This window comes from Prinia subflava, chromosome 12 (assembly GCF_021018805.1).
Source record: "Prinia subflava isolate CZ2003 ecotype Zambia chromosome 12, Cam_Psub_1.2, whole genome shotgun sequence".
NCBI lineage: Eukaryota > Metazoa > Chordata > Aves > Passeriformes > Cisticolidae > Prinia > Prinia subflava.
In genome coordinates this window covers 6,351,862-6,469,498 of record NC_086258.1, presented here as the reverse complement: position 1 = coordinate 6,469,498, position 117,637 = coordinate 6,351,862, and the positions used below count along the sequence as shown (strand labels likewise).

Below are 117,637 nucleotides of genomic sequence, written 5' to 3'. Positions count from 1 at the left end.
CCCTGGATGAACAGACACCAGCAAAGCAGCAGGGCTGGAGGAACCCAGAGGCCACCAGCTCCTCACGAAGTGCTGAGGCATCTCTGCCTCAAACCCTGCCCCTCTCCAGCCCATCATGGACTCACAGCAGTTCAGCGTCTGTGGCCGCCCTGCCCAGAGCAGGCAGCAATAATGGAAAACAAATTGGTGAACTTGGGAACGTTTCAAGCACTCCATCCTTCCAGGACACCAGACTGCTGATGAAACCCCAGCTTTGCAGGCACCATCTTAATGACAGGCCAAATTTCAAAGGCTTGCAAACTATTTCTTGTGCTGCTGCCCCACCCCCTCAATAAAAGGTTGCATCAGAAAGAGATATTTCCATAATTTATAGTACGGGCATTTCACTGGGGAGACTCACTCATCTGTACTTACAGATACATTTAAGAAAATGCATCCTCCCACAATCCTGCGCCATTTACGACTATTGGCACAATCTGTAATCCTCAGTCTTCAATTAAGGGACACCTTAGGGTTCATTATCACACAATTGCTCCCTGTGAACCATGCCAAATGCTGTTTTGGCACAGAGCTTGGAAGATGAATTAGAAGGAAGTCTTCTCGGTAATGCCCGCTCCCAATTCCCATCAGCAGCCTTTATGCCCTCCTCTAGCCATTTTTTCCCCCCTCTCCCCTCTTTCCAAGTGGCTTTTACTATCCCATCTTTCACTGTCTCTCTTGATTCTCTGGAGGTATATTTAGAGATGCTACATCTCCTTTTCTTCCGGCTCTCAACGTGCCTCCCGCTCCCGGCTCTGCAGATGGGATCTTCTTTCCTCCCTTCCCCCGTCGTAAACCCCCACGGCTGCCTGGGAGCAGGGGATGGAGCTGCCCTGGCTTGGAGGAGCTCAAAACTCACATTTTACAAGAGAGGGATCTCTGAAGGGGCCACAGCTATTGCCAAACTTGGCCTGGGCACAACTAAAGGTTGATGCCTTTAACACATCTGAGAATGGCTGGAGCCACATCCCTCCCATCCCGTGCTGCTCCAGCAATCCCCCTGCAGGGATGGATCGTGCACGGATTCAGCCACGGAGCTGGGGAAGAGCAACAAGTTCAGAGCATCAAACCCAGGGGCTGCCAACTCCTCAGCAGGGAAACCTTCCCAGGGCTGCAGGGGAAACCTCCCGGTGCTCCCACAGCCCCTCCTGGGATCCCTCTGGCCCAAACAGCGACAACCACAGAGACTTCCCGGGGCATCCTCGGTGTCACAGCACCAGGAGGATGCGACAGGGACAGAGAATTTCTCCCCAATTAACGCTGGGGCTGCCCTCAGTGACCACCCCAAACTCCCCGGGATGAGAACAACGGAGTCCAAGAGACGGGAAATACTTTGCCCACAAGACACCTTGTGGAAATTTTATTATATAGAGTGTAAAATGCAACTGTCAGTCAAATAAAAAGAACACTTTTTGTTTTTAACACCATGCTCGACATTATCCAATTGCGGTTCTTTATAGTTAGACATTTCAAGCATAAGGAAAAATAAGGAAAGAACCCAAGAACAGTAAATTCAGTACATTTAAAAACGGAATGTCCCGCAGGGCAATTAAAAATGCAAGAAAAAATAGCTTCAATTCCGTTTTTCCTTTAAAAATACACTGTTATCTGTACAAGAAACACTACAGTAAACATCAGAAATCATATTATCCCTTTTATTAAATCAAAATTATTTAGCGCATACTGTGGTTAATACTAAATTCATTTATTTCTCTAGGTAATTTGACAAATATTAGATAAGAAAATATTTAAAAGAAACGAAAAAGCAGAAAACACCTTGGAATTAAAAAATAGTTACTACCTTTTATACGGTTTTATGTTCCACAGTGTTTGTTAAAGGTACTAATAGCAGATTCATTTTAATATTAAAAATAACAGTATTTATATTTCTGAGAGCATAGAAGAAGTTTTTTTTCTTTTCTTTTTTTTTGTCTTTTCTTTTTTTTAACAAGCTTGGAGGTCTTAGATACATAAATGCAACTAGCAATGGAGACATGAAAACATGTATTGCTAAAAAAATTAACACATTTTTATATTACCCCTTTAGACTCTAGAAATTATACAAACACTACAAAATGCCCCCCCGAACTTGCAAACAGTAACTGTTTCAAATACAGAAATCATATCATTAATTACAATACATATCATAGTTCAGTTTTTAAAAAATGCAATAAAATCAAAGACAGCCAAGGTACAAGAAATTAGAAGTAAAACATTTAATGAATTTACATATTTAAGAATATTTAAATACTGTTTAAATTTTTTTTTTCTTTTTAAGATTTGTTACATACCACCTAAGACTTCCAAGCCACTCTTTCTGTTCCAACAGAAAAGATCGAAAATTAAAAGGAAAAAAAAAACCACACAAAAAAACCCACATGTTGAAATGTCACAGCTCTGGGGTGCGTTTTGGTGCCTGCAAATTCTCTGGCTTCTCTCCAAAAAGAATCCCGGAGATTTTTTTTTTAATATAAATTTGGAAACAAAATTACCAGCATGTCCATACGTTTAGTACATTACTAATTGTTCCTGATTCTTAGAAAAGTTCAGTATAGATTATCCTACAGCTAGTGTTTCACAAACAGAAAAGTCTTCATCAAAATGTTGCAAATCTAGAAACCTCTGTTACAAAAAGGTTTTCTTCCACAATGATTCCAAGGAAAAAAAATTGCCACGAGGACCTTGTTCTACTGCTCCTGGAAAGAAAAGAGAGAGGGGAGAAAAGGAAAAGTTACAGAGCAGCAGCGAATTATCAAAGCAGCCGAGCCCTCCTCCCCCGACACTGTCCCTGCTGCAGCTGAGCGGGAAACAGCTCAAAGGATGCTCGGAGCTGCCAGCGGAGCCCTCTGCCCGGCTGCTGTCCCAGAGCTCTCCTGCCCCTCACCGAACAAGATCTCTCTTTCTAGCAGGGCAGACTCGGGGAGGAATGAAGAGAAGCCCTTTGATCACCGCGTCCAGGTCACACTTGGCCAGCGCCCGCGGCGAGCGCCGGCACCGGCTCCGGCACCGGCTCCACCTCGCCAGGGAGAGCAGGGGAGAGCAGCTGCTGGGGGCTGGCATCCACTCTGCTCCCGGGAGCCACAGCTAAATGTGGAGCCCTGGGGACAAGTGGCACACCCAAGCAAGGTGCCCCTGTGCTTTGCACAAACTTTTTGCTGCTTTGTTTGCTCCGTGAAGCCGGTGCTTGGGAAAGCACAGTGTGATCAGGATAAATCTCACACAACTCTCTGGTACGCTGAGTGACAGCTGAGGGGAGATTTTACTCAAAAGCAGGTTAATACAAATTATTTTTCAATGCTTTTGGTCTCTTTCAGGACAGGGAGATGGTGATCACACAGTTCCTGTACCAGCATAAGAGAAGGCAGTACCTGCACTCAGTCCTGGGATGTGTCAGTGCTGTGCTGCCTCATCAGCCTGGATTCATCATCCTTTTACTTTAATTCCCCAAAGTCAAACAACTTTGACTATAAGGAAAGGCTCCCAGGAGAAACAAATAACCTCCCAGTCCTCTCCCAAAAAACCCCTCATGCACCCTGTACAGGAAAATAAGACTCTGATGTTGAGATAACGCATTTGTGGCTTCCTCAGCCACAAAACATCTCTGTACCACCATGTGAACCTGAGGGACAGTCCCTACACTAGGGCAAGGCCAATATACCCAATTGCCCAAGAGAAGGAGCAGAGGGGTTTGGGGAAGGTGAATACAGACCTGGCTGTGGGCCTGAGCCTGCCCTAGTGTCTGCCCGTAGTAGGCAGCCTGCTGTCGGTAATACTCTGCCCAAGCCATCGTGTAGTCCGGCTGGGAACTTGCCTGAGAAGCAGCACTGGCAGCATGACCTGGAGGGAAAGAAGAAAAAAGGGAGAGATAAGCAATTCCAGAAGTCCAAGCCCAGGTTTAGGATCTCCTTTTGTCAAGCTTAAAGAAGAGCCAGCCCCCTTCCAGCTGCTGCAGACACCTGACAGAGCGACGCCGGCTCCGCTGCGGGGACGGCAGGACGGGCTCCAAGCTGGGCTGTGAGGGACAAGGCAAGAGCAGGCAGAAAGCAGCCAGAGCGTTCCTGCAGCTGCAGGACAGCCTGACAGCCTGCACACCCCTCATCCTCAGAGGCGCAAAGCCTGCAGCAGCTCCATGTCAAAGCAATCCAGAGGTCGGGATCATGCACTCCGTAACGCGGTGGAGAGAGCCAGGCCTGTGACTTTCCACGAGCTCTCCTACCCTCTCACAACCCAGCCCAGCTCTCTGGAATTTGCCAGCATCAGCTCCTGCGTGCTCTGTTTCTCCAGGCAGGCTGGCTGCAAGCGTGGGCACGAGGGGACCGGGGCTTGGTGGGAGCAGCTCTCCCAGGACAGCACAACCGAGAGCTTTCCGTGGCAGCACTACATGCACCATCACCAACAGGACAGCACCAAAGGGCAGCTGGAAAGGACGGGAAGCTAAAAATGGCAGGGATGAAGACACAAGTCATTGGATTAGAGTTAACTCCTTGTAACAAGAGCTGATTCATCTCCATGAGCCTGCTTCACTCACTCTGTTTTTTGAAATACTCCTCCCATGCCTTGCTGTAATCGGGATGGCTGTTCTGCTGCTGGCTCTGTTGGCCTGTGCAAAGATGACAACAAGGGGCAGGTCAGTATGGAACAGGTGATGGTTTCCAGCCAGTGACATCCACCTCTCCACTAGACAGGCCCTGGGTCTACCCCAGTTGCCCAGGCTTGACACTTCAGCTTCTATTGGGCACCTTCAGCTCAGGGGAAGCTGAGGAAAGGCTTGAGTTCCTGATCTCACCTCATCTGCTGAAGGGCATGAAGCCAATGTCACCCTGCTGGGACCTGCTCAAGCCAAAGCACATGGAGCTGCCCAGTCTGCTTGCACTCAGTGCAGGTGAGCTGAGACACCTGACACGGCTGAGACCTGTCACTTCCACAGGGCTGCAAAGGGAATGGCTGTGTTTTGAGTCACCTCACTTTTCTCAGGGGCTGCATCCTTCACTCCTGCTCTTCTCAGTGGAGCAGAGCTGAGGGATCCCTGTGGCAATGCCTCTCCATACACCCTGCACACACACGAGCCTCCAGCACAGGACCTGCACAGCTCTGGGGCAGCCACTCAGCTCCTCAAGGGGCCACGAGCCCTGCCCAGGGCACAGCCAGCTCCACTGCCCACAGGGCACAGCCCAGGCCTCACTGAAGAGGCAGCCACGACATCCCTAACAGCCTCAGCTGGCTCCTGGTGTCAGCTCCAGGCTCCTACACTGCTCCTACACTGCTTCAAGGGAAGCGATTCCAGCGTCTCCTCACAGATCCCAAACCTTGGGCTCCACCCAGCACAGACTCCCCATCTTTGAAGCACTAAGACACCTCCAACCCAGCACATCTGAGTGTTACAGCAGGGGGAGCCCGGCCGGGCGGCACAGAGGAAGGATACCTGCCCTTCCCACGCTTCCCTGGATCCCAGGGTGAGCACAGAGCCCTCGGTGATACACGGGACAAACAAGCAGCAAACAGCACCTGGGAGCTGCAGGGAGGCACAGCAGGGGTGGGGACAAGGAGAGCAGGGACAGAGGACACGCATGGAGCACTTCCCATCCCATCCCAGCTCCGGGCACAGCCCAGCCCCGACGCCGGCCCAAGGGGGGCTTTGAAGTGGGGGGAAGGGGGAAAATAATACACTGCAAGTGTGAAGTGGGTGGAGGGAACAGGGCAGCAGTGTCCTGTCCAGGGGCATAAAAGCGGGTTAAAAGACTTGACCAACGCTACAAGTCAGGACCTTTTCTGGCAGAGGTCAAGGCTGCCTCAACTGTCCACCTGCTAATGCCAACAAAGGACCTCCTTCAATGCCTTTTCTTCTCGGAGAATTACAGTCCACAGCAGGCTGAAAGGACACGCAGCTAAATGCATTTCACAGCAAAATGTTTCCCCAGCCAGTTAATTTATTTAAGATGGGGGAAGTAATTAAAATCTAAATACATGTGTAGGGGGTGGGGGTCTGCCCCTCCTCCCACAAGGAGGGCACTCGAGGCTGTCCCCAGGACGCTGGCGCTGTGACAGGGCTGACAGAGCTGTGACACACAGGCTGCAGCACTCGGGAAAGGGACCCTGCACGAGGCTGTTTTCAAATTTAAAAGTGCAAAAGCAGGTATTTACCTATTTTTTACACCTCTCCTTCTATGCCTTGGTGAGCTCCAGCTGGGCATCAATGCAGCAGAGGAGAGTAGAGGAGGTTCTTAAAGCATTATGTGTGTCTCCTCTTCCCTCTCCCACTGCCTTCAGTGTGCCTGGCTACAAACAGGAACAGGGAACATCCTAAGCACACACGGAACTAGGGAGCCAACACTTCCCATCAGACTCAACAGCAGAAATAAAACATCTGCCTCCAAAAGACAGCAGTGTGGGACTAAACCCACATGGGGAAGGACAATGGCAAGGCAGGAAGCTCCAGGGGTTTTGGGAGCCACCTGAAATCTGACAGTGTAAAACTGTCATCACTGGAGCATGAGCTGCATTATTGGTCATCAGGGGGCTCAAGGGGGCTGTGCTTCCTACACCAGGCTCCAAAGCCAGGAGGGGTGAGCCTGAGACACGGTTATCTGCTGCAGGAAGGGAAATTCTATCCCCAGGGACTGGTGGGCAGCATGAGGGGATGTTTCAGGAAGCTGAGGAAGAAGTTAAGTTACCAAGTTGAGTTTCTAAAGGCATCTTACAAGGCAAAGAGCAATGCAGTTTTGTAAGCATTTATTCCAAGGCTCTATGGAAAGATAAAAGTTAATTTTTTTTTTTTTTGTGGAGCTTTCCCTGCTGCACTGATTGCTCTGCTTCCCAAAGCTCAGGGAAGTTCAGAGCCCTTGGGGGTGCAAAGCAAAGGAAGAACAATTCTTCCCTTAAAACAAGTTAATGAGAAAATACTCCTCTTCAGTACCACACTATTTCACTTCTGTACAGAAGAAAAGTCCATTGAAGCCCACTACTGCATTTTAATGTGCTGAAACCAGAACAACTGCTGACCTTCTCCAAGGTCCTAGAACTCAAAGGTAAAATCATAATTTCTAGACTGTATAAGGCAGGACTCATACAGAGTTTAACACACACTTCCCATGCAGGGTTGCCATGTGCCACCACAGCACACATTTTAGAAGTGCACCAAGTTAACAAAGCAGCACTGAGATTTCCAAATTTCACATATTCATAATTTCATAAACACTCAGAGGTGATCAGTATTACAGGGAATCACAAGTGCAATTGCAGCATTATCCCTCCAATGATTCCTCTACCTCAAGCACCTCAAAGGTGGGAATTTATATCAAAGTTCATAATCTACTTCATTGCTAAAGCAGCCTTAGCACTGAAAAGCATCTGCCATTAAAACCCTTTAAAATTACCTCACACACACACACATTTTGGTGCTTAGCTTTAGTTTAATAAGTCCAGACCATTTAAAAGCTTGTATTTCTTTAAAAATTGTGACTGCAAGGGTCCTTTGGACATTACCACCACCACATGAGCTTTGAAATTACCAAGCAGACATGAATCTGTTCTGTTCAGGGCAAATCATTCCTCTGGATGTTGGGAGACACAGGATGATGCAGCTTCAGCATCACCACCACCATTTACTACTTGAATTATTCTGAAAAGGTGACTCCCCATCCCAAACTGCTCAGTGTTGACTCAACAGGCTTTCAGGAAAAAATGACCAGTACAGGAACTCTGCCTAACCTTCCTTCCATTTCCTGCATCCCTCTCCCTGGTCATTCCATCAGTCTGGAATTTGAACAGTGAGAGAAGCTCATAAGGAACAATTAAATAAGAAAATAAACAAGAAATTATAAGGTCAAGAACAAAGAGATAGGAGGGCTCAGCACCAACAGTGTGCTGTTAGGAGGAATTGTGGTTGGCAAGTGCTTGCCTGGAGAATCCTGGGAGAGGCAGAGGCAGGAATGTTTTATTACAGAGGAACAGACAGCAAGGACCAAGTTTCTACCCAAAGAGCAGAAAGAGGCAATAAGCAGTGAATTACACAAAAAGCAGAGGCTTTCCACAGCCTTCAGCTTGTTCTGAGCTCAACCACCACCATGTGCCTCCACACACCTCCTCTGCTCAGGAAATCACTCTGCTCTTTTCACACACGGGGTCTCATGGGTGAACCTGCCTTTTGCAGGCACAAAGCAGAGACTGCAGAGGGAACAAACACCAACCCTTCTCCAGCCCAGCTCTTGGCACTTACTTGGGACTTGCTGTCCAGGCTGCTGCCACGTCTGGTAGGTACTGCCCCAGCCCTGTGTCATGAACGCCTGAGGACCACTGCAGAGGACAAAAAGCCATGCTCAAGTAGACAATAAAATACTTACCAGGCCACAGACATGAAACTGCCCAGAGAAGAGAAGCTGTCACATTGTCAGCAGCTGCTGGACAAACAGGTCAACATGGGAGCAAAAGGAAAGCTGTGCAGGTGTGAACTGCTGTGCCCTGCCTTGGTGTCAGTGTGTTCATGAAGCCATGGTGAAGATACATCACACTGAACAGCACTCCTTGTGCTCTATGCAGTTCAGGCTCCTTCCCATGCTCTCACTGCACTAGAAACAGGAATTTTGGAGATGCCAATACCTACCTGCTGTGTCATTTAATAGATGAAATCTTTCCTGTAGTCAAGCTTAAAGGATTGAGCTCACTTGCTGTTGCTTCTGAATGCTCAGCCTTTAAAAGGCTCCACTCATATCCCATCCCTTCAGGGCCCTCCACCCTTCTCCCAGCCCTTGCTAGCTCCCAGCCATTCCCCCCAGCCCATGGGTGAGGAGATGCAGCTTACTTTTGATGAGGTGTAGCAGGTGCTTGGCTGAACGGACTTTGACCAAATCCTCCAGGTCCACCCATGCTGGTACCCTGTCACAGAATCCACAAACATTTAATGCCAGCTCCAACAACAGGGTGGAGGCAGCTACTATGAGTAGTAAGAAAGGAGAGAAGACAGCCTGGGACACGTGGATCCTAAGGTTGGTGTCAAACCTTCTCCTCTGAGCAATTCAGCATGAAGGCAGCTTTTCAGCTGTGCCATGCTCCAGTTCAGCATTTTCCATACTTTTTTATCAAAGTCTCCCCATTCAGTAGTACTGCAGCCTGACTTTATTAAGCTTCAATACCACAGCACTGCATTAAGTGTAATATAAGTCATCCTGAACTTACTGAGCAAAGAGTTGAGTTTCACTTTCAGGACGATGCTGCCAGGACTGTGTCATTCTCACACAGTGACACTATTGTCTTCCTTTCAAAAATCTCCTTTGACAGCCTTTTCATACCTTATTATTGCTGTTCTTCCCTCTCATATAGCTGTGTACACTACCCAGGATTATGTCAACAGTCAAATCCTTCTGGGACCACAGCAAAAACCAAATGGATGCTGGAGGGCCATGAAGTTCAAGCCAGCTGCTAAGAGGCAAATGGTTCTGAAGCTGAATAAGGCAAGCACGTGCATTCCCTGCCATCCTGTGAGTCCAGGCCCACCCAAGAGTGACAACAGCACGTCTGAAAGGGACAGAGCAAGAGAGCAGAGATGGAACTTACACCAACTTTCTCATCTATGAGATGTCTAGCGATCTCGATTTGCTGGGGGACCCCTCTGATTGTGAATATTCTTACGCCGGGGTCTGTGTTTGGGGGAGGGTTTCTCTGCAGCTCCACGTGTGCTCCTGACTGCTGGTTTATGCTCTTGATGTTCTCACCACCTGAGGAGAAGAAAGGCAATAAGGAGAGATATTCAGCATCTCTCTCCATAAAATCAAATCAAAGTCAGGTGCTGGGAATGGATTACAGGTTCAGGCACCTTCTGTGTGCCTTGGGAGAGGTGAGCTGGGGATGGCAACAGCAAAGGGAACTGCAGTGCCTGAGCTCATGCTGCTCCTTTGATCTACCCCACAAACATAACCTGAAACCTTGAGCTACTGTAACAGTTTTTGGGGTAATGGATGATGCTGCTTAAAGAACACACAAGCCCTGCTAAGTACTCATTGCCAGGCTCCCAACAAGATGCAGCATGACTGGGATACACTTTGACAAAACAGATGCAAAAACTGTACTAAATTCCATTGTTTTTGCACAGCTGTTCAAATCCTCTTGGAAATGAAGGTCACCTGCAATCCAAACATGCTGGTTTTCCTTCTTTTTTTCCATCACTAAGGCAAAAAGCCACCAGCCACATAACAAAGCTTAAGCCTTCTCCCAAACACGAGCTGTTTGATAGGTTATTGCCTTAAAGCAGGCTCTGCTTATTCACCCTGCAGCCACACATCCCTCCACAGCCACGGCAGCACACGATTCCAGGCTGTCTCCTGCTATTTCAGAGTTAGCTGTGCATGCAGTGAACATGTCTGGCTCGTTTGCCATCTGGATGCACAAGAGCACAGGAGTGCTTCCAGCAGGATGCAGCAGGGCCAGTCAAAGTGGATCTGATTTCCTCAAGACCTGCTAGGTCCTGGTCTCTTCATGAAATTTGCTTAACAAAAGCCTCAGCCAATGTTACAATGGTTCAATTCTTCTTTTGGAAGCTAACACAACTTACAGACCAGCTCCACTCAACTGGAGAAATTAAAGGGTGTGGGGAAGGAAGGAATTTTACAACTTTTAAATCACAAACCAAAAAATCACCAGCTCAAAGGACAGATAGCAAGCAGGACAGAGAGCAAAGGAAACTAACCAGAGATTTTTGTTTGGTTTTCATTAAAAAGAATTTCCAAAAATAAACGCCTCAATTTTGCTCACATTTCCATCTCTATACATCCAGCACAACTTCAAAACAAACTGTGGATGTTGCAGACACTTGTTCATTTCATTGTAATGGACTCGTGACCTTTTTAACATTTTAAAGCCTTCTTGGGGAAGGGAGGAGGAAAAGTTGCCAAAGGGCAATTAACTCTTTCTAAATGAATTTTTGAAGATGCATTTAACAAAAGATAATCATGTCACATCCCTGGGCAGACAACAGGGATTGTACTGTGCAGCCAAAAGCCAACCCACTTATTTTCAGTCAAGCATGGGAAAGGAGTAAGATGAAGTTTCAAAACCAAGAAGGTTTTTTTTTTCTTGTGTCATGCTTTTGTCTGATGCAGATTTGTTTGAAGCTCTGGTTTTTACATATCGAGGTGAGATCTGAATCAAGAGCCATTTCATCTGCTTAGTGAAAACAGAGGAGCCTTTCAGGCAACACAATTTGAAGGAGTGGCACAACTTCTTTACTGGGTGACAGAGGCACAACCAGAGGTTGCTGCTTGCACTGCAGACTAGTTTCTCCTTCCAAAAGGGGATTAAAAATCGAAGCATTCTCAAACTGGAAGCAAGGAGAATACAGATTTCAAATCATTGCCCCATTTAGCATTCAGCACCAAGCCTGTGGGTTGTTGGGCCTGTTTCTACAGCAGCTCCCTCCTACACCGCGCAGCAGAATTAAGTTAGCTGCCTCTCCAGGTTTGGTGGGAGACTGCAAGCTCCTACCCCCACACCAGGAGGACTCTGTGCCCTTGTCCTCTTCACCCTGCAGCCTGGTAGATGTCAAAGTGCTCCCTCCCACCCAAGCTACCCCAGGCAGGCTCGGGAGCAGCCGTGACGCAGCGGAAGGAGCCGTGCTCCCCACGGCGCGCCGCCCCGCTCGGCACATGGTGCCTGTCTATAGAGCATTCATCCCTCTCCATTCTTCCACCTGATGGGGGGCAGGAGCGATCCAGGAGCGGCCTCCCGGCTGGACGTGAAATCCTAAAGCAATTAATCAAACCTGCTCAAAGGCCGAGCTGACAAGAGCCGGGCCGGCCACGGTATCTGTCAGGATTGCTGTATTTATCATGGAAATCCAGCGGGGCCCAGGGAGGCGGCGGCTGTTTCCAAGCGCCACCAAACACAGACAGACTGTGACAAGTGTATGGTGCTCGCCTCCACCCTTCCTCAGGGCCTTTGGGAAAGAAAAGCTGCACCTACCCAGCCTCTGGAGGAAAAAGCCACGTGCAGGATCTGCAGGGAGCCCTGCCAGCTCCTAAAGGCTCACGCTCCCAAGCTGAGATGTGCACAAGAAAAGGGCATCAAATTTTCTGTCATGCCTGGTGCAGAAATTGAGCTGAGAAATTTCCCAGCCTCCCTCTTTTTCCTGCTTCTCCAGAGGTCACATGGAGCTGGGAGCACAGGAGCAGGCAGCAGGTCAGATCACACATACCACCCCTGGGTGCCCAGGGCACTTGCCCTTTGCTTGGGTGCTGATCTTGAGACCAAGCTGATGGCCCAGAGAAGGCCAACAGCCCCATCATGTATCACAGCGAGGAGAAACACCCAACAGCTGGAAACTGCTCAGAAACTGTCAGGGAGCACACAGGTTTTGTAATTGGTCACTGTTAAGAAAAGCCCACTACGATCCCCTCTGCCCTGCACTGCTGTCTTGCATCGTGTGCAGAGTGCAGCACATCCATGCTGGTCCTGACCCCAAAAGGCAACGCTACAGCCATCACTCACTTGACAAAAGTGAAGGCTTCAACAGCCTAAGAGCACAGGCACCCCGAGAACACCGATTACAAGGTGGTATTACAATGCTACCAGCACTCAAATCACCATACAACTAGTAATTAGTCACTCCAGAAAGCTTCTGATCTGGCCAAGTAAGAATCCCTATTTTGCTGTTGTGGAAACAAAGGTAAAAAGCCACCCTTCACCCCCCAGTGAGGCTGTGCCAGGCCCTGCACTTGAATGCTGGGACATTCACTCCACTACCTGCATTTATCTTTTCAGCACACAGTGGTCTCTGTAGTCACAAATGCTCCACTTCAGTGCACTGCTGAACAACAAGTGACCTTTTCTGATCCTTTATTAAAGATGACTAATGGATACAGCAATAAAGTTTCATTATAATTTGATTTTTCCATACATACAAGTCTCACTCGTGGGCTTAAAATTTACTTTGCTTGATCTTTTGGGCAACTGGACTGTTCAGTGAGGACAAGCATAATCACTGCAATTTCTGTGTAATGGGGAAAGCAGGTGGTTTTTCATACTAAAAAAAAAGTTTTCAGGTTTGTGAACAGGCTTGTGGCAGAAAACAACATCTGAGAATAATTGGAGGTACAGGGCTGACCTGCCCATGTCCCTGGTCATCCAACAGGGCAGGAGCTCAGGGTGCTGTGGGGACAGGCCCATGGCAGGGAACAGCAGGGATGTGCAGGAGGGAGAGAGGCCACAAGTCTCACCACAAGCTCCCTCCTGCCAGGAACATTCAAACCCACTGAAACTTGGCCCAATGCCCTCAAGCCTCTGCCTCCTTTTCTGCTGTAGCTTATCTATTCCTCTTCTATTCTCTGCTGAGGCTAAAAGCCAGCTGTGATTACTTAAATACTAGTTCAGGCATATGCCATTCTTTCTGAAATAAGCAGATAGCAAAATGAAACACTGCTTGGATAGGTCAGTGCATTAGCTCAGACACATCGCAGCAGCTCAGAGATAGAGAGTTTGTCTGCTCCTGGCTCTGCCCTAAGTCCTGCCCCTGCCCCACGTGCAGCTCCTGCTCTGTGACAAACTGAGCCTGCTGCTGATGCTCAGTTTCATAACCACCACAGGGTTGTTCTGGTAGAGAGGATGACTCCTCATCCATCTCCTTAGCATGGAGAGATCCAAGCAGCCTCCATGGCAGTGAACACGCTCAGCCACGTGGCACAAGGTGCACCAGGCTTGTGTGCCAGGTCAGGTGCCAGCACAGAGCAGAGAAATCCTCCTACTTCACTTCATTCATCACACACTTCAGGTACGGGGCTGGAAGCAGTTATTGTTATTAGCACACTTAGAGACCTTCCATTTCCTCACACAGCACTCACAGAAATCCAGCACGATGAAATGACTGTTCTGCTTGTCCCTGATAAACTGTCCTTCAAATGAATTCTCTGTAAAAAGAATCCACAAATGAACCTGCCTTTTCTCAGCCAGCTGCTTGTTATAACAAGCTTATTTGACAGCTCTGCATTAAGAGCCTCTCTTACAGCTTGTGAACAAGGGCTTGGAGAATACAGTTATGAGTGGGAGCACCACAAAGAAAACAACCACAAGCACTTACAGCTTATTCCTGTGCTGCATTCACCAAGCACTGAACACCTACAATCACAGAAAACCCCAAAGCTTCCCTGTCAGGCAGCAAGAACACGACCATCCTGAGAGAGAAGGATTGCAAGCTGTGATATTTGGAGTCACCAAACCCACCTTTGCCTATAACAAGGCCACACTTGTCAGCTGGAACAGTGTAGGTGATTTCCTGCATGCCCCCAGGTGTTCCAACACTCCAGTCCCCACGGCCACGGCCTCTTCCTCGAGCAACAGCCATGCTTCCAAAGCCATCTCGTTCCTTTGAAGGTAAAACGTGTATCAGTGTTGTTATGCTGGCCCCAATGCACATTAAAAACAAAATAAAGCCAGGTCAGTTAAACTGCCTCATAATAAATGGCATTGAATTGAGATATTCCTGGACCTCAGTTTCACATTCAATATTTTGAAGCACTTTAGAAAAATGCCAAGTAATGTAGGTTACAGTTGCCTTCCTGATTCAGGAAGGTATTTTTATTTTAAATGCATGCCTTTACACCTGCTGAAGTAAACCTATAAATAAGCATCAACTACTTAAGGACCTTCAGTTTGTGATGGGGGGGGTCTCTAGAGCAAACAATGGATCTTGGCACTGACACACACAAAAGCTGCTTTCAAACCCTTTCAAGCATCATCCTGCTGCAATTACTCAGCAAAAATGCACGTTTTCCACACTTCCAAAGGAAGCTTTTAAGTTCAAAGACACTTAAAGGACAAACCTGTTTTGGGTAAGTGATTTTCCAAAAGCAAATGCCATGGGCAGTCAGAGGCTATCATAACAGACCTCAACATTTAAGTGAATAACTACAGCAAATTATGAAATCAAGTATTTAATCCAGGTATTTGGGCTAGAAAAGATATCAAGATGGACAAATTATGGACCTTGTTGGACAAATTATGTTCAGATTTCTGAAATGGCCTAAAGTTTTAATTCCTCATAATACAAAGGGAATATACAACGTCCTTGAGGAGACTGCTGTGGTACTTCACCCATTTTGTACTTCTTGCTCTTGTGTAATGCAGTGTGTTGGTGTGTCTCAGAGCACAGTGACACAACAGCTGAGCACTCAGCACCTTCCTGTGCCTCCACCAGACCAAAGGGCTGCAGTCTGGGGATGAGGCACCACTGGCAAGGCTCTGCTGTCTGAGCAGATCCTCCAGTCACAGCCTGGTGCTGATGGACTCCATTCCATCAGGTCACTGTTTCCAAACTTTACATAACTAAACAGGAGATAGATGTGGAACTATAATGAGGCCTTACAAGCCTGGGAATAGAAGACCTTGCCACTGCTCAGTCAGCCCACATTACAGTAAAAGAACTTCCATCATAAACAAACAAACCTCAAGTCCAGCAGCTCTGGGCAGCAGCATGTGTGGCCTACCAGGGGAAAATGGAACACTGCTGCTTCTCAGAAGATGGCCTCCATCCCTCCATCCAGCTGCCTGCATGCAGCCTACATTCCCAAAAAGCTCTTCAGAACCCACCTGTGCTGTGAGGATGAGCTCACTGATGATGTGTGCTGCATGCTGACACCGATCGGGGAGCCCCATGACCTGTGCGACTCTTTCACTGCTAATCCCATCATCTGTGGAGAGAGTGCCAAAGACTAAATTAAAAGCAGAAAACATCCACTTGCAAAAAAAGCTTCCTTCCAGCTCCACCACTGCTGGCAGCATTTTCACACCACAGAACTATCCCAGGAGCTACTGCTTCCCTCCACCTTCAGCCCCTCTTCCCTGGACTGAAAGAAGACAAAACCCAGCCCACACTGCAGAGGGAACAACACTCAAAAGAAAACACTTTCAAATGTCAAAAAGCCATGAAAGAGACTGATATAATTTTAAGAGGAAAAAGGCAGCTTTGATAGGTGATCAGACAGCCAAGGACCCAGAGAAAGTTACTCAGAATTAATCAACTCCTGATCCCCAAAGGCTTTAATGTCCTGAAGGAGAATTCTTTAACAGGAAATAAAAGGTTTTTGTTATTTTATTTATCTGTATAATTACCACTCAAGACATGACTGTTGTAACATCTAATGTTTGCAAATGAGCTGTGTATAATCTTACTCTCTGAAAACCAGGAAGTGCATGAGGAGGCAGCACATCATATTTAAATGGGTTTCAGAAAGAGAAACAATGCACCTGTAAATGAGGAAAGCCTGGCTGCTGGAACCCAAAAGTGGAACACTGGTCAGAAAGCAACGGCTCTCCATCCTCACACAAACCTGGTTTAAATTGAATCCTAACTCCAGCATCATTCTGAATCTTTTTGATCATTTCTCCATTTCTTCCTATCACAATTCCAACAGCAAACCTGGGCACAGAGACCTGATGGGAAAGGCAAAGGAGTATGAAAGTGCAGAGAACTAGACTGAATGACTCTGATTTTACAAGGAGATGCTCTTAACTTTGAGGACGGGCCATGTTAGGCAGCTCCAGGCTACAGAAAAACAAACACGTGGCCACAAATTCCTTCCCCACTAAATGAACTCTGCACTACAAGAATGCAGCTTAAAAAAAAGACAATTATAAACTGCCATCTGGGAGTCCACGAGAACTCCTCCTCTTTGCAGAGCCAGACTCAATTCTTCCGGCAAAAGAACAGAACACATTTTAAAATGAGCTTACAGGTTACAAGTGCAGTTAGATGAGTCCCCCCACTACCCATCCCACAGGGAGGTTAGCAGAGCACTGTGAAGGAAACGTACCTCTATGCTGCCTCCTCCCATTCTAGCACTGAAATCACTGCGTACGCCTCGGAAGTCTGCCTGATCTTTCTCTCGGATGATCTCCAGTACCATTTCCCTCGCTTGCTACATGGGGAAAGAAGTTACAGTTAGCTTCAAATTAATCTGCTGGCCCTCCTGGTGTTAGGGCCTCAACAGTGGGTAATGGTCAGGCTTCGGGCAGAGGGATCTCCATCTGCTGAATTAGAATTTCTTTTACCACGCTCTGTTCTTGATGGCATCTTCCATGCCTGACAAAACCTGCCAGGTGCACAAGGTGGCAGTTTCTTGGGTGCAATTGCTTCCTTCAGTCTTTCAAAAAAGCCCTTTAACTTTTAAAATAACTTTGATTTTTTTGTTTCGTTTTTAAATTAAAGGAAGTGAAGGCCCTTTCCTACTGGTAGAACTAAAACCAACACAGTAAGGTAGAAGCTGTTGGTAGCACGGCAGAGATGCTGGGCTTACTGAGCTTACTGACTCTGAGAAGTTAAGCCCAAGTCTGCAGCATCCAGCAGGACATTTTCTGACACAAATGAATATTCCTCCTACCTACTGGCAGCACTCAAGGCCATTCACAAGCCTGCATGTAGCCAGCAAGTGAAAGTGTACCCTGGACATCAACCAACAGTAGTCACCAACAAAATAAAAAAGGCTACATGTCAAACACAAGCATTTATTTCTCTCTACTACCAGTCAAGATTTTGACATCTTGGTTCCATTTCCAAGCTTGAGGACAGTGGTGAAATCTCTCTCCTTTCATTTTTTTTATATTTTTCCATGTCCTCAAGGTATTTTTAACAGAAAGAAACAACTCAAAGACATTTCGAAGATGCCAAGACAGAAATATGGGTGATGGAGGGATTTCACAGGGATTTGAGGGAGTTAAGAAACACTGCTGCAGCATCCACAGAATCCTACCAAACCCAAGGATTTATCACACTTCTTAAACATTTCCTAAGTGTGCTCAGCTTTAAGTGTCTCAAACATCTTCCAGCCTGTGCAGTGTCCATGTTCCCTTGAATGGAAGATGTGACAACAGCAGATCTTGCAAAACAGAATCTACCTGGGAAGTGGCAGCACTGAGAGTATGATTTGGTTAAAAGTAGCCAGAGTGTCTTTAACTCCTTTTGCACAGCTTTACCTCCACAGTAAGAATTTTGGAGGGAAAAACAATTAACTCTAAAACCTGCAATAAGAGCTTTGAAAAATACTACCCAAACACTGTGCCTGAGCAACACCAACCGCTGCAGCAATTTATGATTAGGGAGAGCCTATGAAACAGAACTACTTTTATTAGGGACAGGAATGCTAAGCCAGATTTAAGTACTTAGCAAGGTATGAAAGGCACTTGCTGAGAAGTGGAACATGCCCTGGCTCAGCTTTAATGCTCTAATTCAGGCGCTCCCATCACGCTGCAATCCCCCAGTCTCCAGCTGATGGGGGTTTTTCTCTGAACTGCAGGTACATCCACACCTGCAGAACCCTGACACAAGGAGACTGAGGCATCAATATTAAGCAAACCCCTTGGTTTCAGGAGTTGTTGTGGGATTGGTTTTTAATTACCTGCGTCGATTGGCTGTCTGAGGCAGTTTTGTGAAAGGTTCGCTGTCTCAAGTGTGTGATTCAGTCCCTAAGAACCCATTTGCTCAAGTGACTCAGAGCTCTCATTTTTTGTCACACAGACTGAAAAGCATTTCAAAACTACTTTCTCCAAACCCTTCTCCTCATCTCTATTCCTACCCACGTGCAGTTCATGTGGAGTGACAGCTCCTAAGTTACGCTGTAAAACAAACTACTCTGGTGTTTTAACTTGCTCTACTCAATCTTACAGAACAAACAAAACCAGGGAAGATTATTCCATTTACAGTTAGATTTGCCTCCATGAGATGCTCACAAATACACCCAAGTTTAGGTTTCTCCTCAGTTCTCTTGGGCAACCAGTTTGCTTTTGTTACATACCTGTACTTTAAATGCATCTCCAGTAATACGGAGAGGTTTATCTGCTCCAGTGGGCAAAGGACCATCTTGGATCATAATCATTTTCACACCTGTTCGCTCCTGAAGAAAAAGCACAGAGCAATTGTCTAAGCAGAGTCCCTAAAAACAAGGGACTAGATTTTGGTTACTAAACATTATGAAGGTCAAACCAGCACCGTTACAGAACGCACAAATTCAGGAACAGTCCTAGAGTGTAAAGGACTGCCAGAAATTGTGCTGCTCCTGAGGTTCCCAAATAGCTGAAATCCTTGCCAGAAGAACTCCCTCTCCCTCAAGTACTGACTTTCCAGCCATTTCCAAAATCTGTAGCTGTCTGCATGTAACAGTTATTAAGTGACCAGCCTCCAAACTGTATGGCAGAGGTCTAATTAGGGCACTCAAAACCCCTCCATTTTTGACCCTAGATATTTTGCTATAACCTTCTATTCTTTAAAAACTTGTACCAGATGGAGGAATAAAGAACGTCCAGGAACACAGTTTATACATAACACAACACTTAATTAGAAAGGGGTGGGATGAGAAAAAAGAATGACACATGGCAGCTTTACCACAGATCAGCAACAAAAGAGAAGCAGAGCACTCTACGAGAGCATGGCTGGCGTTAAAAATACTGCAGAGCAGAACAGACACGGCCCTTCCTTGGCTAAAGGGATCCCCTCCTAAACTGCACACACCAAGTGTTATCTACAGCACACACGTTTCTGTCACAGCTCTGGAAAACTCCACTAGTTGTGTAGCTGGGGCCACACTGATTTTGTAACACAAGATTGGATTTGAGCCCAATCTCCGAAGGCAGAAGAGTAGTCCCTGCTGGAGAAGGTTAGAGCATTCAAGGCTCTCCATTTCAGCCTGTTCCAGTGGCTCTAGAGAAGCTGCAGTAGGGAAGAGAGCCCTGAAGGAAATGCATCTTGCGCACCTGCAACTGTTTTATTGTTTCACCTCCTTTGCCGATGACTAGACCCACTTTGGATGCCGGGATCAAAATCTCCTGAACGGTACTGTTGCCATCAACATCGTTGTGAAAACCAGGTCCGTTCCGACAGCGATCTACAATCTGCCCCAGTAGCCGTTTTGCTTGTCTTTGGAAAAGAATCGAGGGAAACAACCATTAGACAACATTGCTCCACGTGACCGAGAGACCAGGAACCATCGGAATGGAGAGCGGTCGGGGAGAGGAGAAGTGGAAAGATGGAGGAAACCATAGTCAGCACAATGTTTGCCTTTTTTTTTTTAACTCTGATGTCTATTTTCCCCTATTACAAGCAGTTTGATTTTTGAAGGGGAAGAGAAAATGAAGAGCAGCAGCATGCTCTGACCTCTTAGGAAGTTAAGGACAATAGTTGAACTACAGCATTTGGGGTGCTTACTTCGAATGAAGATGCTCTAGGTTTTAACTTTTCTAACACATATACAAAAATGAAACTCAAGCTCTGTTCTCCTTCTCAGTCAAGACAAAAAGACACAAACTGCTCTGATACTGCCACAGCCCATGGATTAACCATTCTCTGATCAGTCACAGGCAACTGCTTTGCTCTTCTCTACCTGCTCTTACCAGCAGCACCAGAACACTGTCCTAACACAGCCTCTGCTCCAAGCAGTAGGTGCTGAAGCTACACCACGAAGCGAGGCAGGGATACTGCAGCAGCCACCAGTGAAAGACTGGGTTCTTCTACTCCTGGTGAGAAGAGACACACAAAGAAGCATTTGGGAGATTAAAGATCCCTTCTCTAAAATCTTCAGCATGTCAGAGGTAACTGACAGGGTTTCCCTTCATCTTGAAGACTCCTGTACCAGCACATCCCATTCCTGCCCTTGTCCCACAACCCTGCTGAGAGCAGAAGAAATTCACTGGTTCCCTCTACAGCCTAATGCAGCCTCTTCCCCTCTCTACACTTCACACCAAGCCGTATCAGGCACCCTAAGGATGACTGACTTCTCTCTGGAGATTTGAAGAACCATCACAAAGTCATCCCTGCAAGCAGACATTTCCCCAAGGCAGCTCAGGGCGTGGTGCTCTGAGGCTGCACTCACAGCAGAGCACTGCCTGCCCTTGACTTTCTCACAACAAAAAGGAAAAGATGGAATTTCTGGAAGCCCACTTCAAATATTCTGGAAAAGACTTAGGAGGTTTTATTCATCTGCCTTCATATTTTGTGCCAAGTTCTTTTAGTGACAATATAGAGACCACAACAGTTAATACACATGTTTCAGATGAGAAGAGGGCAGTTGGAAACTAACCCTGTTAGTTTGTCACTAGATATAACTAATGAAAACATTCCTCACAAAACCCTTCTCAAAGAAGTCTGACACCTATAATGGTTTCCTTACTTCATTTTCTTTTTCTACAAGTAGCCTGAAAAAACCAGTTCAAACCACCAATTTGTCAAGAATTTTACCACAAAAGTAAATTAAATTTCACTCAATTCCATGTCCATGTTCTGTTTCACAAATTTAATAGTCACACTTCTAAATTTTACTCGTATTTTATTTAAAGACAGCCTTGGACACGAGTATATTTAACTGCTTATTTCAGAACCATGAAATCTTAACCTCTTCCCCATTTTCCCACAACTGCATCTCCTGAGGCATCCCAGCTTTTTACTATTTTGCTCTTGTTCTTAAATATCCTTTGCTAAGGGGGAAAACCACTTCAATATCAGCAAGAATACTGCCTGCCCTATAATGTGAGTTTGCCAATTAGATTTATTCTGGCTCACTGCTTGCAGTATTATGGTAGAATAAGGAGATGTAAGTACCCTTAGATCTCTTTAGGAATGGAAGAATGATGAGTGTCTTCTCTTTAGAGAGACAGTCTTTGCACCAATGTATTTTCAAACGCAACTCAAAGATTTCCAGATGGATTTTAAAAAACCCACCTACCCAAAGGCTGGGGAGAGAAAGAGCAGCTCCATATGTTAAGTGTGTTCCTGTAAGCCTGAGGATCCTGGATCCAGTTCCAGCAGGAGGTCCTCAACTGGTTTGTGAGAGTCTCAAACTCAGCTCCTGGGAAGGGGGAGGGAGGAAACACTGTCCCTAAAGTTTCTATAGGTCTAAAGATAGAAATCCCTGCTGGCTGGCCACGTGTCTCTACCATGCAAGGAGCAGAATCAAGACTTGGGTTCAGTCCTTTGCTTCTGGTTGGCAGCGATGCAGAGACAAGCACCCAGTGGGCCTCATGCTGCTCTGCAACAACACCAACAGCTCCAGGCTATCCTGGAGTGGCACCCACAGGCTTTAGAGGCCTCATGCAGCCCTTCTTCAGCTGGAGGGATGCTCATCTCAATAGGAGCAGGGAAGCGAAGGGAGGAAGAGAAGTGCCCTTCAACAGCTTAGCTCAGTATCCTGGAAAGCTGCAGTCACAAAACTGCATCCTAGGTGCCCTAAGAGCAACCTCACCCTGCGGAGGGGAATTCCAAGGAAATTTCTGCAGAGGATTCAAACTGCAAGTGGAAAAAAAAAAAAAAAAAAAGCCTTTGAGGTGCACAGTTTAAAGCATCAGACCAAGAGGTTCTATGCTCCAGAGACCCTCAAGTTTCTCTAGGCCAACATTTGCTGGTGTGGCTAATAACCAAGTAGCATCACTGACAGAGCACAGCATTAGGGAGAAGAGAAAGAAGGAAAAAGGAGAGAAATGAAATCACAACTCACTCAATGCTCTCTGGTGTCCCAGTGAGTACACAGGGCCTCTCGGGCATCCCACCACTGTCTGCAAAGGAAACAAGGAGAAAACTTGAGATGGAATTAAAAATGTGGCAGCTATTTCAGTGACCACGAAGCACCAATGGAAGCACCACCCACCTGCTCACGTAGCATGCTACAAAATTCAAAGACATCCAGGATCAACATATTTTAAATGATTTACTGGATGTCTGCATTCTTTTAAAGCCTTCCCTTACCAATTAAAGGGAGGGATAAAAACTCAGATAACATTGATCAACAATTCCCTGAACAGCACTGCAGTACAGTCCTCCCCAAAGCAAACTGGCAACAAATGATCCCATTTGGACAAATGGTCTCATTTTTATGATGCAAAGCAAGCTGTGTGGAGAGCTGCTGCCAACCCTCCTGAAATGTCTTCTGCCAGGAGCTGGAGCTGACCAGACCAGTCAGAGGCAAACCACAGAGCTGAGCAAAGTGAGAAAACTCAACAGCTTTGAGCTGAAGCACATCATGGATTGTTCATTTGCTCTGCAACCATCTGCTGGTTAAAGCCAGCTCCCGCACTGCTCCACTCCCCAAACCACCTGACAAACCTGTTTTGTACCCTGGCAGGGAGGTGGGTCCCACAACAGCTCTCCCATGGCTGTCTGTGCCCATGTTCATGGTGGTAACACACCGTGAGCACGGGGAGTAATGGACACAACACCCTTTGACATTTAAACCTGTTCACCCACCACACAAAGAGGGGCTTACCTGGAGCAATCTGAATTTTGCAGCCAGACTCTAACTGAATCCGTGAGATCTGTTCTCCTCCCCTGCCGATTACTGAAATGAGTTCAACAAGCATCAGAACAAACTGTTTTTCCTGGAAACTGCAGAGCACCTTCCCCTTTTTACTCTGCTGCAGCTATAAAGGAACAGTTTGACTCCAGGATTGCAGAAGAGGCATCCACAGCATGACCAAATTTATCAAAGCAGAAAAACATTAAAATACTGCTGAACATTATTCTATTTGCTTGGAAAAACAAAACAAAAAAGCCTGTCTTGCACAGAAATGGAAAGAGGTAAGTATGAAAGAAATAAGGCACTAGTCTGGGTGATGCTAGGAGAGTAATTTAAGTACACCTTGTTCAGCCTGAACCAATAAGCCAGTTATTTGGGGTACTAAAAAAAAGGCAAAGATTTGTTTCTTTATAATTTCCTATTTTACTGCCATTTCTGAAGGGACATGCTGTTTGGCTGTCTGCACTCAGACAGAACCACATCCTGAAATGCCCTATCAACCTCCAGGGAACACAAATACCCCTCTCCCTTAACTCCCAGAGCTGACACATCACTGTTTCCCAAGACACCCAGAGCACAGACTGTGCCAATCACCATTCCTACCCTTCCCAGACTGCAAAAACAGCAAAGCTGTCAAGTCCACCAGGTATTCCTGGCTCAGGATGCTCCCAAAGAAGCATCTCAGCTGTGGGATTGCCTCCCCCTATATCTGTCTGCCCCTGAACCAGGTGAGACACAGCCTGCAAGCTCCCCTCTCCCTGGCCAACACGTGTAGCACCAGGACTGGCAAATGAAGAAGTCTGGCAGGAGAGGAGGGAGCCTTTCCTCTGCAGGAATTTGAGTTCCAGTCTTACAGTGTCTTTAGAGTCGGGACAAAACTTGGCGCACCATGGGGTAATTAGCACGGGCTGTTATTTTCCTCTTTACTCTCCATATATCAAATTGGAAGGGATACACAGAGACCCAGCAGTGGGAGAGTCTATGCAATCACTGCAGTAACACATCAGCAGGAGGTGCCATTGAAAGCCAGACTAATGATCATTAAGAGGAAGAGAGAAATTAGGATCAAGCTTGAAAGAGAACAGTATCAGGAATGCAAATCTAGGAAAAACTCTGGTCTGGTTGCGTTTCCCTGCAGCAAATGTGTGAGAAATTTAAAATTCTGTTTAATGTGCCTTTAGTCAACTCATATTTTAACATTTAAATGTTGTTTTCCTTACTCAAATCTCACAGTTTTGCATACTCAAAGTAAAATGTTGCAATGAAGGGAAATAAATTCACTTTTGACTTGTTTATGTACCGTGCTAATGGGAATTTAAAAGAGAAAACCACTAAAATGCCCAGTAACTTGTACCAAACATTCTTGTTCTTATTACTGGGACACCAAGCTTTTCCATGAAGTTTGCATCTGGATTTTAAGCACAGATCCTCTGTTCCCCATGGGGACAGCATTAAACAAGGCTTATCCAAAGCTAATAAGCACAAAAACTCGTGTCAGAACCAACAGCATTCCTGCCCAGAAAACACATCAAGAAGCATCAAAAGCATCCAAGGTACTTACTAAATCCAACCATTTTATCAGGCACTTTGAACTCTTCTGTTATTACAGCCCTAAAAAAAATCCAAAACAGGAAGAAAACCCCATCAAAGTCATTACAAAGAACAATTTAGAAGAAATTACACCCCTGCCATGGAGCCTGGGCTCAGCACAGGGATTCTGCACACACAAGTAAAAGCACATCACTGTCAAAAATCTTTTTTTTTGGACCTCTCATGGTCACACAATTCCTCCTATGCTGGATCCATTTCCAGTCTATCTCTGGTATCTTGAATGGAGCTGATGGAAGAAACTCTCTGCTATTCTTGCTCCAGACAGATTTAACAAAAAAAGGGCAAAGTTTTCTTATCATTGAGCCTGGACCTTCCAAGCAGCAACGTCTGCCCAGTGCTTCTGGATATTGTCTTCCCAGGAGACACCAGCCAAAGCCAGTCCTGACATGAAATCACCTTCTGACATTCACAGGTTTGGTGTTTTGGGACTCTTTTTTCACCTGTTTGTCCTTATCATTCTGTTCCTTGGAATTAATAGTCTTCAATTATCATCTGAACTGTTATTATCTCAAGAATTCCATAAATATTGCTCTTTGGACATTTTCAATGTGTCTGCTTCAAAACAAATCACTCAATGCAGTTTCCTAAAACCTGACCATAGTCAAGTAGAAAGGAATTAATCTGCATTTTTTGGTTTTGGTTTAGCTGTTTCTGTCTTGTAGAAAACACAACAGCATGAATATGGAATTTGCAAATATGCATTATATACAATTTGTTCAGCAATCTCAAGAGCAATAAAACACCTGCACAGTAAGTTCAATGCAGGTTTTGTGTGGAGGTATATTAAAATCTTCCCTTTTTTGCTTTAGATCAGTTAGGAAGGTATAAAATACACAGTAGACTTGATTAGCTAAGTTGCAGATAAAGTACTAACACTGCCTACCCCTTTCTAGGATGCTCTAGTAGGACATTAGCTTTAACTTAACCATTAAAAATTTAAGCTTGTACAGCCCTCATGCACATTGTTTGTCCCTTCTGCTGAGGCCCCAAACAGCTGGTTAGGATGGAAATGCACCACTATTCACCTTCAGGCTAATCCAGCTTTAGAAATGTTCTTCCCTTGAAAACAACACAGAAAACTCCTAGAGAAGGACTGGAGAAAACCTGAGAATTTTACATTTTTATTGGATGCTGGATGACAACTCATGCTTGCTTCAGTCTTCCCAAACCATCTTTGACAAAGGAGTCATCCCAGGTCATATTACACCAACAAAACTAAATAATAACAACAGTAACATGTGTCTGATACTTCTACCTTTTCCCAAAATGACACTTTTCTTCACTTTTTCTTTCCCACCACTGCCAGGGCAGGGGAAGGGAAAGGAGAGAGAATTTATTTTTTTGGTCCTGCAGGTTTGCAGAGACCAAATCCAAGTTTCACATCAACTCCTCTTTTTTCATCAGAACAAACAACCCAGCCTGGAGAAAACCCAAGCTGACAGTTTTTCCACATTCTCAACCTCTGACTTCCTAACACTACTACAGATGGTGGATCAATAAACAATTAGAATTGATCAATAAATAATAAAACATAACCCACTGCTTACCTTTGATGTACCAGGGCCCCTAACTGGTTACCTACTGTGGCAGAGAGAGAAAAAAGGGAAAAAAATCAAAGCATTAGCACGGATAAACTAACTTCATCCCTATAGAAAGAGAGTTCTTACCGTTTCATCAAAAAAGAAAGAAAAGCAAAACAGTAATTTAGGTTCAGTGGCTGAAATGAATGCGTGATGTGGTACAAAACAGGAGGGGATTTCTTGATCAACACACACCATAGCCCAGTGTCCAGCTGAACACAGGATAGGGAATTGATCCATGTCTCCCCATGCTGAGAGTCATGGGAGAAAATCCTGCCTGCCCAAATCCAAATCCCTGCAACTAACCTCCCCCCTTCCCAAATTAAGCCCAAAGTAGTAAAAAAAGGGAAAAGGGGGGAGGGAGGAGGAGGCAGAGAAATTTCAAGGAGACCAGTGCGTAACAAAAACCAAGAATAAAAGCTGAGCAGCCTCAGAGATTCCCTCAGTCCAAGCATTAGACACCGCTGGCACATACTTCTCTCTGTGTCTCTGATCTGTGCTCCATGGAGCCCACTTACACGGAGACCTGTTAAAGGAATAGGGCTGTTAAGTAACCTCGTGGCACCCAAACAGTGTTTCAACCCAACAAAACACATGTTCTTGAACACATTCCAGGCATTTCTGCCACTTTAGCTGGTGGTCCTCCGTCTACAATTAGCAATTATCTCCCTACTGACAACCCTGAGACAGACTTCTCCCCCCAGCCCCGACAGATTAGATCTTTCTTCCAAATGTTAATAGGGAAAATATCATTAGACCAACTCATGCAAAGTGGGAACATGAGCCCTGCTGGGCTCCCTACTGGACTTTGCCTGCAGCAAACCAGCTAAAAACCAGAACATTTGGTGCTAACAACCAGTTGAAAGATTATATTGCATGCCTGGAGGGCACGGAACAAAACAAATGAAACTGGCCAACATGTGAGCTGTGATAATAAAGATGCTGTTTCAAACTACCTTGCAGCAAGCTGCACATTCTTTGACCTGAAATAAATTGGCAATCAGCTGGCAGGGATAGAAAGTGGATGCGTCCAACACACTCTAAATCTGGTAGAAAAATGCATCAAGTTTGTGGCCAAACACTTTACTCCGAGAAAATAGACAAAGAGAGTCAATAGTGTATTTCTGCTGTGTGTCAATACCTCCATGATAGTTCAGGACCAAAATATTGATGGTGTATCTGTTTTATTACTCTCCACAGCTCAGTGATAAGACAACTGCTGTGTTAATTGACTCCCTGAGATTTGTCTTTGCATATTCTCACTCTGAATATGAAAAGCTCTAATTTGATAACTATGAATATTGCAGTTGAAAAAGGTGGGTGATGTAATGGGGAATATTTTTCTCCGGATGAAAAGCTTCTACCACAGAGCTGAGCAAACACAACCAAACTCAGAATCGTGCTCTGAACTGCATTCTGAATATTTCAACTCCACGCAGCAAGCCTGGTGGTGCTGGTGTAGTGTGGGGTTGCCAACAGCCAAGGCCACTCATTATCAAGATGCCAGAGAGAGTGGTTTTAACTCTGCAAAGGCTGTATTTAAATCTCCACTTCGCATTTCCATTCACCAGAGCAGCTCTCTCAGCAATCTGTTCCGCTGCAGCCGCTGCCCACAAATTATGAGCCAGATACACATCCTATAATCAACTCCCCAAGTTCACGCACCGAGGGGAAGAGCCTTCATTTTGTAACACAATCCTACACTTGAAAAAGACAACTTCTGAGGGGAAACCTGTGTGAGCACAGGAAGTTAAAGGGAATTAATATTTTAGATATAGGTAAAAGTGTCTCTCCAACCCTTTCTGAGTACTGTCCAAACAGAGTAAGCCATTCACCACCACAGGGAGACATCAGCCTTAAAGCATGTTTATTGTACAAATTAGTAGGGAAATTTATGTCACAACAACTTATGTGAGAGACCATTCCTTCCACAGTTCACAGATAACTTCTCAAAAAACTGAGATGAAGGCAAATAGAGAGAAATGGAAATGGTTTACTTCCAGTCAGTTATGATTTCTCTCTGTTTTTTGTGGGGGAAAGTGATGTTGCTCCCAGTTTCAACAACCTAAAGGTCCATTCCTTCTCCAACATGCCCATTTTTCTCTGAAAAACAGGGCCAAATAGAGAGGCAGGGCTGGGGCAGCCACAACACCGAAAGCTGATGCACCATTCCACTGTCTCCCTCCCCACCAAGGAGGGGGCTGAACTCTGACAAGCCACATACATACTTCCCCCTTTTACATCTATTCAGTACAATTTAACTGTAACTGCAGTCATTTTACTAAGGAAAAATACATTTAAGGAAACCTACTGAATAAAATCAGCACAATTTCCTATTAATGGCACCTGCTGGTTGATAACTCTTCATTCTGCTTTACGCTTCACCTTAACTGAATTCTACCTAACAGACACTCAAAACAAATGCGGATTTTTCTTCCACCTCATAAAACAGAGCAGTGCCTCCCACTAAATTAATGTGCATGATGGGAATATACAATCTCTTCAGGAATATCTTCATGGCTAGAATAAAATCAGAGTGACACATCTCCCTGAGAGCAGTGGAACGGGGCTGCTTTCCATACTTTAAGAGGCAAAATGGGATCATCACAATTTTTAGAAAGCTACAAAGATAGTTACCCTAATTCTCCATCATTAAATATTGATAGGTTTTTCTTTAATTACATAGTCAGACCCTAATAATTTTTGTGTCTGACTTCACTGCAAATCTTCGGAGGATTTTTCCCCTCCCTTAAACTGTCTTATTTTAAAAAGTGGCCATCTGTAAAGTTACAGTTTTGAAGAACAGTGGCATTTTGTGCATTAAATGAAATCTTTTGCCAAGAGATCTGGACTTCTGCCCTGGTCCTACTGCTGCTGCAGATGTGTCAAAGAGCATCAGTACTGACTTTCATCAGCACTAAGACAGGGATTAAATCCCCTTCTGCCCACCACTATTTCATTGAAAACACATTGGAGGAAAAGAATAAAATACTCTGTACAGCAGGTTCATGCAGTCTTTGAGCCCTTGGTTCTACCACAATCAAGTTTTATTGCCCCAGAACAGGTCATCTTCAGATCTGGGTGTACCAAAGGAGCTTCAGGAGGAGAGAGGAGTGGAGAGAGGGGGGTGTGAGGCTTCTCCAAGGTCTCTCACCTTTGTTTTCCCAGACTCAAAGGATGCCCCAGCCTTCAGCTGTAATGCTGCTGCTTAATCCTATGGATCTCATAGGACACTACTTTAAAGCAGCCCAAAGCAGAGCAAACAAAGGGGAATGTTCTGTCCATCAGTCTCTGCAGCAGACTAGATCCCTGCTTCTTTTGAACAAAAGGAGGCTGCTTCTCCAAAGGTTATTTAGCATTAAACAAGCTAATTGATCTGTGCTGATAATTAGAGGGGTATTTTAATTAGAATGGAGGACAGGGGCAGCAGTTGGCCCTTAACAGGAGGGCTGGGGTCTGTCCTCAGCAGCACAGGCAAGATGCCACCAGGTCTCTCTGCACCTCAGACTCACCTGTCCCTAGTGCTTCACTGAGAAACATTAACCCCTGCAAGTGGCCACAGAAATGCCAGCTGTGACTACCCAGGAGCAGTACAAATAAACGTGATCACTTCCCTGCACTACAGCTGTTGGCAGGATTCCTTTCAAGTTGTTTCCAGAAAAGGGAAAAAAAGAAGCCAGGGAAGAGAGAAATAATCAGGCTCAAGCTCCATCTAACACCAATGAACCAGTTTACCAGGGTTGACCCTGCTGGTGCTCAGTTCAGATGAGGGTTATGTTAAGGGTCACACATCCTGGTTTCTGACACCATGATAAATCTGTTTTTCCTGGAAATGCTTTAAAAGCAGCTGAATTTGTTTTGATCAACACAGTGACACCTGTCTTAAGACCACTTCCTCAGCTGGCATCAGGCAGCCACAGCAGCAGCTGTTTACAAAAACAGATGGGAAGAATTAGACTGTCCTGAAAGACAGACAGTTCTCCTGTCACCTTCAATACTTCCTCTAGAGGCAATTTTTTCAGCGGTATTAGTAACAGCATTAATTTCCCAAGAGCTGCATGGGGATAAGGAAGCAGTGAGACCTGCACCCAGCTGTGAGCATGCAGTATACAGGGGGAAATTTCCCACCAGATTTGTTTCCAACCCATCCAGAGCAGTAGAATGTACCCAAACCCATTCGCTGTAACATTTCTAGAGCATGTGTAACAACACAATCACTTCTTGACAACAACACCTCCAAAATGTGGTTCACAGACAAGCAGATAATGGAGAAAAGTGTGGGCTCGTAATTCCAACAGCCCTTGTTTGCAACTAACAGAGAATAAAAAATCATCCAAATAGGAAATGCCTTCCTAATTCAAGTGTCCTACTAAAAGCAACTTCCACCTTCCAGATGTTTAAGGTTAAAGCTGCATTATAGACATTTAATTAATCAATTTAATCCAAGACTAGGATATGGATCACACCACAACAGAGGGCAAGAAGCACCCACAGCTTCAGGAGTTGCTTTGCCAGGCTGCAGGTAGAGAACAGCACAGGAGGATCCCACATGTAGGGGGGAACTCATCACATGGCTCCATCTCAGTACAGATGTACTAATACCTACTAATATTTCTAATAATATTTTATTAGAAATAAAACCCAACATGACCCAAGCTGACAGAAGTGCTACAACCCTTGTCCCTACCCTGACAATTCCTGATTCTTTGTCACATTCCAGCCTTTTAAAACATTACTTCTGCCATTTCTCTTCTCCTTGAAGATCTCACGGATAAGATTTTTGGGAGGAGACTTGGACAGTTATATACAGACGTATAGGAACAACCCAAGGGCAAACACAGCATTGGAGCTACTTTAAAAACAGTTACAGACAAGGTCCAGTGCTGAGGACAGGGTGAGCAGAACAACTGCTGATCCAGGAGTCAGGAACAACCACCGTGGGAGGCTCTCCCAGGAGCAACACCCACTCATTTTATCCACACAGCACAGGAAACCAGCAGAAATGCACTTTTATGGCCCAGGCTGCTACTGTATTGACACGGTCTGTGTCAACACAAACAAAGATCACCACGTTCTGGGGATCATCAGTACAAGTTTAAGCACAAAGTCCAACCTGTCACTGAAGCACTACGACCATTTCATAAAACCCGTTCTGTCAAGAGGTCAGATCTTGAGTTCAGCCTGATGAATCAATGAAAAACACACGCAGGGCAGATGTTGTGAATGACTGCTTCCCAGAAGGCTATTTTTATTCCTTTTCACACATAGCCACATCCCTAAGCTACTCAGACCAAGCTCAGAGCTGTTCAGCATTCCCCAACACTGCCCAGCCTGTGACAGCCCAGCACCTTCCCCTGCAGAACCAGCAATGCCAGAACCTCCAGCTTCTCTACAAAAGGATGCTCCAGTCCAAGATACAAAGTGTAGGGCTCACCCAGATAAATCCATTCTCTCCTGAAACCCAAACCAAAGAAGCAGCAGCAACCTGTTGCTCAAATAGAGCCAAGAACAGAAGTGGGTGGTGGCATCTGTTCAGAAAACAGTAATGTTAGCAAGCCAGAAGCTCCACATGAAAGAAACTTCTCCCCATGCTCCAGCATGCTTTTTCAGACTGAGGAGCAGACGTGCAGTTATTTTCAGCCTCTGTATCAGACAGAAAGCAATTCTTTTCAAAATGAAGTGCTAGGCAGCAGCTTGGCTTATCTCCTCAGTACTCCTGAACATATCCATGGGGGAGAGAATCACCCTGCAGGGCTATGAGTGTCAGGAAAAATAACAGAGGAAATAGCAGAAAGGAAGACATAGCCATGCTTTTTATTTCTTCACAAGAAAAGGTGAGCTCTTTGCATCTACACAGCAGCAGATAATACAGTTTAAACACTTCTTGTAACAATGCATATCATTAGACTTCTAAAACCTAAAAAACTCTTGTTCTAACATTTTTGTTGGTCCCACCAAAGATAAGAAACTAGCTGCTTATTTTAAAATTGTAACAATTCATATGGTATTTTATGACAGTTACCAGCTATGGTCCATGCAATAAACTGTCCTTTGGCTATGGCCAATTTTAAACTCTTCAGAGATTTTAGAATTCTCAAACAATAATGGAGAAAGCTCAAGCTAACACAGTAAGTTTCCTTCCAATTTGCAGCATCTTCCATAAATACCTTTCCTTCTTGGAATTCATGTACAAAGCAACCAGAACTTGACAGCAACTCAGCTCCTGGGCTGTGACTATTGTCACAGATGGAAAAACATGTATAATACTGGCCCTGCTCTCAGAAAATAAGGGAAGAACACATACTGGGTACACCTGGTGCTCTACACAAGGGCTCCAGCACAGGCCCAATAAGCAAATCCTCCCCCTTCCCTCAACTACCACAGACCAAAATTTAAATGACAGAGTTTGTTTGCTAATTCCCAAAGGTCATGACCTAACAAAGAATTGCTTCACATTAATACCAATGCCTAAGAACACTGTGCAATCTAGGTAAGAGTAAACAGCACAGGGCATCTTGTATAAAATGTCTATACACAGAAAGCTGCATTTTCCATCCTTACACAGACAGCTGCCTCCAGAGATGAATTTCAGGAGCTGCATCCACAGGACTGACTAATCACAGCAGCTTACCTCCATCGTCCAGGGGCCGTTTCTGCACTCCATAACCGTAGACTGACGGGTCCACAAGTGTTGTGGAATTATTCAAGTGAGGAATATCGCCAATTTTAGCAGCAATCTATAAAAATGAGATAAAAGCATTATCAGCACAGCTGAAGTTTCAGCCACCACAACTAAACACTCTTTCTCTCAATAAAGCATTGACCACAGGCCAATCTTCTCTCAGGTATTTACTATATAGGTGGATTTGTAACAAGGTGCTTCATTTGTAAAGCAAACACTCTTCTGTTTGCTTTTAATATTTGCTTAATTAATATCACATTCGCCCAGTTCCTCTTCCTGATCATAAGTAGACATTTACTCCCTGGAACATTATATTCAGGATTATTTACTCAATGGATAGCTGGCAAGCTAAATCTTGCTAAGAAGAGGGTTCAAATTAACCCAGTAACTGTCCTGGAGAAGCTGCCACCACCAGAGGACATGTGCTCAGGATCCAGACACACCGGAATGCACACTCACACATCTGTGGGGGAGCAGAGGGAGAGGTGGAAGCACACAGCACAAGGACAGGTTTGGGAATTCCCTGTCAAATAGTCTGGATCAATTTTGTTTACTGTGGGAGGAATAAGCCAGTGGACAAACTGTCAGTCCAGAACTGGTCTCCATTTCCTGCAGTGGTCAGTACAGCACAAACACAACTACTGCTGCCTGTGCCTCTGCTTCCAACCCTTCCAGAGGGGAAAGTGCCATTCCCTGCTGAGCCAGGATAAAAGGAGTTTATTCACAGGAAAGAGGAGACAGTCAGGTATCACAGCAAGGGAACTAAGGTAAGCAAATAAACTGAGACACACACCTAAAGATCCCTTAATACAAGTGTAAAGTTAAGCTCATCTCTAGTGACATTTGGGGGACAGCTGTACAGGTGGGTGCTGACAACATGAGCTCTTCCAGGTGCTCTCTGAGCTAACTGGTGGAAACCCACCCTAGAAACACCCAGGTGCATTCCCTGGGTGCTGCACCCCAGTTAACAGCCTCCCAGGAACAGCAAAACTGCAGTCTCACAGCTCCCCTTGCCTACATAAAGTATTTTGCTTTAATAAGCAAGCCCAGAACAAAGTAGTTACAGAACAAATATCAAGTACACAGTATACACAGCATTTGCTGCCTTTTCCAGCAAAAAGAAAATCATTGAACTGAATCTTTACCAAGAGACTGATCTCACTCCATTATAACTGGATTTCACCAGAGAATAAGCAACACCAGCAGATGAAAGAGCATTTTACACAGATATGTTTTAAATGACCAATAGAGCTAAAGATTTCTAAAATTTGTGTTTCACTGCAACAGAAGGACATCTACAGTAACTCTGGTTGTTGACACTATCTTCTGCTGCAGTGGAACAAACAACTGCCCAAGATGCAGAAGCACGGGGTACTGGAAAAAAGCTATTTGAAATAATCTTGGAAGATTGAGGGTATTGCTTTTAGAAAGAGAATAGGATTCAATGTTCAATGCCTTCCATGAAAAGGGCTCCAAGTTTGGACCATTTTCTCCTTATAGCCTATTCTGTCCTGTCTCCTTTTGGAAAGGCAGTAACTTAGTTGTGTCAGAAATGTCAGAGCCAGAGAATAAAATCTTCTACTGGGACCAGCTGCAATCCTCTAGTGAAGCTCTCATGAGAAGCATTTTGTACATCAACATCACCAGTAAGCCCCCAGAAAGCTGGTTCTGAAAGCATTAACACACCTTGTCCTCTCCAGGAGGGAGGGCCAGGTGATGCTTTACTCTTTTGTTAAATGTTGTACTGCATCCATGGATTCAGCCCTTTGCCCACATACTTTCCCCTTGTGTTTGGGATGAAGAGAATTTTAACGAAATACAAAGAGCAGAGATGTTTTCTGACTACTTCAATGTGAAATATAAATTTTAAAATGCATTTTACAGCAATCTATTAACAGCTTTCATATAGTAACTTACAACATAGACCAAAAGGAAGAGTATAACATACCCTGATGTTTTTTGGGACACTTGATTTTAACACCCCCTTCAAGACCTCTCTTTCTGTCAGTAGTTATTTACCATGGCTTACGAGTTATGGATGATCCTTCAGAGGTGAAAACGCTCACCATAAACTCCAGGAAAAGACAAAAACAGTCTGTGGATAGAAGGAGGTGGCTTAGGGAAGGAAGACAGCCTAAAGTACAAAGGTGTTCAGCACCAGCTTGCTGGCACCAAGGCTGTCTACACCAAATTCAGGGGAGCTTTGTGAACCCCTGCTCATGCAGAGCACACAATGATCACCCTGGCACAGAATCCTCAAAAAAAAGGGCAAAGCAAGAGTGTTAAAGCAATTTTTACATTATCAGCTTTTAGGATATTTTCCTCCCCCCTCCCCTCCTTTATTTAAACTTGTACCCTTATCTCTAAAGCCTCCCAGCTGCCAGTGGATTACAGGCAGACAACGGTGTCACCTCACCACAGCAGGAAAATACACCCTGCAAAATTAAGAGCTGAGCTTTTAAAGTACATGTAGCAGCTAAAACACATTTTAACATCTCATATTCAACTTAAAATGGGGAGATCAGTTTTTATGACAGGTTCAGCAGAGAGGTAAGCACAAAAATTGGGACATGGCAAAAGCAAGCAGACCTAGCCCTTATCTGCCTAAATGACCTTGAGAAATGTACTGCTGTTAGCCACTGCTTTTGTCCTGCTCTGTGTCAGTCTTAGGGTATTTTTTCTCCATTTTCCTTCCCCTAAACTAAATACAACCATTTTATCAAGCTCTGAAATACAATGGGGAAAAAAGCATCACTGTTTCTGCATCTAAATTCCCCAAAATAAAGCTCTCCAGCAAAGACTTGAAAGGACACAACACGAGCCCCAGCGAAAAAATGCAATGGTAAAGCCAAGAAAACAAATGAATCCACTAAGCTGAGAGATACAAGTTTTCCTATACCTTGCACTTCTGTTCTCCTATACATTTAACAGCCAGACAAAGTGACAATACGAAATACAAAGTAATACAAAACCACTTCTAAATATGAAGCTTCTTTGCTAGTCACACTCAAACACAAATATCTGCAGAACTCAGCTTTCAAGAGAACAGGCCCAGCTTCTAGGAAAAACCTCTCCATGGTGCCCTGCAAAGAACAGCAACAGATAAAATCACCAATTCTAGGTATTTGCAGGATAAAAACAACAATAAGGCACTGTCATCTGACCCTTCAGACTATTCTGGTCCTTGTGCTGCTCCTCCCATTCACTCAGCAGAACACTTGAGTTGGAGGTGACAGACATTTCTCCAGAGCTCTGCAGAAAGCAATAAAACCATCCACAACCATTTAAGCTTCATGTCACAGCTGGTTTTCCTAAATACCAGAATAATTGGCAAAGCCTAAATCTATTTGAGGATGACTTGAAAAAGGACTCAGCAAGGGGGGAAAGAAAAGTTTGTCCAAGAGCCCTTCATCACCACGGGAATTAGAAATTAGAGCCTGATATAGGCAGGGATTTCAAAAACACAGGTTGGTGACTCAGTCAGTCTCAGGATATTCCCCATTTTTGAGGCAGCCAGGATGGCACATCACAGGCTCACCAAGCCTCAGCCTTTCCTCTCCAGAGCATTCCCAGAACACCCAGCAAGACACTGTTTGGTCAATAAGAAATCCATTTTAGTCCAAAGTACAAGTATTCTACTTATTTTCTGACCCCACTATTCAAAAGGGGAGCAAACATCCTCTCTCTCATCCACCCTAAAATGCCACAGAAAAGCCACCTTGCCTGGGAGCAGCTGGACAGATCAGTCCCCACCTAAGAGCCACCAATCCACTTGAGATGTGGTGCAGAAGATGCAGGACAGAGCAGCTCAAAGTCCCAGCACTGCCTTGAAAAAGTAATTATTCATAAATCTCTAATATTCCAGAGTCCACAAAAAATCCACACAAGTCCAGCACAAATGCTGAAACCATGTAAAGTAATGTCTTTCAAATATATTCCAGGTTTCTATTTTATATTCCTATAATCATCTCACATCCCAGGGGCTCTGAGGAATGCAGCTACTTTCTTTTACTCAGGGAAGTCTTCCTTGTGCTGAAGTTATGTCCTTGTTTAGATATTCAGAACCGAGCACTGTATTCTACAGCCTGATTATAATGTCATGGCTCTTGTGAGAAATGAATTCAGTAAATTTGATTACTGGTCTTACAAGTGACACAAAAGATTCAAACATCAAGCCAGGGATGACCAACCCATAAAGTAAAGAACTATGGCTGAATTTTTTTCCTCCTCTCCCTCATTCCCTTAGAGCAAAAGGAATACTCCAAAAAGGCCAGAACCAGAACAAAAGCTGTACCAGATCAGTACAGCTCAGGCAAATACAACACCAAACACCCGTGATGAAAGCTCTGCCATCACCTCCAGAGAAATATTAGGTGTAGCTGCCTTTTCATTTCCCCCTGATCCTCAGCCAGCAAGTTCCATCACAGATTGCTTGGATGGTGAGGGAAATATCCATCACCTGAGCAATGAAGAGCATTTCCAGTGACATTTGGCAACAAGTCACTAGTGACAATTTAGTTCTGTGCAAGAGAAGGCCACCTGCTCTCCTACCCAGCCTCTACAGAACTCGATTAAATCAAGTACCTCCACAGGGAAAGGAAATATTTTAGCCCTCCAACAGCTCCTTTCATCTCATAAATATTAATGGAAAAAATCATATTCAACAGGCAGCAAACAACTCACTACACAGAAATGTAGGACAGTGCTCTCCCACAAACACATGCAGAGCCCACATCTCCCAACACACTCATTTCCAGAGTGAGGGAAAGCCAGCACGTTGCTCTGGAATCAAGACTAACTCAAGTTTTAGACTCATGGAAACCCAGCACGTACAGAATAATTGCAGCAAGTATAATGAACTTAAGAACAACAAAATCAAGTAAGTGACCACAGCCAGGGCACAGAATTATTTACTATTTATTATTCTTGGGCTAGGGCCTCACAGGTTCACCCTACAAACACGATGACAGCAGTCAGGCAGCTCCAGCTCAGACCCATTTGCAGTCAGTGCTGTGTTTGAGCCCAGGATCCTCTGAGGCATCACCCTTTAACCTGTTACTCATCACGAGTGGTACTGACACAGCTCCACATTCAACACAGAGGAGTTTGGGGTGGAAGGGACCTCAAAGATCATCTCATCCCAGCCCCTGCCATGGTCAGGGGCACCTTCCACTATCCCAGGTTGCTCCAAGCCTCATCCAACCTGGCCTTGGGCACTTCCAGGGATCCAGGGGCAGCCACAGCTGCTCTGTGCACCTGTGCCAGGGCCTCATCACCCTCATAGGGAAGAATTTTTTTCCTAATATCTAACCTAAAAATCTCCTCTTTCAGTTTGAACCCATTCTCCCTTGACAGTTCCTGACGAAGAATCCAGTGCCTCTCCAGCTTCCCTGCAGCCCCTTCAGGTCCTGGAAGATGCTGAGATGTCCCCACTCAGCCTTCTCCAGGCTGAACAGCCTCAGCTGTCTCAGTCTGTCTCCACAGGGCAGGTGCTGCAGATCCCTGATCAACCTCATGGTCTCTTCTGGGCTATAAACACCCACAGAATTATTTCAACAAGCTGCACTTCAACGGCAAATAATTATTTTCTTTTACATAAATGGGTTATTCAAGTGCTAACAGGTGGTAGCATTATCAGATCTTTAAATAAGATGTTTTAGCAGTAAGAGGCCTTCAGTAAGACACAACCAGGTCCAGACAAACACAGCTCAGACAGCACACTGCAAGGACAAAACCTTCACAGTGAGTGCAAGAAGCAAGGCCTGGCTCACCCTGGAGCACCTCACACCCCACCAACCTGTGCTGAGAGGGAAATCAGTGCCCCAGAGCAGCTCCTGCTGTCCTGGGAGGTGCAGGGTGTGCATCCACACCAGCAGGTGCCTCTGTGCAGGTCACTGCAGAGTGCTCAGAACATGGACTGCCTGCCACAGGTGAGCTGAGAGTGAGGGGAGAGCGCCTCAGTTCCATCACAGACAGCACTGGAGAGCTCCTAGAGTCCAGCTTAGTTTCCTCAGAAGTTTCTCAGTGAAATGACAAAGCCTGGACAACAGAAGGGGGTTTCTTCCACCTGGCCTGTGAATCTGGAGAGGATAAAGCCAGGGTCTTTGAGCACCAGGTGGGCTCTGGTGCCGGCCCTCAGCCGTGCTGCAGTTCCTGTCACAGGTGAAACAAATGCCTGTGACAGACGTGGAACAGCAGATGTGAAGAGCAGACACAGCATCCACGAGGTGAGCAGCAGCTTCTTGTTCTGCAGCCACTGTCCACAAACAAGGAACACACAATAAACCTGGAATAGCCTGTACTGAAGGTGAGGGTGTTAATTCCTGCAGGTCTGGGCACTTTCACTGAAAGTTCCCATTTTATACTGTGTAAATTCCTGGATTCCTCTGGGGAGCCCCTTGCTCCCCCCTCCCTCTCTCCCGGGGGGAATGCCAAGCTCCTGCTCTGCCAAGGTTTGTATTCACAGAATCAATTAGCTTAGAAAAGATCTCTGAGGTCACCGAGTCCAACCTGTGACTGATTCCCACCCTGTCAATCAGAGATGTCACTGAGTGCCACCTCCAGTGTTCCCTCAGACACCTCCAGGGACGGTGACTCTGCCACCTCCCTGGGCAGCCCATTCCAATGTCTAATTACCTTTTCTGTGAAGAAATTCCTTGCAACGTCCAATCTAAACCTCCCCTGGCATAGCTTAAGCCTGACCGCTCCTGTCCTGTCGCTGGTTGCCTGGGAGAGGAGTCCGCCCCTCCCTGGTTACACTCTCCTTTCAGGTAGTTGTACATTATCATAAGCTCCCCCCACGAGCCTCCTCTTCTCCAGGCTGAGCAGCCCCAGCTCCCTCAGCCGCTCTTCACAGGACACACACACCGCAGACCCCTGCCCAGCCTCGCTGCCGATCTCTGCCCGATCTATGGCTCAGCCCACGCACCAGGCCCCGTCTGAAACACGAACGGGCACCGCTCACACCCAGCCAGTGCCCAGGGCCAGGCGGCTGCGGGCCGCCCCCTCCCGCACAGCACCGCTGCTGCCCTGTCACCAGCCCCGGCCGCGACTGTCAGAGCCCGGCACGGGCCCGGGGCTCCGGTCTCCCTGCAGAGGGGCAGCGGGGCCGCGGCCCTGCCCCGCCTCCGCTCCGCGGCCTAGCGGCGCCCCGCGGCCTCCTCCCGTCCGCCCCCGGCCCGCCGGCCGGCGCCTCACCTGCCGGGCCCGGTTCAGAGCGTCCACGAAACCCTCGGGCTTGATCCCCACGGGCGCCGCGCTCTGGCTCTGCCCCTGCGCCAGCTCCGCCATGGCCCGCGCCCGTCCCGCCGCTCCGCCCGGGGCCCGCGCCCGGAAAGGGAAGGAGCCCCCCGCTTCCGCCGGAAGTGCCCCAGAGGGGTGGGGCCGGGGGGGCTCGCGCCGCGGGGCGGGGCCGCTCGCGCGCCGTGGGGTGGGGATGGGGGCGAGGGGCGGGGCCAGGACAGGCCACGCCCCCAGAGACCCCGTGCCCGCCCCCGGGACGGCCCCGGGGACACGGCGGGGACCGAGAGCGCCGCTGGCCCGGGGCTGCCCCGCTCCTGCCATCCCACTCCTGACCGTGACATCCCTCCACACCTGTTCATCCAATTCCTGACCGTGCCATGCCATCCACACCTGTTCTATCCCACTCCTCACCGTGCCATCCCTCCACACCTGTTCTATCCCACTCCTGATGGTGCCATTTCATCCACTCCTGTTCTGTCCCACTCCTGACCTTATCATCCCATCCACTCCTGTTCTATCCCAGTCCTGACCGTGTCATCCCATCCACTCCTGTTCTATCCCAGTCCTGCTGTGTCCCAGCCGTTCCATCCTATCCCTGCCTGTTGCACCCCATCACTGCCTATTCCATCCCATCACTGCCTATTCCATCCCATCACTGCCTATTCCATCCCATCCCTGCCTGTGCCATTCCATCCCTACCTGTGGCCATGCTCCACCTGCTCATGAGATCCTGTCTGTGCCATTCCATCCCTGCCTGTGCCATCTTATCCCTGCCGGTGCCATCCCATGCCAGGCTGTGCCATCCCTACTGTGGTGTCCCACCAGAACCCTCCCTTAACCCCTCCCTGGAACCCCTCCCACGGTGCCCATTCCCTGCCTGGTTTGGTCCATGTGTTTGAGGACCATGTTCTGGACTCACATGGCCATGTCTGGACACTGCCATGGTGTTGGTGACACTTTCCACAATGCTTCTGGGCATGGGGTGCTCTGGGGAGCTCTGCCAAGAACTGGAGCTCTGGAGGTGCCCCCAGGTCTGGCCCAGCCCCCAGTCACCTCACTCCTGCCAGTGGAGCAGCAGGAGACTCGGGGATGATGCAAGGACCAGTTAGTCAAGGATTAATGCAAAGAATATGCAAAGCTTGTTCCTTGAGCAGGGCCCTACACAGCCCTTCCTGCTGCTTTTTGTGAGTGTCATTTTTGGGTGACATCTCCCAAAATGCAGCCTGCACCCAGCTCCTGGCCTGGCTGGGTTTGCACACTGAGCCTGGAGTAGTCCAAGCTTCACTGATCCCACAGCCTCTTTCCCAAAGCCCTGAGTATGAAATTTAAAATGCAGGTGATGCCCCACCTAGCTCTGTGCTCCTCCTTGGCTGGTTCTTGCTCTTTCCAGTTCTGTGCATCTCATTTGTGCCTACATGAGTAGGCAGGAATTGCTGAGCTGAGGGAATTATCTGATGGCTTTCCAAGAGCAGGGAACACCTTCACTGGGGTGCAGAGTCTGCTGCTGGTCCCCTCAGTTACACCGGTGGCTGATCCCCAGCCTTTCCTCCCTTCAGAACCTGGGATCATTTTCTTAAGCAAAAAGTCCATTTATTTTAGGAAAAGGGGCACAGCCCATGGTGGGGAGGATTTTAACCACAGAATCACAGACTCTTTGGGCTAGAAGGACTTTAAAGCTCTGCTGGTTCCACCTCCCTGCCTCGGGCAGGGACACCTTCCATTAGCCCAGGTTGTTCAGAGCTCATCCAGCCTGGCCTGCAGCACCTCCTCACCTGAGAGGATCTGTATCACCACAGCCATCCCATCATCTTCTGAACACGGTGGAGGGAACATCTCCAGCCACGCTCAGGGCTTTGCTTCTTCCTCTCTTGGAAACAGCCCAGGGACTTTGGATTCAGGGAATTTTCCCCTCCTAACTCTGGCTGGGAAGACCCAATGTTCTCAGCACCAGCCTCTCCTCAGCTGCCCCTTTCCCCAGGCAGATCCTGTGTGGGGGGAATCACCCCAGCTGCCCCACTTGGCCCTCAGGGGTGCCCTGTTCTGAGCAGGACCCACCCCGTGATGCTCCAGCAAATGCCAATCTCCAAGTGGTTGCAAAGGTGGCCAACCAAACCTGGAGCCTAAAATCACCAATGCTGGGACACGGGCAGGGCAAAGCTGGAACCTTCCTTACCAGACCCAGCGTGGTGCTCAGGGCTGTGGGAGCTGAATTTTGGAAGCCTCAGGCCCTGGCAAGAGATGGAAAAATCTCCTTGGCAATGGACAGGACAGGCTGAGGGACCAGGCTGCTGGGAGGGTGACAGCCAGCCTCAGCACCGGAGCTGGCAAGAAGAAGACATCAGGCAGAGATTGAAAAGAGGGAAATTACAGGCCTTAAACACATCCAGAAACAAATTTCTGATGTAAATCTTCCTCTTGAGGAATAAAAAAAAAAAAAAAAAAAAAAAGCAAGGGAGTGATTCTACGCCTCCATCCCCCGAGGCACACGCACACCTTTGCACACACACGCGCTGAAATTAGTTGTGACAGCTGAAATTCTCCACTCATCGGATGCTGTTTGACAGAGTACTTAAAAAAGGAGGAGGGAAGAGAAGAAAAAAAAAAAGGAGAAGAAGAAGAAAAGGGAAAGTGGTTTGGTGTCGCACGGGGGAGGCAGAGGGGGGTGATGTGGTGGGGGGTTTCAAGTGATACAAGACACATAATTCAGGCTTCTTGGATTGCAAAAGCTCCTCTTACCTAAAGGGCCTGCTGCCTTTATTTTTATCCAAATGGCTCAATTACTGCAAAGCCCCACAGAGAAAATTATGGATGTTTGCCTCTATTTTTCTCCCCTTGTCTCGACAACTGTAGATATTTTGTTTTCCTTCTTTCCATCTCTTTTTTCCTCTTTTTTTTTTTTCCTTCCCTCGTGGTGGTGGTGGTTGTGGGGGGTAGAAGGTGGCTGGGAAGGAGGATAGGGAGACATGGGGGACCCGGGTGAGGGGTGGGGTGCTGGCATGTGGTGGCCCTGCCACCGTCACACACCTCGGTCCTTTCTCCTCCTCTGCTGGGTCACCTCGCACCTTTGGCTCCTCGCATCCCCTTCTTCCCCACAGCCCCCACTCTTCTCCCTTCCTCCAGCCCTCTCTCCCTCTCTTCTCCCCCACCTCCCTCCTCTCCTTCCCCCTACTCTCCTCCCCACCACCCCCTCCCTGTGCCTCTCAAAGCCACCATAATAGCAGCTTGTTTGGCACTTCACTTGGTCTCAATGAGAAAATTCCCCTCTCTCCCTCTCTTTGCCTTCGTTATTTCCAAACCCTGCAATAGCTCCTTTGCTCAGGGCTGCGGGAAGTGCCCATTTCTCAACATTTTTCTTTGGCTTATGTTTGTCATCCTCTGAATTACCGCACCGGGGAGTCCAGTCAGCCCGACACCGGGCCCTGCTATTCACGCCTCTCCTGCTCCTTGAGATCATGTAGGGAGAAATTAGTTATTTATTTCGAGCACCACTGCAATGCACTTCCCCACACAAGTGTTTGTTTTGATCCCCCGCTGGAAAAGGAGGCTCCACAGGGAGTGACGGAGCCGCGGCAGCGCCGGGTCCGGTTGGAGATGTGGTGAGGGCAGGGCAGGGTGTGGGAAGACCCAGAGATTCCTGGGAAAGCTGTGAGCACACAGACCCCCAGCACGATGCTGAGCTGCCTTTCTGCAGGGCCAGAGAGTTTCCAGGTGATCTTGTCCCATCAGGAAATGTGTCTGCCTGTGGTTTTGTCTCTGGGTCAGACACAGGCCTGGCACCAGGGGATCATCCCATGCCAAGGTGGGATTGTACCAGGCAGTGTGACCCAGGAGTCTCTGCCAAATGCTGAAAGGCTGCACAGATTTTGTGGCTGGAAGAAGAAACTCAGTTCTGATACAGCTCACGCCGCTGGACCTGGTCCCCAGCCCCGTTCACCATGGGTTGTTCTGCCCACTCTGTGCCACTTCACAGAGCAGGGCCAGCCCTGCAGCAGCAGCCAGCCTTCTGTACAAGGGCAGCACACACTGGGAAACATTCTCCAGCTCAGAGACAACCCCAGACAATGGGGGATGGGGAGGACACTGCCCACCCTTGGGGACTGTGATCCACCTCCTCTCCTCTCCTCCCCGTGCCAGGGTCATGAGCCCGTGATTCCCATGGCAGTGGTGCCCTTGCAGACCAGGCTGGCATCGCTGTGGCTCCATGGTGAGGATGCTGCCAATGCTCCTGAGCCCTTCTCCTCGTGGAGATGCCATGGCCAGGCACAGGCAGCACTGGCACAGGCACTGGCACCAGCAGGCTGCAGGGGAGGGGCCCAGGGAGCTGCAGCTTTAAAGAAAGGAGCAGCAGGAGGAAGAAAATGCAAAATTGGCCCAGTGGGTAGACCTGCTATTTAAGTGCAGTTGAGAAAGGAACAGGAGGAATTACAGGAGAAATGATAGTGCCCTGACAGCTGCCATTTCCCACCACCAGTCTCCCCTAATGGAGTCCTAATGTAGTGGTGGGCTCTTCACTGACAGCCCAGCCCGAGACAGGGCTCGTCTTTGTGCTGGTGACAGATGGGACAGTCCGGCAGCAAACCTGTAATCCTCTGATTTCTGCCGCTGGCTCCGCTTAACCCCTTCCTTCCCCGGCAGCTGTGCTCTGCCAGGTGTGTGCTTGGTGTGGGGTCCAGCCAGCCCACAGGGTCCCCCACGGCAGTCAGGGAAGAGAGGGAATGGGAATAGGGATGGGAATGGGAATGGGGATGGGAATAGGGATGGGAATGGCAGATAGCTGCCTGTATCTCCCGCCTCCCCCCTTGGCTGCTGCTGGGGCAGCGTGGCAGAGGCTCAGCCCGGTCACTGAGCCGGGGCACGACTCCCTGCGGGTCCCTCGGGCTCTGCTCTGTGCCGCCCCCCGTGCCACCCTCCCTGTGCCAATGAACTGCGCAGGTGAGTGTGGGCAGGTGAGCACAGGTGTGCTCGGTGCCCGCAGGGAGGGCTCTGGGCTGCCTGCCCAGCACAGCGCCCACGGGGAGCCCTCCCACTATCTGGCGCTGTTTCTGAGCCTCCTTGCCTGCCTCAAATTAGCCCCAAACCGGGGTGTGATTGGGTGGTTTTGAGATAAAAGGTGTGACAGCTCCCCCCGCCTCCAGACCAGGCGGCGGTGAATGCACGCTGCTCCTGTCCTGCTCCCCAGGATGCTGGGGGTGGCAGCAGGAGAAGCTGTCCAAGCTTTTCTGCAGAAAAATAAATGCAGCTCCTGCACACACTTGTGTCTCTGCTGGGGGGAAGGCTGGGTCCCCTGGCTGCAGAGGGGGAGATTAACCACGCTCTGATCTCTTTCTCATATCCCAAAGGGACCAAAGGATTCATCGGGAGGGATTTTTGGAAGCTTCTCCATTAGCCAAAGGTCCAAGCCTCTCTGCCTCCCTCCCAGCACTGAAGCATCCCTCACTTGCACCCTCTCTGCCCTCCATCAGGCACCTGGATCTCCATCCCCTCCAGTGAACCCCCCTGGCATCCCTCTAAGCAGCAGCAAAGCTCTCTCCCATCAGCATGGGGCTGCCAGCTCTTCCAGCCTTCAGTGGCAGGGCCATCAGCCCAGAGTCACAGCCACTGAGCTGAGAGCCACCACTCTGGCAGGGTGGCACCCATCTCATTCCCCGCACAGCTCCCATTCCACTGCAGCTGCCTGCCTGCTGCCTTCCTGCCCACTTTCCTTCCCAGGAAGGAGTCAGCCCGTAGGACAGAGTGGAGGGAGCTCTGCTGCATCCATCTGCTCGTCCATCCTGCTGCAGAGTGAGGGCTGAGCCCCGCTCCTGGCTCTGCCACCATCCTCTGCAGCCCACCCACACCTACCGGCGGCTGTGGGGAACAGAAACATCCCAATCCCATCTCCCTGCCCCACCAAACCCTGCAGAGCAGCTGAGACCCCAAAGGGCCAGTCCTGGAGGGTGCTGAGGGTTCCCATCACCCCGGGTCGCTGGGGAGCCGTGGTCCCTGGCAGCATCAGACCCTCCCTGGCAGGAAAGCGCAATGCGGGTCCTCGGCACAATTAGCCAACAAGTGGCTGTTTTGTGAGGGATTGTTGCTGATGTGTTTTAAGTGGCTTTCTGAGTGGAAAATGTGAGGCACTGGAGAGGCCAGCAGACAAAGAGGGGGATGCATTAGGTTTTATTGGTCTGCTTCGCACACATCTGACATCACTCCACGGAGCAAGTTCTGCCTGGCTTTAGGGAAAATGAAAAATAAAGCAAGAAAGAGGGGCCGAGGGTACAGGGGCGGGGGGAGCGCCAGTGATTCAAGCAGGCAAGTGAGGGCTTAATAGCAGGAGACACTGGAGCAAACTGTGTCAACCAGATGGGACCCGGGTGCCGCGGGAGGAGAGGGGAATTAGCCAACCCGCGCTTTGTTCCTGCAGAAAGCGCGGCCCTCTCCCCCCAGGAGCTGCCTACATGTGATATAATACAGCCCCTTTCAGCCGCTAAGCTGGCCAAGGACAAAAGTCACCAATAAATAGCGAGAGGGCGAGGCTGAAAGCAAAAGGCAGAGTTGCCAAGAGCTCCCCGCTTTCTCCTTGGGCTGCCCGAGCTGCAGGGACCCGTGGGCATGGCCGTGGAGGTGCTGGGGGTGATTCTGTGGGACATGAGGGGTTCTGGAGATCTGGTGTCTTCAGCAGGGGTGATGGAGCCCGTGGGGTGGTGTTGGAGTGTTGTCCATGTGTTCTTTGCCTGGATTCCCTGAGCCAAGCTGTAAAAGCAAGAGCCCTCCTGCCTTGGGCATCCCCCGAGTGCAGCAAGGAGGGCTGGAGGCTGTTGTCCTGGCCAGGTCTCTCACTGCTTGGACTTATTGATGATCATTCATTACTGTCACTTCCAGGCTTCTATAAAAACGCCCCCAGCATCAAGCAGAGCAGTTCAAAAATCCCTCAGCCAGGCCCAAGCACTACGAGCAAGAAGCAGATCCCCCAAAGCAGCCCCACGATTGCTGGTTGAGGGGATGTGAGGGTTGAAGCTATCCCAGCTCCTCGGGTTTTAAACACAAAGACATCCCAACCACTGTGCCCCGGTGCAGAGCATGAAACCCACAAAATGGAAGGAGGAGACCCCACACATCTCTGATCTGAGCTGTCACCCATGATTTAGAGTCTTCCTCCCTTCCCAGTCCCCAGAAATGACCCAGCCCAGCTCAGCATTAAACCAACCACGGGGCTGTGCAAACAAGCGGGATCCCCCCATCCCCTCCTTTCCCTGGAGGGATCTTCCTTGCTCTTGCAGAAATATTGATCCAGATAAACCAGGGAGACACATTAGGTGCCCCGGGGAGGGTCAGGAGATCAGCGGCTCAGCTGGGCCCCTGCTGCCCACAGGGTGCAGCTATGCAGGGCCACCATGGGCAAAGGGGAGAACTGGGGGCCTTGGGAAGCCCCTCATACCGTGGAAGGGGCCAGGGCCAAAGTGCTTTAGCCAAGGGGAGGTAAAACAAATCGATGAGGGGCCGCCGTGACACGCTGACCCTGGCGCCGAGCCGCGGGTCTAACGCGTGACAGTAAATCTGGGCGGGGGGCTCAGAGGCAGATGGCTGCAGGGGGGAGGCGAGACAGGGCTCTTACTGGTGGGACAAGGGAAGGGCCAGAGCTCCCAAACTGAGCAGAGGCCAGCAAAGCCCCTGGGGAAGGAAGAGCAGGTGGGAGAGGGGAGCTTGGACGCTGGCACGGGGATGGGTGATGCCTCTGCTGTGAGTAGAGTGCCCCTCACAGCCCAGGCTCACTCCCAGTGGTCCCTTCCTGCTGCTGCACCTGCCTGGTCCAGACCAGAGGGCAGGGGGGTGCTGGAGGCACCTCGAGGCTCTCTCCAAAGCCATTCCCAGATGTGGGGAAGCATCCCTGCTGAATGGAGGTCTCAGTTTCCAGCCCTCATGTCCTCGCTCCCACCTCCCACCCCCCGCTGAAGCCAGAGCAGAGGGCAGGAAGGCACCAACGGCCGCGGATCCTGTTACCTGCAGCCAACAAAACCTACCTGTCCCTTCCCAGCCACCCCCCTGCCCCCTCCCCGGGGGGACACAGCAGAAGGACCCCCTGGCCCTCCCCGAGCATGGCCAGGTCGTGATCGAGTGACCAGATGGACGATGGGCTCACAGCGCAGCCTCCTCTGTGGGTCCCTTGTCCCCCCCCGAGCCGGCAGAGCTTTGACGCTGTGTCCCCCCGGGGCAGCCTTTGTCAGGGCCGTGCAGAAGGGCCCCTGTGTCCCTCTGATCCCCCCGGCCCCACGGCAGCGCAGTCCCCAGCCCGAGCATAAAGCTGGCTTTCAGGGACCCGGCGTTGGGAAACTCCCGGGGAAGGAGCGAGGGAGCTTCTTGTTAAACGGGGAGACAAAGCCACCTTGTTTAGGGGTTTACAAAGGCGGCCACCTCCGCCTCGCCTGGGAAGCTCCTGACTCCCAACCTCACCGCGGGGATGGCTTTCCCTTGGAGGGATGGGAGCGTTTAACTTTCCCTTGGAAGGATGGGAGCGTTTGACAGCCCTGCTGTGCTGCAGCCCTGGCACCTGTGTGCGGAGCCCAGGAGCCACTGGAAGCCGCATCTCCAAAGGAAAATGGGAACCAACCACTCACCGTGGGGAATCCTGTGGTTTTCCCGGGAGTGCAGCAGTGTCCCTGCTGAGGGGACGTCATCCAGGGCTAGGGAACGCCATCTGCACAAAGTGATGTAATACTGGGCAGCATGAGAGGATTTTCTGTCCCTCCTTTGGGAGAGGTGGGCTGGGGTCCCCCTCCTACACACCCCACAGATGGGAGATGGAGCCCCAGGAGGGGATGTGATATGGACACAGTCCCACAGGGCACAACCACACAAGACCTCCCTGCTTCCCTCCTGCAAAACATCGTGTTTTTTCCTTGCATGGACCCAGTGATGCATTTCTTTGCCCAACAAAATAAAGTTTAAGCAAAAATCCAGCAGCCTCATAGCTGCTGGATCTCTCCAGGAATTTTCTGTTAAAATCCATCTATCCTCACTGTCTTTTGCAGGAAAAATCCCTACCCCAACAGGGTTAGCACAACCTTTGGCATGACTTCTGTGGAATCTGATGGGCCCCCACTGAGCCCTTGGGCTCCCCATTTTACAGCCCACATCTGGGGGCTCCACACACCATGGCCATGTCTGAGCCCCCTGGATGTGCTGCCCACACCTGTGCATTGTTCTGAGCTGTTCTTGGCAGTTCATGCTAAAATCCACATGCATATTAAACCTTAAACCTGGTAATTACCTCTGCCTCCAGAGGAATGGGAAAATGGATTCTGCCATGGGGATGCAGCAGGATGTGGTAGCCAGGGATGACTGGTCAGCTTAAAAAAACAGGACCCCCTAGGCCCAGAGCCCGTCTGGGTGTAACACACAATGGGAAGGGGAAGGGAAGACCTGGCTCTGCAGCAGTCCTGAGGGATGGGCAGAACAGGACGAGTTCCAAGTGGGGAGTCCCACCAAGCAGCAAGTGTCATGCCAAAGGAGCCAAATTAACAGCAAGAAACTGCCACTCTTGCTTTTCACTGCCTCCCTTCCACATGTGCAGGTGGCACTTTGGGGGTCCACATCCCTCCTGGCATCATCCTTCTCCCTGGGGAAATGCCACCTCTGGAGAACACATCACCTTCTCTTCTTTGACCCAGCAGATGTGCGCTGCTGTGGCCGCCTGTGCTGTGTGGTGCCAGTTCTTCTCTGGGAAGCCCCAGACACAGCTCTGTGCCCCCTGGAGCCAGGCTGGAGGCAGCTCTCCCTCCCCAGGACAGCAATAAATTGGAGTGCTACAGCTTTAAAGAAGTGTCTGCTCCTTGGCAGGGCTGGTGGCAGCGGGGAGAGCAGGAGGACACCTGCGGAGATCCTGTACAGCTGGGGAAGATTAGCCTTTTCCACTAGACAAGACCCATTACCATGTTCCAATATACCATCACTTCCGCTAGGAGAGCCTGCAGATGAGATATCGATTGCAGTGACCCTGGACAAGCCCTTCACCAGAGCCTGGGAGGGCGGCAGAGCAGCCCCAGGGCAGAACCTGTGGTGCAAAGAGGGGCTGCAGTTTCCCAAAGGCATCCCCAAGGACCCGAGGGTGGCAAGGGGCTGCCTCAGAGCTGGCTGAGCTGCAGTGGTGGGTGATGCTGTTGAGGGATGCACAGAAGAGCTTCAAAGCCCAGCAGTGACCCAGGTCCCTGCCCAGGGTCCCTCTGGGCTCTTCCCAGTGCGGCTCTGCCCTGGGAATGGGGAGCCCCCAGCCCACGTTCACCACCCTCACAGCCAGGTGGGTGTTGCAAAAACAAGCTTGTTACCTTGAAAGGCCAAAGTATTCCCCCCAAAACATCTCTGCTGGGAGGTTCCAGGTGGTTCAGGAGGTGCTCACTGAGGGCTCCTTGCCCACTGCTTTTCCCTCCTGGCAGTCCCAGCCCCTGAAATACCTCCCTGAGACACAACGGGGTGGAAGGACACTGGGAAACTGAGAAACCACCAGATCTTGGGAACTGGAAGGGCTGATGGCAATTAAGGTAACGAAGTAATTAAACGTGGTGTCTGTCTCACAGCATCCTATCCCTGAAGCCCCAACAGGAAGTGCAGGCACTTTGGTGGGTGTCCTCTGTCCTTTGAACACATGATTTCTGAGAGATCTTTTCCTTCTCCAAGACTCCCCCTGGGTTCGACTTGTCTTTTTGAACACACTGAGCTCTGCCTTAGCAGCTCAATCCACTTGCAGCCCAGATGGAAGCTGGCACACCAGGCTCCTCCAAGGCTGATGTGCCGTGTCCATCGCTGCCTCTGAGAGCATCCCTGTGCCTCCTGAGGAGCTGGAGCTGCCATGGATGCATAGAGCATCCTCTACCCTGAGCCAAAAACCTCCCTGGACACTGCAGAGGGTGCAGAGATCCAGAACCTCCTCGGATCTGGGCTCCGAAGGGCTGCAGTGTGGGTATTCCAGGACTGGGAGTTAAATGGCTTTTTCCAGGTGATGATTTAAGCACCCAGGTGGCCCAGCTGGTGCAATGAGCCTTCACAGAGCTTTTCCAGCATTTCTCAAGCTTTGGGGCTCAAGAAGCTTCTGCTGGGACACTTTGGTTTGTTGTTCTGTTCTTCAAATAAAAGACATCAGCTCCTCATCGCACCAAGTTGTTTCAAACTCCACTTTTCCAACGGAGAGCTCTGCCTCAGTCAAGGATGGGCACAGGAGGGAACTCTCACAGCTTCCAGGGCTACTCACTGTCCCATGGGCCAGCCCAGCATCCATGCTGGGAATGCAGAAGGGAAGCAGCTCTTTTCCCATCATTTTGGAGATGATCCACAGGTGAATCATCCAGCACAACCTGCTGACCACCAGCCCCACTGGGGGATCATGCAGGACCCCATGTGCAGCTGCACTTGCAGCATGGACTTGCTGCTGAAAGCAGGGGGATTGAGGGACTGGGGTGGCCCTGCAGACCACCCCCACCTCCCCACATAGCCCACAGGGGCTGGACAGGCTCCACCAGCCCAGAAAACCATTTCTCTCCCCTCTCCTGACAGCCCTCTGCTGCTTTCTCCTCCCAAGATGGTCGCTGCCAGTAATAGCAGGGAAAGTCACATCCAAGCTGGGAAAATAACATGTTATTTTCCCAGCTGTGATGTCAGAGCTTGTCACACTTGCTGGCTCAGCAGCAGGGTGGGCAGGGCACACCTGGATGTCCCCAAATGGCCACTTGGCCTGACTGTCCCGTAGGGGTTACTAAAATGTGCCCCTTTTTGGTGGCAGCTCTGCTTGTGCTCCCCAAATACGCTGGGAAGCAGCACATTCCTGCTGCTGGGGTGGGGCTGCCCAGCTCCTGCTGTCACTCTGGGTACCACAGGACGAGGTGTGGTTGGTGCACCCCAGCTCCAGGGAGCTTCTCTGCTCCTGTCCTGGGGACACCCAAAGTGGGGACACCCCAAACCACGTCCTCCCCCAGCCTCAGCAGTGCTGAGCACCAGCACATCCTGAGTGTTTGCACTGTTAGGAAATCCAGTCCTTTCCTTTCCTCTTTCCCTCTGCTTCCATCGCAGCTCCAGGTTTCCCTGGCTGAGCCATCCCTCCCTCCCAGCCAGGAGCACCAGGAGCACAGGGACCTGCACTCCTCCAGGCACTCTGGGAGAGGGACGCAGCCCAGAGCGAACTCCTCTCCTCTCCTCTCCTCTCCTCTCCTCTCCTCTCCTCTCCTCTCCTCTCCTCTCCTCTCCTCTCCTCTCCTCTCCTCTCCTCTCCTCTCCTCTCCTCTCCTCTCCTCTCCTCTCCTCTCCTCTCCTCTCCTCTCCTCTCCTCTCCTCTCCTCTCCTCTCCTCTCCTCTCCTCTCCTCGAATCTCCTCTCCTCGAATCTCCTCTCCTCGAATCTCCTCTCCTCGAATCTCCTCTCCTCGAATCTCCTCTCCTCGAATCTCCTCTCCTCGAATCTCCTCTCCTCTCCTCTCTTCGAATCTCCTCGAATCTCCTCTCCTCGAATCTCCTCTCCTCGAATCTCCTCTCCTCGAATCTCCTCTCCTCGAATCTCCTCTCCTCGAATCTCCTCAAATCTCCTCGAATCTCCTCTCTTCGAATCTCCTCTCCTCGAATCTCCTCGAATCTCCTCGAATCTCCTCGAATCTCCTCTCCTCGAATCTCCTCGAATCTCCTCGAATCTCCTCGAATCTCCTCGAATCTCCTCGAATCTCCTCGAATCTCCTCGAATCTCCTCGAATCTCCTCGAATCTCCTCTCCTCGAATCTCCTCTCCTCGAATCTCCTCGAATCTCCTGATATTTCCTGCATTTCTGTCCTTCCCGAGTCCGCTCTTTAAATCTCACCAAAACGCAGCAGAAAGGCTCAGACCCCCTTGACCCTCAACCTCCCAGCTCGCCCCTGCTGTCCCTCGCTCCCCACTTCCCACAAGGTACCACCAACCCCCCACGACCTTCGCAAACTCTAAATCCACTCCCGACCCCACAAAGCCGGGCTGGGGGAAGCGCTGGGCCAGAGCAGCAAACAAACGAGACAGGAATAAAGCCCAGCTCTCCATGCCGGACCCCGCGCGTGGCTGGGGGTTTATTTCTCTCCCACTTCTCCGATGGACAAACCTTTTTTTAATTATTATTATTATTTTCCCCTGATTGTTTTTCTTGCAGCCCCGTAACAAAGCCGTCACCTCCGCCGCCGCCCCGCTCCAGGGAGACGAGTTACAATTACAAATTGCCACCACAATTAGTGCTACTTCTTAGAGAAATCAGAAAGGGGAGAGGGAGGCTCGCGTGCGATTGATTGCTATTCATCCTGCTTTACGGTGACCTTGCTCTGGAGACGATGATATTCCTTCAGCCTGGAAACCGGGATTTAAAAAAAAAAAAATTAATTGTAAATTAACAGTAAGAACACACATTTCCTTTCAATTAATTTAAGCAAAATGAGAGGGCGTGAAGAGCAGGCGTTTGTTAAGGCCTGTACAGTTTAATTATTTTTTTCCCCCCCACGAGATAATGTAATTAATCTTAGAGGAGTCGGGGGACACGGAGGATCGGGGACAACAAAGCAGTTAACAGGCAATGGAAAAATTAAGAGCCCATTATGTAAATGCCGCGTGTTTTACAGCCCCGGAGTTGGGAGGGGTCTGAGAAATAAGTAAAATAACGAGGCTGGCTGTGCTGGGGAAGGCTGCAATTAAGCAGGGCTGGTACTGGGGGGCACCCCACTGTTCAGGGGGAGCTCGGTTCACCCCAGAGCCTGAGCGAGGAAAGGGAAGAGGCCCGGGGTGTTGGGGGCTTTCCCCCTCGGGGAGGGTCCCGCAGACCTGAGCGAGTTGATGTTGATGAAGCCGGTGGCGTCGGCGGGCTCGTAGTCCCCTTGCACGTTCATGCTGCCGAGAGAAAGGCACTGTCACTGCCGTGGGGCTCCCGGGGGAATGGGAGCAGCCTTTCAGGAAGGGAAAAGGGAAAAGGAAGGGAAAAGGGAAGGGAAAAGATGTAGGGGACCCCATTCCTGCTGCTCTCAGCTGCTGGGGTGGCTGAGGGGGGCTCAGGTCCCTGCCAGCCCCTGGGGAAGGGCACAGGGCTCAGGAGCAGCTGTGCCCGGGTTCCACAGGCCCTGCCAGAGCCCCAAATCTCCCTCCTTGGTGCCTCCTGGGCATCATCACCCTTCTCCCCATGCTCTGGCACCGCACAGGGGCGTTCACCCTGTTCCAGAGCAATCCTACAGGTGTGGCTGGCCCATGGCAGGCTCTAGAGAAGGGGAGGGGTCCTGGGCAGGAGACGCTGCCCCGGGCACCAACAGGGAGATCCCCACACTGGTGTGGGGGTTTATGGACCTGGCAGCCCATTCCTCACACTGAGCACATCCCCTTTCCCAAGGCAGCAGCCACCCACTGAATCCCAACTCCGACAGTTTCCTGCATCCCCAAAACACACGGCTCATTTCCCAGAAACCTCAAACCTTAAAGGAGGAAGCGGAGGGAAATAAAGAAGAAAAAAAAAAAAAAAAAAGAGTTTACAATGATTTTACCTCCCCTGACGGGCTACAGAAAAACCTCTGTGCTTTTATTTTTGCTCATTCGAGTGGTTCTGACCTGCTCTATAATTACGTTACTTTCTACCTACTGTGCAGAGGCATTTCCACACAGCTCTGCCTCTCACAGCTTTCTCTCGGGTTCCTGTGACGCCGTCACTCAAAGGCTTTCAAACCAGCGATGTAGAAATCAAAAAGAAAAGGAAAATGGTTGGAGACGCAGGGAGAATAAGTGCCCCTGCTTTTCTCTCCCTCTCTCTTTTTCCTCCGTCCCACCCCCCTCCATCCTCCTTTTTTTTCTTCCCTCTTTTTTTTTTCCCTTTTTCCTTTTTTAATACTTTATTCATTTAATCTCTCCAAGTGAGAGTGCGAAGCATAATGAAGGGTTGGGACGGATTATTAGGAGCTGTTGATTTTGAGGGGGAGGGAAGGGGGGGAAAAAAGCCAGAGAAGAGAAAGAGAGAAGATAATTTGACATTTACTCCAACTGATCTAAACTCATTCGGGTGTATTTATGGCTTATAAAGTGTTTAGAGAGATTGAAAGGAGTTGAGGGAGGGCTGAGGGGGGAGCGAGCAAGCGAGAAAACAACATGAAGAAAAAGGGAAAAGCCAGAGGGGGAAAAAACCTAATATTGACTTGAAAACATGGCTCGTGCTTCAGCTGGATGCTGGGCTGGGCCCATGGTGTCACCTGTGCCACTGGGAATGGGATGGGATGGGATGGGATGGGATGGGATGGGATGGGATGGGATGGGATGGGATGGGATGGGATGGGATGGGATGGGATGGGATGGGATGGGATGGGATGGGATGGGATGGGATGGGATGGGGTGGGGCAGGATGGGGTGGGATGGGGTGGGGTGGGGTGGGGCGGGATGGGATGGGATGGGATGGGGTGGGATGGGATGGGATGGGGTGGGATGGGGTGGGGTGGGGCGGGATGGGGTGGGATGCTCACTGTCACCACTCCTGCCCCCCTGACCTCCCCAGCTCTGCTCACCTGACCAGCTCCTCGTTGTAGAGGGACCGCGGGGACTCCCTGCCCAGGATGTAGACCTGGCCCTTGAAGACGGAGAGGCGCACGGTGCCCACCACGGGCTCCTGCGAGCGCCCGATGCACTCCCGCAGGAACTCGCACTCAGGGCTGTGCCAGAAGCCTGGGGACAGGAGATGGGGTCAGCAAGGGGCTTGGGGAAGGCCACAGAGGCCTGGGATGCCAGGTGGTACCCCAGGGCATCCTAGGGTGGTCCCCAGGCTGTGTTACAAGGCAGGCCCTGGGTAGTTTCCAGGGGAAGGGATGCAATTGCAGGACTGGGGGAGGAAACGAGACGCTGGGACACACTGGGTGAGCCATGAGGGATGCAGACCTCACATGTTTCCCTTCTCCTTGGTGGCTCTCAAGATCCCACTGAGAGAAGAGGATGGAACAAACCAGAAATAGGCCATGGGGCCATCCTTGCTCCAGCTCTGCTGGGCAGGGGTGATCATGCGAATAAAAGATTTGTTAAGTAGGTATGAAATTGCCAAAACCCACCATCTTGGGAGGGCCAGGTGGAGACAGATGGACACAGAGATGGGGGGAGAGGTCAGCTCCCAGCCCCCCAGGAAGGGGATGAGCCATTCTCCCCTGGGACGGGCAGAGTAGGGGTCTGTGGACTGTGCTCAGGGGAATGCAGCCCCACAGGAATACCCCACCCCCCAGCAGCTCTGGGGAGGGAAGCCCCCTCAGCAAAGGGGGTCCCGGTGGGGCAGTCACCCCAGCAGTTCCCATTCCCCACCCCAGAGGGATGCAGAGCTCCCCCCAGATCACAGCCTGGGCTGACACTGGGGCTGTGCTTTGGTGCACAGGAGTCTCGGCAGCCCCGAGTGGGCTCTCCACCTTCCCAGCCCTGCCAAGGTCAGCGAGGCTCAGATTGTCCCTGCTGCCACTTGTGGGGAACTTTGACTTGTCCCCACTGTGGTCCCAGCGCGAGGAGCTGGTGGGACACAGGGAACCAGTGGAACACAGGGAATCACCCTGGAAACTCCATCTGACCCAACCAGCCTACCCCTGCCCTGGCTCCAGTGGGGACAGCATCCTAAATGCCCCGAGCTGAAGCCCAGGCTGGATGCTGGGGTGATGTGCAGTCACACCACAGCCCCCCAAAACACATCCTGGGGGAGCAGCTGTTGGCATTGCAGGTGCTTGGAGGGGCCGTGGCCCTGCCTGCCACCCCCATGCCCCTCCTGTCCCTAAGCAGGGTTATTGGCAGGGAGTCCTTGGAGAGCCAGAATAAAGCCTGGGAGATGTAGAAGGAGATAGAGGTGGAGGAAGAAAGAGCCCATTCACCGCCCTCCGGTCATCCCCGGTTTTATCTCTCCCATCTCTCACCGGTGCCCTCTCACCTTTCCCTTCCCAGCTGGGCTCTGGGGCCGAAGCCATTGAAGAAACAAACAATTTCTTTTGTTGTTTGGCCTCACCAGCCCCTGAGCAGGGCCGTATCCTGCAGCCTTGTCCCCCGGGGTCTGTGTGGCCCTGCAGTCCCCCACCACCAAACCCACCTCCCTCCACCACAGTGTGACCGGGGGGCCTGGGGACCCCTCCCTGAAACCAAGGCTGCTGTGCCAGTAGAAACCCCGGCTCCAGCCAAATACAGTCCTTTTTTTGGTACCCACCCTCCAAGTACAACTCTTCAAATAGCAGGATTGATGTAAAAATCTCTGTAAAAATAAACCCCAGACACATTAAAATAATAACCAGCTGCTTAAATCCTGACTCTGACAGCTCCAGGTGGGAGAAAGCATCCCCCCCTCCCGACCCCCCACCGCAGACACTGGAAGCGATCCCCCTTAATGACCTTCCCACCATCCTGCCCTAATCACGGCGCAGGCAGGGGGACAATGGCATTTCCGCACCTGGAAAGGACAGAACCGGCTTCAAAGCCACCCCTCCACAAAAGGATCAATAGGAACAGAGGGAAGATAAACACTAATTCTCCTAAAAACTGGGCGAGCTGCAATAATGAGGTGTTAAAGGAAGGTGAGCTTGAAAGCCTGGCCTCCGGCAAGGGGACCCAGGGGTGCATATTGCACCCTGCTGGGGTGTTTTCCTTGGATTTGGGATTGCCTGGCAGGGGAGTCTAGGACCGAGCTGGAAACCCCTGGGGATTCAACACGTGGAGCCAGGGAAACAGCAGCCTCTGCCTGGCAGACACAGGAAAAGAGAATTTAAACCATGACTCCTTGGCTTTTTAACCTGGTGGCTGCACAACAAGCGAGTGGTTAGGGAAAAAACAAACAAACAGGTTTATGCCTGAACTAAAAAAAAAAATAAAGTCAAAAGAAAGGCAGTCCAGGTCAAAGTCTAATAAAAATGGCCAGAGGCAAAAGTGGCACCAGAGAATGAATGAGGGCAGAGGCTGTGATCCAAGAGGAAGGTGGCAAAGGCTTCTGCAGCCCCTGTCAGGGCCCTAAAATATGATTTAAGCAGTAAACGGGCTCAGGTATTATATGCCAGTTGCTGAAGAAGATGCAAGAGGAGATGTCCTTGGAGGGGAAGGTGACAAACACTGGCACCAGAAACTGCAGGGGAGAAAAGCCTGACCCGGTCCTGCTGGATCTGCTGCTGCCCAGAGGCTGCACTCCCTGAATCAGGTAAATTCCAGGGTATCTTCCCATGGAAGACCCCATAGGAATCATCCCGGCCCTTGTGGTTAGAAATACCTGGAAAGTGATGGGAGGAGGAGCTGGGAGGCTGAGAAACCAGGGCCTGTAAATGACAAATGTTTGGCCATGGGGCAGGAATCTCCCTGGTGTGGGGCCTCCAGGGCTCCGAGCACCCAGGTGTGGGCAGTGGGGTTTAGAGCCCACTTAGGGCATCTTGGGCTGATCTTACTTCCCTCAGAGACTGAGTCAGGGTGGATCCATGGAGAAACCCCCAGGGCAGGGCTGGTTCTCCTCCCAGGGTGCCAGGCCAGGAGCTGTTCCCTGTGGCACTGGGGAAATGCTGAGCTGCGACCCCTCAAACTCAACTCATGAATCTGCTGCTGTGGCCACTCCACAGCAGGAAGGACACAGAGCTCCCCTGCTGCCTTCACTGCCGGGGTGAGCCAGGATCCCCTCATTCCTTCCAGCTCCCAGCCCCCTCCAGGCAGTGCTGTCCTGTCCCAGACCGGGAGCCCCAACCCGCAGTGCCCCTGTGTGGGCTGTGCACCACATAGCACAGCCAGGACCTGCCATCCCTGCAGAGCCCCCCGTGCCACACTGCCAGGACACAGGGACAGCTCCCCAGCTTCAAATGCCGTGGCAGGGTCTGAAGTTTGGGTGCCCCAAACATCCCAGTGTGCATGAGGCAGGGGTTGGAGGTGAGAGCTGGGGAAAGGGGACATGAGAGGGGGCAAAAGGATGGCAAGTTACATCCAAATGTGCAGGTTGGGATGAAGCAGTGGCACTAGGCTGGGAGAGATGCCACGAGCAAGCCCCGATGGAATATGGCATTGCCTCCCAAAGGCAGGCACAGAGCTCCCTCGGCAGGAAAGCAGGCACAGTGTGGGGTTTTGCTCAGCCCAAACCCGCCTTTCTCCCCAGGAGAAGCCTCAAAATCCTCAATTTTACAACCAGCACGACCTGCAACCTCCAGCAGCAAGGAGGGAGGATGAGGAGGGAGGCTGGGAGGACGCTGCTGTGGCAGGACTGGGCTGCACCTACCGTTGTACACCAGCTCTGAGAATTTCAGGGAGAGGCCCTGCTTGATTTTCCGCACTTCCCGGTCCATGGTGAAGGCCTCGATATCTAAATGTGCGTGGTACAGGATCGTTCCTGCTGGGGTCTCATAGATACCTATCCATTTTTCCAGGCAGGGGGAAAAGCAGAAAAAGAGAGAGAAACGAATGAGACCAAAACTGTCAGCAAATGACAAAAAATAATGACTTGGCTGACAGAAGGAGCCGTGGTCGAGCGCATTCAGTCTCAGCTCGCTGTAAAATGCATCTGTCATTATATTCATGCTGGGGCCGAGACAGTCCACTCCGCACCTTGCGGAGAAAATTTCTAGATTCCCCTCTTTGAAGAGGCACTCTGACGAGGCTAAATGACAGGGTTTGGGAACCGATCCCCCCACCCATCCGTGCCCAACGGTCTGCGGCTGAAAACCTGTAATTAACAGAACGAGCGGGGCACAGGCACGGGGAGCGCGGGGCCTCAATACCCTCCTCTCCCTCGGCTGCCGAGAAAGGGCCCTGGGCATCCGCTGGGAAGCAATGAGGCTACCTGGGGGCTGGGAGGGCAACCTCCTTTGGGGCTGGCAGGGCCCCCCCAGTCCCTTCCTGCTGCCCCCCTCCCATCGCACAAGGCCTGGGGATGGAGGATGTTTAATTATTTCGGCAGGCTGCTCCTTTGTTGCAGGCGTTCAGGGCTTGTTTTGTGCACGATGTGGTTATTTGGGGTTTAAATACCAGTGTGGCCGTGCGGTTCTCCTGTCCGTGTTGGATGCAGGTGGGAATGCTGTGGGGAAATGCTGAGCTGGTCTGGCTGTGAATATGTGATGGGAAGGGCTGTCACCTGTCCACAGCCAGGGCTGCTCCACCAGCACGTCCCTGTCCCCTGCCTGCCTGTGGGAATGGCCCCTTCCCAGTGCTGGGCACCTGCTATGGTGGGAATGGCAAAGGGCACAAAGGAACCCTGTAGGAAATTGTCCCCACTGAAGGGGATGTGTCCCCAGCCAGCCCCAAGAGAGGATGAGGGGAGCCCACAGGGCTCAGAACGTCACCAGGCTCTGCTGTCTCAGTGCCCTGGGGAGTGGCACAGGCTCAGCAATTCCTGTGCCAGTGTGGCCACAGCCCCGCAGGTACAGCAGGATCCACAAGTGCAGCAGCCTGAGCCTCTTCCATCAAACCTCACCCCAAGCAGTGTCCATGATGTCAGCATCCTACAGGCACAGACCATGACCTGACTGTCCCAAAGGAGAGCCAGCCCCTCCTCTCCAGCCTCCCCAGCAATGGTGCAGCCTCGTCCCTGTGTTCACCAAACACCCACTATTCCCTCAGGACTGTGAGAGCAGACAGCCAAGTTAACACCAAACCCCAGCTGTGCCCACGGGTGCAGCAGTGACACGGGGAGCTGCTCTTTGTCCCCTCCAGCCCCTGACTGTGGAGCTGAGCCCACCACTAACACAATTAATACTCCCTCTCCTTCCCCTTAGATGTCAAAGCCAGTTTGGGCTGAAGATTTGGGTACCTGCCTTGACCCCCACCTCCTGCCCATCTGTGGGTGCTGGGAGACAGGAGCAGAGCGTGTCAGCTGGGGCAGAGGGGAGGGCAGCTGACAGCCACTCTCCACTGCCGAGGAGACAAGAGACACCTTCAAAGTGACACTGGCAGCATCTCCAAGTGTCTATTTTCATCTCCCCATGTTTACAGGAAAAAGACAGAGGTGTCAGCACTGCAGCCCAACGATGCTTCAATCACCCCATAATTACTGCTAAGGAAGGGGGGACCGGAGCAGGGGGGACATGGAGGGAGGCAGCCAAGGAGACAGCTGCCGCTACTTAAAATTTTCTAATTTGTAACCTCGGCTGTCACTTCACCTCCACCCGAGCAATTTTGCTGTGCTGAGTGCAGGCTGTCACTCCCGACGTCATCCCCGGGACAGGAAGGGATGCGGCGCCTTCCCGAGGGGAAGGGCAGGGCAGTGCTGTGCCCAGGGGAAAAGGCTGCCCAAATTTCTACCCCTGGCCCAGGGCTGAGGCTGAGCCCTGAGGCCGGGTTTGGCCTGGTAAGTATTCATTGCAGGGAAGGGTTTTTCCTCTTTCCTCGTCCATCAGCTCAGCGCATCCAGAGGAGGAAAGGGAAAAAGGAGGAGAGAACCAAGGGGAGGAAAAGCCCCAACCAACAGCAGCGCTCAGCTTTTGGCAGCGGCCGTCCCCCTCCTCCCCTCTTCCTCCCCACTGATTTCATTTACTTCACTTAATTAGCCCCCCTTCGGAGTTAAAAAGATAATTTGATAATGACGATGTGAAAGGGAGGGAGAGGCAGGGCCGTGCTCCTGCTGCAGCCCGGAGCCCCCGGCCGAGCCGTGCCCCCCGACCGCTGCAGCGGCGCTCCCTGGCACCCTGTAATTAGCCACCCTCCTCCCACTAAAACAAATACGGCAAAAACGAGTTAATAGGGCTTAAAAGGCTGGTGCAAGTGCGTTCAGTGCGCCCCTTGCCCATTAGGCCTTAACGAAGTCCAATTAGGAGCTTAGTAAAAATCAATGCAAATTAATTTTTCCTCTTCTCTGACTTCCTGGGACTGGGGGATGAGGGAGCGGAGGCACCTTCGCTGCCACCTCCACCACAGGGAAGGTTCTGGCCATGCTGTTGCCTGTGCCTCAGTTTCCCCTGTAGAACCCCAAATCCTCCAGGCACACTGCTGGGGTTTAAAGGATTGTCTCCTCCAAGCCCAGCTCCCATCTCCTGCACCACTGATCCTAAATCCATTTGGGGTCCAAAATGCTGCAGTGGGGTCACCCTGAGCTGCTCTGCACCCCAAAATCCTGGAAGAGAGCAGATACCCACAGCATCCTCCTGCTCCAGCCCGCTCTCCCGGCTCTCCATCTCTCCCACATCTCACAGAGCAGATTTCTGGGAGGTTTCCCTTCATCCCAAGAAGCGACCAAGGGCAGGATCCTGCTCAAAGCAAGGGGGGAGGCTACCCCAAGGTCTCATCCCCATGGGGAGCCACCCCGGGGTCTCACCCCTGTGGTGCTGTTCCCGGAGCCCGCGGTCCCTGTGCGCACAAACACGGCAGCGATGTCACACAGGAGACAGACATGACAGTTAAATGGGGTTTGGAGAAATTATTAAATGCTGGAAGGGTCACTAGAGCATGTCAGTGGCTCTTAAAAAAATAAAATGGATTTTGACAAATTACTCAGCATCCTGCATGCAAATGCGCAGGCTGAGTGTGCGGGTCGGGGTTGGGTTTTTTCCTCCCTTCTTTTGGTTTTAATTTGATTATTCAAACTCAGATCAAATGATTTGGGGGTTTGTTTCTTGCCCTGTGGTGGGGAGGAACACTGCAGGCTTAGTCTTACCAAAATATTTGCTGTTGTCCTGCACAGAGGGCAAGTTCAAAGAAAGGAAGCATCTAATTAAGTATTAATGAGATTTAAAACAAAAGAGTTGGAGCAAGGAGTTGGGAAATGATGCTGAGCCACCTCCTTACTTAGTTTTGCACAGAGCAGCTCGCTGCCTCCAGAGGTTTCCAATGAAATTGATCCCAATGGAAGATCAATATTAGGAGACACAGTCTCAAAAACGTGCAGACAAATCAAATATTTGCTTTTTTAAAAGAAACCAAACCAGTAACTTGGATCAGCTTCCTGTAGTTTGCACAGGTATTGGAGAGTCTGGCACCATCCAGGACCTTCCACGAGCACATCCCTACACAATCCCAGAGCCTGGAGTGTTTCCTGTGGGGCCAGGGCTCACCTGGAGGCGCTGGGACCCCAGGGCAGGTGGCAGCAGTGGCAGCTGCTGTCACTGGAGAGCAACAGGGCGTCCCTGTCATGGGCAAATCTCTGCCAAACGCTGATGGGGAGGGGAAGGTTGAGGGCTGCTGGTGTGACCTGAACCAAAGCACCCCAGGATTACTGAGCACCCACCCTGGTTTTCCTTTTTTTTTTTTTGTCTTTTCAGGGCGGGGCAGGCTCACCTCTGGACTTCATGCCCACGAAGCGGTTCTCCACGATGTCAATGCGCCCAACCCCATGCTTGCCCCTGCGAGGAGAAGGGAGATTGCACAGTCCCATCCCCAGTGGGACACAGGTGGCTGTGAAAGGTGGGCCAGAGGGGTGGACCATGGGGAAAAACCCCAAATGGCAGCAGGCAGCACTGCTGACCACCAGCAGAGACCCCAGATAAGGCAGGTGACAAAGAAATGGATTTTTCTCTCCACCTGCCTCTAGCTTGTCACCGAGGCCACCAGCACCACAGGCAGCCATGGCACTTAGGCCACTGGAAAATAAACTGGGCAAGGAGACAGGACATGCCACAGCTGTATTCCCAAAGTAATTATAAAACTGCTTATTAACCATTTCAAAAGTGAACTAAGTGGAAAAGTTCATTCCCATTCACCACCAGGAGGATAGATGCAGGGGCACAGAGGAGGATGGCCAGGGACTGGGTGGCACTTAGGAGGAGTGGGTGCCCTCACGAGTGCTGCAGTATTTTTGGTAAAACTCCTGAGGATGGGGGTGGCACACAGAAAGAAAACCCCAAAGGGGCTGCTGCTGTGGAGACAGGACTAAAAAAGGGCAATGAACCTGGCCAGCAGGTCTCCATGCCCCAAAAAAGTCAACTCTCCATATGAAAAGGACACTGAGCCCTCTCAGAGAGACAGGGCAAGGCAAGATATGAGAATGGGGGTTCCACAACTGAGATGGAACAAGAAATAAAGGGTGCCCTGCAGTAGGCACAGCAGCTGGGACACACAAGCAGCCCAGAGAACATTCAGAGGACTTTTTAATCCGCCTGATGTACAGTGAGCAAAATCCTGGGGTATTTATACCCTCATTCTCCCGGCCTGGGTGCCCAGCTCTGCTTGCTGGCATTTATGGCACAACTGGGACCCAGCTGGGACCATCCCATGGCTGAGCACCATCCCTGAGCTCATCAGGATGTGTCTGCTGTGAGCATCCTGCTTCCACCCCACGCCGGGTACCCCGGGGACGCTGCCTTGTCCCCTCTGCCAGCTGGGCAGGGTGGCACTCACGCGATGTCGTTCAGGTACACAAAGAGCTCCAGGGCCGAGGAACGAGTGGCTCCATCGCCGGTGTTGGTGACCTTCACTGGGACACCTGCAGAGGCGGGGAGAGAGGATGGGCAGGATCAGCCAGTGTCAGGATCCCCCCGGAACATCATCCCCCGGGCGTTAAATAGATGTGACAGATATGAACTCTAAATAACTTCTTAAAAAGGCATATCCAAGCTGGTGCGAGGGGGAGGCGAGGGGAGGGAGACCCACCTCGGGAGAGGAGCGAAATAAATAAATAAAAAAAGGCCATAAAAACGTCACCCCCCCTTTTCCTCTCTCTCCTCCCTCTCTTTTTTTTTTAGGGCCTGTGAAATTGCAACCAGGCCCTTAACTAATTGAATTTCACGCTCCGCAATTGTCTTACAGCGCAGCACCTTCTGTCCCACCAGCCCTTGCCGGGGAGGGGGGACAGAGTGACAAATGTGTGCCCCCCCTCCTTCCCTGGCCAGCACGGGGGGTGTCTGGGGGGGACCCCCACACCGGGGCACGGCTGCTCGCACACGCACGCACACGCACCCCGCGGCGGGGTGCTCCCCGCCATGAATTCATTATTGCACCTTTTCTTTTTATTTCCCCCCCTCCCTTAATTTTTTTTTTTTTTTTAAAGGGCACCGGGCAGGAGCAAAGCAGAGCAGGGTGGTGGTGGAGGGGGGGGGGGTGATGCTGAATAGAAAGAGGCATTTTTCTTTAGCGGTGTGAAATGAGCAATATATGTATTAGGAAGCTGACAAGGGGGCTGCGGGGCCCACAAAGAAAAGCGGTGCGGAGTTGGAGGCTAATCCCCCCTCCATCTGCCCTCCTCATTACCATTTAACGCACTATCAGTTGCCAATCAGCCTCAATGCCTCCCTTTCTAGTCTTTATTATATAGGCGCCCGCAAGAGCCCTGTCTAGTGATGGGGGCTGTCAGCTCCCCCCACCACCCCTTAAACCCCCTATTTTTCAGGGGTTTATAAACTCAGTTGTAAATTGCTATTAAATGTAAACTCGCGGCAATAATGAACCTTAAGCTGCTTCTCGGCGTGGGCCCCCCCACCCCGCGCCCTCCCCTCGCCCCGGCTCTTTCTCTCCTCATCCTCCGCCGGGATATTGGCCCGGGTCCGCTCGGCGAAGAGCCGACGTTGTCGGGGCTGTTGTTGCTGAAAGCTGCTTAGCCTTTGAAATAGTTAATAATTAGATTAAAACTTCAAATAAATTAACTAGGGGCTGAATGGGCTGCCGAGAGGGGGGCTGCTCCCGGCGGGGGGATGGTTAGAATGGAGCAGCCAGGCTGGCGGTGGGGAGGGGGTGTCCCCTCCCAGCAGGGTGTCCCCCCAGCCTGTGCTGGGCTCGCCGCTCTGCCAGGACGGATGGTGGCACGGGGATGGCCGTGGCTGGCAGAGGTGCAGATGCTGTCCCTCCTCAGGGATGGCTCCGGGGCTGGCCCTGCCGTGTGTCCCCAGGGATGCAATGGAGCATCCTTGTCTCCTTCGTGGCAGCAGCACCAGTCAGATCCTGCTGAGTGGCTCCGCAGCTTTTACACGGGCCAGCATCACCTGTGTGCCCTCAGAGCCACTTGCAGGAGAGGGGACCCTGTGCCTGCTGCACCCTGATGGCAGCTGAGGGGGCTCAGACCCCTTTCCATTCTCAGGAGGGTCCCAGAAAGCCCCTGAGATCTGACCAGACCCTCTGCATCCCTCAAGGAGCCCTGGCGTGCTGCAAGCTCCATCCTCAGCCCCGATGTCACCAGTCAGGGCTCACCCATCCGCCCCCACCCTGGGGATGCTCCCAGCTGCCAGAGAACCCTAGACCCGGCTGGGAAGTGGGGCTTGTCTTGGGGGACCCAGGGACAAGGCTCTGGCAGCAAGGAGGCTCTTACCCCTCTCAAACTTGATCTCCAGCACATCTGGGGTGTCGGGAGACTTGGCCGGATCACAGGTCTTGGTGTAGAGCCCGGGAGGAGCCTGGTTCTGCAGGGAGAGGGAGAGAAGAGGGACAGTCAGTGGCATTGCCATGGCCAACACTGCTGGCAGCCCCAACCCCAGGGCACATCCCCCATCCCAAAGCTCTTCCCCCATCCCAAAACACTTCCCCCTCCCCGGGGCGCATCCCCCATCCCAAAGCGCAGCACCAACACGGCGCAGCACCGGCGCTTACCGGGGGCCCCAGGAACAAAGGGGTTGGCAGAATCAGCCAATTTTTCCCCTCAACTTGATCTCATCTTTTCCTCCGACGCCCCCACAGCTGGAGGCGGGATGGCTGCGGAGAAGCAAGTCAGGCAGGGAAAAGCAGGACGCTGGCGGCGGGGCAGGCGGGCGCCCGCACGTCCCCGCACCGCGGCCGGGCTGATTCGGCGCTGACCGAAAAAGCTGATGAGGAGGCCTGACCCCAGCAGGTGCTCCCGGCACACCGGCTCTTTCATGGTGTCCCCGGGGTTAATACACACGGGGAAAATAGAGCAGCAAAGCAAAAACCCATTTCAGAGCACATCAACCTTTATGTATATTTTTTTTCCCTGAGATTTATAGGGAAGAGGCATCTTATCTCCATCAGAGCCAGGCCAGCAGAGGCTCGGGTGCTGATGGTGAATTGCTGCAATTGAAGTGCGTGCCAGAAGAAGCACGGGGGGGGGACGGGGAATGTAATATAAAAAATGCTTTCCGTCCCAGAGAGCAAATGCTTTGCAATTTCACGTGGCCCCTCAGCACTCACCCATGATGCGACTGCACAGGCTGACCCCAAAATACTTTCAGATCTGTGTTTGTAAACTCCTGCCTCCAGAGGGACTCCCCACCCAGCCACAGCTCCGGGAGGGGGAACGGAGGCACCCAGGGAGAGTCGTGCAGCCTTTTTAAAGGTGCCAAACTGGTATTTCCCCACTAAACCCAGCTGGACAGAGCTGGAGCTTGGGGAATCTCCAGGCAGGAGGGCCCTGCACCCACCCACCCAATGCCTGGCCCACGCTCTCCCTGTTCCTCTTCTCCTTTATAAAACACAGCCCTCCTGCTCAATTCATCAAATCACAGAATAGTTTGGGAATGGAAGGGACCTTTAAATGTCCCTTTTTCTCATTTCTCTTACTTTCCATCAAGAAAAAGAAATGATGAGGTATAAAGCAAGTTAGGAAAAATATCCCCATAGTAACCCAACAAAAAGTGATTGCTCTAAAAAATATTTAAGCTCTTTAAAGGGAAAATTAATTTCTCTAGAGAAGAAATTTTCATCTAATTTTTTCCAGGTAGGCAATAAGAATTTTAGTGAGAAATTCCATTTATTTTTGTCTAAATTACATTTGCTGGATCACTGCCAGCACCTGAGGGAAGCCCACACAGCTTCAAGCACCCATCCCACCCTCCACACTGGGGAAAGACCCCTTGCCCCACCCCAAACCTGGGGGTGCCCATCTCAACACCAGCCACAGCCGAATCCTGGGAACACAGACACAGCTCCCCTGGCACTCACTGCATCAAACCCCTCCTCAGCTCCCATTTTATGCCATTTTTGCCCCTTTCCCTTGTTCAAAGCGAGAGGCGCTGGCGGGCAGGCGCATCTCCCCCGTGCCCCCCACGCACAGATTACACGGGCTGTGGATTTCAATTTTACATCGTCTGGCCTTTCCTAGCCCTGATCACACTTATTAACTAGATGAACCCGTGAGAGATGATGAAAAACTTCGAGTTCAAAAGGAAAAGGTGGAGGGAGGCGGGAGAAAAAAAAACCCGGAAAGTATTAAAAACTCTTTACTAAACATTGGAAGTCAAAGTCAGGTAGTTTCCAATTTTCTGAGCCAACTATGAAAACCCCTATTAAATAAAATAACTAAATAGAAATAAAAGTGACATTTGGCTTGCATTCCATCATTACGGTGTGAGTCTGTCCTCTTTTTATTCTGTCTCCTAAAAGCACAGTTCAAATGACAAATAGTTTGTTGCAGTGTATCAATGCCTTCTATTTATCCCTCCCCGCAGGGGGGCTAGTCCTGCAATGTCATCTTTAAAGGGGAGAGAGGAAAAAAAAGGGGGAGAAAAAGGAAAAAAAAAAAGGAAGAGTGTGTGGAAAGGCAGAGAGGGAGGGGGGAAGAAAGAAGCAAGAAAAACGGGGCAAGAAGAGAAGAAATTGGAAGCAAATGGTCCATGAAGTAAACCATGATGCAGAGCTATCGATGCCGCAAATGGTTTATTCATCCGGCTGATATTGTTGTGCCCGGGACTGAATGAACTCTTTCAGAGTGCCATATGAAGTTAAAGCAAGTAAATTTCTATCTTTCTCCACATTAGCTGCCTCATTGCCCTTCAATCGGGCCTCACAGAGGCAGAAAATAGCTCAACCATCTGCTTTCAAATCCCTGCGTTTGGCAGGTCCCGGGGGTTTGGGGAGGGGAGCCCACCGTGCCTGGCACCTCGGATCTTGCCACGGCCACCTTGTGCCCAGCAGCGCTCCCCGGGCCGGGGAGGGGACAGCGGTGACAGTGGCGGCAGTGACACCGCGCTCCAGGAAGCCACCTCCCGGCACTGCCACGGGGTGAGGATGCTCGGGCCGGGGTCAGGGCACCGCTCAGCCCCGTTTTCCAAGCTGGGTCTGGGAAGGGAACGGCCTTGGCAGAGCCTGGGGATTGCGGGAGGAGAGGAGAGGTGCTGGGTGCGGGTCAGCCCGTGCTGCCTTCACCTAAGGACGTGAACACCCACCCCTGTGCCAACCACTCTCCGAGAGGAGGAGATCCCCGGGAACCGGGCTGTGACCCTCAGACACCCCTCTGGAGGGCACCAGAGGAGCAGCGGGACCCCCTCCCCACCTTCCTCTTCCTCGGGCCCCGCCGCAGGCACGCGTCAGCCCCGCTGCGGGAGCCGCCTGCGGGCACGGAGCTGCAGCGGCTCCGCTCCTCCGCCTGCCCGCCTTCCCCGCCTCTCCCCGGGCTGTCTAATTAGCGCTGATGGATAGTTGGAATAGCGGCCGGGCGCGGGGACCCGCTGGAGCACGAACAGCGCAGGCAGGACCGCCAGCACGGCTCGGAGCGGCCGGAGACGCGACGCTGTCACCGCCGCAAGCCCCTGCTGGCAGCCGGAGCTGGTGGCACCGTGGGTGCCCTCAGGGTCTCCAACACCACCCAGCTAAAGGGAGGTTTTACCCCACACCCCCATGGATGGAGGGCTGGGCGAGCTGCAGGCACGGGCAGGGGACCCGAGCTGCAGGGGACACCCCGAGCCTCTGCCACCCCGCCACCAGCTCTGACTCTGCCACCAGCACGGCGTCTGCCTAATTGCTCCTTTAAAGCTGCCCTGCGACACTGTCCCCTCCGGTGTCACCCTGAGACTGTCCCTTCCCTGTTCAAGACGGCAATTAACGCGCCGGGGGCGGCGGCGGAACCTCCCCGCACACACGGACGGCCCCGCCGTGAAATTTCCAATTAGGCTGCAAATACACGGGACGCCCCCGGCCCCGTGGCTGCCGTGGTGATCGATTACCTTGGGGTTCTCCAGGATCCCGGCTTCGTAGCTGCAGCAGGCAGGGAAGGAGAGAGAAGTCATTGCAGCACCTGCAACTTGCAACCCCCAAACCCACCGGGATGAGACCCCCACTCCCACCCGCCCCGCAGGGATGGACATAAGGACACGTTATGGATTCCCAGAGCATTTTAGCAGCAACCCTGACAGGAGAGCCAGGCTTAGGAGAGTCCAGGAGATGAATGCTGCCACTTGGAATGTGGGCAACTAGACAGAAAGGGAGCGTGGAGGATTTGGCATCACCCGTGGTTGGCCTGTGGTGGGGTGGTCTGGGACAATGGATGTGCGAAGGGCTGTTCTGGACGTGTAGGTTGGAGGGGACTGGGGCTCCAGATCCCAGGTCCTCACCTCACAGGGCTCCCCACCTGCCCAGCTCCTCACCTGATGTGCATCAGGTTCTCATCCATGCTCCAGGGTGTCTGAGGCGTCACAGGCACTGGGATCCCGTGTTTCTGCCAGGAGAAGGAGAGTGGGGGTCAGACAGCCTGCAGGGAAAGCCAGCCCTCATTGACCCTGGTTCCCAGCAGGATCAGCCCCAAAAACACAAAGGCACAGCCTATGGCCACCAGCAGGGCAGCACAGAAAGGTGGACTCCCGTGTCCCTGAGCAACATCAGCTCCAACCACAAGACCCACCTCAACAGGGACATCAGGGACAAAATGTGGCTGGGGGGAGAACGGCCCAGCCCTGCCACAGGCACCCCATGAACCCCAGAGCTGGGGACACCAGCACAGATGTCATCTGCTTGTCCAGGCCCAGGATGGTGCAGTGCTCTCAGGTATGTGGTGGGATGGTTGGGGTGTTCTTTGCAGGGCCAGGAGCTGGACTCAGTAACCCTCTGGGTCCCTTCCAACTCAAGATTCTATGATTCCCCCAGCCAGGCTTTTCAGCAAGGGGAGCTGACACAGGAATCCCAGTCCCCAAATCCACAGCATGCTCTAGAGCCTGAAGAGGACTAATCTCTGTCATGAGGGGACACCAGCACATCCTCAGAGCCTCGTGCAAACACACGGTGATGCAGACACACCCCAAAGAGGTGACAGTGTCCCTCTGAGCCTGGGCACCTCCAGCCCGCCGTGCCCAGGGACGGTGGCCCCACACCAGCTGTGTCCCCAGCATGATGTGCAGCACCGAGCCCGGCTCCCTAACAAGGTCAGCAGTGCTCATTTATCCACTGACACTTCAACGGGGGAAATTGCCTGTGAAGAGGAGGTGAATGCTTGGGGGAATTAGCGGGAGAGGTGACACTGGAGCCAGTGGGGACATTGCCCACCCTGCCGGGACACCGGGCCATGGTGTGCTGGCTGTGGGATGGCCATGGCAAGGCAGGGACAGGGACAGCAGCTCCCACTGAGCCTCGGTGTGTCTGTACTGCCCATGCACTGCTGGGCAGCTCTGGCATTTCGGTGCCACCACAGCAGGGACACCAGCCAAGGGCTCAGCTGGGGACAGAGGAGCAGGGGCTGAGCAGACATTTCTTGTTTGCCAGGAGCAGGGGGAGGAAATGCTTGTGGTTGTTGCATCACAGCCCTCAAACCATCACATGAGAGGGGAGCAAGGTTCTGAGATCTCCTAATGCTGCAGAGGGACTGACTCAGCCCTGCTCCTGGGGGACACAGCCTCAGGCTCATGGGCGCTGATTTGCTGGTTCCTCACCATAATTGCAGCATAGGGACTGCTGGGACCCCCCATTACCCAATCTAGACCTCCTCTGGCACAACTTAAGGCCATTTCCTCTTGTCCTATCTTGTATTTGCAAGAAGAGACCCACCATTGGCACACCCATCTCACCTGGGGTGCACAATTCCATCTTTCACACCTGAATACCCAGAGATCTTGAGCTGACTCAGCCTCTCCTGCCTCTGCCTCCTCCTGGCAGCTGGGGAAGCCAGTGCTCCCTAACCCATCCTCACCTCATTTCAAAAAGGATCCTCCACGTCCAGACCCAATATTTATGAAGCCTAGGCAGCCTTTGCTGGAGCCAAAGGTGCCAGGACCAAAAAGGGGTTTTGTTGTCAGCTTCTGTCCCACCTGGCTCTGCCTGTAGCTAATCCTGGAAAGCTTGGCTGTTCTCACTGAGGTGTGGGAGAATGAAGCAGCCACTGGCACAGATTTGCTGCCAGGGCAAGGCTGTGCCACAGTGAAATAAATCCTCACTTTCCCTGGCCAATGGAGCCCCAAACATCAACATTTTGTAATTCCCCCAGCACCAAGGTGAGCACATGTATGCACTCAAAGGACCTGGCCATGCATCCCCCTCTCCTAAGGATGAAAAAGAAGGGAAACCACCTTTATTTTGTAACAGATAACCAGAGACTGAGCAGTACTTAAACCCTCACCCCACAACCTTTTGCTCTTGGAGTGGGGCCTCAATCCATTTCATTTCCCTTCCCCCCCTTCCAAACAAACAAAACAATCCCCACAACCAAACAAAACCCCCAACCCCAAAACACATGTTCCATTTTCCATATAATAAAACCACAGCGCTCTTAATAACTCCCCTCTTTGACAATTTGTTTGGCAACATATGGAAAGCTCTCGTAAACTCTCCCCTCCATAATACAACGGCAGATGGCAAACACAATCCTCAACACGCCGCTCTAATGGGCTCGGAGGGCTCCTCACCCCATGCCACATCCTTCCAACTCCACACCTCGCCTTCCCAGAGATTACCCAGGCAGCTTCGACGGCAGCTATTTAAAAACTGAAGCAATTTTCTGGTTTATGCACAGAGCTGACTTTTCCCTTTTGATTGATTGAGCCGAGTTGTCAAGCATTTCCATGAAGTCGCTAAAAAAGAAAGGTACCCTGGTGGGCACATAAAAACCTGATGCAAAACTTCTAATATGTTTTATTGTAACTTGTACTTCAAAAAGGAAGGGACAACAAAGGTGAATGTATTTGCTTTGTCTGATTCACAAGTCAGAGAGCTGGGACCCGTTTCCTCAGAAAGCAGGTAACAATTAATAGCCAGGTAATTATGAGGCTTTTAGAAAGGAAGAGGGAAAGAAAAATAGAGGAAAGCTGGGGGGAAAACCCTGACCAGGAGGCTCCTAAGTGGTGCTGCAGGGATGTTGTGCAGGGTGTGCTGCTGTCACCCACCAAGTCACAGTAAGCACCCTGTGGTGGCCCTGAGCATCCCATGGTCACTCCAAAAATCCCGTGGCTACCCTGAGCTTTCATAGCCACTCTGAGCACCTTTTGCTGCCCTGGACATCTTGTGGCTACCCCACAGCAGCTCCTACCTTGGCATAATCCATCAGCTCACGGCGTCCAGGGAAGCGCTGGTAAAACTCGGGCAGCCTCCACGGCGCGACAACCTGGCAGGAGGGCAGGAGCAGGAGATGAGAAGCCCCCTGCCCTCTTGTAGCCCCTGGCCCCCTCTGCCCCTGGGAGCCAAGGGAGCCAAGACCCACAGGGTGTTGTTTCCCCAGCTGAAATTCAATCTCCCAGCACAAGGTGGGAGTAAACCAAACCCCGACCCTAACCAGGCACTGGATGCAAAAGGGAAACAGGCAGCATCGATTATCCAGCAGCTGCCTTGGTACTGTCTCCTCTGTGGCCTCGTGGTGTTTGGGGTAAAAATAGGTCAATTAAGGATCATTACAGCCCCCTGAAATGCCAAAACGTCGCTGTGTGCAGCTGGTGGCTTGTTAAAGTGAGGCAGGGCCGTTTGCATCGGTGTTAAAAGAGAATTCCCCCAGCAGAGAGGCCGGGAGCCTGGCAGTGGGGAGGCAGGGGATGGCTTTGGGTGCCTTACCTTGATCTTGGGGCACAGGGCATAGCAGCTGAGCTCGAACCGAACCTGGTCATTGCCCTGGAACATGAATGGGAGGTGCTGAGGGGTCACAACACACACACGCAGCCTCTGAGGAGCTGCTTGGCTCCAGCCACAACTCCCCAGTGATATTGCAAACCTCGTGGACAGAGGGCAAGGATCCTCTGTCCCATGGGATCATTCCTGGTCCCTCTCCATGGCAGGTTTGAACCCCAAACCACCTTTCCTGTAGCTCTTGATAGCTGTGTTTGAACCAGTTTTGGGTATTTTTTCCCCCAAAGACATCAAAGGACAAAGAAGAAGGAGGGCAAGGTGGGGTAAAGACCACAACGAGCAGAGGGATACAGCAGCTCATAATTAAACAGCTCAGAACCTCCCTTTACCTTAATTGGCCCTTGCTGATCAGGTCCCACTAATGAGTCCAGGTAGCTGGGAAGGGGCAAGGAGCAGTAGGAAGGCTGGGAATTACGAGCACTTCCAAGGGAATAGCACTCACACTTTCCACCCTCACCAAGGGGCGTAAGGACCCCCACCTCCCTCCCATCGGCCTGGAAGATGCATTTACACCCGAGCTGGGAATTCCCGGAGGACTATTACACACAGGCAAGTACATCCACCAGAGCACTCATTTCCCTCACGGGCCCCAAACACCCCCATCTGCTCCGGCAGTGGGGACACCCCAGATGGTCCCATTTAAGGCTCCGCAGCCGGGTCGGGTTACCCGCGATCCGTCCCCGCCTGTGCCCGCGGCTTAATGGCTCGGGGAGTGCTGCCACCAAGGGTGTCCCTGCCAGCCGGGATGGCTGGTGGCACCTGGGAGCAGAGGGGACACCTGGGAGCAGAGGGGACACCGCCGCATTGAGGGGTTATTACTCCAGGGCACCTTGGAGCGGGAGCTTCAAGAAAGGGGATGGGTAAGGTGGACAGAAAGGGGTGCAGGGACCTGCATGCAGCAGGAGAGTTATTCTGGTCATGTAGCCCCCTGCTGCCCCTCTGCCCCATTTCCTGGGTGCTGGCAAGACCCTCGATGTCTCCTGGCTGTATTTTAGATCCCCTTTCTAACAGAGTCCCCACCGTGGGGACCCCCAAACCCACTGTGATCCCCCCAGGGAGTCACCTCGCCTTACCCAAGGCTGCGGGAGGAGGAGAAGGAGGCACCCGGCAGGTCCTGGGTTCACCGTCAAGCCCTCACCTGCCCCAGGTGTCCCCGTCCGGGCTGGGGGTGACCCACGGTCACGTCTCGCAGGTCTCACGCCCCCACCACGCTCCCCGAGGGGGATTCCCCCTCTCCAGGAAGGGGCTGGCCCCGAGCATCCCTTTTCCACGGTCTCTGGCTGCCTCTAGCGGCAGCGTCCTCCCTGCGGCCAGCGAGGACAGCGGCGATGGGGACAGGGACCGAAACAACCGGGATAGGGACAGGAATCGGGACCGGGAGAGCCAGAACTGGGGACAGGAATAGGGACAGAGTCTGGGACAGTCGCACCTATTCCCTGACCATGCCGGGATGTGCTGGCTGAGTCTCAGCCGGCTCCCGGTCCGGGAAGCCTCAGCATTTTGAAATTACTGCCAGAAACAGAGTATCCAGCCTTCCCAACAGCGAGACGGAACCGAAATTGGGCACAGAAATCCCAGAAGTGGGGAGGAAGTGTTGAAACACGGCTGAGTTTTGCACAGTCCCTGCAGAACACCCACCAAACACCCTGTGCACCCCTCCTGGCACACCCAGCTTGGCCTGTAGACTGACCAGCTGCCCCATCCCAACACCTCGAGCCATCCCTGCCCGGTGCCCGTGTCCCCCCTCACCTTGCCCGTGGCCCCGTGGGCGACGTGCTGGGCTCCCTCTCGCTGGGCGATCTCCACGAGCCTGCGGGCGATGCAGGGCCGGGCCAGGGCGGTGCCCAGCAGGTAGCGATCCTCGTAGAGAGCATTGGCCTGCACTGCCGGCCAGATGAACTGCTCCACGAACTCCCTGCTGACGTCCTCGATGTAAACCTGCCAGCAGAGGGACATTCCTGATGGAGGGGTTGCCTCGGGGGAAGCTCACTCCTCTGGAGTTTTAGGAACAGAGCAGCGAAAAGTCTCTTTGCCCCCCTTTTCCTGAATGCCGGTTAAAGGGTTTGGGACAAAACCTCTCGAGAGGGGATTTCCCACTGGCATGGTTCCCTCTGAAGTGTGTGAGACCCCAGGGCCCACCCCCATGGTGGGGAGCAAGGAGGGTACACAGTTATTACCTTCTTGGCCCCCAGTGCCAGCGCTTTTTTTCGTGCTGCCTCAAAATCTTCTTTCTGCCCAATGTTGGCCTGGAAAGCAGTTTAAAAAAAAAAAAAAAAAAGACTCCGTGTGAAACAAGACCACAAAACCTAGTGCAAGCCCAGTTTGGCACAGGGCATCATGCAAGGCATGACAGAGCCCGTGGTGGCTGGGCTTGAGGACACCCAGGATGAACAGGAGGGGAGTTCCACCCCCCGAAGTGGATGTCTCAGGGCCATGCCCCCCTCTGCCAAGCCCCTTGGCTCTGCCCTGAGTCCCTGCCTTCATTAGCAGAGGGTCATTAGCTGGCAGGGACAGGCTGTGCCACACAGGGCTGGCAGCTCAGCAGAGCAGCAGAGAGCTGGACCGTGGTTAACCAGTGTGAGCAGGTCACCGCCACAGCCCCACACACACACCAGGACCCCCATTGCTCACCAAGCCCCCCAGCCCAATGACCCAGCACCCCCTCCACCCCCAGCCCCTGGGGACAGAGCTCCTGTGACAGGGCTCAGCACAGAGCTCACCAGGTAGGCGATGACATCGTAGCCCTGCTCCTTCAGCCACACCAGGATGCAGGAGGTGTCGAGCCCCCCGCTGTAGGCAAGGACCACAGTGCCCTTGGACTGAGCCATGGTGCTGCCAAAGCAAAGGAAAAGGGGCTCAGGATGCCACCAGCATCAGCCATGGTATCAAGAAGGATTAGCTGAAACAAGAGCCCTCCCAGGCTGCAGGGAGCCAGGGCAGGGCTGGGGGCAAGAGGAAAAGCCACAGCACTGTGACCATGGCCAGGCTGTGGCTCTCAGCCAGGGAGGACACCCTGCCTGTGCACCAACCTGTGCACCCAGTGGCTGGACAGCAGAGGAGGCCAGGGCAGGCAGGAGGGCAGTTCTGCTCTTACCTTTTCTCCATGCTGGCAGCCCCAGCAGAGCGTGCCCCACGCTCTGCACGTGCCCTGAGATGCTGGGGAGCCGGGGCTCAGGCACAGCTCACTGCCTTGCTCTGGCAGGACCCAGCACATCCCGGCTGTCTGCAGAGAGCTGCCACAGGCTCAGCCCCCAGCGCCCATCAGGACAGCAATGGCTGCAGGGCTGGGGGGCTTGGCAGCATCCCCTAGAGCACAGCACAGCCCCAAGTCTAATTAAAGCTCATGGGGCATTTGTTCTAATTGCACTGCACGTGTTTGCTGCCGGCACAAAACACTTACGTGGGGATCCAGTGCCCCTCACCCTCCAGCCAAGGATATCAAGGAATTCAGCCAACAACAGGAGAGGGTGAAGGATGCAGCAGCCTGGATCTCAGGGGAGGGCTGGGGGTCTCAGGAAGGGACTCTGGACTGTCCCTGCAGTCCCCGGGCCAGGCTGTGAATCCCAGGGCCCCACGAAGAGGCGATGCCAGCTGACCCTTGGCCGGGGGAGGAGGATGGCAGAGCCGGCCAAACCCTGTCCTGAGCAACTTTCACACTGCTGCTGCCAAGTCAGCACAATCCTGCTCCCGCAGGCCGGGAAGGCGCCGTGCCGGGCTGCTCCGGGCTGGCTCACCCAGCACCTCTCCCAGGTGTGCAGAGCCAGCATCCCATGGGGCACGGCTTGGAGCCAGCCGGGGGCAGGCTCTGCCCTGCTTCTGCCAGGTCCTTGCAGAGGAACAAAGGGGTCTGGCAGCCCCATTCCCTTTCCTCCGGCTCGCCAAGCCTGCCCGTGCCAGTCGGGCTGCCACGCAGGCTGGAGCAAGCAGCTTTCCCTGCTCGGGGGCCCCGTGGCTGTGCCAAGCTGGGTCCCTGCCCAGCCGGGTCCAGCCGTCCCTTCCTCACCGGGGCATTTACAGGAAGGCAGTCGCAGTTCCCAAAACGGCCCAGCCCAACCCTGACGCTGAGCCGGCTGCTCCTTTCCAGACAACTTCCCTCCTTTAGTGCCAAAGTCACCCCTGCTGTGGCCACCAACATCGCTGTTGTGGTTGCCAGCCTGAGTAAGCACCTCCGAGACCGGGCACACTCGCTCTACAAGTGGCCCAGCAGGGCGATAGGGAACAGCCTCCAGCTTTCTCCTGCTCAGACACGTCCCAGTGTCGCAATGCCCGAAGGGGCCTGGGGCACTTCGTCCTGGAGATGCATCCTGCATCCCAGAAGGGGTGGGGCCACCAGAGTTCCCAGCTCTGGAAATAAGACTCGTGCCAAAGCCGCCTGCCCAGGAAGGGAGAGCCCCGAAGTTTCAACGTTCTGTGGCAATAAATCAGAGCAAACAAAGTTCAGGGAAGGGGAACGCCGCGGGACTTTCTCAGCCCTTATTATTATTCCTAGCAATTTCCGTGTGAGTCGGGGCAGGGATTTTACCGGACAGACTGAGGCTGCCCTACGCCAAAGACACACCACGCTTTCGGATTTAAAACCAAGAAATAAATATAAAGAGAGAAGAGAATAAAAAGTCTGAAACTTTGGTAAAGAGAGGAACTGTCTTTGCCAGCCGGGCTGGAAGAACAGCCAGGCTGCTACCTGTGGGCTGGGATGGAGCAGACAGGAGGGGCAGGGGCAGGCAGGGGGGGCAAGGACAGGGGCAAAGGCAGGCAGGGGTGACAGGAACAGCCTTTCCAGCAGCAGAGGCTTGTGTTTACTGCTGCTGGGGTTTGCTTCAGTATCACTCCTCCAACCTCGTGGAGGTCCCATCCTGCCTCCCAAAATGCCCAGAGCAGAGCAGAGAGGGCACGAGGTGATACCGGCTGAGGTCTTAGTTCTCATCCCTGAGGGTGTCTCAAGGAAATGGGACTCACTTAGAAACCCTCTGCCCATCCCAAACTGAGCTAGGAAGGACTTGACTGCAGTCTGCACAGCCCTGGGAAAGGGGCTGGCACCCCACTGCCCTGCTCCCACAGCCGGGGTGGGGGACACCCATGGGTGGGTGGAAACGGGACAGCCAGGATGAGGTGACATCCCCCAAGGCAAAGGCGTCCCTTTCCCCTCTCCCCCTGTGCCGTGCCCGCACTCACGCACTCCCGGTGTCCGGCTGCCCTCGGTGCTCTGGTCCGGTGCCTGGAGCATCCTCCCCCTCCTCCTCCTCCTTTATAACCGGGCGCAGGCAGGCGGAGCCGCCGCAGGACAGTCCCGCCTTGGGCACCGTCCCCGGGAGAGGCCCTGCGCTCCTCCTGCCCGCGGGGTGCCCGGCACAGCACCGGGAGAAGCTGCCCCCGGGCCAGGGTGGAGCCGGTGCCCAGCCCCATCCCCTGCATGGCCGCTCCAGGTTCTGCCACAGCTGTCCCCCCACTCCTGACCTCCTCAGCAACCTCCACAGAGCACCCACGGGTGTCACCCCCCCTGGGTGACTCCACGGAGTCACCTGTCCCCGAGGAGTGGGAAAATGGGGGCACAGGAGAGATGGTGCTCTGCAGCACCCGTCTGTCCTCCCTGGACCAGCAAGGAGGGGGAAGGTTGGATTTATCTGAATCTCCATCGGGAGGCAATGCAGGAGCAGGGTGGGCAGGAGGGGCAGAGGGCTGTCCATGGGGCCAAACTCACCTTTCCCCCTCCCACATACCCTGGGCACCCCAGACCCACAGCAGACATGGCTTTGGAGGACAGGAAAGCTCCATCCCTAAGGACAGAGGGGTTTAGGGGAATCTCAGAGAGGTGCAGCAAGAGCCAGCTCCAGTGACAGGATCTGACCATGGACGCTGCACGGCCACCATCAGCCTCTGTGGTGACTGTGGGCTCGTGGCTCCTGGGGCCATCATGCCACATCCCACAGCATCAACCAGGACTGAAACAGTGTTTTGGGAATGTCCTCCATCTTCATCACATGCAGATAGGCCTTGTCCTGCTCTTGCTGCTTGAGGGACTTGACACCAGGGCAGGATTGGACCTTCAGGGGCTGGACATTGGCCTTCTGGCATTGCTACATCCAGACAGCCTCCCTTTTATGGTCCAAGGCCAGGCAGGGAGGTGTCCAAAGCCCTGGGAATTCTCCCACACACTGAAGGAAGCTGTCTTCTTCAGCCACAGCTAATATTTAGCCACAAAACACCTTCATAAATCAATAACAGTGCACAGGAACCAAGTGGATTAAAAAAAACACACACACACACAAAAACAAACAACAAAAGAAAAAGACTATTTCAATTTAATACAAGGTTAATGCTGGGGTGCCCCACACCCTCCCCAGCCCAGGGAATCCCTCCCTGGTGGGACCCTTGCTGGTGACTGTCACCCAGTTCATCTTCCCACCCCCCACATTTGGGGACTGATAGCAGCCAAGGCCCTCCAGAGCTGTGTTTGTTCTGGGATCTGGGACCTGATTGCAAGAGGTTGGTGGGAGATCTTATCCCCCCCGGGATCCTGACTCTCCTGCTGAGTCAGGGCCCGGACCTGGGGAAAAGGAACACAGCAGAGAAATGAGGGGGTGTCTAGGAGGGATGGAAGAGGTACAAGCTCAGCGCTCCCTGAGCCACGTGTCCCACTGATGGGGTGGGGAGGGACAGGAGGAGAAATGACCCTGCGGCCCCTCCTGCCCCTGGGCTGTGTCAGTAAGGGTAGGGGGAGACAGAGATGAGGAGGAGGAAGACGCTGGGTGCTCGCTGCCCGTCCGGGAGCAGCGCCTGCACCTTGAGGCGGTGCGTGCCGGGCTCCCGCAGCGGCCGCAGGGTGGAGATGATGCCCTGGCCCCGCTCGGTGCGGAGGGAGAAGGGGCTGGCGGGGTCCTGCTCCAGCAGCCTGAAGGCGGGGCGGCGGCGCAGGGCGGTGGCCGGGCTGAGGTGCACCACGTCCCGGCGGGCAGCGATGCCCAGGGGCAGGGAGAGCACCTGGTACTGCAGCGTGGGGCCGGGCGGGCCGCAGAATGGGGGGCAGACACCCATGCACAGCCTGGGAGAGACGGGGAATGCGGGGTGTGGTGGGTGCCAGAGGGACACTCGGGGTCACGGCGACACGAGGAGAGCGGGATGGGCATTCCCAGCCCCACAGCACGACTCACCCTGGGCTGGAGCCTCTCTGGTACCCAGCTGGGCACGGCACATCCATGCAGCGGGCACCTCCACGGGTGTTGAAGCACATCTGGCTCGAGCTGCACTGGATTGTGCCCTCCTTGCACTCATCCACATCTGCAGGGAGAGAGGGGACAGGTCTGAGGGTGCTGGGTGCCCATGGCTGAGATGGGGGCTCAATCCCCAGCTCCCCCACCCACCCACAGCTGCCTGGACACTGAGGCAGTGAAACATGAGCACTCAGACTGGAGAGCTGAGGCTGGGAACAACCCTCCCAATGAAGGAGAAAGACTTGCAGCCTCAAAAAGGTGACACCCAGGGCACCATGGGGACGGGGCACCCCTTGGCAGCCCTGCACTGACCATGGCAGGTCTTCCCGTTGGACAGCAGCCGGTATCCAGTGGGGCAGAGGCAGTGGTAGCTGCCGAGGCTGTTCCTGCACTCGTGCTGGCACTGGTTCAGCGTCTGACACTCATCAAGATCTGTGGGACGAGAGAGGTGAAGGCAAGAGGGGAAGGATCAGTCCCCTCTGTGCTACTGCCTCGGGCCAACCTGGCTCTCACCTCCCCTTCCCAGCACAGCCAGGACCACAGGGCATAAACAAAGCGGTGGATGGGGCAGCAAGAAGGACACAAGGCATCTTTTGGGGACAAAGCGGTCTCTGAACTCCCTTCAACACCCGTCCCCAGTGCACACTCACCAGTGCAGGTGCCATTCCTCCTGATGTAGCCTGTGGGGCAGGGAGGGCCCCGGGCCCCCAGCCCTGCATCCTTTGCCACGCGGCGCAGGGCGAGCTGAGTGTAGAAGGATCGTCCCCGTGGGCGGCTGCTGGGCCCCTGCCAGCGCAGGGGAGTGTCCCGGGACACGCTGCTCCTGGTGTCCCCTCCCTCCACCCCTGCTGTGCCACACTGTCCCCCCGGCAGCAGGGTCTTGCCGGCGGGGCACAGGCACTCGTAGGAGCCCCGCAGGTTGCGGCACTCAAAGGCACACGGTGGGGGAAAACGCAGGCACTCATTGACATCTGGGGAGGAAAGAGGTGGGGAGCTGCAGCTGGATGGGGAAACTGAGGCTGGAACAGGGCAGGGAGGTGACCCTGAGAGCCCAGCTCGTACCCAAGCACGGCCAGCCCACACCCAGCGTGCGGTAGCCAGGAGGGCAGGAGCAGCGGTAGGAGCCGGCGGCGTTCTGGCAAATCTGGTTGTAGCGGCAAGCATGGGACCCCTCGGTGCATTCATCCACATCTGGGAAGCAGGGAGAGGACAGGGTTGGGGGGACAGGGAAGTGGCATTTGTTTCCCCTTGCCATCCTCATGCCTCCTCAGGAAGGGTCCATACCAGTGCAGTACATCTGCCCAGGGTCTGGGGTGAATCCCAGCGGGCACTGGTCCCTGTCAGCCCCTGTGAATTGAGCAGAGAGAATTAGACATGACGTGTCACTGCAGGAACATGGCCTTTGCACCCTCACAGACATCCAGAACTAACAACAGATCTCCATCCCCATCCTGGGCACTCCCCTGGTCACCTGCATCAAGCGAGGCACGGAGCTGGAAGTGGAGCTCCTGTTTGGCTGGGTCGTAGGAGGCTCTGATGGCTCTGGCCCGGAGGTGCTGCACCCGGGGGGGCTGTGGGCCCACGGGGGGGTCGAACACGATGGTGTGATTGCAGTGGGCACGCAGGAGGTGCCCATCCCGCAGGAAGCTCTGCACCGAGCCCCCAGAGAGCTGCCCCGCACCCGTCCGCACGTAGCGCTCGCTGAAGTCCTGGGGAGAGGCGGGAGGGGGTCAGGCCGTGCCCCCCCCCGTGCTCCCGGCATGGGAGCCGTGGTCCCACGGGGACAACGGGCAGTGCCAGCACCTGCAGCAGCACCACGGCATCGCCAAGGCTCTCCGGCACGGAGCCGCTGATGACGCTGTCCAGCCGCAGAGCTCCAGCGCCACCCACGCTCCGGGCGACATGTGTGACCCGCAGGAGCTCCCCTGGCAGGGGGGAACAGTGAGCAGCATCCCACAGCACCCCACAGCACCCCATAGCACCCCGCAGCACCCCACAGCACCCCACAGCACCCCGCAGCACCCACACACAGCTCCGCTCCCGGAGCGGGCACGGTGCGCGGGGGAGGAGATGGAGTGGGAGCTGCCCCAGGAGCTGCCCAGGCTCTGCTGTCAGAGCCCCCTCACCTGTGGCAAACTGCAGCAGTGACTCGTGCTGGAAGGAGCCCTGCGTGAGCAGGAGGCCGCTCCGGGCTGCCCCGCTGGCGTGTGCCAAGGACCAGTAAACGGGGGCGATGATGGCCACCAGCACCCGCATCAGCGGCCCTGGGAATGGGGAAGAAAGGGTGACACCACGGAAGCAGCACCCTCCTGAGGGCACCCAGGTTGTCTTACCCCTCCTTGCCCACAGTGGAAGGTTTGGGGTGGAAAAAGGTTTGCTTTTGGGGGAAAAAAAGAAATAAAAACCTTTCCTCCAAGATTTACCTCTGACAGAGGTCAAAAGGGTGAGGGAGGAAATGTCCACCCACCTATGGCAGGTGGAATGCTCCCGATGCTGCTCTGGAGGGCGGCGGTGCCGGACTGAGAGTCACCCTCACCCAGCACGGTGGCATCGAGGGCAGAGACACCGAGCTCGTGGCCATTGATGACACCCACCAGGCTGCCCTGCATTCGCTGCAGCTCCCCTGGGGCAGAAGGAGGGGGTCAGCAGCAACACTGGGACTGCACTCCCACGGGAGAGCAGGGGGCTTGCCTGACTCCCCTCTCACTAATCTGCATGTCGAAAAAAATCTTGTTTTCTGGAGGTGAAGGCAGGCAGAGCAAGGCAGGCAGTGTCCCTGCCTGGCTGCAGCACAGTCCCCAGAGCCCCCATGGCTCCAGGCACAGAGCCGTGCTGACAGGGGATGTTGTGAGTGTGGCCCTGTGCCTCATCACACCAACAGGCACTGACACCCCCAAACCCTGCTCTCTATCAGCCTCAAGGTCCTGGCATAGCCCCAAGCTTTTATTTGCTTCTCCAGCGTGCCTGGCAGCAAAATGCCACCAGCCACACAGGGGCACAGAGGGCACCTGGCACTGCCTCCAGCCTGGCTCTGCTCCCTAGGGGCAGGAGAGGATGTGCCTGTGCGTTTAGCAGAGCCCCTGGGAGATGGGAATTTAATCACGGGCAACTAAGGCAGGAAGGACGAGGAGAGGCAAGCGAGGGCTGGCACGCGGTGGCTGCTCGGGAGAGGAGAGGAGAAGGGAGAAGGGAGAAGGGAGAAGGGAGAAGGGAGAAGGGAGAAGGGAGAAGGGAGAAGGGACAAACCCGAGTATGAATCACAGGGGTTACAACAAGTAAGGCTGTATCACTCCAAACCACCACACTGCAGGCAGCCCCAGCCCGCTGAGCCAGCCAAAACCCCCCAGGGTCGGGGGCAGACACCCACCTTGGACATCCAGGGAGGTGTGGGCGACAGCAGAGCCCAGGGCATTGCGGGCAAGGCAGGAGTAGCTGCCGGCGTCACGGTGGGTGACAGAGGGCAGGAACAGGGTGGCATTGGGCAGGACACGAGCGTGGGGACCCTCGGGCAGTGGCTCCCCATCCCGCTGCCACTCCACGGAGGGAGTGGGCTCCCCTGACACGACACAGTGCAGCAGCACCTGCTGCCCAGCATGGACCCTCGCTTCTGCGGGTGTCACTGTCACCACAGGGGCACCTGGGCAGAGAAAGGGATGCAGGTGGTGATGCAGCATTCCCCACGGAGCAGGGGTAGTTGGAGGGGCTGAGAGGTGACACGGTTTGCAGTCCCTTAAAAGAAGGGTGAGGAGGGGCCAGCACTCACTCTGCAGAACCAGGGTGACAACTTTTGCTGCTGTGCCCGCATCATTCTCCGCCACACACTGGTACTGTCCCACATCGGTGCCCTAGCAGGACCAACAGCATCAGCACAGCGTTTTGCTTTGCCAGGAAAGCACCGTGAGATGTGCCGGCACCCCCCAGGCCCTGCTCACCCCCACAGCACGGATGGCCAGGGAGCCGTTCTGCAGCTGGTGCAGGCGCCCGTGAGCCACCACTGGCACCCCGTCCTTGCTCCAGCGGATGAGGGGCTCAGGGTGACCCTGGGCAGGGCAGTCGAGGACGGCGTCACCTCCGGGGTGCTCCACCTGGTAGATGCTGGCGTCCCCCTGAATGACGGGTGCCTCTGGGAAAGGGACAGGGGTGGCAGAGGAGGGGGGCTGGCTGGGCACCCCAGTTTCCCTGCCAGCACCTACCTGTGACAGAGACAAAGACAGTGGCTCTGATGGCTCCGGCGCTGTTCTCGGCGTGGCAAACGTAGGTGCCGCTGTCCGTGGGTGTGGCCGCCTCCCGCCGCAGGATGCTCCTCCCGCTGTGTCCCCACGCACCATCTGCGGGGTGCAAACCCCCAAAAAGGGTGATTGGCCATCAGCCGGTTACAACCCCGCACCGCCAGACGTGCTGGCACCTTGGGGACCCTGAAAGGTGGGACAAGGGTGGCACCAGGATCGCATTCTCCCCCCAGTCCAGCATCCTCTGCCCCTGCCCGGGTACCAGTGATGAGGTGCCCGTTGGCCATCCAGGAGACGCGGGGCTGGGGGCTGCCCGCTGCGGCACACACCAGCTCCAGCCTCTCGCCCCGGCTCAGGGTGATGTCTGCGGGGAGCTGGGTGAAGCTGGGCAGGGTGTGGATGGAGAGGGAGAGCCGCCGGACCGCCCTCCCAGCGGAGTTCACCGCCGTGCAGGAGTAGCTGCCAGCATCCCCTTCCTGTAGAGGGATGAGAGGGAATCATTTCGAGTCCTGGCTCGCTGAGCACCAGCTCTGCTGGTTCTTGTGCACCTAAAAAGTCACAATTTGGACAGAGCCGCTTTTCCCAGCCCACATTAACAATCTCACACTGCCCCAACCCTCCAGGCTGTGGCACAGGACTGACGGGGCTCTCCCTCTGCCAGGCAGATTCACAAGCAGCCAAAGGCTCTCCAGCAGCAGAAGACACTTGTTCCTCGGCACTCCAGCCTCACAGCGGCCCCAGGGGACAGCGCTCACCCGGACATCCCGGAGCAGCAGCTCCCCGGAGGGCAGGACCGTGGCCCTCCCGCCCCGCAGCAGGGCTCCCTCCCGGCTCCAGGACACGCGGGGCTCGGGGACCCCGCGGGCGGCACAGGGCAGCAGCACCTCCAGCCCCTGCAGGACCGCCAGCTCCAGCGGGCCGGCAGCGATCACGGGCGGCTCTGCATGGGGCAGAAGGGCACGGACTTGCTCAACAGCCACGTTTTGATGTGAGGTGCTGGGGAGGGGGCGGAGCAGAGGGATGGGCACTGCGACTCTGATGGCTGCGGTACCTTGCACAATGAGCCTGGTCCTCCCCGCAGCGGTGCCCGAGGGGTTGCGGGCCACGCACAGGTAGGTGCCTGCATCCTCTGGAGCTGCTCGGAGCAGACGGAGCTGCCCGTTGGGGAGCACCTTCAGCCCAGACCCTGGCAGGAATGAAGGGCACAGATGGATGATGTGCAGGGACTGCTTCCCCCACAGAAGAGCCTCTTCCCAAGGAATCTCCACGGAACAGCTCCAGTGGCCACCACACCCACCGAGGACAGCAGCCAGGAGGACCCATGCACAGTGACACCCCACACCCTGCAAACCCCTGGCACTTAAAGCACCCCCTAGGTAAAGCCTGGCAGGTACTGTGGGCTCTGCCAGCCCCCAGCACACTCCTGCTCACCTCCAGTGATGCCAACACCATCCTTTTGCCAGGTGACCTCCGGCCGGGGGACACCTATGGCCTCACAGGACAGCACGGCGCTGGTATTGACCATCACCATCACCATGCCGGGCAGGGGCTTCAAGGCAGGGGGCTCTGTGAAGAGCAGGGAAGCGTTACCCTGAGAAGAGGGCTCAGGACCCGCAGCAGCAGGACCCTGCAGCCGTGCATACCATGCACCGTGAGCCGGAGGTGCTTGCGGGCCGTGCCCGCGGCGCTCCGAGCCGTGCAGGTGTAGCGGCCGCTGTGCACAGGCAGCGCCTGCCTGATCTCCAGGGCTCCTGGAAAACAGCAGGCAGAGGGGAGGCGGCGGGAGGGCTGGCAGGGACCCCCGCCCCCGGCGGGGCTGTGCTGCCCCGGGCTGTACCTCTGGGTAGGACGCGGTAGCCCCCTCCCCTGCTGCCCAGCTGAGCCCCCTCCTTGCTCCACGACACCGCGGGTGGGGGCACACCCGAGGCGTAGCAGGTGAGGACTGCGGGGGACAGCCGGGTGACAACCACATCCGTGAGGTCATCAGCGATGGTGGGGGGCACTGCAGAACGGAGGGAGGGAGGGAGGTGAGCAGGGCTGTATGGCAAATGCTGAAGAGGATTCTGTCACTGTTCATGTGGGCATGGGTGTTCCTCTTCCCCTCTTGTGCACACCCAAGCCCAGCTCTTGAGTGGGGACCCAGCGCTATGCGGGGCTGGAGCACACCCACATCACACCCGAGGTGGTGACAGATCCTGGGAAAGCCTCTCTGGGCAAGACCCACTGCCCCAGGAGCTCACCATGGACAGACACGAGGAAGACCTTCCGTGCCTCTCCAGCAGCGTTGGTGGCGATGCACTCAAACCTCCCCTCGTCCCGGGGGCCAGGGCTGGAGAGGAGCAGTGACCCTAAGGACTGCAAACTGCGGGCAGAGCACACGTCAGGACCACCCCTGTCCCACGGAAGGGCAAATCCCACCCTACAGGGGAACCCTTTGGTGTACAAGGGCGCTGCAGGTACCTGTAGGTGCCAGGTGGGAGGTGCAGGTTCAGGGGACGGCCATCCTTCTCCCACCTGATGTGGGGCTGGGGGGACCCCCAGGCGTCACAGCCCAGCGTGGCTGGCTGCTGAGCCAGCAGGGTGAGGTTGGAGGGCCCAGGAGTGATGGCAGGAGGGACTGTGGGAGTGCATGGCAGCCATGAGCAGAGGGCTGTAGCACATCACTGCACTGATGAGGGCAGCCCAGCAGTGGTGGGATGCAGGAGGGAGGATCCATCCCCTGCTTACCCAGGACTTGGAGGTCCAGGCCTCGCCGGTCAGAGCCAGCAGGGCTGGATGCCATGCAGAGGTAATGGCCCAAATCCTGGGCCTGCACGGGGTCAATTTGCAGGGAGCCTCCGGGCAGGAGCTGCAGCCTGAGGAGGGAGAGCAGCTGAACCCCATGGAGGCTCTGCATGGCCAGGCTGCATCAAACAGGGAGCAGGGGTTGGGAAGGTGACAAGTGCCATTGCAGCCACATGCAGCACATGCCACAGAGCTGGCGTGAGGACAGAGCACAGCTCTTCACAGGGTGGCTGGCACACTAAATCACCTTTTGCTGTGGAGGGTGGCATGATCTTGGTGCCACCAGCCCGCAGAGCCTCATACCTGTCGCTCCCGGGGAGGGGCAGGAGCTGGCCATCCTTCCTCCACGTCACCCGGGGCACGGGCCAGCCCTCCGCCAGGCACGGCAGCACGGCCGAGGTGTTCAGCAGCACCTTCACCTCCTCAGGGCCCGCCCGGATCTCCGGGGCCACTGCGGCAGCACCCAGAGGCACCACCGGGAGCGTGGAATGAGGCTCAGGGGTGGAGGACGCCAGCCCAGAGCAGCACTGGGGGCTGGGGGCAGTCCATCCAGCCATCCCATCACCCCACCATAAGACACCCTATAATATCCCACATCCTGGGTTTAACCGGGAAGGAGCCGGGACTCAGGGCAGGGCAGGGCAGGGCAGGGCAGGGCAGGGCAGGGCAGGGCAGGGCAGGGCAGGGCAGGGCAGGGCAGGGCAGGGCTCACCGTGAACCTGCACCCGGCCGCGCGGGCCGCTGTCCCCGGGGGCGCTGGTGGCCCTGCAGCTGTACTCGCCGCCGTCCGCCGCAGCCACCGCCCGGAGCTGCAGGAAACGCCCCTGCGCCAGGACCTGCCTGCGGGCATCCTCCTAAAGCCCCCGGGACCCCCATCAGCAGCCACCCAGCATCACCCCCAGCACCAGCGCGATGCTGCTGGTGACAGTGCATCCCAGTCCCTGCCCAGGTCATCCCTGGTCCTGTCACAGGTACCTGCAGCAGGGAGCCCTCCCGGTGCCACTCGATGTTGGGGTGGGGCTCAGCACCCTCTGGGCACTCCAGGAGGAGCTGTCCCCCTGCCACAGCCGTGATGATGGGGATGTCCCCGGTGCTGGCGATGCTGGGGGGTGCTGTGGGACATGGGCCAGGGGGATCAGGGTGTCCCTCGTGGGTTGAACACCCCCATCCCTGTCCCCATAAGTCATGCATAGGCCCCCACTCTGCAGGACCATCACTCTAGAGCCCTCTTTTGGAACCCACACCAATCCCAAAGAAGGATATAGGGTTGCTCTCTGGACCCCCAAAGTTTGGACCATCCTGCAGCCTCCCCTGCCAGCCCCCTCCTCGCTGCACTGCTGGGGTCACACTACCTTGGATGCTGACATGGAAGTTCCTGCTGTCCTCCCCTGCAGGGCTAGTGGCCAGGCAGGTGTACAAGCCAGCATCAGCCACCTGCACAGCCAGGAAAGGGAAAAATTGAGGCACAAAAAGAAAACCCAAGTAGGGAGAAAAACGCGGAGCTCCTACCTCAGTGCTCTCAATGTGGAGGGTGCTCTCATTCCCCAACAGGAGCGAGGGCCCTGCCAGCAGCCGTCCGTCCTTCTCCCAGGTGACAGTGGGCATGGGGACACCTGTCACCACACACATCAGCTCCAGAGGGGTGCCCACAGCGATGGAGATCTCAGTGGAACGGGATGCAGCCTCGACACGGGGTGGCTCTGCAAGGCAGGAGGGCTCTTCCCCTCATTGCTCCCAAAAAATTGGCTAAGCTGCCCTTCTCAAACCCCAGAGGGATGACACGCACCCATCACCACGAGGTGGAAGGCTTTGCTGACCTCTCCCGCTTCATTCACCACCAGGCACGAGTAAATGCCTGCATCAGCTGGCCCCACGGCCACCAGGCTCAGCTGTTGGCCACTGGGCACCCGGTCACTCTGCTGCCCCAGGGGCTCTCCATCCTTCAGCCAGGTCACTGACGGTGCTGGGGACCCGGTGGCTTCACAGGTGAAAGTGACATCGGAGCCCTCAGCCACCACCTGCTCCTCACTGCTCTCGGGGCTCTCCAGGACAGGGGGCACTGGGGAGAAAAGTCGTGTCCCCAGGCACTGGGGGTGGGTTTGGCCACTCCCTGGTGTCCTGCAGGCAGCCAGAGGTGGCTCAGCCCTCCTGCAGGGTGCTCTGGGACTGCTCCCAGGCTTCTGCTCTGCTCCATCCTGTCCAAGCCCTCCCCAGCAGTCGAGCAGTGGCTCAGGACCCTGCCTCGTAATGGGCTGCAATGCACAGCGTGTGCTCTGCCAACAAAAGCGGTGCCCAGCGCCCCCTGCCCTGCCCAGCCCCCTGCCCTGTACCCTGTATCTGCAGGACGAAGCTGCGATCGGCCACTCCTGCCCGGCTGGAGACGATGCAGGTGTAGAGCCCGGCATCGGAGAGCTGTGCCTGGGAGATCCTGACCGTGGGACGGGACACAGGCATGGGGAGGAGACATCAGCTCCGGGTGCCCCCTGCTCCCCAAGGTGACACTCAGCCACCTCAGGGTGCAGCAGTGCCCTCATGCAAACCTGGGCACCAAAGCCTGTGGCTGACCATTGCTCCAGGGTCACTTCTCACCGGAGGATGTGCCCAGCCGAGAGCAGGGTGACGTGAGGGGACAGGCGGAGGGGCAGCCCGTCCTTCAGCCAGCCGACGTGCAGCGGAGGGGAGCCCCGAGCCCGGCACTCCAGCGTCACCGCGGCGGACAGGAGCCCGCGCACCACCTCCGAGCCACGGGCGCCTCTCTCGATGGCCGGAGGGACTGGGCGAGGGGACAGAGGCGCTGCCGGGGCTGTCGGGGCTGGAGGTGGCCCCGGCGCCGCCCCGCAGGTCCCGGCGCTGCTCACCCAGCACGTTCAGCGTGTGCAGCCGCGTGTCCTCCCCCAGGCTGTTCCGGGCCAGGCACGTGTAGGCGCCGGAGTCGGCAGCGCGCAGCCCCTCGAGGAGCAGGGTGCTGCCGTCCGGGGACACCCTGCGCGGCGAGGATGGGACAGTGACCTTTGTGCTCATCCCCATGGGGCAGAAGGGCTCAGTTTACAGCCAAGGGTGAGGATTCTGGGGCGCTTTGCAAGGTCAGGACCCTGCCAGGGTGACAGGGACCATCCCAGACTCCAAGGTTTAACCCGGGATATCCTCTCAGCTGGGATGAATGCATCCCAGACCAAGCAACAGGAAGAAGCAGCACAGCTCAACCCGTCTTTGGCCCAGCAATTCTGCACGTGGGGACACCGAGCCCCTGGGGTGTCCCCCCCAGACTCACCGGGCGTGTGAGGGGTGCTGCAGCCCCAGGGGCTGCCCGTCCTTCAGCCAGGAGATGTAGGGGGTGGGCTGCCCCTCTGCCCGGCACTCCAGCCTCACCCTGCTGCCCTCCAGCACGCTGTGCTCACTGGGGTCCCCTCTGCTGCTGATCTGGGGCGCCACTGCACCAAAGAGAGAGGGAGGCTGAGGAAGAGGAGAGGGAGGAAGGCTCACCTGTGAGGCAGAGCCCGCAGGGACCGGGCTGCCTCGGGGAAGCCCTACCTCGCACCAGCACCGTGAAGTCCTTGCGTGCCCCCGGTGCCAGGCAGGTGTACCGGCCCTGGTGGAAGGGCTGGAGGGGGCTGAGCTGCAGCTGGGCCCCCCCGGACACCAGGCCCTGCTCTGGGCTCATCTCTGCAAGGGGACAGGGTGAAGGGGGCTGAGCAGTGCTCCTCCCTGAGCCGTCCCCAGGCTCATTGTCAGGTTTCCCTTTTCCCCAGGACCCAGGTTTGGGGACACTCTTAAAGCAAAGCAGGGTTTTTGCAGACTTCACTGCTGGAGCTTTACAGGGGAAAAGAGGCACTGGTTTGGGGCAAACCCCTGTCCCAGCAAGCACCCCAAGGGCTGGCACCCAGAGAGCTCACCCCTGGCACATCCCTCCATCTCATCTTGTGCCCACATCCCATTGCTTTGAGCCTCAGGAGTGAACCTGAGGTCTCTTACAAGCACACAGGGAGAAGGTCAGCCCCCTCGCAGTCTGTCCCCTCCCTGTGCAGCCCTGAGGGTCTCTTGCAGCAGGATTAGAATTGGGAAACTGAGGCAGGACTGCTTAGAGGGGGCAGCAGCCTGGCACAGCGTTCCCCTGCACACACACCCAGCGGGTGCCCGTCCTTCAGCCAGGTGACAGTGGGCACACCAGGGACTTGGCAGGTCAGGACGAGCGGTGTCCCCATGTCAGCTTCAAGCGTCTCCTGCTGTGGGTCCTGGATGCCTGGGGGTTCTGAGGAGGATGAGCAGGGACAGGGGTGTGAGACAGACTGGAGTTCACTGTCAGCTCCTCAGTGTGTGCTCTGGGGACAGAGCTCCCGGCTGAGCCCTCCTCACTTACCGTGGATGGTGAGGATGAAGCTCTTCTCATCCTGGCTGGGCACGTTCAGTGCCATGCATGTGTATGTGCCCGAGCTGGAAAGCTGCAGGTGAGTGAGCTGCAGCACCCGAGAGCCTGGAAGAAGTGGAGAGCAGGGAATCAGGACAGCCTGGAGCAGAACCAAGTGTGGGCCACCATGCCAGCAATCTGACTGACCCCCCAGCACCCAGCCAAGCTCCATGCAAGAGGAGTCTGGCCATGGAAGTCTCATCTTTGGGGTCCAAAGCTTTGCTTGCCCTACAGGAAAGGGCACTGAGCTCTCAGGAAGCAGCACCATGGAGCTCTGCAGGGCACAGAGGGGATCACTCAGCAGTGTGTCATTAGTGTGTCCTACAACCTGGAGGCTGAGCTCCAGACCCACATGTGGCACCCAAAAAGGGGGATTAGACCTTGCTGCCAAGAGCTGGGGCACAGGCAATGCTCCTGGCTCATGCCAACACACCTTGGGTGACAGTGACCTCCTCACCGAGCCGCAGGGCATGGCCGTCCTTGTACCAGGCGATCTCCGCAGCCGGGTGGGATCGGACGTCACACACGAGTGACACGCTGCCATTGACCACGCCATCGATGTTTTCAGGGCCTGTACCCACGTTCCAGGGAGGTTCTGCTCCGGGACACCCAAAAGACAGTGCCAAAGGGGAGCCATCACTGCGGAGTCGATGCCTCCCCAGGAGGAAACACGCTCCGAGCCTCTGGCCTGTTTGTGGCACCTCCTCATGGACCAGCACAAGGAGACAGAGGCAACCATGCAGCTCCAGAGCCACAGGAAACTCCAGCTGGTGCAGAAGGAGGAGGAGGGCAGTAAATCAGTGAGCCAGGGAAGGGGAGATGCCTTACCCTGCACAGCGAGGGCAAAGTGCCTCTCGGCTGACCCGGCCGGGTTCTCAGCCACGCACGTGTAAGTGCCGGTGTCACCCGCCTCCACCACGGCCACCTGCAGAGGGGGAGCACAGCACCACTGAGGGCTGCCCCGAGCTGGGGACACACTGGGACTCCCATGGGGACCCCAGTGAGACCAGGGCATCCCCCTTTGGGAGGAGAGAATGCCCCATCCCCTCCACCCGCTGTCTCTCCCGAGCACAACCACCTGCTTAGGGGAACACCAACCTGCAGGACCATGCCGCCCTCCAGGAGCTGGTGCCGTGGGCCAGCCTCTATGGGGAGATCATTCCAGAGCCAGGACACTGTGGGCTCTGGGTGCCCAGTAGCGTCACACTCAAAGCGCACGGTGCCATTGATGGTGGCTGTCACCTCCTCCACCACGTCCTCCCTGCCACCACGGATGGCGGGGGCGGCTGGAAGCAGGTGGTTACGGGGCTGCCGTGTGCCTCAGCCCGGTGTCCCCTGTCCCTGTACTCACTCAGCACCTCCAGCTCGTAGTGCAGGCGGTCCCATCCCGCGGCGTTGGCCGCCTCACAGGTGTACCTGCCCCCGTGCTCCTCCTGCACCGCCTGCAGCTGCAGCACCCGGCCCCCTGTGACAGGGACAGGGTTGGGGTACAGGGAAGGGTCTGTGGGATACCTGCACCCTGCACAGAGCCCTGCACAGCCCCAGGGACTCAGAGGTCCCACGGGTGCTGTGTGTGTTGGCGGGAGGACGGGGACAGGATCCAACCTCCTCCGTGCTCTCAGCCCCCAAGGCTGCTGCAGGACCACCCCCAAGCCCACAGTGGGGGTTCACACACACCACCCATTACCTTGCAGCATCAGCACCCCCAGGCCAGGGGAGAGGGGCTCCCCATCCTTGTACCAGGTGATCTGGGGGGGTGGGATGGCACTGGTGTCGCAGTAGAGGGCGGTGGGCTGGCCAAGGACAGCCTGTCGGTGCTCTGTCACCTCCCCATCCTGGTCTTCCTCTCGATAGAAGATCTCAAGGGCTTCTTTGGGGCTTGTTTGCTGCTGGAAGATGGGGGGCACTGCGGGGACAGGCTTTGGTCAGCTGTGGGGAGCAGGGGCTTTGACCCCCAGGTGCATCCACAGCATCTGCCCTCACTGGAGCTGGGGAGATGTTGTTTTCCAGCAGGCTTAAACCTTTTTCCTGCTCACCCTTCTCTGCTCCCACAGGTGACCCCTGAGGACCCCTGCCCTTGCTGAGACACCCCCTGCTCTGGGTGCTGGCTTTGTGCCCAGGGCTCACCTTGGACATGCACGATGAAGTCCCTGTCATCTTCACCCACAGCGTTGGTGGCCACGCAGGTGTAGTGCCCCGAATCCAAGACACCAGCTGGCTGGATCTGGAGGACCTGCCCCTCGCTCAGGATCTGGAGGTGTTCAGAGCTTGCCAGAAGCTGAAGGAGAGACAGAGAAGGGCAGGAGGAGGATTACCCACCCCGGAGTGGGGCAGAGCCCAGCCAGCCGTACAAAGGGTATCTTCCCACTCCACCCAGCTGGGCCAGTCCCCAAACCCAGCAGCTCCTCCCTGGTCACAGCTGGGACCTCACCTGCTTGTCCTTGTACCACCGGATGGTCGGCTCGGGCACAGCCCAGGTCTCACACTCCAGCACCACTGTGCTGTTGACCTTGGCTTTCACCTCCTTCACAGCAAACTCCCCCAAAGGATCCTCTCTGGCAATCCAAGGAGGAACTAGAGGGGAAAGACAAAGGGGAAGCAAGGGGAAGCAAGGGGAAGCAAGGGGAAGCAAGGGGAAGCAAGGGGAAGCAAGGGGAAGCAAGGGGAAGCAAGGGGAAGCAAGGGGAAGCAAGGGGAAGCAAGGGGAAGCAAGGGGAAGCAAGGGGAAGCAAGGGGAAGCAAGGGGAAGCAGCACTGGCCTGGATACAGTGGTGAGGGCACTGCAGGAATCAGGAAGGACACGGGGAGCTCCCTCACCCAGGACCTTCACAGCATAGTTCTTCACAGCCTCGCCATCCTCGTTGGCCACGATGCAGCTGTAGGTGCCCGTGTCCTCCTCCTGGGCGTTCAGGATCTGCAGCCCGTGGCCACCTGGGCAAAGGGGGTCTCCTGAGAGGGTCGCTGCTCACAGCCACAGCTCTCTCTCCCCATGCAGCACCTGAAGGCATCTCAAGGGACCTGCTGAGCACCCTCAAGCCTGGCTGGAGGGGGCCTAATGCTCTTCTAGAGCCCAGTCCCAGGTTTATAAAAACCAGCACTGAGGAGGCTCTAGTTGTTATCAGAGGAGGCAGCACTCGGAAGAGCAGCACCCAGCTGACTGTCTGAGCCCTCAGGTCCTGCAGGATGATGACTTCTCACCATCCCAGACCAAGGAAAAGCCCCACTCCCACTCCCCAAGGCATGCACAGCAAGGGGCCACCACAGTCATGCAGAGCCAGTGGGCAGCAGCAGCACGGTACCAGGGAGCAGGAGGATGTTCCCAGATGCTTTGAGAGGAACCTCGTCCTTGAGCCAGGTGATGTTGGGAGATGGGTATGGCAGAGCCTCACAGAGCAGGGAGATGGGGTTGTTGATGATCACTGTCACTTCTTCTGCAGCAGCATCATCTCGAGCAAAGGTGGGACTGGCTGCAGAGACGTGGTTGTGTGTTAGATCAGCACGAGCACACACTTAGGCTTCCCAGGGCTTCATCCCCCCACCAGAGAGCATGATCCAAGCTCAGAGAGTTGGGCTTGGCACAGCATGTGCCAGCTTCAGACCCTACCCTGTCCTGCTGCCCTGCAAAACCACAGAGATGCAGAAGACACCTCCCCCCTTCCCACAAGCCACCATCACAGATGGATCCTGCACTACACAGGTGCTTTCTGCTCCTCCAAGAGGTCTCAGGAGGGCTTGGGACACATCCAGGACTAAGGGATCCTCCCCATCTACCTGGGGCAGGCCATTAAACCCACTAAATCTGCTCACACCTGAGGCCCTGCCCCCATCCAAAGGCCTCTCATACCCAAAACATCCAGCAGGTAGTGCTTGGTCTGATTTCCCACAGAGCTGGAGGCCACACAGGAGTAGTGACCAGCATGGGCCAGGGAGGCTTGGGGGATGTGGAACAAGGAGCCATCAGGGGAGATGGAGAAGGTGTCAGGGAGAGGGTGGTTGTCTTTCAGCCAGGTGATCTTAGGTTGTGGGTTGCCTGTGAGGGATGGAAAGTGGGTTTTGGCCTTTGTGTGAAGTTTTTCCATGTGTGAGCACAGCCTGGCTGGGGTCACTGTCAGAGCTTTTCTGGAAAGCAGAGACATCATCCCAAATCAGAATTATCATGATCTGGATCAGGATTTTAAAAGCTGCTGGATGAGCCAGCAAGAAGAAAGAGAACTGTCCTGAGTGGGAGGTGATTGATTATTCCCATCACTAAAGGAGAAACGAGATTAGAGGAATTTTAGCTCCATTCGGGAAAGATTGGAGCTCACATTGTGGAACAGGCTCCCCATGTGGGCGTCCCCTCCCCAGCGCTTCCCGGACAGCTCAACTGCAGAGCCAGGAACCATCTCAAAAAAGCTCTGCAGCCCATTTCAGCTGTTTTCATGTCTCTGACTGGAGCCATCCGTTTGCTCCACACCCCAAAGTGACACTCAGATCTGCCCCTGAGCCCCATCTCCCACTTGCTCATGCCACCTCCCTTCCCCACCTGATGCTCACCTGAAGCCAGGCAGGACCAGGTGACAGGGTGACCCTCGGGCACTTTGAAGGTGTGTTCTTCACCCGCGTCCTCAATGTGGGGAGGAACTAGGAACACAAGCCCCCAGGGACCTCAGCAGCTGGCCAGCTTGGCCTCTGAGCTCACATCCTAAGGACTCCAGCACACCCGGCATGTCCAGTCTTAACTCATGTCTGTTCCTGCAAGGGTGGAGCTCTGAAACCCCACCAGGAATCCTTACCCAGGACCTCCACATAGAAATTCCTCCTGGCCTCTCCAGCTGCGTTGCTGGCCAGGCAGGAATAGTGGCCACCATCCTGGGCTCGTGCACGGGTGAGCCTCAGCAGCCAGCCCCCTGCAAGCACAGAGCAGAGAGGTGTCAGGCCCTGAGCCAGGTACCAGCACATCCCAGCTGTGCTCCTGTGTGGCTGTAGCTCCACCAGGAGTTTGAACTCGTTAGTGTTGGGGTAAAATGTGTTCCCAAGGTGCTCATCTCTCACAGCACCCAGACCTCTGACCTGAAAGCACTTGTGTGTGCTCGCTGGGGGTGACAGGAGAGCCACCCCAGAACCAGGTGACGCTGGGCTGGGGAATGCCAGTGGCCTCGCAGGTCAGTGTCAGGGATCCTTGCAGGGAAACGCTGACATTGGTTGTCAGTCCTGATCCTCGAATGAACTCAGGAGGAACTGGGGATGCAGAAAAAGATGGACATCCATTTGTAAAGCAGCCAGGAGCTCAAGGGAGCAAAGCAAAGAGGGGAGAACTGGGTGAACCTGGTTTTTTCCCACCTTCTTGCTTTGCACAGCTTTAGGACACGAGCCCAGAAGGACCATTAGCATCACCCAGAGATGGTGTTATGGGACAAGAATGTGCCACTTACCTGCACACCTGAACCCAGCCTTACAGGTGTCTCACTGGGATGGCCACACAGCCTGAGCCACCTCAGACCTTTCATAACTCAACTGACCTTGACCCATGAGGTTCCTCCAAGTCCTTGGGTAGTGGAGGACTTTATATGAGATGATTTGCTCTGGAAAGAAACTCCTGCCTGATGGACACAGTTCTATAGCTGTTCCTGAAGCATAACCCTGCTGAGACCTGCCACATGTTGGATTGTCCAACATCTACTCCACGTGAAGTTACTCCACACCACCACCCTCCTCATCCTGCCTGCATCCACCCCACCCCCAGCCACCAGCCCCATCCCACGTCCTTACCATGCACCACAACATCAAACTCCCTCTGCTCCTGCCCCTCTGCATTGGTGACCAGGCAAGTGTAGTGTCCTGCATGGGCCACCTCTGCCCTGGGGATGTGCAGCTGCCTCCCTTGCTCCGTGAGCAGGAGTCCGTCCCCACCAGCCACGGGCTGCCCATCCTTGGCCCACGTCACCCGTGGTGGTGTCCCCATGGCCTCGCACTCCAGGACTGTCTCGCCACCCTCGATGACAGAAACCTTCCTTGGGGCACTGCTGCTGCCCCGGAGCCTCGGCAGTGCTGTGGGCAGAGGGACACAGGGAGGAGGGGATGTGCAGCAACTCCCTCAGCCGTGCACGAGTGGAGGGGCAAAGCTGACCCAGCTAGCAGCATCCTTTCCAAAATATCCAAGGTGCCAGGCAATGGCTTTTGGGCCCAGCTGCACCTTGCACTGAGGTGTTACAACACCTCCACGCACCCCCACAGGTCTCTGGTCCCCCATGCTCACCGTGCACCTCCAGGTGATGCTCCTTGCTGCTGCTGCCAGCAGCATTCCTGCACTCGCAGATGTACGTGCCCTGGTCCAGCAGCTGTACCTTCTCCATGTACACTGTGTTCCCACCCGGGGACACCAGCTTTGGGCTCCCTGGCTGGGTGGAGAGGGGCTCACCTGCCCAGGGAAGGGGACAGCAGCTTCCCCTCAGGCTCTCAGCAGGATAAACTCCCACCCAGAGTCTGGATGCTGCTCAGCAAAAGCGCTCCTTGCTCCAAGGACACCAGCAGCTGGGTCAACCCACGTGGGGAGAGATGAGGCTGAGGAACAGAGCCCTACCGTCCTTCCACCAGCTCAGGGTGGGCTGGGGGATCCCCTGGCACTCGCAGGCCAGCTGGACAGATTGTCCCTCTGGCACGGACACGGCCTCGGGCTCTGGTGAGGAGAAGGATGGAGGCACTGCAGGGATGAGAGGAGCAGCTCACTGATGCCACTGGATGAGAGGAGAAGGGCAGCTCCTCACTGGAGCTCCATCCTGCTGGATACACACCCCCTGCAGCCCTGCTGGGTGCCACAAAAAACCCTGTAACATTCCCCTGCTTCATGTGGAAACAATAATCTTGTCTCTCCAGCCAAGTGAAGGATGCTTTTAACTGCACGTGGCCAACGGCAGAGGATGACCAAGCATCCCACAAGCAGGCCAAGGTCAGGCTGGCCAGACACAGCCCTATTAGGCAGCCCTGCTCACTGACAAGGTTACCCAAATCTTTCCATTATCGGATGATGTTCTCAGCTGCTCATAAATACAGCTGGCTGGAAAACGGTAACTCCTTCCCATGAGGGATATCAGATTGGAGAAGAAAAGCCCCAACACCCAGAAACCCTAGAAAAACAAAAACAGCAGAACCCAAACAATCCACCCTAGCCAGGACGGCAGACGTGCAAACATTTCCCTGGGAAGAGATTGCAGGAACAAGCCCAGAGCAGGAGGACTGGACCTTCTCCACTCCCTGGCCACCTGCCTGCAGGACTTCCACCAACTGGCCGGGATCATCCGTGAGAAAAGCCAGAGCCTGGCTCAGCCCTGCTGCTGTGGACATGCCGAGTGGGTTGGAGGAAGCAGGGATGCTTGGATCAAGTGAGAAAAAAGTGTCCAGTGCCTTTCTTGGCATCAGCCCAGGAGTCACAACTGAGTCCAGGGGGACAGGAATGTCACCAGGCACACAGGGTGCAAAAGGGACAGGGTGTAAAAGGGACAGCCTATAATGGGCACCTGGCAATACCCATCCATGGGGCCACAGCTTTCCAGGACATCCTTTGGGATAAACTCAGGGGACTGCAGGACTGGAATGGCAAATGAAGCAGAGGACAGGGGTCTGCCAGAGCCATCTTGCAGAGATCTACCCTGAGGGCTTGGGACAACCCCACCGATCCCACACTCACACGAGATATTCCTGGGGGGAAGGCCCCATCTCTCAGGAAACCCCAGCTGCACTCACCAGTGACCTGCAGGCTGTACCAGAGCTCGGCCACGCCGGCTGCGTTGGTGGCCACGCAGCGATAGCTGCCAGCGTCGGAGAGCCGGGCACGAGGGATCTCCAGCAGCTTCCCATCCCCGGACAGCGCCAGGCCTGCGCCAGCCCAGAGCTGCTCGTGCCCCTTGTACCAGGTGATGTCTGGAGGGAGGCAGAGAGCTGAGCTGTGGGGAGCGATGCTCTGCCCCCCTCAGCCAGGAAAAACCCAGGGATTCACAAGGAAGAGCAGAGGGACAGCTCTGACTCACCGGGAGCGGGCAGCCCCGAGGCCAGGCACTCCAGGGATGCCGAGCTGTTCTCGGGGATGGTCAGATCCAGCACGCTGGGCTCGATGTTTGGAGGCACTGCAAGCCAGCAGCCATTGTCATGGGCTGTGTGTGACCCGGGCTGTCTGCAGCCACCCTGTGCAGGGCCCTGGGGCACAGCCAGGCTCACTCTCGGCACACACCCAGCCCTGGCACAGCAGCAGCCAGGATCCACGGCTCAGTCCCCACTCTGGGAGGGGATCACATCACCCCATGGTGCCACCACTGCTCCCCAAGGCACCCAGCAGGTTTGGTCCCTGCCCCAAGGAGACATTCACTCTTCCCAGGCAGGAATCTCTGTTCTCTGCCTGGTTTCTCACCGGGCACCTCCAGAGTCACATCCTGGAGGGGGAATGGGGCTGGGGGAGGACCCTCCAGCAGGAAACAGCAGTCAAGGACTTACTGTGGTGCCAGTGGCCATCACCTCTCAGCTTCATTGACAGGACAAGATCCCAAGGGATCAAGCCAGAGACCCTGCAGCTACCCAAAAACTGGGCCAAGGGCTCCCATCCCTTTGGGCAGCCAGGATCTTGCTAACACACAGGATGGATAGCCCATCTCAGCCCAGGTGCTGCACTCACCATGCACTGAAACCTGCACCTCTGCCTGCGCCAGCCCTGCCCAGTTGCTGCCTTGGCAGATGTAGAGCCCCTCGTGCCCAAGCCCCACTCGGGTGACCAGCAGAGTCCCATCATCCTGGGACACCACCACACCATCCTGCCCATCCAGAGGGTGCCCATCCTTCAGCCACCTGCGAGGAAGGGGACAGGCAGCAAGTCCTTGGTCTGTCCTGCCACCACCCACACCCTGTCTCTGCACAGCAACAGGGTGAACAGTGGGGTGCTGGCAGCAAGGACTGTCCCCTTGTCACCTGCAATGGGGCTGGCAATGCCAGTTGGACTGTTGAGCAGAGGACACCGGGGACAAGGAGAAGGAATGGATGCCTCCCACCCTAAGGGACACCCCAAACCAAAGGCCCCTACATCCCAGGAACACAGGGAGCACCCACCACTCTGCAGCACTCACTGGATCTGGGGTGGGGGCATGCCCAGGCTGTGACAGTGAATCCTCAGGGAGGTGTTGGCAACAGCTGTCAGGTGTCTTTCCCCATCTCCGATCCACAGCTGGGGGGGAGCTGGGGGGAGAGGGGACCTCAGGCTGGGACCACGCTCGGACCGTGGCACAGGGAGGTGGGAGCAGCCAAGGGTTTGGAGTGTGCAGGCCCCCAGGGGCACACGGAGCAGGGGAGGGGTGTGGAACCTTGGACGTGCAGGCTGTAGCTGAGCGAGGCGTTCCCCGCGGCGTTCGAGGCCGTGCAGGTGTAGAGGCCGCTGTCCCTCACCTGGGGCTCGGCCAGGTGGAGGGATCCTGAAGGGAGGACACTGTACCTTGGGAAGGAGGAACAGAAAAGCTGGATGGCAGAAACAGCCATGTCATCCATCACCCAACCCTGGGCAGGAGCTGAGGGCTGAGAGCTCAACATCACCCTGGGACAGTCAAGAGAAGGTCACCATGGCCACCTCCCATGCAAAGAGGGTGGCACAGCTGCCCATGGGGGCAAATCCCCTCTGCTCAGCCCCTGCACGAGCTCAGCACAAGGCAGCAATGAACCCAGGGGGATGAAGGAGGACAAGGGTGCCCCCAGAGCACAGCCCTTGCAGCTGGAGCTGGCCGCGCTCTCATTCCCAGCCTCGTCCGTGCTCCACAGACATAACATCATCTCAGCCCACGGCTGCAGATTCCTCCTCGTGTGCTCCCATAAATCACCCAGCACAGACAGGCCAGCTGAGATGTGGGGAGCAGCACAGGTCAGCCAGCAGCAACCGTGGCAAGTCAGACATGAACAGCAAGGCAATACGTCCCCCAAGAAGAGCAAAATAAGACTCCTTCCTGCTTCCCCAGGCCACAGCAACCCTCAGGTACCTGGAAAGAAGGGCTCAACCCCAAGAGCAGGTCCCATGACTTTAGGGGGTCCCTTCCAACATGGTGCTAACATATGGAGAAAATAAATATTGGAAGACCAAGACACCAGATAACCTGGAGAATGGTTGGATATGTTTATCCTCACCCATCAAATCACACTAAATTACTCTCTCGTGGTTGCTACCACTTCAACAAGTTGATTTGTCCCTCCAGAAGACAATTACTGGAACAAAACTGGTCTAAAACCCCATATCCCAGTGCAGACAAAGCCACTGCTGGGCTAAAAACTGTGTTTGTGCCAAACCTCATCCCAGGAATCATCAAGCCCAGGTCCAACACTTCGCACAGGGATCCACCATCCCAGGCACATCCTTGACCTTGTGACAGCACGAGGCAGGAATGTGCATGAAGGCAGACAGACAGCAGGGTGAGGAGCTGCACTGGAGTTGCCTTTCCTTCCCAACCCCAGTCCTGTGTCCTGGGTAGACACACGAATGATTGGAAGCAGCTGCTTGGTCCCAGCAGATGTTTGGAGGATGGAAAAGAAGCCTGGTGCTCTCCAAGGAGAGCAGAGCTAGTGCTGCACTGCTTGGCTGCCTCAGCTCCTGCACTGAGCACTGGCCACAGGATGCCAGGGGTGCCCTCCACATGTCCCTGCCAAGCAGCTGAGTCCCTTCATGGACCTGACATGGCTCTCAAGAGACACAAAATCCCAGGAGATCGCAGCCCCCAGCACCCACAGCCCACCTTACCTGGTGGAGGGGAGAGGCAGGGGCTGGGGCTCCCGGCTCCACACCACCAAGGGAGGGGGGTATCCTTGGACCTGGCAGGGCAGGGTGGTCTCCTGCCCCAGCACAGCCAGGACGGTGACAGGGTCCGAGGCCTCTGATCCATTCACGCTGATCCTGGGCTTGGCTGGATGGAGAGGGAGTGCAGCTGGTGCAGGGACACTGCAGGGGCCCCACAGCCCTCATCACTTCTCTTCCCATCCTGCAAACCCATCTGGCACCCGGATTGGTGCTCCAAGGAAGCCAGGAGTGTTCCCAGGTCATTCTCTCCCTGCCAGTCCCCTCTGGAGCTGTCCTGAGCACTCACTGCTGATGGAGAGCTGCATCTCCCGCCTGGAGAATCCGACTGCATTGGTGGCTGTGCAGAAATAGGTGCCAGCATCCTCAGGGGACGATGAAGGGATCAGGAGGGTCCCATCGGGGTCGAGTTGGTAGCGTGAGCTCAGAGAAATGGGCTCCGTGCCCTACAGAGGAAAGGGAAGGGAGGAGGGCAGAGATTCCCCTGCGAGCTGAACATCCAAAGGCAAGAAGAGAGCTCTGGACACATCAGAGCAAGCCATGCCCTGGTCCCAGCTACTACACCCCCATCAAACACATTACCCTGAGCCCGAGGGAGGCCCCAGCCTGTCCCTGTCACCCACCTTTGCCCAGGAGACAGCAGGGGCGGGCACGCCGGTGGCGTTGCACCGCAGGATGACAGCCGCTCCCTCGGTGGCAGTGACAAGAACAGGGCCAGGCTCGATGCTGGGAGGAACTGGGGAGGAGAAGCTGCTCGTCCTGCATGGCCAGGGCCACGTGCACCACAGGGAGCAGAGCACAGAGAGAGCCTGCCCCGTGTCACTGCCCAGCGGGGACACCCCGCTCCCTGTCACTCACCGTGGATGACCAGGGACACGTCCTGCCTGTGTGAGCCCAGGGCGTTGGTCACCTCACAGGTGAAGGTCCCTGCATCCCCCTGAGAGGCCTGGTCCACGTGCAGGCTCCCGTCAGCCCGGAGGGAATAGCGCTCACCTGGGGTGACCTGGACACGGGCAGAGAGCAGAAAGCAGGACAGATGGCAGGGTCAAACACCAACGTATCCCTGCATCTATGGGGCACATCCAGAAATGAATCCTGAGCAACATCCTGATGTGGAGATAAACCCACGTTGCCTTCCCAGCACAAATGCTCCACTGGATCCTTTCACCAGCAGCTTTTGCCCCAAAGGGTGAGGGACCCATCCTGCAGTGAGGCCTCACCAGAGGGCAGGTGTCCAACCACCCACCCACCCACCCACCATCCCAGCAGGCGTGGAAGTCTCACCCTCTGCCCATCCTTCAGCCAGTGGCGGGCTGGGAACGGGCTCCCAGCCAGGATCACGCAGGGCAGGGCCACAGGCTGGCCTGCGAGCACACGGACCACGGGGGATGCAAGAGCTATTTCTGGGGCTGCTTGGAAGAGAGGAAAGGGAACCAGCATTAATCAGTAATAAACTGGCCAGGAACGCTCAGGAGAATGGATCTAGATCACCTCTCTTCCAAGGTCTGGATCCTGGCTCAGCATAAGCCAGCTCTGACTCCTCTCCCCCAGGAATTTGGGGATATTCACTGCAGTTTGGGTCCGTGTCAGCATACGAAGCCAAAGAGGGCTTGGAAGGGCATTGCCCAAACCCTGCCCTGGGGTTGCTGAGCATTCACTGTGGCCAGCTCAGGACCAGAGACAGCTGGTCTGGTCTGCCACTCCCTCACTGCCAGCACGGCTGGGATGGATTCACCGACCAAAGCACAGAAAAACAAACCCTGTCCCGTGACTGTGAGCTTGACCTCTGCGTGGATTTTCCCAAACTCATTTTGGGCTTCACAGATGTAGATGGCTTGGTCATCCAGCGAGGCACCTGGAGTGGGGAGAAGCCTCAGCTTAGCGGGGCTAAGCAAGCCCCAGGACAGGGACCACGCTCCCCTGCCCCACCACCATCTCCAGTGGGGACAGACCCCTCAGAGCTGGAGGCTTGCAGGCTGTGACTGCACAGTTAAGCTTGCACGAGTTAAAAATACAAATTAAAGCATGCACACTCAGCTCTTACTCTCAATGAGGAGCTGGGCAGCCTCCAGCTGGCTGGAAACGCCCCGTGGTTCCTGCCAGCCCACCACGGGTTTCCCGTCCTGCCGGGACCAGGTGACCTGTGGCGGGGGAGATCCCTCCACACGGCACAGCAGGCTCACACTCTCCCCAGCCTTGACCTCCGTGTCGCCCAGGGGCTCAGGAAAGTGAGGGGCAGCTGGAGGAGAGAGGAGCAGAAAAAGGGCTCAGGCAGGTCCAGCATCCCAGCTTCCCACAGCTCAGCCTGGAGAAGGGATGGGGCTGCAGAACCAATGAGCCAGGTGTCCTGACAAGTTACGAGACTGACTTAAAGCATTTGGTGCTTTTCCAAAGCTGCCAGAGCCGTTGTATTTTCCATCTCTTCCAGTTACACTCATCGACCCCTGGCTCAGCAAAATAACTTGCACTTTTCCATCTTTAACTGCTTTAAACCCTGCTGTCCTCAACACAGAGCCTTCCCTCCTCCTCCTCCTCCTCATGCTCTTTCATCCCTTCTGCCTCCAGCAAAAGATTTTCAGACACACAGAAGTCAGCCCCCACCTCTGCCTAATCCCACTTTGCATCCTCAATTGCATCCCAAGCCCTCATGTCCCCGTGCAATAACAACTGCCTTGTCTTTCCCCACTGCTGAACCTCCTGCATCTTCCCAAAGCTTGGAAATCCCACCAGGCTTCCTCCTGTTTGTCCCAAGCACCAACACCTCCCCACCAGGAGGCCTGGAGAGCAGCAAAGGGGAGCTGACCCAGAGAGGAGAGCAACAGGCTTGAGCGCCGGGTGGGAGCCCCCAGGACTTACAGCCCACGTGCAGCAGGGTGCTGTCGAAGGCGATGCCAGCCTGGCCCAGCGCCTGGCAGCCGTAGTGCCCGGCGTCCTCCTCCTGCACCGCCTGCAGCCGCAGCACCGCGCGCTGTGTGCCCGCCGGGAACGTCGCCACCGCCTGCTCCCCTGCCCGAGAGCCCCACGTCAGCACCCCGAGTGCCTCTGTGGGTGTCCCCCCGTGTCACACTGGGGAACCCCCAGTGATGTCCCCCAGTGATGTCCCCCAGTGATGTCCCCCAGCGCGTGCTCCCAGCCCCACCTTTGTACCACACGATGTGGGGTGGGGGTGCCCCCGAAACCCAGCACTCCAGGGTCACGTCCTCTCCCACCAGCACCTTCAGGCTGGGCGTCACTGCCAGGATGGCAGGGGGTTCTGTGCCACGGGGAGAGATGTCTTTGGTCACCCTCTGCTGCACTGGGTGCGGAGCCATCCGGCCCGAGGAGACCCCAGAGCCCTGGGAGCCCCAACACCCCTTATCACACACAGCCCCAGTTCCAGTGTGCTGACCCAAACACCCTTTATCACACACAGCCCCAATTCCCACAGTGCTGACCCCAACACCCCTTATCACACACAGCCCCAATTCCCACAGTGCTGACCCCAACACCCTTTATCACACACAGCCCCAATTCCCACAGTGCTGACCCCAACACCCTTTATCACACACAGCCCCATTCTCTCTGTGCTGACCCCAACACCCTTTAGCACACACAGCCCCGTTCCCAGGGTGCTGCCAGGGAGCAGGCAGCAGGTACCAGTGAACTCCAGGGTGACCACTTGCTCATCCCAGCCCAGTGTGCTGCTGGCATGGCAGCTGTAATTCCCTGCATCCTCTGGGACAGCAGACCTGATGTGCAGGGTGCCCTCAGCATCCCTGAAAACCCTGCAGCAAATGGGAGAGAAAAGGAGGAATGAGCCCTTTGGAAACAGGGATGATGGAAAATGTGTTGATACAAATGAGCAGGATTCAGGCCATGCTGGGCAGGTGGTGGATGTGGGTCAGCACTTAGAGCCAGCTGCTGCAGGGAAGGGCTTGGCTTTGAAGCAGGGAAAAGCACTGAGAATTGGGCTTTTTCATCTCAAAAGTCCAAAAGCTTTCCCCAAAGTCAACTCCAGCACTCACAACCTGACACAGGCAGGAGTTGAAAGGCAAAAAGCAGAAGAAATTAGGAGAAAGTACAAGGAGTATTTTGAGGCTTGAGCTCACACCAGGTGTGCAAAGTGGGGACAGTGACCTGGATAAGGCAGGACAGCATAAAAATAAATACAGGAAATCAAGGCCAGCAGCATGCCAAGCATCTCAGGAGCACGGGCTGGGATACTGCACTGCCTCCCTCTTTCCAGAGCCATGGCAGCCCCAAGCCTCCCTCCCTCAACCTGTGCATCCCTGCAAGGGGAGCACCATCCCCGTGGCACAGGCAGGACGGAGGCTCCTGTGTCCCCAGGGCTCACCTCTCATCCTGCTGCAGTGCCCATCCCCAGCGCTTCCAGCTGCTGTGGGGCTGGGGGTGGCCCCCGGCCGTGCAGTTCAGCCGCAGCTCCTGGCCCCTGCTGAAACGCTGGGGACTGGGGTCCACCTTCACCCACGGCGCCTCTGCACGGGGTTGGAGCAGGGCTCAGCCCCCGGGTGCCGTTCACCACCCTCCCACAGGGCAGCAGAACATCCCCCAGGCCAGGGTCCCCCAGGGGGCACAGCCTACCCTGGATGAAGAGCCAGAGGGAGGCGGTGGCAGTGCCATGGGTGCTCTGTGCCACGCACTGGTACAGGCCCCCGTCCCCCGGCCGCACGGGGCTGATCTCCAGGGAGCCGTTCTGCAGCAGCCGGGCCCGGCCGTCCCCTGGCTGTGCCACCTTCCCGTCCCAGCTCCAGGTCAGGTTGTAGGGCACATCCCCCAGAACCACGCAGGACATGACCACAGCTTGGCCCGGGGAGGCCGTGATGTTGCCCGGGGTGATGAGACGCGGTGGTGGCTCTAGGAACACGGCACGCCTGGGTGAAAGGAGCCTGTGCCCAGCCATGGGAAGGGCTCGAGGGCTTGGCACAAGCAGCCCCACCTGAGACAGAGACGTAGGCACGAGCCCGGGTCACTCCGACCTTGCTGGTGGCCATGCATTCGTAAAAGCCTTCATCACTCTGGGACACAGCAGGGATCAACCAGCTGATGTTCCCTGAAACCCTACAGAAAGGGAGAGATGAAGATATGGATCACTCCCACCTTGGGACTGCCATGCCACCATCCTGGTCCTACTCCCTGGGAATTTTTTTTTTGTCTGAGTCAGGCAAAGAGGTGCATCCCCAGTTACTGCAGAGCTGTCCCTTGGAATTTTCCTCTTGGGATGCTCAGAACCTGAATGCACCCACCCAGCTGGCACAGCTCAGGGGCTGTTCCTGCCCACACGGGTCCCTCCTGGGCCATACCAGAGGCTCACCTGAAGATCTGCTCTTCCCTGAGCTTCATCGTGCCACGGCTGAGCTGCAGGCGGAAGGGGATCTCACTCTGTGCAGAGCAGGAGATGAGCTGTGGCTCACGGTTGTAAGCCTGGATATTGCTGGAGATGTTCACTTTAGGTAGGCCTGGAAGAGTTTGGGGATGTGCAGATGTACAAAACCTCTGGAAACTCACAGGGAGCCACACTGGGACGCAGAATGACCGAGGAGAAACCAAAGCAGAGGCAGTGCTGGAACCTCTGGTCCCTGCTCAGCACCCGTGGGTTCCACTCACCGGGGACCACGCTGGTGTAGGTCACCCCTGAGAGGCGGTGCAGGGGGTGGCCCTGGGCATCTTCACCCTTCACCTTCAGCAGAAAGTCCCCCGGGGGGACCCAGAGTGGAGAACCCACCCAGAGCTGCGTGGTGGAGCCGGAGGAGGAGTCGAGGACGGGCTGCACGGGCAGCGAGAGGAGGACGTGGCCAGAGGTGTTGAAGAGCTCGATCTCCTGCAGGCGCCCAGGCGGCCTCAGACCGGTGCAGTTCACCAGCACGGAGATGGGCAGACCTGGAAAGCGGGGAGGGAAAAAACCACCAACCACATTCCCGGCTGCAAAACGCCCAGATGCAGCATCCAGCCCCTCGGGCGGCACCGCCCTCACCCTGCACCGGCCGCTCTCCGGGCTGGCTGGTGTCGAATTCCGGCTGGGTGGAGAAGCTGGCTTGAAAATTCACGTTGCTGATGCCCGTGATCCTCAGTGAGTGGCGGCCACTGCTCCTGGTCTGGAAGCAGATTGAGAGTCAGTGCTGAGGGCAGGGGAAGGGAGAGGAGATGGGAAGGGAGAGGTTGCAGCCAGCCTCTCTCAGCCTGCTCACAAATCCTCTGCCTGGGCGGAGATGGATGGGGAAAGTCCACACCTGGAAAAGCCTGGCAAGCTAAACACCCATCAGGGAAAGGCAGAGGATGTGCGGGGGTGCCACCAGCCTACCGTGACCAGCCACGTCCCGGGCTCGTAGGGCTCCATGGCCACCACCACGGCTGAGTTGGGGATGTTGAGCAGCTCCTTCAGACCTTGTCCCTTCTCCAGGACCTTTCCTGTAATGAGTCAATGTCTCGGATGGGCAACCCAGGTCTATCCCCTGGTTCCTACAGGAATTGCCTCCATCAGGGCTCAGGGTAGTGCAGAGCCCATCACAGCTCACAGCCGGGGCAGCAGGGAAAACCCTCAAAGCCAGAGGCCAGGCCAGCCTGGGAGGGGAGCAGGGAGCTGTGCTGGTGTTTACTGAGGGCTTTGTAGCTCATCACCTTTTCATTTGGGTTTTAGGGCAGGGTTTGGTGAACCCCTTCCTGCTTGTCCTCACCTGAGGTCTCTCTGGGGGGCAAAGCATCACACCTCCCCCCTCATTGTCCCTCTGCCCTGGGCTCCTACCTGCGGGATCCTGGACCCTGATCCCTGGGGCAGGGCCACTCAGGGAGATGGTGACCTCCTTCAGGCTGGGATCGAAGGGGACCTGCCATGTGTTCTCCCCACCCTCCTCATGGTCCGTGGACAGCAGGTGGACCTTGGAAGCCTGGATGGCCTCTTCCACCCACTTCAGCACCTGGAGGCAGGCAGGGAAGATTGAACCTGCATGTCCCCTCACCGACAGAGGGGACAGCCTCACTCCAGCACAAGGGGCCAGGAGTCCCCACTCACCTCTGTCACCTGCTGCTTGTCCAGGTGGAAGATCTGCCCGGAGCTGGTGGCAGCAATGCGCTCGTACACGCGGTACCCGGGGTGGCTCCTGTCCCCGCAGTCCCCCGTCAGCACAAACACCACCTGCCACGGCACCGGCCCTGTGACACCCCGCCCACCCACGGCAGGGGACACCGCTGGCATCCACCACTGGCATCGAATCGGCCCGGGGGCTGCAAAATTCCCCGCAGCCCAGAGGTTTTATGGCCTCGTCCCACTGATGCTGCTGCTGCTGCGTCCCCCGGGCCGATTGTCGCAGGAGCCCTGCGGGCAGCGCCGGGGCCGCTCACCTGGCTCTGCTTGTGCTGCAGCAGCCGCAGCAGCTCCTCCTGCTGCTCGTAGTCCTTGGCCCGAGCATCCGAGAAGACGTAAACGAAGGAGCCGGGATGCGAGATCTCCACGGCCACCCTGATGGCTCCCACGCTCATCTCCGGGCAGTCCCCCCCGCCCTGAGGGACACAGGCAGGGACGTGGCCCAGGCACCGAGCAGGGCTCAGCTCCTGCAGGATCCCACCCAGGGGATGCTCACGGGGGGGAACTGCCCCGTTTATCTGGAGGCAGCGGGGTGGAATTGCAGGGACGCTCAGGATGGCACAGACCCGGCTGTGTCTCACTAACAATGATAATTAAAGCACCCATTTGGGGATCCGTGAAGCTCACAGGAGGGACTAGTTCCCCACAGATATTTTTAGTGGGCACATTTGTGCCCGCCCCTTGGCTGCAGAGCCAGGCACCCCAGGGAAGCCTCCTGGCACAGAGAGGACCAGCTCCCACTTTCCCAGGGCTTGGCACCCCGAAGGGCTGGGAAACCATTTGCAGCCCCAGCGTTACACCTCCTGCCAAAACAGCTGCATCCGAGGGGAAACGCTACAGGGATTTAGCAATTCACAGGAGGCAGGGCAAGAGTGGGATGGATAAAGCAGGATTAAGCTCCCAGGGAACATTTCAGCTGGCAAAAAACAGACAAAATAATTATATATAAAAAAAACCAAACCAGAAATTAAAAACTCAATTATCAAGCAGTGGTTCTAAAAGAGGAGATTTTTGGTTCCGTGGAGAGTCTGCAAGCTCTCCTGGGAACAGCATCTCCATTAGGGCCAAGAGCTGTGGGCTGGGAATTCTCTGCCCTGTTGCAGAACTCTGGGGCACAGCACCAGCATCACCCACCCTCTTCACTCCCCATGTGCAGCCCCCAGCCAGTCTGGCTCAGCCTGAACCCCCATCACACTCGTGGGGGATGCAGGGGCTGCTCCCAGACCCCACCACCGTGCAGTGCCAGGCTTCCCCCAGTGCCACGGGCCAGGCACTGAGCCAGGCCTGGCACAGCAGCGTGGGGCTGAGGGTGCCTACCTGGACATGGAGCTCCTGCAGGCGCTGCTGGAAGAGCTGGGGATCCGTGGTGAGGGTGACAGGGCCCACCTCTGCAAGACATGGGCACCACCAGCTCAGCCCCCTGACCCCAGCACCAGCTTCTTCCAATGCCACCCAGTGCTCCTGGCACCTGCCCTGGCTCAAACACCTGTGAGACTCAGGGTGCAGCATCTACCCTGGCTTGGCACCAGCAGAGAAGTGGGTTTGGGCAGACCAGCCCCTGTGCCCATGCTGTGACCACTTTGGCAAACTATTTCTACACCCAGGAATTTCTCCCAACACACTGGGTGGTCCCAGCCAGGGTGAGCTGCAAAGCCAGTGCCCTTTTCTGCTGGGGAAGGTTCCCAGCAAAGCAATGCAGGAATCAATTCACTGCCTCTGCCTCCTTCCCTGCCTGGCTCCAGTGGTTTTCACTCAACTCAGCGTTTCTGCTGAAAATAAAGCCTGGATCCTGCTCTCCTTGTAGGAGGCCAGAGCTCTTTTGGGGAACAGCTGCTCTTCTTTGGGTGTGCACAAAAAGAAGACAAAGACAGGGGCAGAAAGAAATGATTCTGGTATCACAGCAAGTCACCAAAGCCTCTTAGCAAGTGGTGTTTTTATTGAGGTGACCTGGAAGCACGTTTTGGACTTGGACAGAAATACCCCCCATGATTACTCAGGGGAGATTCAAGCAGGATGGGAGAGAAAGAGCCACCCCAACAAAGTGTCAGCACCCCTGGGATTAATTGGGTGGAAAGAGCCCACCCTGTGCCCACAGGGTGCCTTGGGGACAGGAGCCCCAGCCTAACTCCCAGCTGCTGAAGTGCCATCCCCATCACAGCAGCCACCAGGGCATTAAAAACAGGGAGAAGGGACAGTGCAAGCACTTGTGAAGTGCCTGCTTCAGACCCAGACCCACAGCCCCGCTCCCCACAGCCCCACCCCTGGCGGGACTCACCCCCACCCTGCCCGGGGGTACCTGGGTCGTGGAAGGGCACGAGGGCGTAGTTGCTGATGGGCCTGGTGCTCCTGCTGCGCGTCCGCTCCAGGATGCGCGCGGCCCCGTCCATCACCTGCACCAGGTCGTCGTACATGGAGCCGGTGACATCGAAGACAAAGGCGAGAGTGGCCCAGCCCGGGGGGCTCTCGGCCAGACTGAGGGCCAGCAGCGTGCAGAGACCCACGAACACCCCTCCGTGGGGTGGCATGGCGGGGGAGATGCTCGGGTGTCAGGAGCACCCCTTGTGTCCTTGTCCTTGCCCTTCCCGCCGGGCACTGTCCCCGCTCCGGGGAGGGACGCGGTGTGCGAGGGGCCACACGCGGCGGGGACGGGGAAGGGACCCCGGGCAGGGAACGCCCAGCCCTCCGCAGCTGCGGACCTGCTCCTCCAGCGCTCAACTTCTGGGAGGGAGGAGGCAGGGCGGGAGGAAAAACCGGACTTTTGGAGCCAGCGACGCGGCAGGGAGGTGGGTGGGAGTTGGAGGAAATCGGGATGAAGATACAGGGATTGGGAAGCAGATCCTGCAGCCCACGGGATTGTCAGAAACACTGCCCGGGCCCCCTCCCCAGCCCCGACCCCCTGGCTCAGAGAGAGCCTGCTCTGCTGGGGGGAGCAGGGGGTTAGGGGAGGACATGGGGGTCACAGCTGAGCACCTGCGAGGAAACCCTGCCAAACCCAGCGGGGGGAGAGACAGCTGCGAAAGGAGCCCCAAGGCAGCAAATCCCCCCTCTGCTGGGCAAAGGGAGCCCGGAATGGGGGTCTGCAGCGGGGCTCGGAGGTCAGGGGGGTCTGTGGGGGGCTCGGGTGGGCTCACCCAGGCAGCCACCCCACGAACAGGGAGCAAACAGCCACAGAGCACAGAGAGAACCGGAGCCAGGACCGGGCTGGGACGGGCGGCGCTTGGCCGGGGCAGGCAGCCCTTGGCCAGCAGCGCTGGCTGCGGGCGCGGAGCGTTTCGTGGCTCCCCTGGAGGCGGAGTGCTGAGCTCACGGCTGCTCCGCTGGGATGCTCTGCTCTTGCTCAACTCCCCCGCAGCGGCACCCGAGGAGCAGCCACGGCCAAAAGCGGCTCCAGGTGAAGCTGTGCACCTCCTGCACCCCCAGCACCAGCCCTGCTCCTCCCTGGCACAGGAGCTGGGGGACCTTGGAAATCACCCCTCTCAGGACCCACACACAGGACAGTGGGACCGTTCTGTGCATTCCTTTATCCCTGCAAGTGTGGGCTCAGCCTAGCCCGGCCTCAGAGTGGGCAAGGACATTCCCCTCACAGCAGGGCAATGACACTTCTGCCCCTGCGGCTGTGCCAGTGGCCTGTCCCCTTCCAGTCCCACACCCAGGGCTTGCACTGCCCCAGGCTTTGCACTCCCAGCCCCAGATCTGAGGGGAGTCCCCCCAAAACCGACCTTGGAGCATCCCCAGTCACCAGCCTGCATCCCAGCCCCATCCTGCACCCTGGCAGGGAGTGCCCGCACTGCTGGCCCAGCAGCTTCCCCTCACCACCGAATTAATCCCAGCCAGCCCTTCCCACACTCACCAGTGCTCCCAGTGCCAGGAGCACCTGTGCTCACTGGGCTTTAACCCCTTCCCTGCTGGGGGTTAAGGCACAGCCTCTGGGTAACCACCGTGGTTTGGAGCCTGTGCCTGTCCTTGCCCACTCCCTGGCACAAGGGAAAAATCCCTGGGAGCTCCCAACATGTGCTGGCACAAAGCACCTCTGGGCAAAACCCCCTGCACAAACACAGCCTCCTTGTTCGGACCATTAGGGCATCTCCTCTGGCCTCTCTAAAACAATTAGTCAGCCTCGTTAGGAGAGCAAAAACACAAGGGACATGGGCTGGCAGGGAGGCCTCGCAGTGCTCGTTTCCGGAAGAGTTGGCAGCGCAGAATGGCCCAGTGCAGGCTGTGAGCCCCCCTGTGAGCCCTGCCAGGGGAGGGGGGGCTGCCCGGGGGCACCTCCGGGCAGTGGGACACAATTATGGAATATTCATATCAGGATTCCTCTGCAGCCACTCTGTGCCAAAAGTGACCCAGAGGGGACAGGGAGGGTGACACCGCTGTGTCTTCACTGCAAAAGGGATGCAGGCGCTGTGTCAGGATGGGACCTGGCAGAGGGAAAGCTGTGTCTGGGTAAAAGGAGGTGGGAAGAACAGTGTTATAGGGGTGAAGGGTGCCTGGGATGCCTGGAGCTGAGCCCTGACAGCCCTTCAGGTGTGGGTGCAGTGCCTGCCTGCCCACAGAGCCCAGAACATCCCTATTTACGCCTGTGCTGGTGCCATCCCAGCCCTGCCCTTGGGGCATGGGACAGTGACACCCCCCAGCCCAGCTCCCAGCCCCGCTGGTGCCAGGGCAGCTTTGGGGCCCCCATGAGCCCCCCACCCCAGCACATCACAGACCACTGCCACTTCATTACTGTCATTAAGCTTTTATTTCCACTGTCACAAAGTTCCTGGGTTTTGTTTTGTTCTGTTATTAAACTGTTTCATTTGCTTGGTTTGCTCTTGAATTCATCTCAAGACAAGGCAGCGGGGCATGCAAGCCGAGACACCGGCACGGACGCACACACAGGCTTCATCTTCACACACAAGGCTCTTTGCTGGAGCTGCTGCTTCTCAGCCCGGGGCTGGGCCACCCCTGGGCAGGGGTCACACCTGTGGCAGGCACAGGGCACCCAGCCCGGGGCTGGTGGCCACAGGAGCAGAGAGAGAAGGGAAAGATGACTTTGCTGCATGGGCAGGGCTGACATGCGTAACTGAGACCCCAAAACTGCTGCAGCCCAAAGTGTGCACTGAGACTGGGGCCATCAGCTCCCTCCTTTGCCCTCAGCCCCCACTTCTGTCCCAGCCACACCCTCCCCTCCAATGCCCTCGAGAAGGAGAAGTGACAGACGCTCTCACTAAATGCCCCAAATCTCCTCCTTGGATGGGGGACAGTGAGCTGGCTGCAGGTCACTCACCCATCCCAAATGACCCCCCAACCCTAAATACATGGGAAGGGGGCAGCTCTGCCAGTGATTTCAGCTGCCCCCATGCCATGCCTGGCCCTGCTTCAAAGCCAGCCCTGCTCCAAGTGGGGCTCAAACCCAGATCCCAAGACTCTGAGACAATTCCACCCTCTGGGCAGCTGCATCCCTGCCCACTCAGGGATTCCCACCACCTCAGCCTCCCCATCCAACAGGAATGTGCTGTCCTGATGGCACAGGAAGGACCAACAGGCCTCTGCTTCTGTGAGGGAGGGGTAGATGCAGCTGGTACCTGGCACAAACAGGGTCTGGGGTCCCCCATAAGCCAACCCCCCCCTCCACCAACCCAACAGAGAGCACTCTTGGGACCAGCCTGGTCTCGTGATAAAATGCATTAATTAACAGCCTGCTCCAGAGGAAAAACCCTTCACTTCTCTCTCGGGTCCTGGTTTGTGCAGTGAGGAGAGGGCAGGGGGGAATCTGCCCCCAGAGCCCTCTCCCATGCTCTTGCTCCTGGGGGAAACAGCTCAGCCCAGCCCAGCCCCAGAGCTCAAGGAAAGACGGATACAAAGCAGCAACAGTCAGCACACAGACAGAAAAGTGAAAAGAAAGGAAAGTACAGACGTGGCATTTAATGGGGCAACACCGACAGGGACAAATGAGAGGGGGCACATGCCACAGTCACCGGGGCCGGACCCTCACCTCTGCCTGGCTGTGCTTTGGGCCCCCTTCCCATGGCCAGGGCTCTGCTTTGGACAGGCACCAGGAACCCGAGCAGGAACAGGGACAAAGCAGGGCTTGCTGGCCGTTTCACCACGAGCAGGTGTAGAACAGGCTGGAGTCAGAGCCTCGCTGATGTAAATTCCACCTCTCATTCCACGCGCCGTTCCCTGACCCTCGGAGGGCCCTGCCAAGCCCTGTGCCCTCAGTCCTGAGCTGTGTCCAGCACTCGTGCTTGCCAGGGCACTGACACCAAACTGCTTTGCAGAGGGGGATGGCTCACCCCAGCCACTCCACTGATGGGGAAACTGAGGCACGAGGAGGTTAAGGCCAACATTTCCAAGCACGAGACACTCCAAGCCTTATTTTCAGTGACACCAAGGTATGCTGCAGATCCTGGTGGTGTTCAGGAGGAATCAGGGCCCCTCGGTCCTCCCCAAAAGGGAGACTAGAAGCATCCAAGCCAGGGTCCCAAATCCACGGCCAGGGGGAACACTGGGGCCAAAGTGCTTTGCTCAGGGACACTCAGCGTGCCAAGAGCCCTGGCAGGGCTGACTCCCTGGGGAGACATCTGTGAGCACTGAGGGAGCTCAAACCATGACAGGTCCTCCAAAAATTAAAAGCTTTCCAGGGGAAAAGTGTCACAGCAAATGAGGTTTGCCTTTGCCTAGGAACTCTGTCAAACGTGGCAGGGCCTGTCATTCATCAGTGGAGGTGATTACAGCAGTGTCACATTCATTGGGAACATCAATTGGCACCAGGAGGGGACCAGTCTGGCAGATGAGCATTCAATAAGTTGCAGGCACTGCAAAAAACCTACCCCAGAGAGTTGCATTTTGGCCACAGAGCAATAAGGAAAAGGAGGTTTCCATGGGAGTGAGTGAGAGACACCCTCCAGAAGCACCCCCACAATGAAACACGGGCATCCTCAGGGACAGGAGCTGCAGAGGAGGCAGAAATATTGCACGTGGACGTGAGGTCAGTCTCCTTGGGGATGGGGAAAGGTGATTTTTCGTGGGCATCAAGAAGTACCACAAGCACAAAATCCCAGAACTGGAGAGTGGGGCTGCACAGTGAAGAACCAGCATCTCTTGGCTGGGAGGATTCGGGAAACACTGAGGCACCGCCTTGTCTGCTGCATGGTGAGACACCTGTCAGA

The 117,637-nt window shown here is 54.5% G+C and overlaps 4 protein-coding genes across 10 annotated transcripts in view; all 4 read right to left on the bottom strand.

Moving 5' to 3' along the window:
- Positions 1-1,368: 1,368 nt before the first annotated feature.
- Positions 1,369-40,516, bottom strand: FUBP3 (far upstream element binding protein 3). Of its 3 annotated transcripts, none has more exons than XM_063409118.1 (19): positions 40,359-40,516; positions 33,111-33,216; positions 26,955-27,005; positions 26,447-26,480; positions 24,850-24,899; positions 23,259-23,330; positions 22,494-22,551; positions 19,762-19,924; positions 18,807-18,905; positions 16,830-16,934; positions 16,347-16,449; positions 15,607-15,707; positions 14,242-14,383; positions 9,589-9,749; positions 8,837-8,910; positions 8,255-8,331; positions 4,568-4,639; positions 3,749-3,876; positions 1,369-2,735 (listed from the first exon to the last, which is right to left on the bottom strand). In XM_063409118.1, exons 1-19 carry the CDS (start codon positions 40,449-40,451, stop codon positions 2,727-2,729), a joined length of 1,698 nt encoding a protein of 565 aa, XP_063265188.1. In that variant the 5' UTR covers positions 40,452-40,516; the 3' UTR covers positions 1,369-2,726. The 3 variants fall into 3 exon arrangements, with proteins under 3 accessions (XP_063265188.1, XP_063265189.1, XP_063265190.1); XM_063409119.1 differs by having other exon boundaries at positions 26,447-26,477; XM_063409120.1 differs by lacking the exon at positions 4,568-4,639.
- A 12,902-nt stretch (positions 40,517-53,418) lies between these two features.
- On the bottom strand, positions 53,419-79,635 carry ASS1 (argininosuccinate synthase 1). Of its 2 annotated transcripts, none has more exons than XM_063409714.1 (15): positions 79,160-79,635; positions 76,708-76,819; positions 76,165-76,233; positions 75,737-75,925; positions 73,916-73,972; positions 73,401-73,475; positions 70,537-70,607; positions 70,117-70,147; positions 66,534-66,624; positions 64,634-64,718; positions 63,575-63,639; positions 59,589-59,720; positions 55,903-56,059; positions 54,191-54,256; positions 53,419-53,722 (listed from the first exon to the last, which is right to left on the bottom strand). In XM_063409714.1, the coding sequence occupies exons 1-15, from the start codon at positions 79,618-79,620 to the stop codon at positions 53,668-53,670; spliced, it is 1,716 nt and encodes a 571-aa protein (XP_063265784.1). In that variant the 5' UTR covers positions 79,621-79,635; the 3' UTR covers positions 53,419-53,667. The 2 variants fall into 2 exon arrangements, with proteins under 2 accessions (XP_063265784.1, XP_063265785.1); XM_063409715.1 differs by having other exon boundaries at positions 79,164-79,414.
- Positions 79,636-80,271: 636 nt separating this feature from the next.
- On the bottom strand, positions 80,272-113,202 carry HMCN2 (hemicentin 2). Of its 4 annotated transcripts, none has more exons than XM_063409710.1 (79): positions 112,780-113,202; positions 111,801-111,871; positions 110,741-110,899; positions 110,412-110,534; positions 110,145-110,316; positions 109,704-109,810; positions 109,377-109,497; positions 109,010-109,282; positions 108,717-108,861; positions 108,342-108,463; positions 107,987-108,259; positions 107,739-107,880; positions 107,042-107,169; positions 106,545-106,658; positions 106,262-106,411; positions 105,450-105,644; positions 105,165-105,260; positions 104,690-104,814; positions 104,264-104,408; positions 104,029-104,141; positions 103,695-103,851; positions 103,352-103,514; positions 101,937-102,064; positions 101,703-101,811; positions 101,258-101,427; positions 100,620-100,715; positions 100,336-100,512; positions 99,176-99,295; positions 98,852-99,013; positions 98,365-98,643; positions 97,666-97,833; positions 97,389-97,502; positions 97,150-97,236; positions 96,458-96,643; positions 95,913-96,080; positions 95,431-95,544; positions 95,045-95,187; positions 94,741-94,891; positions 94,301-94,519; positions 93,965-94,078; positions 93,712-93,899; positions 93,442-93,538; positions 93,047-93,208; positions 92,566-92,679; positions 92,332-92,457; positions 91,740-91,871; positions 91,480-91,639; positions 91,067-91,191; positions 90,798-90,981; positions 90,539-90,636; positions 89,995-90,267; positions 89,718-89,908; positions 89,561-89,642; positions 89,184-89,320; positions 88,921-89,062; positions 88,512-88,659; positions 88,152-88,327; positions 87,885-88,074; positions 87,665-87,786; positions 87,262-87,426; positions 87,068-87,175; positions 86,856-86,990; positions 86,476-86,610; positions 86,180-86,364; positions 85,687-85,900; positions 85,389-85,523; positions 85,128-85,318; positions 84,959-85,040; positions 84,563-84,832; positions 83,663-83,818; positions 83,322-83,459; positions 82,999-83,120; positions 82,667-82,904; positions 82,480-82,542; positions 82,258-82,386; positions 81,846-82,166; positions 81,508-81,627; positions 81,136-81,262; positions 80,272-81,026 (listed from the first exon to the last, which is right to left on the bottom strand). In XM_063409710.1, exons 1-79 carry the CDS (start codon positions 113,006-113,008, stop codon positions 80,687-80,689), a joined length of 12,249 nt encoding a protein of 4,082 aa, XP_063265780.1. In that variant the 5' UTR covers positions 113,009-113,202; the 3' UTR covers positions 80,272-80,686. The 4 variants fall into 4 exon arrangements, with proteins under 4 accessions (XP_063265780.1, XP_063265781.1, XP_063265782.1 ...); XM_063409711.1 differs by having other exon boundaries at positions 87,885-88,041; positions 112,780-113,201; XM_063409712.1 differs by having other exon boundaries at positions 88,152-88,279; positions 112,780-113,201.
- A 2,003-nt stretch (positions 113,203-115,205) lies between these two features.
- NCS1 (neuronal calcium sensor 1) overlaps positions 115,206-117,637 on the bottom strand; it is a 21,236-nt gene continuing 18,804 nt past the window's right edge. Inside the window, exon 8 of the mRNA XM_063410298.1 lies at positions 115,206-117,637. This exon is cut by the window's right edge and continues 1,814 nt beyond it. The gene's annotated coding sequence lies outside the window, so the exon portion shown is untranslated.

Coding starts and splice junctions, on each gene's coding strand:
- FUBP3 (XM_063409118.1), bottom strand. CDS start 40,451: ATGGCGGAGCTGGCGCAGGGGCAGAGCCAGAGCGCGGCGCCCGTGGGG. Junction 33,217..40,358: donor CTCTGAACCGGGCCCGGCAG/GTGAGGCGCCGG, acceptor TCATTTTTATAG/ATTGCTGCTAAAATTGGCGA. Junction 9,750..14,241: donor TGGCCTTGTTATAGGCAAAG/GTGGGTTTGGTG, acceptor TCTTCTCCTCAG/GTGGTGAGAACATCAAGAGC.
- ASS1 (XM_063409714.1), bottom strand. CDS start 79,620: ATGGAGATTCAGATAAATCCAACCTTCCCCCTCCTTGCTGGTCCAGGG. Junction 66,625..70,116: donor GGATCCTGGAGAACCCCAAG/GTAATCGATCAC, acceptor CTCTCCCTGCAG/AACCAGGCTCCTCCCGGGCT. Junction 63,640..64,633: donor GTGTACCTGAACGACATCGC/GTGAGTGCCACC, acceptor TTCTCCTCGCAG/GGGCAAGCATGGGGTTGGGC.
- HMCN2 (XM_063409710.1), bottom strand. CDS start 113,008: ATGCCACCCCACGGAGGGGTGTTCGTGGGTCTCTGCACGCTGCTGGCC. Junction 94,079..94,300: donor GGGGGTGCTGATGCTGCAAG/GTAATGGGTGGT, acceptor TCCCTGTCACAG/GGGGCCGGGTGCTGCAGCTG. Junction 88,660..88,920: donor CGGCCGGGTGCAGGTTCACG/GTGAGCCCTGCC, acceptor GTGCTGCCGCAG/TGGCCCCGGAGATCCGGGCG.